The following is a 144,179-nucleotide window of genomic DNA, read 5'->3' as shown; positions in this document are numbered from 1 at the left end:
TACAGTCTAGGATACTGGTCTTATAGTCAAAGACTGTCTTAGAGGAGTCCAAGCAAAAACTTCTTTGCCTATAAATTAAGGCTTTCTCTCAATCCGAAAATATAATTCAAGTTTATCAAATCTTTCTACAAGAGAGAGAGAGAGAGAAGCCCCTGTTATATTAAAGTTATTGCCCGGTATCTATAAAATATTTTTAATAGCTTTTTATTTAATTCTTTGATCTCTTATTCTGCCAATTTTATTTTATAAAGAGAGTAAATACTCTTCTTTTTGTGATCTTAAAGGAATTCAAACAAGTAGCTATTGGTTTAAATCTATTTAAAATCAATCTAGAATCTTGAACCCTTGTCTATATGTCTGAACATTGAACGATTTACATTTAAGAGAAGTGGTTCTACGGCTACATTGACAGATACGTCTTCAAAGGTGAAGATAAGTATATAATTCTTTTATAGTTTGGTTTTATTAAGATAGCTAAAAAATCTCATTGTTGGTTTTCCTGAGATAGCCAGAAAATCTCAGTGAGGGGTTTTTTGTTTGTGATAGCCCACTAAAATCCCAATTGTATCAGGTTTTAAGGTGTTCCTATGAAAACCTTATTTATAGTGAAAGCCAATGTCACGTGGATAGTGATTATTGGGAGTGGAGTAAGTGTGACTGTTTGAGAACAGTTGTTGACACACCAAACCACTATAATTCTTGGTGTTGTGGTGAATGCCTTTATTATTTATGCGATGAATGATTGTAATCTCTTTAAGTTAAAGTGGTGAATGCTTGTAATAGTTTAGCTTTTATTTATTCTTGCTTAGTTTGGAATTTTGATTCTTACAAGTTTCGTGAAATAAGGTTGTCCTACATGTTTGGGTGAAGGTTATCCTACGAATCAGTTTGAATCAATGTTTCAATACTAGTGCAATTGAGACCTCTGATTTATTTACTATTTCTGCACTTTATTTGATTATTTGGCATAGTCCTATTCACCCCTCCTCTAGGACTGTTTAAGCTCTCCTTTTTAGAGTCCCTTTCTCCCTAACCGCTAACTGTGACTCAATTCTTTGGATAGACAATGCAAACACTCCCAAGGATGTTTTGATATCCTAGAATGCTTATAATGTATTTTGGTTAAATTACTCTTAATTTTGAATGAATTTCTGAACCGTATCTTATTGGGTTCTTTTCTAATTTAATGAATTGAAATTTGATGGAAAAGGTTGTTGAGGATTTCTCTCTATATTGCCCGTTTACCCATTCTTCCAACTGAAGTTTAGATGGTTCCTCCAACTAAGAATATAGTGTTTGAGATGGAGGTGTTGAATGGCCTTTAATATTTGTTCATAGCATTAGATTGCTCATGAGCAACTCTTGGAATGTAAGAATTGTAGAAAAATCTTGCTTTAAATGTATGTTATTGGCACAAATACTACAAACAACCTCACTGGTCTCGCCAGGTTTGACCATTTCTACTTTCTTCAGTTCCATGGCATCAACTTTTCTTATGAGATTGGTGAGCCTAGTTTCACATGGCCTTCCTCTCTTAAGGCGTACATTCCTCCATTCGCTCTATATTGAGTCGACCTGACATTTACTGCCTTTGATGAGGTATCACATGACTGTAAGGCCCATATCCTAGTCCGTACCATTCCGTAGACCCTCGCAATCCTCCCCGTCGAATTCTGGCGACCTGCGACATGTAGATAACATTTGCGTGTGACCCTGAGTCGCATCCTATCAATCTGAGCCAACTCGACCCAAGTCTTGTACCCTTGCGACCCCGCCGTCGCCGCGGTTCCAAAGCCGCATCTTGCACGCAGATGCGATACCCAGGCCAGGAGTTGTGGGCCTGAGAATAAATCGAGGAAACACAACAGGCAACGTGTGGGCCGTTTACAGGAAGATTCCTGGTTGAGAGAATGGAATCTCTACCCATACCCCCCTCTTTCCACCAAGTCAACTAAGCCCTTACCTCTCCCATACCTTTCATGCCAACAAGGCAATGCTATCCATACCCCATCTCGTCTCATGCCCAAAAAAACAATAAGCCCCATCCCTCACCCATATAATCCATGGCATCCATCCTTACAACTCTCATCCCTCTCTCATTCCCTCTCATTCTCCCTCCATCTCTCTAGTAACAAAAAAAAGACTAAGTAGAGAAAGAAACTAAGAACAAGAGACATCTCCCACCACCCAAAGCTTCCCATCCAACCATCCAAATCTCATCATCCTCCCTTAAAGAGCTAGCTTGGGAGGCAAGGAGTCCATGGAGCCTAGATGAAGCAAAATCGGTGGGTGATCATAGTGCTAGATCTTGATTTTTTATTTAAGGTCCACATTCGATGGGACCCATTTGATGTATACATTGTAAGAAAGGGAGGGCCCATAGTAGCGAGGTCCCTCCCCTCCATCACATTTCTCCCTCTCTCTTTCTCTCTCTCTTTTATTTTTTATGGTGATGATGGGGTGTGTGGCCCACCTAATGAGTTCAGCTGAAATCCAGGCCGTCCAAATTTTTCTTGGCATCCAGTTGGTGGAGCCCACCTCACTGTCCATTGATGGACAAGTCTGGATGAAGGAAACCACAAATATCAGCTTGATTTAATAAGTGGGCCACATGTACATGGACCCACCTAATGTGTGTGTGAAATCCACACCGTCCAGCGATCTAGACGTCGGTGTGATCCATGTCGTGATGTATATGTTTCATCCATTCTGTCAATCTGCTGGACATGTGGCCCCACCCTAATGATATGTGTTATATTTAGGCTATCCATCCACGGGGCCACCATGATATATGTGTTATATCCACCGTCCAGCAGTTGGACGGTGGTACACACCTTGATAGGGCTGTTCACAAGTCAAGCTAGCTCGAAAAGCTTGCTCGACTCGGCTCGAGTCACCTCGGATGGACTCGGCTTGAATGGACGATTCAAGTCAAGCCAAGCTAATTATTTGAAGCTCGAGTTGAGTTCAAGCCAAGTTCGACCGAGGGGCTTTTCAACTCGACTCGACTCGAAGCTCGAACTTGAGCTCGACTCGGCTCGATTAATAAATATATTAAATATTATATATATATATATATATATATTAATATAAGTTTTAAGTTTAAACTTAAAAATTTTAAAAATAAAAAACAAACTCTAGAGTCTCTACCCGACCACACGCACCCCCTTCCCTTTCCCTTTCTTCTCTTTCTCTGCCCACTCCCAGCCGCACGCCTACCCCAACCACCATCACCAGTTTTCATTTCAGTTCCACAATAGTATGATTTCAATCTCTTGAGATCTACTTCTTAGGCAAGAAACCTAAGAAATTTGAGATTGGTTTTTCTCAGATTTGTTAGAGCTTCAAGGAAATCCAATGATCTGATTGGCTAGAGCTCTTTACTTGGATTTTTGATCTGTGTTCTGCTCTGTTTTTTTCTAGTACTTGAATTTCTGCTGGTGGAAGAAGATCAAGAACAGATCGGTTCTTACAAGTTTCCTCATCTGATTCGAAGCTTTGTTTAGTTTTTTCATTGGGTTTTTCTTTGATTCTCTTAAGATTTTTGAATTTTTCATCAATGGAGGAGGATCAAGAACAGAATCCATTACTCTCTCACCCAACAAGCTCGAGCTCGACTAGAGGTAAACTCAACTCGACTCGACTCGAACCACTAGCTTGACTTAACAGCTTTGGCAAGCAAGCCAAGCTTCAATGTTGAGCTCGAGGCTAAGCTCGAGCTCGAGCTCGAACTCGAGTACATCATGGACAAGCCAAGCCAAGCTTGGCCCACCTCGACTCAACTCGGCTCAATGCCCACCTCTACACCTTGATATATGTATTCGGCCCACACCGTCCATCAGAGAGATCATTTTTGGGCCCAGGTCCAAACTGGACAGACCTAGTGGACAGCTAAGACCACTGTGATGTTTGTGTTCTTTTTCCAGGCCGGCCCACCTGGTTGAGTTGGTATTTGGGGTCGACCCAGCCCAAGGGTGGCCCACATGCCAGTGGGACCGACCTGTATGTAATACATCCACATCGTCCATCATTTTAGGACATGTGGACCTACCTTTATGTCTGCCTTATACCTCCACCAGCTACACAGCTGCTGTATATGTGATGTCAGCAAGCTCTGGTGGGACCCACATGAGGCATGTGTTTCATCCAACCGTCCATCTGTTGGACGAGCAGCAGCAGCAGCTACTATGCAAATGTCATCAAGTTCTATGGGCCCAGTCATGAGGTATATGTGTTTTATCCTTACCATCCATCTAATTGGCAGATGTGTGGGGCCCATCCCACATGTGCTGCATGCATGGGATGGGGCCCACCTTGATGAATGTATTCTATATCCTCACTTTTCACTTGATTGGGACGATGGGACGCCACCGTGATGCATGTTTATCCATGCAGTCCATCCATTATCTAACGGGTGGGGTCCACCTGGTGGAATGTGTTTCATCAACGTCGTTCATATGTTTTGAGGCATGGGCCCACCCCACACTTGTGACACGTGTGGCAGGTGGGACCCACCTTGATTTTTATATTGTGTATCCATACCGTCCATCGCTGGATGGTGCTGGTGGGACCAACCATTATGTATGTGTTTCTTCACACCATCCAGTCCTCTAGACGGTGGGACCCACCCAATGTATGAATTATATATTCAGGTCGTCCGTCCATGAGGGACGTGTGGACCGCACCATGATGTACAAGCCTTATCCTCACCGTCCAGATTGTTGGACGGTGGGATCCCACCTTGATGGTACATGAGGAATCCAATCTGTCCACCTAGTTTTCCAGATCATTTTAGGACCTAGGCCAAGGCAGCCAGGTCCAGCTGACAGCAGGTTCACCTGCTGCTGGGCTAGCATCCAACAACAGCCGGGTCGAGGCTCACCATGACATATGTTTTATCCCTGTCGCCCATCAATTTTCAGGCCCACCAAAGGTATGTGTTTTATCAAGCCACTTGCTAATTGATTGAGGCCCATTGTGAATGTATGAGGCCCGTCGGGATGTGTGCATTGCATACACACTATCCATTTGGTGGGGCCTATCTTGTAGGCCCACCATGTTGTATATGTTTTATATTCAAGTTGTCCATTTATTTCTAAACCGTATGGGCTGCCCCATCAGGCCCATTATGACGTATATGAGGCCCTTGTGTAAGGCCCAACGTGTTATATATGAAGCCCCTGTGATGCGACCCATTTTGGTGTTTATGAGGCCCATTTTTGCGGCCCATTGTGATAGACATGAATCCCATGAGATGTGGCCCATTATGATGTATATTTGGCCCATGTGACACGGCCCATTGTGATGTATTTGAGGCCCATCGTGATATGTATTAGGCCCTTGAGAGAGGCCCATGGTGATGTATACTGGGCCATTGTATGAGGCCATGAGCCCACTATATGTTTGGCTCTTGTGGGTCACTCCTTGGGAGCAATGTTAGTCAAATGTCCACATTAATGGGCAATGATAGTTAAATGTCCACATTGTGACCTTCCCTTAGGCCTTGTTAGGCCCATTCTCATAAAGGCCGATTATCGATGCCAATTATCGATGCTGATTATCGAGGCCGATTATCAGTGCCAATTATCGATGCTGATTATCAGTGCCGATTATCAAGGCTGATGCTGATCATCGATGTCGATTATCGATGTTGATTATCGGTACCGGTTATCGATACCGATTATGAGTATGTGATAGTATAGCATCATAATATATTTCCATACGCATCATCTGCATGTTTGTTATGAGATGTGGTTGACCACATTGCATATGTCGTAGGGTGGATTATTATGGGACTCCTTGATAAGAGGAGTTGCCCACATAAGCGCACGGTACGCACAGGATTGCTGCATGACTGGATGGTATGACTCATGCATCTCGCATTTTTTTATATAGCCACTGTACGCCTTAGCGACATCAGGGTCATGGCCCCCACAGGCATGTCGTGAATTGCCAGATGGGATACCAAAAATGTTTGGTTTTAGCATACGGGAACCATAGATGTCCCTGGATGAAAATACCTAAACCTCCGTGGCTAGGAGACGCCCCAATATCTAGACTGAGTGGATAAATATGAACGCAAGAGGGCCGTATACCAGTAGGCCATGTCTCCCACTGTGTCGTAGTCGGTTGGGAAGGGGTGTGACCTTACCCACCTGAGTGAGGGGGCAATTTCTAGGTTGAGTTTGACCAGCTTGAGGAATGGGTCAGCTATCGACGAGATGGGCCCGATATTGGCGGCGGATAGTGCGGTCTCTTCCACTTACCCAGTTGTGCACTCAGATAGGGCCGGCAAGGTGGCATAGAGTATATTAAACCTCGGTGATGATCCCAGAGATGTACGGTACTAATATGTGGACTTATTAAGCAGGAGTTGCATACTCAGCATTTCACTCATTCATTCATTCACTATCCACTTGGGCTAGTGGTGCACAACTAATTGTTATATACCTTCGCAATGGCCATGATTTCAGTTGGGGCGCACGAGTAACCTAGGATCAGGAGTTTACCACATTGAGTCTGGCTATCCAAATTTAGGTGTCGGACTGGTTTAGATAGAAGTCCCTTGTGATGAATCCCATAGCTTGCAATATTACATATTATCATCCCAACTTCACACTCCAGCTTGGTCATTTCATTCGCACTACATATTGCATCACATCCATGGCATATGACATTTTGGGTTGCTATGTTTCTGCATTTATATAGCCTAGATGAGGTTGACGGTATTCGTGGACCCGTCAGGATTTGCATATTGCATTGCATCCTCAGTATATAATATTTGGCTTACTATAACTCTGCATTACATAGCTGATCTACATTGTTTCCTTAGAATATGATATTGGCTTATTATGTTTTACATCACATAGCTCGGATAAGGCTGATGGTAATTATGGACTTACTGGCATGTTTCCGCATTGCTCTGATATTACATACTTGGCACTTACCTTGAGCACACACTTACACCACCCTCTAAGCTTTCTATAAGCTTATGCATGATAGATACGTGTAGGTGGCGTTAGGTTACAGCAGCGTTGAGCTTGGAGCATGCAACATTCTTCTGGAGTTTAATTTTCAATATATGTGTTTCCCTTTCAGCATTGTATTCAACTGTTTATATTAGTGAATATGTGATGATGATGTTGCCTTTATGATTTGGGTAAACTTGTGGTTATGCTTCTTACGAGTTAAATGTACGTTGAAAAATCCTCCTTGTAGGATCCCAGGATCGAAATCTAGCGTATGGGCGCTAGGAACTGAGAATGGGGTACTACGGAGGCTGTCAGCACCGGATTTAGTGATCGAAAATTTTATGAGCCCGGTTTCTGAGTTTGAGGTGTGACAATAACTGTGCATTTTCAACAAGTACATTGAAATAATCCCACGCATCATCAGGATCCTTATTCATGAATTCTCCATTGCACATCATCTCTACGAATTGGTACATGGGCGAAGTCAATTCATCATAGAAAAGGTTATTAACCACCAAGCTTCGTAGCCATGGTGTGGACAAGAATTCAAAAGATCTTTGAATCTTTCCTAACTTTGGAAGGTCTCTTCCTCTTTCTAAGAGAAATTCATGATCACCCTCCTTAGGGTATTAATTTTATGAACCGGGAAGAACTTTCTTAAGAAACTCCCGAGTCATCTCGGCCCATGTCCCAATTAATCTTGGCTTTAGAGAGTCAAGTTAGTACTTGGCCTTCTCCTTCAAAGAGAAAGGAAAGAATTTCAGTCTCAAGGTGTCTTCAGAGATATTATTAAAGCGTAGGGTTGCAACAAGCTCATCAAATTCATTGAGATGTAGATATGGATTTTCAGAGTTAAGTCCATGAAACTTTGGAAGTAGTTGAATCACTCCCATTTTAAAATCCACGTTTCCTACATCATATGGAAACACCAAACAGGAAGGTGTAGTCTTCCTCGTTAGTTATAAATAGTTGCATAAAGTTCTAGGCAGATGAGTATTACGTACATCGTTCTCATCTTGTTGTTCTTCAACAGGATGGTGGGGTTGATTTGCAACCATATTTTCTGCTAACTCAGAGGATCTCAAGGTGTGTCTAATCCAATGATGGATAGACAAACCTTCAACTAATCCTTATTCACTTAAAAAACATGAGTGTTGTCATGTACCCACTTGGGCATGAAACACTCTCAAACCCTTAGTTTAAATTAAAACCTAAAAGAAATTTTTTAAAAAATAAGAATTTTGAAAACATTACATTAAGAAGAGTTGGAAGGATATTACTGGATCGATGATTTTATGTTGGTTTCTACAAAATAGAATAACAAGGTTAGTATCTAACAATTTAGAAAAACCTAATCCTAAAAATACAGAAAAATTAAACATAATCCTAACCTAATTCTAATATTAATGTATTTCAAAAAAAATGCATCCAAAGTCCCTAGCAACAACGTCAAAAACTTGTTATGACAACCCCAAGTGCAAGGCTATGATGTAGTATTAACTCGGAGAGACCAAGGTTGTACCCACAAGGACTTGTTTTTGTGCGAATTCTAGAACACGTTAAAATTAGAAATAGAATCTAAACTAATTATTAAATTTAATTTTAAAGAGTAATTGTAAAGAAATTATCAAAGGTAAAATACTAGAGTGCTAAGGATCTACTTACAGCTTCATTAATGTTAATTTACTTGACTCAATTGGATCACACAAGTGGAATCTAAGTCCTATCCTATCTTATCCAACCGGATAATGGAGCAGTTAAATCATTATTTATATACTTCAAAACATATTTGAACTTCATTAAATTGGTTCCCTCATAAAGCATCAACATATTGATCGCAGAGAATTTAAAGCATCTATCATGTCCGGAATCAATGATAGATTAATGGATTTTACAGATCAAAAGACTGCAAAACATGTAAGAGAATATCAATAGTCTTTCTAAGCATCCAATATTATCGGAGTCGACAATGGATTAAAGTAAATTGAAAATACTTCTTCATTCCAACAAAAATCAATGAATTGTTTAACATAAAAATCAAATAACTTGAATCAAAGTAAAATAAACATTAAGGAGAACTACAAGCTTCACCTCTTAGCTCTAGCTAAGAGATTAGCCAACCATCGACATGATTGAACTAAAATCCTCAAGAAAAATATAAAAACTAATTAGAATTGAAGGATTGAAGAGGAAGGACTCCTTGAAGCACTATAACTCCATACTCTACTCCTTCTATCATAATTCATTCTTAAAAACTCTTAAAGCATCTTTATATAGGCTTGATTTGCACCGACTTCAAAACCGACTTGATTTTACACAATTATCGCAATTTCGATGGCATTGAGCTCCAATTGAAGAGTTCGAGTGAAATTAAAAAACTATCCAACAACGAACTTTTGAATTTGCATATTTTTTCAATGTTATTGAACCTCCTTCGATGGAATTGAACTGGATTTGATGGCATCAAACATCTCCACGATGGAATCAAAGAATGATCAAATATGTTCAGTAACAAAATCAGATTTTTCTTGATTTTTACAATGTGATAGAGTGTCATTTTTTGTACTTCCAATTTTCTGCACTTTGTCTCTTTAGTTTTCTTCCTTCTTCATTTAGTTTTCTTAGATCTTAGACTCTTGAAATTTTCAATATTATCCTCCATAGATCCAATCTTTCATTTGGTAATTCTTTGAACATTAAATCCATACTTTAAACATTATTTTCTTCTTAGCTCTCAAAATCACCTCATAAGAGAAAGCATGTGTAATTAAATCAATTAAGTACATCCATGTTCATAAAATCAATGCATAATAAAAGGAAAATAACCGGGTTAGGTTTACTCGAGCAAGTCCAATTTCACCTCCCTGGTTTTCCATATGCTTATAATTCCAAAAATATTCTAGATTGCAATATCCTAACCGCATGCACTTTGAATGATGATTACATTAAACAGTTTTTGTTTTTATTTTTGTTCTTCTTTTTTTTTACCAAAAGGATTGAGATCTTGTAATGCACATTAATTCCTAAAGAAACCCCTCTTCACAATTGGGCATCAAATACACTATTCAGATCATAAGCCATGGCTCTCGCCCTGTGTCACGCCCCAAACTCAGAAATCGGGCTCACAAAATTCCCGATCACCGAATCCAGCGCCGAAAGCCTCCATAGAACCACATTCTCAGCTCTCAGCGCCCATTCGCCAGGTTTCGATCCTGGGATGCTACGAGGAGGATTTTCAAAATCAGTTTGATTCGTAATAAGCATAACCAAAGGCATAACCCACAAACAACAACAAGTACAATAAGCATAAAGGGAAATACAATGATGATGAACAAAACTCTAAAATAATCAGCCACATGCCCAAGCCTCAGCACTGCTGCGATCCAACGTCACATGCACGCAACGGTCGTGCATAAGCTTATAGAAAGCTTAGAGGGGGTGAAAGTGTGTGTTCAAGGTGGTAATGCAGTTATGCAGTATCAGAGTAATGCGGAACATGCTGATGAAAGCCAAGAATACCATTAGCCATACCAAGGCCATGTGGTGTAAAGCATGAATGATGTCAGCCATACCAAGGCCATGCAATGCGAAATGCAACTCAAGCATACAAATCCTCATCTAAGTCCACCTATCAATACAGCTCAAATCTGGAATATCACCAGGGTCTAGTACACCCCAACCAAATTGCCACCCCATCGCGCGCAATAAGGTGAGTGGAAGAGACCTCACTATCCGCCTGCCAATATCGGGCTCGGCTCGTCAATAGCAGACCCATTCCTCGAACTGGTCAGACTCAGCCTAGCTTTGCCCCCTCCTCTAGGGCGAGTAAGGCCGCACCCCCTTCCAACCGACCATGACACAGTGGAAAGCGCAACCGTCTGGTAATCGGCACTTGGTGCTCATGCACCCACTCGGTCTAAACGTTGGAGCAACCTCTTGGTACCATAAGAGTTTAGGGACTTTCACCCAGGGATATCTATAGCACCCCATGTAGAACAATATTTTCGGTATCCAATCCTGCCAACCACGATACGTCTATGGAGGCTACGGCCCTGATGTCGCTGGGCGTACAGTAACCATATCACGCAATGCGAATGCATGAATCACACTATCCATTCATACAGCAATCCTGCGTGTATCGTGCGCTCATGTAGGGCAACACTCCCTATCCGGGAGCCCCTAAATAATCTGCCCGAAGGCATATACTATGATCAGTCATTTCTCATATCAAGCATACGTATAATGCATATGATCATGAATCATAGAACTAAACATGTTATAAAGTAATGCACTATCCTTACCACGCAGATGGCCCAGACGGCTTACACACAACAGGTATGAGCCTATCAATGAGCCCTAGGGAGAGTTGTAATGTGGCCATTTAACCAACATTATACTTACAATGTGGACGTCAAACCACCATTGCTCCTAAGGCATAGCCCATCGTAAACATCATTACATAAACCATGTTGGGATCACACATTGCAATGGACCTTAAGTACATCCCATTGGGCCTTAAATACATCAAATGGGCCATATCATAGGAGCCTTATATTCATCAAGTGGGCCACATCAATGGGCCACACCAATGGGCCATATGTACATTGCAATGGGTCATAACCCGTGGGCCTTAGAATGCATCAAATGGGCCTAATCTCATGGGTCTTATGTGTATCAAATGGGCCACACCAATTGGGCCCCATATGTACATCAAATGGGCTTCAACCCATAGGCCCCAATACATCTTAATGGGCCTTAACCCATGGGCCCCTAATACATCAAATGGCCTCGACCCATGGGCCTTACATATATATCAAGGTGGGCCTCAACCATGGGCCACAAATACAACTAATGGCCTCATAACATGCGAAGGTGGGGTCCACTTGGACTATGGATCTGGCTCATTCTCTAAGCCCATGCCATAAAATGGGCTTCTAAGATGGTTGGATGGATTAGGTGCAACTCATGCATCATGGTGGGTCCCACAGACCCTGCTGATGTCAACAGCAGTGAGACCCACCTGTCCCTGTGGAATGGGTGGACAGCCTGTCCAAAACACATGCCCCATAGTAGGTTCCACCGTCCCTGAGCGGTGGGAATAAAACACATCAATCATTGTGGGTCCCAAGTGGGGCCCACCACAATGTTTGTATGCCATCCAATCTGTCCATACGGTCACAGAGACTTGAACGAAGAGTAAAGACAAATTTCATATTGAGTAAAAAAAATCCAATGGTCCAAAAAGGATTTTAAGGGTAGACATTTAATCACCACTGTTTCCTATGATGTGGGCCACCTGAGCGTTGGATGCGGCCAAAATTTGGAGGGGGCCCACTTCAAGAAGTGGGCCACCTAATGAACAGCATGGATGGTAAACACGCATCATGGTGGGGCCCACGGCTGGGACCGTGGGTCCCTAGTCCGTCCGCCGGTCCGCCTGCAGCTGGCGTTGTCAACGCCTCTGACACAGCAGCCGACGCTGCTATGTTATGTAATATATTTTTTTTCTGACTTTCCGTGGTTTTTCATAGGTGGGGTCCACATCCAGAAAATCAAATCCAGCCATTGGATTCCACATCTTAAAACAAGCCATAAGAGTCCAATATTGAGTATTTTTTGGTGTATTAAACTATCAGGGAAGATTTCAATGGTGAGAACTACCATTTGCTATGGTATAGCCCGCCCGAAGGTCTGATTGGTCTCATCTTTCAGCTCAACGCCTAAAATGAGCTTGGGAAAGGAATGGACGGCGTGGATCGAATACATACATCAAGGTGGGGCCTATATAAGTGGGCCATCCCCATTAGCTTGGAACCAAGCTAATGTTTGTGTTTTCCATGCACGTCCAGCGTCCCTGGGCGCTGGATGGTCTGGGCCTCACACGCACAAGGTGGGCCCTATTTAGGTGGGCCACCAAATGGTAGGTGGTGTGGGTACAGTACATATAAGTGGGCTCCACTTAAAGATGGTTTGGATAAAATACATGTTTCAGGGTGGAGTCTATCCAAGTGGGCCATACAACCCTATTATGATCATATAAAAAATGAAATAGAGAGGGAGAGAGAGAGAGAGAGAGATAGAGAGTGGGACACGCATGATGGAGGGACCCCGGCACTATGGGCCCTCCCTTGCAACCAAACATACATCAAGTGGGTCCTATTACACATGGGCCCATTAAATCAAAATCCAACGATGGAGATTCCTTCTCCACTAAAATAGACGGTCTAGATGACCCTAGGTATGAAAGGAAAATAAACATCATGATGGGGTCCGTGGAGAATGGCCCCATCATGGAATGATCATGATGATCCAAGTGGGCCATCGGCCACATCTTAGTGTCCAAAGTGAGATCCAAACCATTGATCGGTTGGCCTCACTTGGTCCGTCTTAAAAAAATTAAAACTACCCTATTAAAGCACCCCCACCACTTGATCTTCTTGCTCCCTTGGCTTCCTTAGCTCCTTGTGCTTCTCTTTGATGGAGGAAGATGAGAAATGGATGGCTAGGATGGGAGATCTAGGGATGGAAAGGTGGGCCTCACATATGCATTTTTCTCTCCATGGGAGGGCTTGGACGTGAGGCTCTTGGTTGCTTAGGAATGACTTTGAGAAATGAGAGAGAGTTGTAAGTACGGAGAGGGATGGGTGATGGATGTGTTGATGTGGTGAGTGATGGGTGTAAGAGCCCTTTTTTGACTTTTGTGGCAAATGGTGTAAGAAAGTATGGGCTTTATAAGAACTTTTTGACTTTGGAGCTTGCTTGGGAAAGGGTGAAAGGTGATGTGTACTTGACATGATGGGATTGATGGGTTGATTGATTGATGTGACATCTTGTAGAGATTCTCTCAGAATTCGCATGCGCAGTGTTTTCCTCGCACCGAACGCTGGCCCACATCTCCTGGCCAGAGCATTGCATCGGCGCGCGAGTCGCGGCATTGGAACCACGGTGACGATGCGATCGCTAAGGTACAAGTCCTGGGTTGAGTCGATTCAGGTTGACGGCATGTGAACTAGGGTCGTGCGCGAATACCGGTTATTGGTCGAAGGTTGCCAGAATTCGACCAGGAAAACCACGGAAGTCTGTGGAACAGTACGGTCTAGGATACGGGGCTTACACCCTGGGGCATCAGGTCAAATGTTCGAATCACAATTTAGGGCTCTGTCTGGGATCAAGCCTTTGGACCAATCTCACATTGCCCCATCCAAAAATATTTTCTCAAATCTGAGACTGGCCACATCTTCTTCTTTGAAAATACAGAGACTCGATGATCACTGGATATGTTCCTGAACATTCAGTTAACCATCGGACGGATTAGCTACTGAACTCGAAAGTAGCCATCCTCGTTGCTGAGTGATTGTGGACCCCACCATGATGTATGTGGTGTATCCACACCGTTCATCCATTTGGAGAGATCATTTTAGTACATTAGCCAAAGAATGAAGCAAATCCAAAGCTCAAGTGGATCCCACCACAGAAAAAAAGTGGGGTTTGAATGCCTACCATTAAAAACTTATTTGGGCCATAGAAGTTTTCGATCGAGCTTGTTGTGGGAAGACCAGAGATACATCAGAGCCCAAGTGCGAATAACCCAGAGCCGACTCGAAACATAAGACAACTTGGAATCGAGTGTAGGCTAGGGTTGGACCCCCAATCCGATTGTTGTTGTGCGCTTACTCCGAGCTCCTCGACAGAAGCTGTCAACTAAGGATTCGGAGTGGGATCTCGGAATGATTCGAGGTCGAAGTACTCGGCTCGGAATGATCTGACGCCAAGGTAGCAGGTTTGGGACCTAGGTCGGAGTCTACTTATTAGGAGGATTAGGAGTTGTCCCGTTATCGCACGATTAGCCACGGTTACTCAACCACCCACTTCTACACGACCACACGACGACAGGATAGCCGAATCATCCGTAGGACATGGTAAATGCCCTAGGATGCACCGAGTTATGCGGACATGCCCATCTTAGGCGAGGGGGTATAAATAGCATCTTGCATAGAGGAAACGGGTACGCAACATCTCACACTCTCCGTCTACAATTGAACTTAGACCCAAATTCCCTTGACCTGACTTAGGCATCGGAGGGTCCCCTGTTTAAGCCACGGTCTCCTTTGCTCACCACTATTTCGTAGGTCCAAGACTGGAGAGCGGATCGGAGTTCTTGCATCCGAACAGAGAGTGGTCTAGATTTTAGTAGCAACAGAGCTCATATTTGAATTTCCCCTTATTCCATGTCTTTGTTAACTTTTAAACAGGTTGGATCTCAAATAAACATTGTGGTGGGCCTTAGGAAGGTTTCAATGGTCGGTGTCACTGTCCCCACTGTTTTCTGTGGTAGGGTCCACTTGATATTTGGATCTGCCTCATTCTTTGTCTCATACCCTAAAATAATCTCTCCAAATAAATGTACGGTGTTGATACAACACATACATCATGGTGGGCCCCATAGAACATGGTGACATCACTTCAATAGCGAGACTCGCTGCTATCAGGTTTCAGTAGCAATCCGCGTCCGCTTCCTATCAAGTTAAGCAAAGTCCTAAAGGTCAGCCGATTCGTTATTAAAGCGAACCACACCGGGAGAGTGTAGTTGGAAGGGATGCCACTCTTAATTTTGTGTGGTTCTACTGTGTTGTGCATGTTTTCAACCGTTCTGCCCCTTCATTTGCCATGGATGAAGGACAAGCAAAAGATCAAGACACTTTGAGCAAAAAATGGTTATCAATGAAATCATGGGTAGGCATTCCCTCCCAACTGGTTTTCTTGGTGTGGCCTACTTAAATCATGAATTGAACTAATTTTTTTGCCCTAGCCCTAATATGATGTGACACATTTGATGGTCAAAGTGAATGTCAACAACAACACATAGGGCTTACATTTTGAACATTTTTGTCCTCCTAATTAGTTCTAAGAACTTTTAATTATTAGAAGTTAAAACTATTATTAAAGGAAAATGGTACTATGAGGTGGACTTGGTGGGAATTTTCCATGAGATTGAGTTGTGTGTGGCCCACCGTGATGTGTGTTGAACATTAACCCCATCAGTCAAATGCATTGTTCCATGGTGAGCTACGAGCTTAAAAATCAAGTCAATTCATGACTTAGGTAGGCCACACCATATACAACACTTGAGAGGGGTTACTCTCCCATTAAAACATTCATAATCACTTATTGGGCCTACCGAGATGTGGTTCACAAATCCAGCCCATCCATTGTGTATGTCCTACTCAGATGAGGGGTTAGACCAAGTTTCAGCTGCATTCAAAACACAGGTGGGCCCTACCAAGTGCTTTTATATGTTTTAGGCATGTCTTCACATGATTTTAGATGGTAAGGCCCACTTGAATTCCGTATACAAATGATTTTGGGGATATCCCATAGGACCCATCAAATGCACGATGTTAATGCTCGACACACATCACAGTGGGGCCCACACAACTCGACCTCATGGTACCATTTCCCATCATTAAAAATATAACTACTTAACATGTGACAATTCAAAATTAAAACAGCGGAAGGCGCCACGAACACCCTAATACGAACCTTACTTCCATTCACTTCTTTTAATCCAAGTAGCCTATATTGATCTCTCTTATTTATATATAAACTATTAAAAAGTAAATATAGCATCCCACCTAAAATGAGGATAAGCCACTTTTCGAGCTTTAGCTTGACTTAAATAAATCTATCTCTTATTGATTTTGAAATCATTGAAAATTCAAACGGGTCAAACAGGAAGCATCATCGGCATGTCCCAGAGACAACCAATGGACCCGATTAGTTACCACCACATCCAATAATGATTTGATTATGGATGTGCATCCAAACTCTAGAACCCCGGGATCTTTATATACAGAACAACTAATGTACAAAAAAATGATTAAATGAACTCTCCCTACCCATGGATCACTCTCTTTATTACTTTGTTTTACCCGATAATGTTGTGTTGAAGCATGAAAAGTTACATCTTCAAGATTGAGAAAAGTACAGTCATTCTTGTACAAAGTGGTGATGGTGTTATTGAAAGAAAATTTTCACCGATCAAGATGATTTATGATGTGGAAGATCCAAGCCGTTTACCAAAATTACGCATTATCGAGTTGTCAAAGTCGTACAAACTCTAGCTGCACTTTAAACTAATCAAACATGATCAGATTGAAGTGATTTTAGTTCCATTGAAAAGCTTATCAAGCAACATTTCCAATGACCCCAAGATCATCGAAAACAGACAATCAGTTAAATTGCAGACAACTGATTTCATATATTGAATGGTTATACTTTTGACAGGTCAAACAAGGTCCATTGAAGTGATTCTAGTCTTGTTAAGAAGCTTATCTGATTATCTTTCCAACGAGACTAAGATTAACAAAAACGGGCAGACAACGAATGAGATACAAACATTTAAGCAATTTATAATATATATTATCATATCATATTATATTATATCATATATATATATATATATATATATATATATATATATATATATATATATATATATATATATATATATATATATAAAGTAATCATTACTTATATTTATATATATAGTAAATTAAATATATAGAAATTATGATTACTACTAATTTATACATATAATATATCAAATATTATATATTAAAATCTTTATTTTATGTCAAACGTACTATAACACCCCATACTTTTCAGTACTCGAGTATTACCATGAGGACCAAATTTAGGATGAACCGAAACCCAATTTAACTAAACACCCACCTCTGTTCTAACTTAATTCCAACCATTAGGAGGATCTTCACTTGTCGATCAAGCCATCTGGCCCTCTAAGCCAAGAATCAAAGGTTTGATCTCCACTTATACTGACCTTAGGACACTTAGAACTAGTAAGTAAGCTTGAGACACGTGTTGTTGGATCACCAGATCTGACCATTGAAGTGTCAATAATGGGCATGTAGAACCCTATTAAATATTAATCAAGTCATCCATCCATTGATTTCCAAACCAATCGGTAATATCGGACCCCTAGATCCACCATCCATTCGATTTACAACTAACATGGAGTGGCCTAACACTTGAACATAATAATTGAATTATTTGATCTATAGGGATGTCATGGAGGTTCATCTAAGCTGAACTAAGAACCCATATAGCCATTAACATCGAACTAGGAGGCTATTTGACCGTCAGATCAATGAAACCCACAATTAAGGGAGGAAATCTGCGTGTATGGACCACCAAGACCTTGGATCATCCTGATCTTTGGCCAGGGGTCCCATTTAGACTCGAGGAATCTGATGGACAAGGTGGATTGAATCATGCACCACTGTGGACCCACAGTTGGAGTCGCAAGTGCACAAGGGATCGTGCACCCGCTTTGCCCTAAGCCTGACAAGCCGGTCAAACTTGGTTGACCCGAGCCCGCCCGAAAGAGGAGAAGATCTCTCCCTCTTTCTTCAATTTTTCCTACCGCAACCAATGTTCATAGAGAGTTTGAATTTTGGCCCACATTTCACAATCACATTGACGATTTAAACCGTCCATCTGGTGCGGACAATGCCTCCGGCCAGAACCTTGGTGGTTTCACCTGACGAATCGCACAAACATGCACATAACAATAGCCACAAACTAAGCTGCATGTGACTGAATTTTCTGAAAATGGAAAGGATGTCAATTTTCCTCTTTCCACGCTGGCGATCTGCATGCAATGGCTCCTGCAACATCTCAGCCCTCCACTTGGCGAAATCGGAGCCCTCCAAACGAGGGCTTTCCCAATTATGGCTCTATGACTTTCTTCTACCGCTGCCGCATGTTGCACTCGAACCCTTTAAGTGAAAATACCCATCACCGTCCATTTAGTGTGTCCCACTGTGTTCTCTGATCGTATCCAATTAGCCATCCATCAATGATTTACCACTACCGATAGATTCATCTCCGTTGGCTGAAACAACCCACCATCCTTTAGTGGGCCCCATCTAGAGGCCCCTAGCACCAAATGACCCTCTATATCAATAGATCCTATCCACACATTCGTAATAGCCTCTGATTACCCGATCTTTTCCAACCAAGTTCGCTCGGGGTAGAGGCTTAGAGTCGTTAAAACCGCAACTACCTCTGTCTAATCACATCTGGACCATCCATTATAGGAGCAGAAGGACCTATAAAGGCTCCTCTTAGGACGCTTCTCTCCAGGTTGTACAGACAACTCACCAAATTGCAGGTTGGTTTCGGTCCAACAACCCTGTTGAACAGTTTAGAGGGAAGAGAGAAAGAAAGAGAGGGAGAAGAAGAAAAGAGAGTGGAAGAGAAGAGGGATAAACGAGAGAAAAGAGAAAGTGTCAAGCCCGTATCCTAGTCCATATCATTCCTTAGACTCTCACGATCCTCCCCATCAAATTTCAGCAACCCGCAACCTGTAATCGGCGTTTTTGCGTGACCTAAGTCATATCCCGTAGATCTCAGTCGGCTCGACCCGAGACTTATACCCTTACGACTGCACCGTTGCGGTGGTTCCAACGCCGCATCTCACGCACCGATGCAATACCTAGGCAAGGAGTTGTGGGCTCACGTTTATTTCAAAAAAAATTTACACGTTGCAAATCCCGAGAAAAAAATCTCTACCATCCATCACATCAATCAATCAATCAAATCAAGTACTGCCCATCCCTCTCTTACCAACAAAGCATGGCACCCCTCTCTCTCCCATCTCCAAAGTCAACCCTTCCTTACAACAACCCATTCCTCCCATCCCTCTCTCCTTACGTCTCCCCTCACTCTCATTTTCTCCACCACTTTTCCCAAGAAACCAAGGGAGAGTGGACGTCCAAGCTTCCCAAAGAGAGAAGCTAGGTGTGGCCCACTTCCTACCCCTTAATCTCCCATCTCCACCCTTCAATCTTCATTGTCCTCCATCAAAATCGAAGCCAAGGAACTTAGAAGTCCAAGGAGCTAAAGAAGAAGACCATCGGTGGGTGTTTTATAGGATTAGATTTCAATTTTTGTGATGGACCAAGTGAGGCCTACCGATTGATGGTATGGATCCTATTTGGGTCCCATCTTGATGTATGTATTGTAGCCCAAGGGAGCTCATAGTGGTGGAGATCCCTTCCATCACACGATTCTCTCTCTCTCTCTCTCTCTCTCTCTCTCTCTCTCTCTCTCTCTCTCTCTCTCTCTCTCTCGTGATGGTGTGTGGCCCACTTGATCCAGACCATCCACCAAGCAGGGGTCACCCTGCAGACTGGCCCATTTGGGCAGACCTTGATGAAGGGAGAATACAAATATCAGCTTTGTACAAGCTACTGGTGGGCCACACGTGTGGACCCACCTGATTCATGTATTTTATCCAAGCCGCCCATCTGTTTCCCACGTGGGACAGGTGGGGCCCACATTGATGTATGTATTCTATATCCTAGCCATCCGTCCATTCTGGACAGGCGGGGCCCACATTGATGTACGTATTATATCCTTGTCGTCCATCCATTTTTTCAGGATGGTAGGTCCCACTGCTGACTGACGTCAACAAGTCCTGTGGGCCACCAAGATGCTTGTATTTCATCCAACTGTCCATCTGTTGGACGAGCAACAAGGCTGCTGTAGCAACGTCAGCAAGTTCTATGGGTCCGTCCGCGATGTATGGGTCTTATCCCGCAGTTGCTGGATGATGGGACCCACCTCTAATGTATCTACAATCCACACCGTCCGTCCAGATTGGGAAGGCCATAGGTTTGGCGCTAGATGGCAAAAAACACAAGTATCATCTCAATCCCATACTCCTGTGTGCCCCACCTTAGATTAGTGGCAATCCAATGGCCACATTGAATACTCTCAGGGCCTGTAGTATGGTTTGGTATTTGACCTGTCCAGCAGTGGCACCGGCTGGTATGAGTGGAAATCATGTATATTGGCCCATCTCAACCAATGTATGTGTTTCTAATATACACTGGATAACCGTGGAACTCATGCAACATGTGTAATATCCACACTGTCCATTTTGGAGAGGTCATTTTAGGCATGGTCCTAGAGCTGGATCGATCCAGATGAGCAAAACTGCCCAGCAGACAGCCAGACCCAGGGTGATATATCTGTCTGACCCATTTTGGCTGGGAAGACGGCTGGGGGTCGGCCCATCTTCTAGACGACCCACATCTAAGTGGGACCCCAGTGATATGTATTTTATCCAGACCATCTATCCAATTTTCCATATCATTTTAGGCCATGAGTCTGGAATAAGGACAGATCCAAATCTCAATTGATCCACACCACAGGAAGCAGTGGGGCTGTTGTCCATCATTGAAACCCTCTTAGGCCCACTGCGATGTTTGTGAGAAAGCCTATCTAGGGGCTATGAGGCCATTAATGAGACCCACTATGTATGTGTTTTATCCAAGCCGCCCAGCTGTTGGACGTCTAGCAAGCCCAATGTGCAGATGGGCTGAACGCCCAGCTGCTAGCCCACCTGGCAATGTGTGTTGTATATTCATGTGGCCCATCCATTGTGGGGGCCCATTTTGGTGTATGAGGCCCCTACACCCACGATGTGTGTGGTATCCAGGCCGTCCATTTACTGTATGTCCAGCAAGCCCAGCTCATTGGGTGGGCTGGACATCCAACAAGAGGCCCCTGTTATATGTATGTTACCCATGCTACCCACAAATTGTTGGGCCCACTAGTGAGCTGTGGGGCTCCCCCACACCCTCTATCACTTCCCCAGGGCCCACTCTGTTGTAAGGGCCCAGATTATGAGTAGTAGACCCAAATCTCAGATGGACATGCTACAGGGAGCAATTTGGACTGTTTGGGCTAGGCATCCCATGTTGGGGCTGCCATAGGAGGCCCACCATCATACGTATGTTATATGCATATTGTTCATTCATTTTCAGGCCAAGGGCTGTCTTGCAAGGCCCACCCTGACTTATGTGTTATACACCTAGTTGTAGGCTGCCTTGTAAGGCCCACTATGATGTAAGTGTTATATACATACTGTTCACCCATTTTAGGGTTGTGGGCTGCCTTGAGAGGCCCACAGTGATGTATATGTTATAAGCCTATTGAGGGGCTGCCTTGAGAGGCCCACCTTGATGATGTGTTGTATATCCGCTCCGTCCATAGGACGTACCTAGATGTATCTGTTTTATCCCTGTTGTCCATCTATGGGACCTCCATGATGCATGTGCTTTCTCACACTGTCCAAGGCAGCGGCCCACCTTGATGAACGCGTTATATATCCAGGCTACCCATCCATTTTTCCTGGATTATGGACTGCCCATCGGGCCCATGTGATCGGCCCATTGCAATGTGTGAGGCCCATGTGATGCAGCCCATTATGATGTATATGCGAGCCATGACTGAGGCCCGACGTGTTGTATATGAAGCCCATGTGATGTGGCCCAATATGATGCTTATGTGGCCCATGAGTGAGGCCTAATGTGATGCATATGTGGTCCATGAGTGAAGCCCATCGTGATGTATAATAGGCCCTTTGTGTGAGGCCATGGGCCCACTATACGTTAGGCTCTATGTGGGCCACTCCTTGGGAGTAATGTTGGTTAAATGTCCACATTGATGGGCAATGACGGTTAAATGTCCACATTGTGACCTTCCCTTAGGCCTTATTAGGCCCATTCTCATCCTTCTCTAAGTGGGTTGACCCTAATCATTGGGCCCCATTTGCATGATCCATCTATTCTCATTGGGCTAACCCAAACCATTGGGCCCTCATTTGATAATGATGCTTTCCACCATACCCTATAGGACCACCTAAGCCTTGGAACCCATCTTGTGTTCATATTGAGCCTTTCATAGGGAATGTGGTCCACCTTGTGCTTATTGGGCCCTTAGGAAGTCTAGATTGTTACGTGATGGAACGGGCAAGGAAGCCCTCTCCTTATTCTTAGACTCATTCTTGATAGGAGTAGGCCATCTAGGCCCATCCTTAATATGAGGAGAGAACATTATCACCGTAGATGGAAAGATCGGTGGTATCAGGTTTGGTATATCCACTATTACGGACCAATCCTCATGATATGGATTAGATCTGTTGTCCTTCTATGAACCCCACCATATATATAGGCCGATTACCGATTACAACTATTATTGGTATACACACTGAGTATGTGTTAGCATAACATTGTGATTGTATGAGGCCCACCATGTAAGGCCCATCGCAATTGTATGAGGCTCATTGTGTGATTGTATGAGGCCCATTGTGATTATATAAGGCCCATTGTGATTATATGAGGCTCATTGTGATTATATGAGGCCCATTGTGATTGTGTGAAGTCCCTTGTATGTACGAGGCCCAATTGTGATGTGTAAGACCCACCATGTGTATGTGATTGTGTGCACGCCACTCGTTCATTATTACGGGCCATGGGCCGCCTTATACAGGCCCACCATGATGTATGTGATTATAATCATGCTTAGTATACTTCATGATACATGCCCATACGAATCATTCGCATGTTTGTTATGAGGAGTAATTGAACATAGCATGTGTCATTGGGCTGATTGTTTATGGGACTCCCCGAGAAATGGAGTTACCCCACATGAACGCGCGGTACGCGCAGGTTTACTGCATGACTGGATGGTATGGTTCATGCGTCTCACATTTTGTGACATGATCATTTGGCGCCCCAGTGACATCAAAGCTGCGGCCTCCAGAGGCATATCATGGATGGCCAGATGAGACACCGAAAATGTTTGGTTTGAGCATATGAGCACTTTAGATGTCCGTGGGTCAAAGTCCCTAAACTCCCATGGCCAGGGGATGCTCTAATGTCTAGACCGAGTGGAAGACATAAGCGCCGAGTGCCGAATGCCAGGAGGTCGCACTTCCCACTATGTCATGGTCGGTTGGGAGGGGGTGTGGCCTTATCCGCCTGAGTGAGGGGGCTATAAGCTAGGCTAACTTTGACCAGCTCACAAATGGATCCGTTATCGATGAATCGGGCTGATATTGGCAGGAGAGTAGTAAGGTCTTTTCCACTAGCTGAGATGCATGGCCGACAGGGGTGGTAGCCAGCTTGTAGTGTACTAGACCCCGATGATGATCCCAAAGATGTATGGTACTGATATGTGGACTTACTGAGCAGTAATTGCATACTCAACATTTGACTCATTCATTCATTCACTATCTACTCAAGTTGGTGGTGCGTAACTAATTGTTGTGTACCTTCGCAATGGTTAGGATTTCGGTTGGGACGCGAGACTAACCTAAGATCAGGAGTTTACCACATTGAGTCTGACTATCCAAATTTAGCTATAGGACTGGTTTGGATAGAACTCCCTTGTGATGAACCCCATAGCCTGTGATACTACGTACTATCATCCCGACTTCACACTACAACTTGGTCATTTCATTCACACCGCATATTGCATTACATCTATGGCATATGGCATATTGGGTTGCTATGTTTCTGCATTTATATGGCCTAGATGAGGTTGACGGTATTCGTGGACCCACCAGGATTTACATATTACATTGCATCCTCAGTATATGATATTTAGCTTACTATGACTCCACATTGCATAGCTGATCTACATTGTTTCCTCAGTATATGATATTGGCTTATTATGTTTTGCATCGCATAGCTTGGATAAGGCTGATGGTAATTATCAACTTACCGGCATGTTTCTGCATTGCTCTGATATTACATACTTGACACTTACCTTGCGCACACACTTACACCACCCTCTAAGCTTTCCATAAGCTTATGCACGATAGATGCGAGCAGGTGGCATTAGGTCGTAGAAGCATCGAGCTCGAAGCGTGTAGCTGTCTTCTGGAGCTTTGATTATCGATATATGTATTTCCCTTTTAACATTGTATTCAATGGTTTATATTAGTGGACATATGATATGATGTTGCCTTTGTAATTTGGGTAAACTTGTGGTTATACTTTTTATGAGATAAATGTACGTTGGAAAATCCTCCTTGTAGGATCCTAGGTTAGGAATCTGGCGTATGGGTGCTGGAAGCCAAGAATGGGGTACTACAGAGGCTATCGGCACCGGATTTGGCGATCGGAAATTTTGTGAACCCAATTTTCGAGTTTAGGGCGTGACAGAGAGAGTGTGAGGGTGTTGCCCTCCTTCTTGCTGTCGACCCGCTGCAGCACAAAGACTCGAACTTAGCCTGTCTAAATCTAGTTTTATGTAGGCCCTCTAGAGTGCCCAAATAAGAAGGGAAGGAAGAAGGAGGAAGCAGAAAAGAGGGAGGAGAAGGGATACTAGTCTCTTCCTCGGGTGGTGGCCACATCGAGTGGGAGTCACTCTGGCTGAGTTGCAGCCCCAAGTTCGACTGAACTCTGCATGAGTCCAGACCCACTGCTAGATGTTCCAGGAAGAGGAATAGACGGAAAAGAGGGAGAGAGTGAGTTCGAGGATCAAATTAGCTTGCTGCCAAGTTACAGTTGCCTGGTTCGGGCCGACTCTGAGTTTGAGATGGGCTTAGATCTGGTTCGGGCTGGAGACTTGCTAGAGCTCCAATAGGAAAGAAAGAAAAAGAGAAACAAAAGGAGAAGAGAGAGAAAGGAGAGAGAAGAAGGGAAAGAGGAAGAGGAATGAGAAGAGAGGAGCTGGTTATGATTGTTGTCGAGTTGACTCAGCTAAAACTGAGTCCAGCCAAGCCAAGTTGGGTTTGGGCTTGGTGTAACGCCCCGAACTTTTCGATACTCGAGCATCAAAAGTTCTCAAGCATTACCATAAGATTCAACGTAATATATACGTGTGCACGATACCAATTCAATTATCCTAGCCTTATATCCTTTCCCTGACACAAACTTAACCGTTGGGAATGATCTCCATTCGTAGATAACATCCTTTGACCATTGATCATGTGATTTGATATATATATACCTTCCTTTGACTAAATCGGTAAATAACTCTTTATCTATAATGATTTAGATGTACGTTCTTTTCTAAGAATTACTTAGAAACATGCCCATAACTATGTGAAACCATTAGATTTTCCAAAACACATAGGTCAGCAATAATTATGAATATACCATTAATCCAGACCCCTGAATTCTAGATCACATGGTTCCCACGATCCGTTTCATGTGAAATTTATACCATACCTCATTATCATAAATTAACCATACACATCGAATTTCAGCCCTTAGATCGTAGTACATTAGCTACTTGACCTCTACATCCATTCATACACTTATCGGATCAAGATTCTGATCCATCCATCTTGTTCACCCCATATGAATATGTTTAATCCACCATTAGAATTACAATCTGAGAAACTTACTAGTGTGAGAAGTCACTCGAATTTAATGTATACATGTCCTACCCCTAATTACTCCAACAACTTGCTTTATGACCATCTGTTTACAAAACTAACAGTACATCCACCTGCATACATGGTCAGAGTGTTAACCATCAAATTCCCTTATTTTTAACAAGCCATCTGACCATCCATCATGATTGGAACTGCCATCTTGGACATCCTTGGGAGATCGGGACCCAAACTAGATCGATAGAAAGAGCACGAAAAATGATGAATACCCGCCAAATTTTAAGACATTCTGTAAGACCCGTGTCCTAGCCCGTACCATTAAATAGGCCTCCGCGGTCCTCCCGGTCAAATTCCGGCGACCTGTGATCTATTATCGATGTTTGTGTGCGATCCTGAGTTGTGTCCCGTATATCAAAGTCGGCTCGACTAGAAACTTGTACCCTTGTGACCGCACCGACGCCGCATCTCGTGCGCCGAGACGATACCCGGGCCAGGAGATGTGGGGCCGTGTTCAGTTTGAGAAAAACACCGCACTTTGCAAAACCCAAGAGAACATCACATCAATCCCATCAATCAAGTACACATCACCTCACATGTCAAGTACAACACCCATCCCCAAGCAACCCCTAAAGTCAACTTTCTCTTACAACCAAGTACACCCATCACTCACCCATCTCTCTCTTACACCTCTCTCTCTCTCTCTCTCTCTCTCTCTCTCTTATCTCTCTCTCATTCTCCGAAGCAACCCCAAAGGAGAGAACCGTCCAAGCTCTCCATGAGAAGAGCTTGGTGTGGCCCATCTTCCCACCCCTCATCTCCCATCTCCACCGTCCAATCTCCATCATCCTCCGTTAAAGTCGAAGCCGAGGAGCTAGGGATTTCATCGAACTAAGAAGAATTGAAAATGGTGAGTGATTCTATGATTTTTACCATTGATTTGATGATTTGATGGCCCACTTGTGGTGGGACCCATCTTGATGAATGCATTATATAGGGAGGGCCCATAGTGGCGGGTTCCCTCTCTCTCTCTCTCTCTCTCTCTCTCTCTCTCTCTCTCTCTCTCTCTCTCTCTCTCCTATTTTCTTTTAGGTATTTCTTCTTTAATCCACTCCCACTTGGTATTAGAGCGGTTTTTGGACCTGCACTGTTCAGCTTGTTACCAAGTCTGAACGAAAGAAAAAATGCAAATATCAGCTTGATACAAAGCAGGTGGGCGACACGTGTGGACCTACCTGATGTATGCGATCCATTCATGCCATCCAGCCCTCACGTGGGACCCACCACTGATGTATATGTTTTATACCCACGTCGTTCATCTATTTATCTAAATCATCCATCTGTTGGACGCTGAGCCAGCAGCCCAGCCGTCTAACAGCAAGGCTGCTGCAGTGGGCCCCTGACGTATATGTTCTCCATGTTGTCCATCTGTTTTGGCAACTGTGGGCCACATGCCATGTGGGACCCACCTTGTTGTATTTATTAAATCTGCACCGTCTAACAAATCTAGACAGTGGAGATCCACTCACCTTGATGTATTTATTAAATCTGCACCGTCCAGCAGATCTGGACAGTGGAGATCCACCCACCTTGATGTATTTATTAAATTTGCACCATTTAGCAGATTTGAACGGTGGAGATCCACCCACCTTAGTGAATTTATTAAATCTGCACTGTCCAGCAGATCTGGACGATGGCCACCCCTTAATGTAAGTGTTTTATACCCACACTATCCATCTATTTTACCAGCGTGGGGCCCACCTTAATGACGTGCTACACCCAGTACGTGGGTCCCACCATGATGTATGTAATCTGTATCCCTGCCACATGTGTGGGCTGCCATGATGTAAGTGTTATCTCCTGACCGTCCATCATCTAGACGGTGCGGTGGACACCACTATGATGTAGGTTTTACTCCACACCGTCCAGTTATGGACCCCACCAGAAATATGTGTTTCATCCGTGCCGTCCAGTTGATGGACGTCGAACCCACCATCCCGTACGTGTGAATGCACGTCGTCCATCCGTGACAGCAACACGTGATGTACGTGTTTCATATCCAGGCCGTTCAGGGCTTGGATGATTAACAGTAACATCATCTGCTGTATTATTATATAATATATATATATATATAATATTATATGGCGGGCCCCACGTGGGACCCACCTGATGGGATAGTGGATTGGCTGGAGTACCTACAACCGCTGTTGTATTGACTACAGCAAGTTTCATGGGTCTATTCATATGATATATGTTTTATCCTTACCGTTCATCTAATTGGCAGATGTGTGGGGGTCATCCCTGTAACGTCTCGAAAAAATTCGTACAAAGACCCGAGTATCACCTCAGGCAGAAATTACTAAGGATCGAATTCAGTAGAAATTAAATGAGAATTAATTAAGTACTAAACTAAATGATCGGTGAAATTATCTTGAACCACTATTTATATGAACTGCAAGACCTAAAACTATTAGGATCGCTAACTCAACATTACCTAAAAACCTAGGAGCAATCTCAAAACCTAGTTGCTCTCGAGAGCACATTAAAACTTCGTATTGGACCTGGACCCCGCATCAAAAGTCCGATTACCGCGAAACTATAAGGTTATGATCGCCATACTGGGCTTGACAAGCATCATGGGAATCGAGCCCAAATAGTAGCCAGAAACACACAACTTGAGCTTGGAGTAAAGTGTGTGAGAAACGTGAATATCATTATAAAATAAACTCAAACTTAAGTGAATTGGATCATTCACTTGTGAGCGAAATTAAAGACTTCTGACCATCAGATTCTGACCCAAATACACCCATGGATCAGAAAAATTTCCCTGCACAGGTCAGTATACTTGTGGCCTTAATCGAGTGACGATGCTCGTTGAACTGATACAGGTCCTCCACGGTCGATCCACAAATCCGATCAGACTGAAACCTTAACCTGGCTTAGATCCATGGTCAAGGAACTTAATCCATGATGCGGGTGAGTAATGGGCCTCCAGACGAGTCCCATTTGCCTGAAACAGACACTCTTTGGCTGTAACCTAAGTATACCATGGCCCTGGGGCCATTGATATCTGTTTTGAGCCTATATAAAGCCCTTAAATCACCCCTCTCATTCCATACGAATTCTCTAATGCTAGGAGAGAGAAGAGAGAAAAGCGGAGGAAAGAGTGAGGAGAGAGAGAGCGAGAGAGAGGTCGTTGATGGGATTTACTCCCACCACTCCACTACTGAATCACCTCCCCACCATCGCTACACCATCGATTCCAGATATGATTTGGGTAAGAAATCCTAACCCTAATCTCATTTTAGGAATCCAAATAGAGGAATCAACGTAATAGCTAACCTATTTCGTGATTTAGGTAGCCATCGTGCTGTAGACAAAAGCGTAGTGTACGAACCGAGTTCGTAACGAGAAAACCGACAAAAGGTGCGGACTATAAACATTTAGGTTATGATTTTTAAGGCTTGCAATGTTAGCGATGATTTGTGTCTGACTTGATTGCTATCATATGATATTAGTTACGACGTTTTTGATAAACTACACATGTGTGAAATATGTAAATATAAAATGCATCTTATGTGTTTGTCGAAATGTTTGAATGAATGTAAAATCTTGATTTGTACTTATAGTAAGTTCTAATCTTAGATACATGTATGTTATATACTTTATAACCGATGTTGTGAAATGAATTGCTATAATTCAGGTCGTAATAAGTCTAGTCTATATATTTGGAAATGTGTAGTCTAAGTGTTTGTTAAAATGTTTGAACGAGATTTTGTTGATGGATTGTACTTATTAAGTGTATTGAGATAGGATTCTTAGTTTCCTTAGTCATATGAATAGTTTTCTTCATGTATTGTAAATTATCACTATATGATTTATGGATGAAATGATATGTCAACTTGTCTAATGTGTTTGATAAATTACTCAAATGAGATTTATGTTTGTATTATTTGTTAAATGCTGATATGAGTAGCATATGTGATTCCTTATTGTATTTGAGTATGATTGGGACTACTTTGTATTTTAGGCAATCAGTAACGGTTCCCGTTTGAGCAGCCGAACTAGTTTCACCACGTTAGATACGTTCAAGGAATCTGAGTCGTACGGTGATTGTCGACAGTGGTCAGGCCACACGGAGTACTTACGTGCTCTATGTCGATCGATTCAATGTACACTTGTACCAATCGCACTTATCAAGTAACTCGATTGGCCTATTGTGTGTTTACCATGTATGGACGCTACTGCTTGAATCTAAGGTACCATTTACCAATGCAAAGCATGTTTAAACCATGGTACCAAGATCCGCTAAGACTCATGAGCTAGACATGGTGGTATGGGACACCGTGGTCGAGCTGTTGACCTACGCTGGGGTGACGAGCCTCCCCGTAGTGACCAGTGAGTAACCCAAACTCGTGAGCCGAATACGATGGTATGAGACACTGTATTCGAGCTGTCGGCCTACGATGAGGTGACGAGCCTTCCCGTAGTGACCTCGAGTATAAACTAGGCCTACGCTGAGGTGACAAACCTCTCCGTAGTGACCTCTAGTGTAAACTCGTGAACTTACCTATCCACTGCTTTCATCAGGGGTAATGGCCTACAACGTGTCTATCCTATGTGATTAACTAGGATTGATAACCCTAGATGGATCATTGTTTGAGTAAGTGATATAAAGGGAGGTACCTTAGCTTCCCGAATCTGCTGTATGAATAAATCAAATTAAGTATTGGCTAACACGACCATGCACCGCATTGCATGTGCTTTGGCGAGAAAGCGCACGTTTAGGGAGTTTGTCATGCGCGATTGTGAGATGATGTCGTTAAGGGAGTGCAGGCGAGGGCATGCATCATTACAGCATATTATTCTTGCATTAACAAGAGTACGTAGGACATGATTGTTGTACTACTTTATCATTACTGCTTGACTGAATTGATAACATGTTAACCTTTGCCTTATAGTACCACTGAGTTGATCACTCACTCCCACTCTGGGACAGTGTTTTGAAACACCAACCAGACTTTGATTTAGATGTAGGTTCCGATGCGGCTTACGTGACGGAGCTAGACTTCTTGGATGAGGAAGAGGAATTCTCCTATGTTCAGCTATCAAGCGGGGTCTCTGTAGACCTTGTTCAGATTCGACGGGATTATAGGGTTATATGGATTATATGGACAGTTGTATTTTGATATTTTGTAAATTTTGGAACAAACACATGTATATATTCAGCCTGGAACAGATTCATACTCCGAATGGTGAAACACTTTTATGATATAATTCAAGTACTTAAGTCTTCCGCTTGCTTAATTTGATTGCACCTGGAGTATGATATGTTATTTTAGAATAATCCCACTCATGTTAATGCACTAACATGGACAACATTTAAACATCATTACCTATGTTGCATAAGTGATGCATCAAATCTCGGGAGTTGAGCCTTTGCTTGACCCTCGATTTTTGGGGCGTTACAATCCCACACGTGCTACACGTGTGGGATGGGGCCCACCTTGTTAAATGTATTCTATATCCTCACCATCCACTTGACTGGGACAATGGGATGCCACCGTGATGCATGTTTATCCATGCGGTCCATCCGTTATCTGACTGGTGGGGCCCACCTTATGGAATGTGTTTCATCAATGCCATTCATTTGTGGATGCCCACCATGATATATGCGTTAGATCCACACCGTCTAGATTACTAAACAGTGGGCCACACCCTGACATATGTGTTTTATCAACACCGTCCATCCATTTTTTCTAAGAACATTTATATGGTGGGCCCTACTCTGATTTGGCGGGCCTAGGCGCTGCATCTTTTTTTAAAAAAATAATATAATAATAATGATAATAATATATATATTATAACATATAATATTATATGGTGGGCCCTACATGGGACCCATCTTGGGACGTGTTTTATCTAACCATCCATCTGATGGTACACCACCATGATGTATTTATTTCATCCACACCGTCCAGATTGTGCTAGACGGTGCTGATTTACATGGATAATGTTTGGGCAGTGCTGATTTACATAGACAATGTTTGGTAGTGCTGGTCATCATCATAGTGAGCTATGTGCCCCATAAATTGATTATGTATAGTGATACACATGTTGCACCTGCAACTATTGAAATGATTTTTGGTGTAATCCAAGCTCTCATATGAGGCCCATGTGATATATTTGAGACTCATGTGTGGGGCCCACCTGTTGCGTATTTATGGGGCCCATTGGAGCGGCCCATAGTGATGTGTATTCGGCCCATGTGAGTGGCCCATAGTGATGTGTATTAGGCCCATGTGAGCGGCCCATAGTGATGTGTGTTAGGCCCATGTGAGCGGCCCATAGTGATGTGTATTAGGCCTATGTGAGCGGCCCATAATGATGTATATTAGGCCCATGTGATGCGTCCCATAGTGATGTGTGTTAAGCCTGTGTGAGCGGTCTAAAGTGATGTGTATTAGGCCCATATGCGCAGCCCATAGTGATGTCTATTAAGCCCATGTGAGCGGCCCATAGTGATGTGTATTAAGCCCATGTGAGCGGCCCATAGTGATGTGTATTAAGCCCATGTGAGCGGCCCATAGTGATGTGTGTTAGGCCCATGTGAGCGGCCCATAGTGATTATATTAGGCCCATGTGATGCGGCCCATAGTGATGTGTGTTAGGCCTGTATGAGCGGCCCATTGTGATGTGTATTAGCCCATGTGAGCGGCCCATAGTGATGTGTATTAGGCCCATGTAATGAGGCCCATTATGATGTGCATTAGGCCCATGGGTTGTGGCTCATGTGATGTATCTGAGGCCCATGTACAGGGCCCACCTGTTGTGTATATGAGGCCCATGAGCGAGGCCCATTGTGATGTATTCGAGGCCCATGTGATGCGGCTAGAGGTGGGAATCGATTCGAGTCGAACCAGATTAGGTCCAACTCGACTTGATCCATATTTTCAAGCAATTGATCCGAACTCGATCCGATCCGGGACTGAGTCCGGGTCACCTAACTCGATCCAACTCGATACACCGCTTGCTTGACCCAAACTGAGTCTGACCCGGTTAAGAAAACGGAGTCGGATCGGGTTGGGTATGGTTCGGATTGAGACCTCCTTCATAGGGAAGGGTGAGATTATCGCACAAATGGGTGGAGATGTAAGTACAAGTCACGGTTGTGAAGTGGGTTGGATTGTGATTTATTAGCGTCAGCAAGCTCTAGGGGTCAAATTATGGGATCTGTGTTATATCCAAACTGTCCATCCATTTGGAGAGCTTGTATTAAGGCTTGAACCAAAAACTAAGACAGATATAAAGATTAGTTGGACCACACTGCAAAAAACAATAGGGGATTGAACGTTTACCACTGAAACCATTTTGGAGATTAAAGAAGTTTTAAATCAATATGAAATTTGTTTTTCCTGTTCATCCATGTATTTTTAAACTTATTAACAGTTTAGATGGAAAATAAACGTTATGGTGGGGTCCATGTAACTTTGATCTCATTTGAGCCGTTAGTACAACTCGCAGCTCGAGGCGCGTCTGCACACGACACGTAACTACACCAGTTGTATATAGCTAGCGCCTGGCATGTAGGCTTGTAGCACACGGAATCAGATTGCCTTAATGAGCTTTTTATCGTATGGACTAAACTCTGTTTAGGCCCATCGTGAATGCACGTGGTTCATACACACCGTCCATTCATTTTTTCATATCAGTTTAGGGGTTGAACTCAAAATTGATGCATATCCGAAGCTCAAGTGGACCATACCATAGGAAAAAGTAAAAGTATTAATTTCCACCGTTGAAAACTTTGTAAGGCCTCAATGATGTTTATTTGTCATCCAACGTGTTCATAAGATCATCAAGACATGAATGAAGGGAAAAAACAAATATCAGCTTGATCTAAAACTTCTTTGGCTCCAATAAATTTTCAACGGTTGATGTTCAATTCACACCATTTTGGTGGTGTGCTCCACTAAAGGATTGGATACACTCTATTTTTTGGATAAAGCCCTAAATTATCTGTTAAAAGACATGAACGGATCTGATCGGATCGGTCTGGATCGGATCCACTCGGATCGGATCGGTCCAGTTTGGCTACTGATCTGAACTCAATCTGATGTATGATCGGATCTGAGTGGGCCTACTAGATCCAACCCAATCCTTGCCTTCGGTTCAGATCGAATCGGGTCGGATTGGATCAGATAGGGTCAGATAAGGTCAAATTTGTCAGATCGGTTAGATTATGCCTAGCTCTAGATGCGGCCCATAGTGATGTGTATGTAGCCCTTGTATGAGGCACATGATATTGTATATTAGGCCCTTGTGTGAGGCCATGGGCCAACTATATGTTTGGCCTTATGTGGACCACTTCTTCGGAGCAATGTTGGTTAAATGTCCACACTGATGGGCAATGATGGTTGAATGTCCACATTGTGACCTTCCCTTAGGCCTTGTTAGGACCATTCTCATCGAGGCCGATTATCGATGAAGATTACCGATACCGGTTATCGATACCGATTATGAGTATGTGACAGCATAACATCATGATACATGCCCATACGCATCATCTGCATGTTTATTATCAGATGTGATTAGCCAGTGCATATGCCATAGGGTAGGTTGTTCATGGGGCTCCTTGATAGGCAGAGTTACCCCACATGAGCGCACAGTATGCGTAGGATTGATGCATGATTGGACTGTGTGACTCATGCATCTTGCATTTGTGTGACATGACCACCGTACAACCTAGTGACATCAAGGCCGTAGCCTCCACAAGTATATCGTGGATGCCTAGATGGGACACCGAAAATCTATTCTACAAGGGGTGCTATAAATACCCTGGGTGAAATTCCCTAAACCCTCTTGGTTCCAGAGGTTGCTCTAACGTCTAGACCGAGTGGATGTATGAACGCATGAGGGCCATGTGTCTCCCACTGTGTCGTGATCGGTTGAAAGGAAGTGTAGCCTTACCTGCCCGAGAGGAGGGAGCAAAGCTAAGCTGAGTTTAACCAGCTGGAGGAATGGGCCTGCTATCGATGAGCCAGGCTCGATATTGGCAAGCGGATAGTGAGGTCTCTTTCACTCACCTTGTTACACGCGATAAGGCGGCAATCTAGTTTGCAATGTACTAGACCCTGGTGATTTCCCAGAGAGGAACCGTACTGATATGTGGACTTATTGAGCAAGAGTTACATGCTCATTCATTCATTCACTATTCACTCAGGCTGGTGGTGCACAACTAATCGTTGTGTACCTTCACATGGCCAGGATTTCGGTTGGGCGCGCGACTAACCCAAGATCAGGAGTCTACTACATTGAGTCTGGCTATCTAAATTTAGGTATGGGACTAGTTTGGATAGAAGTCCATTGTAATGGACCCCATAGCCATTGAGTTACATGCGCATGTTGACATAATGGCATCGGACGCTGGTTGAGAAATAGATGGCGAGATCGTGAATAATAAATGCCATTACATACCACCGTTGATGCTCGATTGGATAGTATGGCCCACCCGATCAACAGATCTATCTCATTTTTGGTCCCTTATCCTAAAAGGGCGTGTTAAACGCAATGAACAGAGCAGATCATACAACTACAAATAGGAAAGTGGACTCTACACAAAGGAACCCAATTCACGTTAAATTTTAAATTGTCACTGCAAGCTATGTCTCTCATAAGGTTTAACGGTGAGTGCTGGTTGCTACTTGGACACATTATACGGCCAACTTGACTAACCAAATTGCCTCATATTTGACCACGTGTCCTAAAATAGTGATATAAAAGTGGTGAACAGAGTGGATCTTCCAGAAGTCAATCACAAATAGACCCCACCTATTTTAAAACAACCATCCCATATAACAATCACACACGCGCCGTAACAGGGGCGGTGGAAGCATTACAGTAAAGGATTCATCCCATCCTCTGCCTCTAATGTGGGTCATCCTATCGTCGGATTTACCCCAAATTTTAGCCCATGGCACAACATCACCCTGCAAAGCTGATGAACAGAGTGGATTTCTTATCGAACATCATAGTGGACCTCACAATATGTTGTAAAAGACCCTGCGTCCGAACGAGGAAGAAGATGCACATTGCCATCTTTCACTCCAACACAATTACGTCGTGCGGAAAGACGCTTCTCAAAAACCTTCCAATAAAACCCATCCAAACGATCAATTCCAAGGGCCAGAGATTGTCGGATAGCAAATCCAGAACGTCCAGGGGAGCGGATCTGACGAATCAAGGCCATAATTCAAACCCCCACTAAAACAGAGCAAGACACAAGTAAAGAAGAACAGAAGTTAGAGTTGGTCACGGTGATTTAGTCTGGTCAATCAGGACCGTTGCTCAATGGCCATCTAGGGACTACAACAAAAAGATGAAACCAAAACTATCAATGGTTATTGGCATTCCACGCTAGTCTAGAATCTGCCACACACCTCTAAGCACGTACGCACGTCCCCGCGTAAGTAGAGTTGCGTAAGATGAATCCAGAAACATAGAATCAAATATAAAAACCCTTCCTCAGGCCGTGTGGAAATCCCAACAGAATAGAGAGAGAGAGAGACAGAGAGAGAGAGAGAGAGAGATTAAGAGATTGAAGTTGGTGGAGAAAGAGGAAGGCCAGTCCAGGCTCTACTAGCGGGTAAATTAGATTAGGACCTGACCGTGGGAAATATTTCTAAAGGATTAATAGGCTAAGGTGAGGTTTTTATCCTTTGAGCTTACATTAATTTAAGCAGTTAAATTCATCTTGCTTCTGTGTGTGCCTTCATAAATATGATATTGTCTTTACATGTACTTTATCTTGCTTTTTACATATCACTTTGAATCTTCCATGCTATTATATGTTTCACCATCAATTATGGCCTCTTTCATGCCTTTTCATATCTTTAATGATGCGAATTGCTCCGCCTTCCAGTTTATATTTTTTTGGGAATTATCCTATCAATTGATTTAGTTATTATCATTACAATTACTGGACCTATTGGGATTATGGCATCATGTCAATTATAAGTAATTTCTCTGAATTTATGTGACGTCATGGATACAAGCCTTGCCCCTACCTTATCAACTTATTGAGTTAGCCTTGCCACTCGTCTCTTTATTTGAGTTGGCCACTGCCTCTCCTTATTATAGAGTTAACCCTTGTCACTCTTCTCTGATTATGATTGGCCATTGCCACTTATGTTGAGTTGGCCCTCGTCACTCTTCTCTTTATTATTTTGGCCTCATGTCGTCCATCTTTACAGCTTGGGCATGTGTCTTACCATTCCAGAACCTCCATAATTCAGTTGATATTCTTTATGATTCAGATTCAGTTATATTCATTATGATTCAGTTTATATTCTCTATAAGTGCAAGTGATGTGTAAGATGTATCACAACTAGTGATTTAAATGTTCTATCATGGACATAATGCGCTCTGGGTAGAGACCCTCTTGGGGCATGTAAGTCCTTGAGCCTTCGGGTAGCGGTGCACAAATCGATGTGTGTAATTCACAAATGCAGTGTCACATCACTCCAAGATTGGATGTCGCAAAGAGTTTCTTCATGAACAAATCATTGCATGTAATTCACCCAGACCATGTGTTGTGTGCCTTGGGTAGTTCTCAAAAATCCACAGTAACGTTGGCCATGCCGGCGAATATCCATATAATGAGAGTACAGGTCAAGCCACTTATCTATAAATCGTATTTCACATTGTGATGATCACTATGTATGATGAGCCCCACACACTTTACTAGGCATGCATCTCATGAGGTTGTTTGTGCATACTGATACCCTCGTGTTAGTGGAGCACGGGACGTATCAGACCCTTACTTTACCTATAATGAATCTCTTGAATTATTGTTAATCTTAAAGGATAACCTTCACTATGAGTAGGGTATTGACCCACTCCCAACCATACAGATTATACAGGTGACATACAGGTTTAAAGACTTAGAGGGCCCGCTTCCTGTAGAAGACTATGCTAAAAGAATTCGAAGCTAGATTATTTAATTATATTTATACTTCCGTTGCGAACTCGATGAATGTAATAAGCTTCCATTGGGAAGGCCTTGATTATTCCTTTTACTCTGATGATATATAATCAATACAGTTGATTTTATTCTTATAAATGTTACCTTCATGAATGTATCTGGATGTGATCCAAACAGAAAAAAAATTATGGTACAATTTTTAAAGCATCCAAGTTTATACATTATTAACACCCAGTTTTCTCGGGCACGAGTATCAACTCTGGCCGTGAAAATTCAGTATATTACACCTGGTCCAGGCCTAACTAGACATTCCATCTTGGGATGAGAGAGAGGAAGGTTGGGTGGTCATTGCACCTGCCGAGTCAACTCGGGTGAGTTATCGGGCTAAGTTCAGGTTGAGTTGGTTTGAGTCAAGACAAGCAACCGAAACTAGATTGGATCGATCCAACTAGGTAAGTTCAATGCAACTATTTAGATTAGAAATTATTACTAAATAGATTGGTTAGTATTTTTATTGTATATTGGAAAATTGTCTAACATGGAGTTAATCTGATTTTAGCTACTTCACACCTTCAAACCCTACGGAGAAGTGAACTCACATCCAGAGGTGAGGACTCACCCTTTGAGCTTCCCACTTAAGTTCATCAACCTGGACATAGATGATGATATGATTATCTGGTTGAGTTACTTACCTCACTATTGAATATGCTAATTTATTGTGCAACCATTTCATGTGTTTAATTATAGCAGCATAAATGATTTGATGATAACATGTTATCTTTAATTGTGCATTTGTTAATTAACCATATGTTGCCACTTACGCTAAATGATGGAATGAATGGAACCTATCATGGACCTACCATCTTGCTGTCCATATTTGACTTACGCGACTTAGATCGCACATCTGCCTTACATGGCTTGGATATTGGTGCCCTTTATGGCTTGTCAGTTATATTCGCATATCTTGTTAATTTTTGGATCGTTATGCGGAGTTCGTTATGATTTCCAGGTGGAGTTGAAGTTTGCTTATCGATTTTCTAGCCATCTTGCAGAGTTCATATGATTTTCGAATGACGTCAAAGTTCCTATATTGATTCTCTTCATCTTGCGGCGTTCAGTCGTACCATGATTTTAGGGTGAAGCAGGAGTTCACTTATCGATTTTCTAGCCATCTTGCGGAGTTCACATATAATATGATTTTCGGGTGAAGTAGATGTTTGTATATTGATTCCCATTATGCAAAGTTCATTATGATTTTCGGGTGGAGCGGGAGTTTACTTATTAATTTTCTAGCCATCTTGAGGAGTTCATACGATTTTTGAATGATGTTGGAATGCTCATATTGATTCTCTCTTCATCTGGTGGTGTTCATTCATACCATAATTTTCAGGCGGAGCCAGAGTTCACTTATCGATTTTCTAGCCATCTTGTAGAGTTTGATAGTGCCCTGGTTTGTCAATTAGCGTGAGTGTTGAGTCAGCAAGACAAGTGAGCCCCATAGGAAGATCATTCAAGCGTCTGCCTCAACAGGATGTGTGCCTGAACTCGTCAAAGGTAAACTTATCCTCACATTCCCTGACCTAAAACACCAGGTATATAAAACCCTTAAAAATGGATAGAACAACTTAGGGTTTAAGGATTGAAAACTGTTTTGCAAAATCAAGAAAATCTCTAAGTTTTTTGCCTTTGTCAATTTATCGATAAGTGGTTCGATGAAATCGATCTCTGTTATCAATGTCCTCAAAACTCACTCAATATTATCGAAATGAGGACTTCAGATGTCCAGAAACCACAATGAATCCAGGACTGAATTATTAATGAATCGATGGCATGTTTAGTATCACCGACTTTCGAATCTCGAGTTCATCGAGATGGCTCGATAAAATCAACATCTGATCAGTTTGTGTCCAATATGCAGTTAAGGAAAATCATGTGATTTTTAATATCTCGAAGAGAGCCTCGATATCCTCGAAATTCAAACCTTGATGATATCAACGGACCTACGATGATATCGGATTGGGACACAAATCTGACCAGCAAGCTTTCAAGTAAATTCTTTTAAGTATCAAGGATCACTCAATGATATCGATATTCAAATATCGATCATATCAAGACCAGGTCGATGTCATCGAAATAGGACACAAACTGTCCAACAAGCTTATAGGAAAATTCCCTAAAAAGATCGATAAATCGACACTGTTATCGATATCATCAATATTCAAAATCAGATGATATCGAGGGATGCTCGATCATATCAATACCTGTTAAGTTTCAAAGGCAAATTTACTCTCACATTTTTCAAATGTCGAGGAATCGAACCATGCGTCAATGAAATCGGAGTTCGAAATCTAATGACATCGAAGCATGTTCAATATCCTTGACCTATTGGTAAAAAGATTCAAAAGTGTTTGACAGATTGAATTCATGTCATCGAGCGGCAATTCGATGTTATCGAGAGTATACACTTGATGATATCGAAGCCTGTCAAAAATATGACTGTTTTATTTCCGTTGGAACTTTTTGCCTATTTAATGAGAGCTTGCCTTTGGTTGTTGGTAGAGAAAATATATAGAGCTTTTGAGTGTTTAATCTAGATCACATACCCTAAGCCTTTTTCTCTCGTGGGAGTTCATCCTCCAATCCACCTTCATCATTGATATTCAATAAAGTGGATTGGGGAATGAACTTCCACATTCAAGGATCCTCCAACTACCACCCTAATGGCAAATCATTGAGCTGAGATACCTTGAATGCATAGATGCTTGGAATCATTCCATCTCAAAAATAGGAAAACATTTAATTGAGTAGAATTCTAACATAACCTTGACCCAACCCGTCATTATACATTGGAGCATCATTTGTGTTGCGATTCAAGGGAGCTGAAGATTCTTCATCATCAAAGGATGAGATCTTCATCAACTAGCTAAATGGGGCTCATCTACTTATCTGAAAGTCATTAAAGTCCAGAGGCCCTACTGATCATTCCTTTGTTTAGGATTGGGTCACAGGTGATTCCCACCCCTTTCAAGTCCTCATAGGAGGCCTCCAACGGGAGAGTACGTGGGGGTGTTGTGTGTTGACCCTTGCTCTGTGGAGAGCATAAACTTAGGTCCTTTATGCAGGTCCTTGAATGTAACATCCTGAAAAATTTTATGCAAGGACCCGAGCACCACCACAATCAAGTTTCTCTTAAGACTCAAGCCTTTAGAAGTTAAATGTGAATTAACTAGCGCTAAACTCGATTGCCTGTGAAATTAGCACCAATCACTTTAAATTTGATCTGCAAGACCCAAAACTTGTAGAATCGTCAGCGCTATGTTACCCTGAAATCTAGGATTCAACGCTAATAATAAACTCGGTAAGACTGAGGTCGAATCCACAGGGACTGATACCTGTACGTTATCTGAAACCAAGTAGAACTAGAACTATACTAAGATGTGATCTAAACCAAATAGAATTTAACGAATAATTGTGGAATAATTATCTAAAACTTAAGGAATTCAGAGGAATAAGAAACTAGGGATTTAGAGGATCCACTTGTAGAGATCAGGGAGATCTTTATGCCTACTTCAAAAATCATGGAACTTAAACTGAACTTCCTCTGATATAGTTTTCAAGAGATGAAAGGTATATGAATTAGAATGGATTCCATCACCAAACCATGCCTGTCACACCCCGAACTCAAAAAAACTAATTACCAACCAACCAATAATGTATGAAGATCAGGAAGGGTATTGTCATCCTACCATGCCCATGGAACAATGATGAACAACAGGGCTTCCTGACTTCATAAACATAAAAAAGGGAAAGAAATACTCAAAGCCATTGCAAACCCATTGTAATTTCAGTCACAACAGACCATTAAAGACTAAGAAAAATATTCCTTTAATAATCAACTAAATCAAATTCAGTTTATGACTTTTAAATTAAAGGCACAAAGTAGGATCTCCCATCTCGCTACAGGCTTCACCTCTTAGCCCTAGCTAAGAGGTTCAGCCCAACATGAATGGGCTGGATCCCTTAAACCAAAAACAAAACAAAAAGAAAAAGAAAAGAAAAGAAAAAAAACTACTATCTTTCTCTCTCTCTCACGTTCCACGTTGAAGCTCCAAACCGAGATCCCCTTTCTCCCTCTTTCTTTTCTCTCTTATAGCATATACAGACCGTGGCTGGGTCGGTGGAGTGCTTAACAAGCAAGTCGGTTTCCAAAACCGACTCTGCTTCGCAGTTGAAGATGTTTTACGCAACCAAAGAAAACAACAAGTTTGCCGTTTTGATTGCTCATGCACCCATGATCCTCACCGTGCGAAATATACTCCTCTTTGTTAAGTTATGGATGGCTGAGAATATGAACGGTTTAGATTTCCTCAACATTCAACCGTGATGGCCCACCTGGAGCGTCAGATCTGTACGCAAAACAGAGTTTGCGTAACCTCTAATTGCGCTGATGAATGGTGGGGTTCAGGATCATCACCGAAAAGGAAATCCATTCCGATCATTGGATTCAGCTCGTGAAAAAAGTTGAAAATGGTGCGGTTCGTCTCGAATTTGGTGTGGTCCACCTGGAGTTGTGCTTCTACCGTCCATCTTGCGCTTGAGTCTTCATGTACGTACGGTGTTTACCTGGAGCAAAACTGCCACCTAGGTTTTGGCCAGTGGACCCGTGGAATTCCAATGGACAGTCCAGATCGGACCGTCGCATCATGATGGTGGCCCACAAAAACACGTCCGCAAGCTCTGTTTTGCGTTCGTAGGTGAGAGAAATCTTTTTTTAGAAGGGATCGGTCAGCGTGCTGTTGACCGATTTCATGGGTTCGGTGCACATCACACTCCCATGTACTGTGTACACATGCAACCTAAGGTGGGGCCCATCATGATGTTCATGCAAAATCCGCTCCATCCATCCGTTTTTCTATCTCATTTAAGGGGTTGAAACCAAAATTGAAGTATATCCAGATATCAGGTGGGCCCCAAATCGCTGTTCTATGGGCTGATCTAACTGTTGGGCCACTTTCATAGTGACCTGAGGGCTGGAATTTGATATGTACGGTTAATTTATGGCCCTCAGGCCATGCATACAGTTTTGAGCCAATCAGATGGCAGGAACTATGTGATCTTGTATTCTTCACCAATTTCGAGCCTCTTTAATGTGAATGGCTTGATTTCCTCGGATCCCTGCCATGTAAATTCTTCAAGCTTGGTCCTCTGGAGTCCGTCCCTTGCCTTTAGTGTCATCAGAGCGTTAAATCCATGCTTTAAGCTCCCTTTTCAGTCCATGTTCGTAAATACACTCTATATCACAAACATGATTAAAGCGGCCATTAAACGGTATCATGTTCGTAAATCCAAGCAATAACTGGGGTCTAATATGCAATATTTGACCCTCAACATTACCCTGAAATCTAGGATTCAACGCTAAATCCAGTTGCTCTCGGGAGTACTTGGAAACTTTGTATCAGACCTGGATTGCGCGTCGAAAGTCCGATAGCGATGATTTTAGATAATTATGATTACCTTGTTGGTCTTGACAATCACCTTAAAAATCAAGTCCAGATGATGTCCTGAGACGATTTGCTTGAGTCCGGAGTAAAGAGTGTGAGAAAGGTGAAATTATTTAGAAATTAAATATGAATTTAAGAAATCTGAGTCGTGTCACTTGCACACAGATTTTAAGCATTCTGACCGTCAGAATCTGACCCAAATTTACCTTCGGATCAGGGAAGATGGCCCATACATGTCAAAGTGCCGGTGGACCTGATCGAGTTTCGATGACCATTGAATTGAAACTGGTCCGCCACGGCTGATCTGTAAATCCGATCGGTACAGAAACTCAGCTTGACCTAGATCTATGGTCAGGGAGCTTAATTCTGACAGCACGTGGAAAAGGGACCACCAGAAGTGCTCCGTTGGACCAAAATAGACCCGAATTGGTTATAACCTCCTATACCTTGGCCCTGGGGCTATTTTCATCAATATTAGACCTATATAAAGACCTTAAACCCTCATTCTCAAATTCCATATGATTTTTTCAAACCCTAGCTAAGAGAGAGAGAGGAAAGGAGAGAGAAAGTGAGAGAGAAGTTGGTGAATCGTCTTAAGATTCTTCCCAGTTACTCTGCGTACCTAAACCATCGCCTCTGAATTGTTATTCCAGCGATTCTAAGTTCATTCTTGGGTAAGTCAATCAAACCCTAACCTATTTTGGAGCTTAGAATAGTCTAGGTGTTGATGTAGCTAATTTAAATCATGCCTTAGGTTATCTAGTCGCCGTTGACGAAGACTTATCGCCTGAATCAGATCTGTTGCACACTTTTTGGTTTAAGGTGTGGACTATATTCGTATTGGTTATGGTTTTCAAGGCTTTCAATGTCGGTTAATGGTTTATTATTGTTGTGGGTGTAATTTCACATGCCAAATGCGATGTTTGTATTACGTTTCTGATATATATGAACTATATTGAGATTTGTGTATTCCATGTATATGTAGAAAGTATCGTATACGTATGCAATATGAGTATGTGGTTGCCATGATTAATTATCATATGTTTGTGTTAGTTGTATGTGTAACAACTCCTTGGCAAAAGGAATTGTCCTAATGTGAGCTATCACCAACATACGTCATGTATGTTGGAATATGTAACCTAAGTGTTTGTAGAAATGTCTGAATGAATAAGTGTGTCATATATTGTACTTTTTATGGGCGTTGAGAAGAGATTCTCAACTATCTTAATGATGTGTATGATTTCCTCCATGCAATCTACATTCTTTGTCTGTTTAACTTAGACATTACTTACATGTGAATTCATGTTAAGTTGATATTCACCAAATGCTCACATGCTTGTATGATTGGAATTGTTAATCCATTACTGTTCTGAATTGCTAGTATGAATATTTGTTATACTTGAATGTTTTTGGGACTATGAAATAGTCTAGGGAATCGGTAACAAACCTTGAGTTCGTGGCCGAGGTTGTTTTCACCACGCAGGACGTGTTTGACGAACCCGAGTCGTATTAGGGTTATCGGCAGTGGTTTGACCATACAGAGTGTTTGCGCACTTCATGTCATTCAACTCAATGTGCGCTCATGCTAGTCGAGCTCGTCAAGTAATCCGATTATCCCGGTGGATATTCACCGTGTATGGACGCTATTGTTTGAATCTAGGGTACCCAACTTACCAGTGCAATCTCGTTAACTATGGTACCTCGATCCGCTAAGACTCATAAGCCGGGCATGGTGGTATGGGACATCGTAGTCGAGCTGTCGGCCTACGCTGGGGTGACGAGCCTCCCCGTAGTGACCAGTGAGCAATTCAGACTCGTGAGCCGATTATGGTGGTATGAGACACTATATTCGTGATGTCGGCCTACATTGATTGGTGACGAGCCCTTTGTAGTGACCTCGAGCATACCTTGATACTGCATTGAGGTGACGAGCCTTAGGGTAGTAACTAAGGTATGATAGGCATGCATTGATTAGTGACGAGCCCTTTGCAACGACCTAGAACCACAATATCGTATGAGATTGTCTAGGATTGATGACCCTAGAATGGATCACCGTTTGGGAATTGATATGAGGAAGATACCTTAGCTTCCCAATCTTGCTGTATGAAAAGGACTAATAACAACTTGGTAATCATGTTCATGCACCGCATTGCATGTGCCTTGGCGTTGTGGAGCACTGCGGGAGTTTGTCATGCGTACCGTAAGATGAAGACACTGAGGGAGTGCAGGCGAGAGCATGCATCATTTCTACATACATCCTTGCATTAACAAGAGTAATTAGGACATGTTTGATTGTATTGCCTTATCATTACTGCTTGATTGAATTGATAATGTGTTAACTTTTACTGTATAGTTCCACTTAGTTGATCACTCACTCCCACATTCTGGGACGATATTTCAATACCAACCAGACTCTATCTTAGATACAGATGATGATGCGACCCCCGAGGCAGAGCAGGAGTATGAGGATGACGAGGACGCGTTTTCCTTTATGCAGTTCTCAGGCGGGTTCATGTGAGCAGTGTCCTGAGCTACGGGGATTTCGGGTTTATTTTGTAATGGGTGATCTCATTTTGATACTTATATTTTGAAATAAATACTTGTAATTATGACCGCAGAGCATACATATCTCAGGACTTATATATATATGTGTGTGTGTGTGTGTGTTTCTTGATCTTCCGCTTGTAGATTTCACCTATCCTGGATTATGTTTGCAGTTTGGCTTAATCTACTCCATGTTTTATGCACTCATACGGACAACATACATCCATCATTGCATATATTGCATAAGTGATGTTTTGAAACTCGGAAGTCGAGTTATGCTCGACCCCGAATTTCAGGGTGTTACAATGAATGTGTGGTCTAAAACATAGGTGTTGTGTATTAACCTTTGCTCTTATATAGGGCATAAACTATTAGGTTCCTTGTGTGGATCCTTGGCTTGTGTAGTCTAAAATCTGAGTGTTGTGTGTTGACCCTTACTCCTGTGTGAGGCATAAACTTGTGTCTTGTGGAGACATGTTAGGTACCTTATGCAGGTCCTAGAGTTAGCCTTGTGTAGGTTGTACTGGTTTGAGGTGAACCTGATTTGAAACCTCCATTAGTGAGATCCGGTACACTCAAGGGTTGAGTGCGTCCGCCGGAAGTGGAGTAGACACGTAGTCAAACTACTATAAAAATGACTGTGTTTGGGATTGCTATTTACTTTTACTACTTGTGTGATTTCTCTGAATATTCTCATAATACATGTTTACATGATTACTTAGAACTAATTAGAATCACATCTCACACACAGTCATATCCATCATGAACTATGTTATACATCTTGTTTATATTTTGAATAGTCGTATGATTGGATCCTCTATTTGGCTTGAAAGCCATTAGAGTTACATTAAAGAAATCCTGTTATTTGCATATTAGTTCAGGATAGGGTTGATAGGTTTTAAATCATCATAAAATTTTAAAAATTCATATTCAACCCCTCTAGGACATCTTGGCATATTCTCACTTCAACTAAAGCGGTCATTACCACAATTTCAATTGGTATCGGACCGGGTCTCTCTTAAGGGCTTTACCGCCTAGAGAGTGTTCTTAATTAAAGTTGGTAATATGGCCAAAGGAGAGGGCTCATCGTCACTAGACCTCCAGTATTTGGTGGATCAAATTATGCGTACTGGAAGGCGAATATAGACCATTGGATGATGATGTTTGGGACATTGTTGAAAACGAATATGTGCCGCCAATCGAACAAATTGTACTTGAAAATGGCACAACCATATCCAAACCAAAACCTAAAGAAAAATGGACAACATTCGATAAAGAAAAATAAATGTCTGAAGCTAAGCAATGAATTGCATTTACTATGCTATGTCCCAAGAAGTTTTTAATCAAATCAATATGTGTGGGAACAGCCCAAGAAGCATGGGACTTGTTGGAAATAACTCATGAAGGAACCAGCACAGTAAAAAGATCTAAATTGCAGCTCCTAACATCACACAGTTTGAAAGTCTCGAAATGGAAGAACATGAGATTCCTCTCATGAAGTTTTTCGCTAATAGACTAAATATCATGTTAAGTTGATATTCACCAAATGCTCACATGCTTGTATGATTAGGATTGTTGATCCACTATTTGAATTGCTAGTATGAATATTTGTTATACTTGAATGTTTTTAGGGACTATGAAATAGTCTAGAATCGGTAACAAACCTTGAGTTCGTGGCCGAGGTTGTTTTCACCACGCAAGACGTATCTGACGAACCCAGTCGTATTAGGGTTGTCGGCGGTTTGGCCACACAGTGTTTGCGCACTTCATGTCATTCAACTCAATGTGCGCTCATGCTAGTCGAGCTCGTCAAGTAATCTCGATTATCCCGGTGGATATTCACCGTGTATGGACGCTATTGTTTGAATCTAGTACCTTTCAAGCAAACTCCTAAACCCATGGTACATCGATCCGCTAAGACTTCATAAGCCGGGCTAATGAAGTGGTATGGGACATCGAGTCGAAAGCGGCCTACGCCGGGATGACGAGCCTCCGTAGTGACCAGAAGTGAGCAATTCGACTCGTGAGCTCGATTACGGTGGTCATGAGACACTATATTCGTGATGTCGGCCAACATTGATTGGTGACGAGCCATTTGTAATGACCTCGAGCATACCTGGATACGCATTGAGGTGACGAGCCTTAAGGTAGTAACTAAGGTATGAAAGATAGGCATGCATTGATTGTCGACGAGCCCTTTGCAACGACCTAGAACCACAATATCGTATGAGATTGTCTAGGATAGGATGACCCTAGAATGGATCAGCGCGTTTGGCGAATTGACATGAGGAAGATACCTAAAGCAGTCCAATTGTATGAATATAGTGACTAATAACAACTGATGGTAGATCAAGTTCATGCACTCGCATTGCATGTGCCTTATGCGTCTGTGGAGCCTCCAACGAGTTTGTCATGCGCGTAGATAAGAAACCGAGAAAATGTAAAGAGAGCATGCATCATTTCTACATACATCCTTGCATTAACAAGAGTAATTAGGACATGTTTGATTGTATTGCCTTATCATTACTGCTTGATTGAATTGATAATGTGTTAACTTTTACTGTATAGTTCCACTTAGTTGATCACTCACTCCCACATTCTGGGACGATATTTCAATACCAACCAGACTCTATCTTAGATACAGATGATGATGCGACCCCCGAGGCAGAGCAGGAGTATGAGGATGACGAGGACGCGTTTTCCTTTATGCAGTTCTCAGGCGGGTTCATGTGAGCAGTGTCCTGAGCTACGGGGATTCTGGGTTTATCATTTCTTCCCATTCATTAGATGTTCATGTGGTACAGCAATACCACTCTAAAAATGATAAGCTGAAAAAAATCAATCTGTCCCTTAAATCTGAATTATTAAAACTTACTAAACAGATTGATCTACTGAAAGAAGAAATGAGCATCTAATGAATGGGAATCACACACTTAGGTTTAATGCAGAACAATCCAGGAAGTCAGTTGAACTAAATTACAAATTCTCCCAAAGTAGTGAAAAATTAGAAACACACTTAGGGATGGGAAGACCTGGAAGAGACAAGAGTGGATTAGGATATGATAAATTCAAATCAAAATCCAAAAATGCAACACCAATGTTTGAGAAATCAGTTGCATTAAGAAGTAAAACAAAAGCTACTTCTATCTGTCATTCATGTGGAGACTCTGGCCATTTCAAATTTGAATGTAATGCTCCAAGGTGGACTCAATCTAATTCCGGTCCAAATTATACTGGTAAATACAGACAAACTAGAAAATCAATACAAGATGTCAAGAGTCCACTAATCAAGATGGCAAAAGGAACACATCCATCTCCACCCAAAATGACCAAGAGAATGAAAGAGTTATTGAATCAGGTGGCTAAACTAAATCAAAAAACAAATGAATTTATGAAACAAGGAAACATGGTTCAGTTACCCAACATGCCTACCAAAATTCTTAATGAACCAGAAACTACCATAATAAGAAATCCAATCACAAAATGGGTAGTGAAAGAAAAGAAAAAATTGTCTTGTTATTCACTCAAATCATTCAACAAGCAATAGTACTAAATGGTACCTAGACAGCGGGTGCTCAAGGCATGTCACGGGTGATAAATCCCTTCTCTCAAATTACTCAAATCTTGACAATGGGATAGTCACTTATGGTGATGGAAGCACCACTAAGGTAGTAGAGTGTAGAACCATAGAAGGAATGGAAATGCTCGAAAATGAGAATGCTTTTTGCATAAAAGGACTGACTCACAATCTCTTAAGCATCTCTCAAATATGTGACAACAAACATGTGGTTACCTTTGACAAACTAAAGTGTAAGATTCTGGACTTATCAGGAAAATCCGTTATGGAAGGTCTTCGCACCAGTGACCACTGTTATGTCATTAAAGGAAATGGAAAGGTTGATCCATATACTTAGTAACAATTGAGCATGGAAAATGTGTCCAGGCTATAGCATCTAAGTCTAGATGAATACATGCAAATGATGCATTTTTTATGATTATTATGATATATCAGAGGTTTCTATACCTCAGGAACTTCTTTTTGTGCATAAACATTATTGATGTTTATAAGTTTAATGATTACAACTTTTTGTAAAGATTTTGACTGTATACTAAAGCTGACTTGAAAATATTTGAAGATATACATATATGGAAGATTATCGAAAACTGGAGATAACTTGTCCCATCCCTCTTCTCGATAAGTGAATCGTTGAATCGAACGAGTCATCGATATCATCAGAACCGCACCAATCCCATCGACGTCCGCTCGAGAATCTAAAATGTTGGGTTAATTGGTCTGCCCTCGAACTCATCATCGACAACATCGATTAGGGTAGATCGATATCATCGAAACCAAAGTCAATGATATCGAAGGTTACCACCCAATAAAAGGCGGACGAGCGGGAAAATTTCATTTCTTTACTCAAAGCTTGTTTTTCTCTCTACTGTTCATCCTCCTCGGCCGTTTTATATGGTTTTCCATCTGTGAGCCTTCCAAATTCACCCAAATCTAGTAATTCCTTGTCTATTCCCTTAATTTCTCAAGATTGCATCCTATGTCTTTGGGTATTTCTAGATTATAGAGAGAAGTTCTGTCTAGAAGATCATCAATTCATTTTCAAAATCCTTCAATCTTCTATCAGATCCCACTCTCAGTCATCCCATTCTAAGTGGTAAACGTTCAATGGGGAAGAACAAAGGAAAAACTCCTATTTTTGGGGAATCCTCAAGATCCTCCAAACATAAAGTCCTTGCACCTAAAGAAAGGGCAAAGGTGTCTGATCAAGGGACCCCAATACGCCAGCGAAGTAAACATTGCGTGGTGGGTCTCAACATGCCGCACCTGTTCCTCTTCTGCTGCGGTAAATCCTATTCTGGTGAAATATACTGGAAGGAAGTTGGTCCATGAACGAAAAATTGACAGGGATTGCCTAAAACCCTACAACCTGGAACCTTTGTTGGCTGCAATAGATTGGCTGCCTATGCTCGATTTTGACGGCCCATGTCTTTATGAAAGAACCTATAGCTTCTTTACTTCCATCCATTCTCCTGTCGTAGAACCTCCATCCATCACTATCTCTGTTGGGGATACCGACATAGAAATTACCCATGAATCTATTGCAAGTATTTTTTATCTCACTCTATCTCCAGTTGGTCTCTCTGATCTAGATCTTGAAAATCAGGTGACTCGATCTAAAATCACGACATTTCTTTTCCATGGTAGGGATATTCCTTAGTACCAGGGTAATGCATTAAAGGCAAAATTTATGAAACCCAAGTATCAAGTTCTGCATGGCATCTTTGCCATAAATGTATACCCTAGAGGTACAAACTGAGCTGACCTTACAGGATTTATGGTCATGATCGTGTATTATGTGGCAACTAGGATCAAGATATGTCCTCCCACTCTGATAATTCACCAGTTGGTGTACGCAATTCACACTTCTAGAGATGTCCATTTACCCTTCCCTCAAATTATTCACGGGCTAAGTGATAAGATCGGTCTTCCATTGACAAATGATCGGGAGCTACCTCTCCAACATTTCAACAAAATCAACATTAGAAAGATGGATTTGAAGTTTCATCGATATCTAGAAGATCAACTCAAGGAGGAAATTCATGAAGAAGGTGAAATGGGTGAAGGAGCTGCACAAGCCGAAGGAGCAACACAAGCCGAAGGAGACCCACTCGAATTGCAGCAAGACCCGCCTCCATCTAACCCTGTGCATGCCAAAAGATTCAAATTACATCAAGATCGGATCGGGACGACGTTACGAGAAGTCACTCAAATGAAGAAAATGATGAATGAATGGTTCACTATACTAGAAAGAATGGTGGCTGAGGTGTAGCAGTCGGTGCAGCAACTGGTTGATCTGATAACATGCCGACAAGACGATACAGCACCGTCTTCATCAGCCCCTCCACCATAGTATCGATAGTCTTCATGTCGTCACATACACCAGATACTCATCTCGGTGTTTGGGCATGGATATCTTTTTGAATGCCATGCGATCTTATGAGTGTCTGTGATGGCTACCTAACATGGAGAGTCTAACAGTTTTTTTTGTGGTTTATGGATATCCTCTACATGAGGGAAATACTTGTATTTTTGTAAGCCCATGGTTGGGCTAGATATTTGGTTGTGTTGGTTTGGGATGGATGTTGCAATACTGCCAAGCTTGGGCATTTTTTATTCTGGATATTTTTGTTAATGCCTGTTTGATAATTCATATATCTTTGTTGCCATGTCTCTCTGCTCTCAATTATGCATTAAATTCTATGAAATTCGGGTATGAATTGTGATTGTCTTCTCCAACATATTCCGTAACAATTGAGAATTGGTTTGTGATTTATGTCATTTAAAGCTATACTGCTATTTTCTGTTAAAATCAAAGCTCTCCTTTGACCTGGTATGCATAAATGGTTTCCATGCAAATAGAGATGTCGTTATCTGTTATACATTTGTCTCTTGCTGATTATGCATTTTAGAGATGTATCTGGTATGTATGGTAATATCTGGATCTCTTTTGATTCTCCCATACGTTTATGCTTCAATTTCAGTCAACTAGTATTGCTATATTTCCCTTTGCCAATGACTGACAAAAAGGAGGAGAAAAAATCCCACCACAGAGAAAATTGTGTATATGAATGATGGTATAGGTATTAGGGGGAGCAGCTACATGAAGACAGGCGGAGCAACTACATACTTGTGTGCCTAAACTTGCAGTAGCAATGTAAAATTGTGTGAAGAATTATGTACACACAATTTAGGGTGTTGATCTAGATGGTGTTCTAGGACTTCAGGTGTTTTATCATGTAATTGACAAAGGGGGAGATTGAAAGTGCCCTGGTTTGTTAATTAGTGTAAGTGTTGAGTCAGTAAGACAAGTGAACCCCATGGGAAGATCATTCAAGTGTCTACTTCAATAGGATGTGTGCCTGAACTCATCAAAGGTAAACTTAGCCTCACATCCCTTGACCCAAAATACTAGGTATATAAAACCCTTAAAATGGATAGAACAACTTAGGGTTTAAGGTGTGAAAACTATTTTGCAAAATCAGGAAAATCTCTAAGTTTTCTGCTTTATCGATTTATCGATAAGTGGTTCGATGAAATTGAACTTTGTTATCGATGTCCTCAAAACTCACACGATATTATCGAAATGAGGACTTCAGATGTCTAGCAACCATAATGAATCCTGGACTGAATTATCGATAAATCGATGGCATGTTCGATATCATCAACTTTTGAATCTCAAGTTCATCGAGACGGCTCGATAAAATCAACATCTGATCAGTTTGTGTCCAATATGCAGTTAAGGAAAATCATGTGATTTTTGATATCTCGAAGAGAGCCTCGATATCCTCAAAATTCAAACTTCGATGATATCAACAGACCTTCGATGATATCAGATTGGGACATAAATCTGACCAGCAAGCTTTTAGGTAAATTCTTTTAAGTATCAAGGATCACTCAATGATATCGATATTCAAATATCAATCATATCGAGACCAGGTCGATGTCATCGAAATAGGACACAAACTGTCCAGCAAGCTTAGAGGAAAATTCCCTAAAAGATCGATGAATCGACACTGTTATCGATATCATCAACATTCAAAATCAGATGATATCAGGGATGCTTGATCATATCAATACCTGTTAAGTTTTAAAGGCAAGTTTGCTCTCACATTTTTCAAATGTCGAAGAATCGAACCATGCGTCGATGAAATTAGAGTTCGAAATCCAATGACATCGAAGCATGTTCGATATCCTCGACCTATTGGCAAAAAGGTTCAAAAGCATTTGACAAATTGAGTTCGTGTCATCGAGCGGCAATTCGATGTTATCGAGAGTAAACGCTCGATGATATCGAAGCCTACTCGATGATATCGAACTCTATCAAAAATATGGTTGTTTTATTTCCGTTGGAACTTTTTACCTATTTAATGAGAGCTTGCCTTTGGTTGTTGGTAGAGAAATTAGATAGAGCTTTTGAGTGTTTAATCCAGATCACATACCCTAAGCCTTTTTCTCTCATGGGAGTTCATCCTCCAATCCACCCTCATCATTGATATTCAATAGAGTGGATTGGGGAATGAACTTCTACATTCAAGGATCCTTTAGCTACCACCTTAATGGCAAATCATTGAGCTGGGATACCTTGAATGCATAGATGCTTGGAATCACTCCGTCTCTAAAATAGGAAAACATTTAATAGAGTAAGATTCCAACATAACCTTGACCCAACCCGTCGCTATACATTGGAGCATCATTTGTGTTGCAGTTCAAGGGAGCTAAAGATTCTTCATCATCAAAGGAGGAGATCTTCATTAACATGATAAATGGGGCTCATCTACTTATCTGTAAGTCATTTGAGTCCAGAGACCCTGTTGATCATTCCTTTGTGTAGGATTGGGTCACAGGTGATTCTCACCCCCTTTCAAGTCCTCATAAGAGGCCTCCGACGAGAGTGTGAGGCTCGTATCCTAACCCGTACTGTTCTGTAAGCTTCTGCGTCCTCCCGGTCGAATTCTACTACCTGCAATGCGTAGATAGTATTTGCGCATAACCCCGGGTCATATCCCATATTCCAGAGTCGGCTCGACCCGAGACTTGTACCCTAGCAACCGCGTCGTCATCACGATTCCAATGCCGCGTATTAAGCGTCGAGGCGATACCCAGACCAGGAGATGTTGGCCCGCGTTTAGTTCAAAGAAAACACCGCTCATTTACTAAACCTAAGAGAATATCCCATCAATCACATCAAATGTCAAGAACATGTCTCATCCCCAAAAGCAACCCCAAAGTCAACTCTCTCTTACAACCCATACATTTCAAGTACACACCCATCACTTCCCATCACTCCATCACTCACTCACACCCATCCCTCTCTCCTTACATCTTCTCTCTCTCTCTCATTTCTCTCTTCATTTTCAAGCAAACACCATGAGAGACCGTCTAAGTAAGAGAGTTTCCATGGGAGAAAGGTAAGTGTGTCCTACCTTCCTACCACCCAATCCCACCCTTCAAAATCAATCTCAACCGTTGAATCTTGTTTCTTTGGAGCTCTAGAACCCGTTGGTGGAGGAATGAAGAAGAGATCTTGAGGTGGGTGATTTCATGACTTCCACCGTTGATTTTATTATGATTTGAGGGCCCACATATGGTGAGACCCATCTTGATGTATGCATCATATAGGGAGGGCCCATAGTGGCCAGGTCCCTCCCCTTCTCTCTCTCTCTCTCTCTCTCTCTCTCTCTCTCTCTCTCTCTCTCTCTCCCTTATTGTTGTGGCCACCTGATGAGTGTTTGGAGTGATCTAGACCATCCAGTAGGTGGGACGATCTAACTATCAAAAATGCTAGATGTCTGGTCAGCCCACTCTACTGGACAGACCGTCCAACAGGACCGCCTGGATGTAGGGAAGAACACAAATGCCAGCTTGATCCCACCTGTGTGGACCCCCCTTTTTTATGTATGTATTTTATCCATACCTGTCCAGATTGTTGGACCATCCAGCTGTCAGGATGACGGTCTGATGGAGCGCCTATACCAGCTGATTTCGGAGTGGGGTGGTCCCCTCACGTGGACTGCACCTTGTTGCATGTGCAGTGCATCCACACCATACATCCGGAGAGATCATGGGCCCAAATTGGGGCAGATCCGTAGTACTGAGCAGTAACAGTCTGCAGCAGGCCCTGATGCAGTAGAAATACAAATAGCAGCATGGTCTTTTACTTGGGGTGGCACACTGATGTGGACCCCGCCCTGATATGTATGTACTTAAGATCTACACCATCTATCTAGAGGTCAGCTGAGGCCAGGGTCCAAAGTTTAGACAGATCCAGCGGCTGAGATCTGCCAGCTGCAGGCCTGCTGTGAAGCTATATGTGTTTTATTCACTTCAACCATCCACTCACCTGGACCTCACTGTAATAAACGTATGTAGCATCTAGACCGTCCAGGTCAGGGGGCATACGTGATGATGTGGGCCATCCAGACCATCCAAGTCACATGGGACCACCATTATGTAAGTGCATCATTCACGCCATCTAGTCCATGTGCGTGGACCCCACACCATGGTGCCATGCTATCCAGACCGTCTGTTGAATGGACGTCCAGGGCTAGGCGTTTGAATGATTCTTATTATGATATAAAATATAATATAATATATAGATGTTTGAATGATTCTTATTATAATATAATATATAGATGTTTGAATGATTCATATTATATATATATATATATATATATCTGGTGTGCCCCATGTGGGACCCACCTTTAATGCATGTATTCTATAACAGCACCGTCCATCTGGATGGTGCCATATGGGGCCTAATGAATGTGATGCATCCACACCGTCCACTGCTTGGGACGGTGGGAATCCCACCTGATGTATGGTTCTTATCCACACCATCCAGATGGCTGGACGGTGGGACCCACCTCTGATGTATTTTTTACCCACACTGTCCATCTATGTGGACCCGACCTTTGTAGTAGCTGCATCATGGCAGCAAGTTCTGTGGGTCTGAGCATAAGGTTTGTGTTATATCCAAACCGTCCATCCATGTCGCTAGCAAGATGTGGGTCCCGTATGAGTATGTGTTTCATCCAACCGTCTATCAGGTGGACCGCGTTACAAAATCAGTGGAGATTGAGCATCCACCATTAAGAACCTTTTTGGGTCACAGAAGTTCTAAATCAATATGAAAATTATTTTCCCTCTTAATCTAAGTCTTTGTGACCTTATGATCAGATTGGATGGAGAATAAATGCTATGGTGGGCCCTGGCCCCTTGTAATGGTTTAGCAGTGAAAATCATTATCTCCACTGCTATTTGTGGTATGGTCCAGATGATTTTTTTCAATCACCATCTCCGCCATTTAGGGTGTGGTTCAGATGATCTTTCAATATGATTCATTTTTAGAAAGTCGAGGCCCATTGGTGCAGCCCATTAATGCGGCCCACTTGTTGTATATTGAGGCCCATTGGTGCGGCCCATTAATGCAGCCCACTTGTTGTATATTGAGGCCCATTGGTGGGGCCCATTAATGCAGCCCACTTGTATATTGAGGCCCATTGGTGTGGCCCATTAATTCGGCCCACTCATTATATATGAGGCCCACTGGTGCGGCCATTGATGCGGCCCACTTGGTGTATATTGAGGCCCATGGGTTACAACCCATTATGATGTATATTGAGGCCCATGGGTCGTAGCCCATTGTGATGTATTTTGGGCTCATGGGTCATGGCCCATGGTGATGTATATTAGGCCTGTATGAGCGGCCCATTGTGATATATTTTCGAGCCATGCATTGAGGACCATTGTGATGTATTTTCGACCCATATGGTAAGGCCCATTGTGATGTATTACTGGCTCATTTGGTAAGGCCCAATGAGATGTATTTTTCAACCCATATATTCCAGCCCATTTGACATATATGGGGCCCATGTATTGCGGCCCATTGTGATGTACATGAGGTCCATGAGCGAGGCCCAATGTGATGCATATATAGCCCATAAGTGAGGCCCATCATGATGTGTATTAGGCCCTTGAGAGAGGCCCATGGTGATGTATATTGGGCCATTGTCTGAGGTCATGGGCCCACTATATGTTTGGCTCTATGTGGGCCACTCCTTGGGAGCGATGTTGGTTAAATTCCACATTGATGGGCATTGATCGTTAAATGTCCAAATTATGACCTTCCCTTAGGCCGGTTGTTGAGGGTGATTCCGATTGTCGAGGACGATTCTGATTGTCGAGGCTGATTCCGATTATCGAGGCCGATTTCGATTGTCGAGGCCAATTCTGATTATTGAGGCCGATTTCGATTATCGAGGCCAATTGTTGAGGCCGATTCCCATTATCGAGGCCGATTCCAATTGTTGAAGTTGATTGTCGAGACCAATTCCGATTATCGAGGCTGATTCTGATTGTTGAGGTCAATTATCGATGCCGATTATGAGTATGTAATAGCATAGCATCATGATACATGCCCATACGCATCATTTACATGTTTGTTATGAGATGTGGTTGACCATTGCATATGTCATTGGGCAGGTTACTATGAGACTCCCTGATAGGCGGAGATTGTCTCACATGAGCGCACGGTATGCATCGAATTGATGCATGACTGGATTGTATGACTCATGCATCTTGCATTGTGTATTGTGATTACTGTACGCCCTAGCGACATCAAGGCTGTAGCCTCCACAAGCATGTCGTGGATGGCCAGATGGGACACTAAAAATCTGTTACTAGAATCGGACTGGCATAGATGACCCTGGGTGAAAATTTTTAAACCCTCTTTGGTACCAGAGGATGTCCCAATGTCTAAACCGAGTGGATACATGAGCGCCCGAGTGTCAAATACCATAGGCCACATTTTCCACTGTGTCGTGGTCAGTTAGGAGTGGGTATGGCCTTACCCGCCTGAGGAAATAGGCAATGTTAGGCTGAGTCTGACCAGCTTGAGGAATAGGTCTGCTATCGACAAGCCGAGCCCAATATTTACAGGTGGATAATGAGGTCTCTTCCACTTACCCAGTTATGCACTCGGATAGGGGCGGTAGCTAGCGTGGAGTGTAATAGACCCTGGTGATGATCTCAGAGATGTACGGTACTGAATGTGGACTTATTGAGCTGGAGTTTCATACTCATTCATTCATTCATTTACTATCCAGTCTGGCTGGTGGTGCATAACTATTTATTGTGTACCTTCGCAATGGTCAGAATTTTGGTTGGGGCGCGCAACTAACCTGAGATCAGGAGTTTACCATATTGAGTCTGACTATCCAAATTTAGGTATGGGACTGGTTTGGATAGAAGTACCTTGTGATGGACCCCGTAGCCTGTGATAATGCGTACTATTATCCCGACTTCACACTCCAGCTTGGTCATTTCATTCGCACTGCATATCACACACTGCATCCGCAGCATATGGCATTTTGGGTTACTATGTCTCTACATTCATATGGCCTAGATGATCTTGACGATATTTATGAACTCATCAGGATTTACATATCGCATTGTATCCTTAGTATATAATATTAGCTTGTTATGTTTTTACATCATATAATATTATGTTTTTACATCGCATAGCCTGGATAAGGCTGATGATATTTACGAAATTACCAGCATGTTTCAGCATTACTCTGATATTGTGAGATTTATAGACTTGCCAGTATTTTCGCTTACTCTGATATCTATATGCTTGGCACGTGCATCGCACACACTTACACCACCCTCTAAGCTTTTTATAAGCTTATGCATGATAGATGCGTGCAGGTGATGTTAGGTTGTAGCGGCATTGAGCTTGGAGCGTGCAGTAGACTCCTGGAGCTTTGATTTTGACATATGTATTTTCCTTTCAACACTGTATTCAAATGTTTATATTAGTGGATATGTGATAATCATGTTGCCTTTGTGATTTGGGTAAACTTGTGGTTATGCTTCTTATGAGATAAATGTATATTGGAAAATCCTCCTTATAGGATCCCAGGATCGAAATCTGGCATATGCACGCTGGGAGCCGAGAATGGGGTACTACGGAGGCAGTCGGCACTGGATTCGGCAATCGAAAATTTTGTGAGGCCGGTTTTCGAGTTTGGGGCATGACAAGAGAGTACGTGGGAGTGTTGTGTGTTGAACATTGCTCTGTGGAAAACATAAACTTAGGTCCTTTGTGTAGGTCCTTGACTTGTATGGTCTAAAACCTAGGAGTTGTGTGTTGACCTTTGCCCTTGTGTAGGGCATAAACTGTTAGGTTCCTTGTGTGGATCCTTAGCCTGTGTGGCCTAAAATCTGAGTGCTATGTGTTGACCCTTGCTCCTGTGTGGGGCACAAACTTGTGTCTCGTGGAGACATGTTAGGTACCTTGTGTAGGTTGTACTGGTTTAAGCTAAACCTGATTTGAAACCTCCGTTAGTGAGATCCAATACACTCAAGGGTTGAGTGCGTCCGTCGGAAGTGGAGTAGACACGTAGTCGAACCACTATAAAAACGATTGTATTTAGGATTACTATTTACTTTTACTGCTTGTGTGATTTCTCTGAATGTTCTCATAATGCATGTTTACATGATTATCTAGAACTAATTAGAATCACATCTCACACACAGTCACATCCATCATGAAATATGTTATACATCTTGTCTATGTTTTGAATAGTCTTATGATTGGATCCTCTATTTGGCTTGGAAGCCATTAGAATTACATTAAAGAAATTCTGCTATTTGCATATTCGTTCAGGATAGGGTTGATAGGTTTTAAGTCATCATAAAATTCTAAAAAGTCCTATTCACCCCCCTCTAGGACATCTTGGCATATCTTCACTTCAACTAAAGCGGTCATTACCGCAATTTCAGAGTTCACGTACGATATGATTTCCGGGTGAAGTAGAGGTTTAAATGTTGACTTTCTATTCATCTTGCGAGTTCACTTGTACTATGATTTTCAGGTGGAATGGGATTTCTCTTATCGATTTTCTAGCTATCTTGCGGAGTTCACATACAATGTGATTTTCAAGTGCAATAGAAAGTTGTATGATTGATTATTTAACTATTTAGACATATTCACTTGCATTGCGATTGCGATTATATTTTTGCTAATGATGAGAATATGTGGATTGACTTAATTTTTTAGTATATGATCATAAATATGAATTACGCTACTTCAAATATCCATTCTTATGAGTTGCGATATATTCTAGATTATGAATGATTAGTGTGTAATCTTAAAGGGTACTCCTCACTGCGATAGCCATTGACGCTATCAAACCGTATCAGTTGATGCAGGTGTAGAGCGAGCCGATGCTATTCACTAGGTCGCTAGAGCAGTTCGGGTAGTTAAGGAGCTAGACGGGGTCCCTGCGACCCATATTAAGCTCCAGCATTAGATGATAGATTTCTATTTTTGTTTAATGAACTTCGTTATTTGGGATTATATAAGTCCTGTATGGGCACTACATTGGACTTTTATATGGATGGAATGTTTTTATACAATGCATAGTTTACTTCGCCAACATTTGCTGCTAACTCTGATTAATGAAAAAGTGGTTTAAATTTATACTGAATTTTAAAGGCTAACACTTGGGTTTTTGGAGAACAAGTCATATACTCAGGTTCCAAAAATTAGGGCGTTACACATACTATATATAATGTATTATTTTATAACTTAAATAGCAGGCACCCACAACGTTATCCTAAAAATTGTGGTCGTCTTAAAAATTATCACAAAAAATTGTGGCTACCAATGCCTATATAAAAATCTCATTGCCACAAGAAGAGAGCAAGGAAGAAGAAAGGAAAAAACACCAACGAAGGAAAGTGAGACAAAGAGGGACAGAGATAAAGAGAAAGAAACAGAGAGTAAAAGAAAAAGAAATAAAGAGAATAAAGAGAGATAGGAAAATACAGAGAGGATCTGAGGGTTGGAGTTCACCTGAAGGCACTAATCAAGGTACTTTAAACATTTCCAATATACCGACATACTACCCAACATAGGAGGTAAAAAAGGCCATTAAAGAAGTCATTGAAGCTAAGAGTTTGCCTACCCCAATTTAAATAGCATTCCACTCCACTCCACATATTCCAAGTGCATCAATTACATTCACATTTCCTTTTATCTCATTCTGCATTATTCTTCATCTTTCATTTTCTTTTACTTTATTCACTTGCCTAAGATCTTAAATCTTTCGAAGCAAAGCTAGTTTATACTTCATCTTATTTACCGAATTTTCATTTTATTTACCTACCTGGTGTTATTTAGCTCTACGAAGTAAGGCCAGTTTGCATTTCATTTTACTCACTGCATTTTTAATTTACTTGCCTACCTGGGACCAATTGGGTTTGTGATGTAAAGCTAGATAGTTTTTTTTTCCTTATTTTTTCCTGCCCGACCCATATGGGTTATGCGAAGTGTCACGCCCCAAATCCAATTTCCGGCACTCATTCGCCGTAAACTGAATCTAGTGCTAAAAGCCTCCGTGACACCCCAATTTCGATTCCTAGCTTACGCTAAGTTTCGAAATCGGAATCCCACAAAAAGGATTTTCAAGGTAATTTTTTTTTAGGAGAAGCATAACCATGAATGTACCATAAGACAAACATCATCACATCTATTCATTATAAAAGCATTTGAGTACAATACTGGAAAGGAAAATACAATACATATATAAAAACTCCAAAAGGTCAAGCATGTACTCCTCCCTCACTACAGCTGCTGTCTAGCTTAACCTGCATGTAAACAACGTGTGTAAACTTTTTACAAAGCTTAGAGAATGGGTGTGTGCGTGCACAATAGGTATGACAAGTATAACAGTATCAAAGTATACGAAAATGGTGAAGAGCTATACTGTCAAGTCATGAATGTTAACGGTCATACCAAGGTTATACAAAGTAAAAGGCCTATTGAGCCAAATGTCACATACAGTAATGCAATATAAAAATGCATGATGAAGGAACGAGTCGTAGTGCATAGTGTCATATGCCGGTAGGGGTCTCGCACCCAGGGTTACAACACATGTTAGTTCCATACCTAACATGTAAAGTAACTCCAGGATAATACTCCTAATCCCGAATAGTCCCATACCTATTGGGGATAGGGCCCATGATTGTATAATACTTAATTATATTTACGCATCTACAATCTCGAGTGCTACATGACTGTATGGTTACCATATGTCACCTGCCAATCCTAATATCTAGTCCACATCTCATAATAGTTCACAATTGGATCATCATCGGGGTCTAGTACACTTCTGACACTGGTTGCCGCCCATCGCGCGCAAGACCAAGCGAGTGCAAGAGACCTCATTATCTACCTCGTCAGTGGTATACGAAAACTCACCCTACTCACTGATAGCAAACTAATTTCATGAGCTGGTCAAACTCAACCTAGCATATAGCCCTCTTCACCCGAGCGGGTAAGGTCAAACCCCCTTCCAATCGACCTCAACATAGTGGGAGACATGGCTTACCAGTATCCAGCCCTCATGTGCTCATGAATCCATTCGGTCTAGACATTGGAGCATCCTACTGGTATAATAGGGTTTAGGGACTTTCACCTAGGGATGCCTGTGACGCCCTGTAACCTCAATAGTTTTTGGTGTCCATACCCATATACGCTAGCCATATCCCGACTGCAGAACTACTTCCCTAGTGTCGCTAGGGAGTAGATGCAACATGCCACACATATGCATTATGCATGAATTATACTTTCAAGTCATCCATCAAGTCATACGATGATCATGCGAGCGACCCTGTCTCATACAAGTCCCCTAAGTATATCAATCTGAAAAGCATATGCTATGATCAATCGGAATCCATAACGGGCATACAGATGATGCGTGTAGCATATGAATGAGCATGATATGTCTTATACTAAGCATATTATTAGTGTCAACCTTATCAGGGTCAAGTATAATAGCATGTTGCCAAATTTTTGGTACACACATTTTCTCATTCATGGAGGTTGCATAAAAAATGTGATAATCAACATTAAATAGCTTAAGATAAAGACCGTGGACCCAAATGGCAATCCTAGTAGAAATTTAAATATTCATGTGGCATGGCCCACTTAAGACTTGCATTGGTACCCTACTTGGGTCTGTGTGCATAAAGTGATCTAGTAAAACAGATGTACAGTTTAGATAAAACATATATGTCACAGTGGATTCCAGTGACCAATGGTCATGTTTTGCATCTAGCTAACATAGAAAGCGACCTCATCATCATTCATCTCCCGCTCTACCTCGGAAGTCGCATCAACATCTGCAACATCAACTAAGACAGAGTCCGGTGGGTGTTTAACACCGCCCGAACGTGAGAGTGAGTGATCAACTCGGTGGAACAATAAAGCACGAGTTAACATGTTATCGGTTCAATCAAGCATTAATGATAAAGCGAATAATTAAACATGTCCTAAGTACTCTTGTTAATGCAAGGATGTATGCGGAATGATGCGTGCCCTCACGCGTACACCCTCAGCGTCTTCATCTTACGTTACGCATGACATCGCCTCAAAGTGCGCCACGTCTACAAAGCACATGCAAATGCGGTGCATGAACATGATTACCAAGTTGTTATTAGTCCTTTTCATACAGCAGGATTGGGAAGCTAAGGTACCTTCCTCATATCACCATCCAAACAGTGATCCATTCTAGGGTCGTTAGTCCTAAATATCTCATACGATCATATTGTTGTAGGTCGTAGCAAAGGGCTCGTCACCAATCAATGCACGCCTTTCATACCTTCGTTACTACACCAAGGCTCGTCACCTCAATGCGGTATCCAGGCATGCTCGAGGTCACTACAAAGGGCTCGTCACCAATCAATGTAGGCCGACAGCACGAATATAGTGTCCCATACCACCATAATCGGCTCACGAGTTTGGTTGCTCACTGGTCACTACGGGGAGGCTCGTCACCCCAGCGTAGGCCAACAGCTCGACCACGGTGTCCCATACCACCATGTCCGGCTCATGAGTCTTAGCGGATCAAGGTACCATGGTTAATAGGATTTCAATGGTAAGTTCGGTACCCTAGATTCAAACAGTAGCGTCCAATACATGGTGAACATACATCAGACAATTGAGTTACTTGACGAACTCGACTAGCACGAGCGCACGTTGAGTTGAACGACATAGAGTGCGCAAACACTCCGCGTGGCCAAACCACTGCCGACAACTCTAATACGACTCGGGTTCGTCTAATCACGTCCTACGTGGCGAAAGCAATCTCAACCACGAACTTAAGGCCGATTACCGATTTCCTGGACTATTCATAGTCCCAAACACATTACACTACAACAGATATTCGTATTGAATGTAGAACAGTAATGGAACAACAACTTCAACCATGTAGCATATGAGTACTTGAAGAATATCAACTTAACATGAATGTAAGCATAAGTAATGCTTGAACTTAAACAACAAGGAATGTAACTTGCATGAAGGAAATCATACACACTAGTGGGAGAGTTGAGAATCGCTTCTCAACGCCCATACTAGGTTGATATATCACACTTTAGATCATTCAGACATTTCTACAAACACTTAGAATACATAATACAACATACATGACGTATGTTGAAATACACACATTTGGACAATTCCTTTTGCCAAGGAGTTGTCGCACATACCATTAGCATAAGTACACGACAAATAATCATGGCAATCACAGGTTCATATTTTATACGCATACGGTACTTTATACATACACATAGAATACACAAATCTCAATATAACACATGCATATCAGGAACACAAAATAAACATAACATTTGGCATGTGAAATCTCATCTATAACAAGAAAAAACCATTCCCTGGCATTGAAAGCCTTGAAAACCATAACCTATACGATTAAAGTCCGCACCTTAATCCAAAAAAGAACACCGAACTGATTTCAAACGATTTGTCTTTGTCAACGGCGACAAGATAACCTAAAGTAATAATAGAAATGAGCTACAACAACACAAAGACTATTCTAAGCTCTAACACAGATTAGGGTTAGGTTAACTTACCCAAGGATGAACTCAGAATCGCCGGAATAACGATTCAAAAGTGAAGGTTCAAGGATGAAGAAGAACAGGAAAGAATCTAAGATGATTCACCAACTTCTCTCTCACTTTCTCTCTTTTCCACTCTCTCTCTTAGCTAGGGTTAGAAAATTCGTATGGAAAAGAGAGCTAGGGTTTTAAGGTCTATAAATAGGCCTAACTTTGATGAAAATAACCCCAGGGCCAAGGTATACTTAAGGTATAACCAAAACCGGCCTCTCACGATCCAGCGAAGCACTCGTGGTGGGCCTATTACTATAAAAGGTCGGACTTAAGCTCACTGACCATGGATCTAAGTCAAGCTAAGTTTTCGTACCGACCTGATCTTCAGATCAGCCGTGGCGGACCACACTCAATTCAACGGTCACAGAATCTCGATCAGGTCCACAAGCACAAGGACATGCCTGGGCCACCTTTCCTGATCAGAGGGTGAAATTGGGTCAGAATCCAACGGTCAGATTGCTTAAAATCATCGCGCAAGTGATACGACTCAGATTTCATAAAATCTTATTAAATTTCCAACCGTTCTTACACTCTTCACTCCGGACTCAATCAAATCGACCGAGAACATCATCTGAACTTGATTTTTGAGGTGATGGTCAAGCCCAACATGGTGACCATAACCTAAGATCATCGTTATCGGACTTTCGAGCGCGGTCCAGGTCGATCCAGATCTTCTAAAAATTTCCAAGAACAACTGGATTTAGCGATGAATTCCAGATTTTGAGTAACATAGCGCTAACTAATCTACGAGTTTTGAGTCATGCAGATTCAATTTAAAGTGATTGATGTAAATTTCACAAGCAATCAAGTATAGCGCTAATTACCCCAAAAACAACTACTAAGGAAAGATTAGCACAAAATTTTCTGGTCATTACAATCTACCCCCTTAAAGAAAATTTCATCCTCGAAATTCATACCTTCTCATATTCCTCAAGGATCTAAGGGAGCTCTTTCTGACCTCAGCTTCTGATTCCCAAGTAGCCTCTTCCTCACTATGATGCGTCCATAGCACCTTCACAAGAGGGATAACCTTACTACGCAATACCTGCTCCTTTCCTGTCGAGAATACGTGTCGGTCGCAGTACATAAGTGGCATCCTCACTCAACTGCACTGGCTCCCAACTGATAATATGCGAAGGATCCGGAACGGACTTCTTCAACATAGAAACATGAATTACGTTATGCACGCCCGCAAGAGGTGGGGGCAAAGCACGGCGGTATGCTACCGCTCCCACTCGATCCAAAACTAGAAATGGACCAATAAATCTCGGCGTCGGCTTTCCCTTCTTACCGAACCGCCGAACTCCCTTCATAGGAGAGACCTTGAGAAAAACATGGTCTCAACCTCAAACTCAAGCGGTCGACCCTCGTATCGGCGTAACTCTTATGTCTACGCTGTCGGAGTCGACGTCAAATAATGTCAACTTTCTCTGAAGTCACTTGCACCAACTCTGGGCCAACCAAACTATGCTCGCCAACTTCTGCCCAGCAATGCGGTGCTCTGCACGGGCGACAATACAACGCCTCATAGGGAGCCATGCTGATACTCGCCTGGAAACTGTTATTATACGCGAACTCTGCATACTGAAGACAATCATCCCAACTGTCCTTGAAATCCAAAACACAAGCTCGCAACATGTCTTCCAGAACCTGATTCACGTGTTCCATCTGCCCATCTGTTTGTGGATGAAACGCGGTGCTGAACTTCAGTTTCACACCCATCGCTTCCTGAATACGAGTCCAGAAGATAGATGTGAAACGCGTGTCTCTATCAGACATAATCTCTAGGGGAACTCCATACAGACGTACTATCTCCTTGATATACAGCCTAGCCACCTCGTCTGAAGAGTTTGTGACTCTGATAGGTAAGAAATGAGCCGACTTCGTCAATCGGTCGACGATCACCCAAATAGAGTCATATCCCTTCCTCGTTCTCGGCAACCCAGAAATAAAATCCATAGAGATGAAGTCCCACTTCCATTCTGCTATGGGCATGGGTTGCAGCAACCCAGGAGGTCGGCGATGCTCTGCCTTGACCTGCTGGCACATGAGACAACAAGAAACAAACTCAGCAATATGGACCTTCATATTATCCCACCAATATGATCTCCTCATATCCTGATACATCTTCGTGCTACCCGGATGCATCGCAAGCTTAGAACTATGGGCCAACTCGAGAACCTCCCGTCGTAAGTCAGGGATGTCAGGAACACATAACTGACCACGAAAACGTAGGCCCCCATCAGAATTAACACTCCAGTCGGAGTTCTCATCTGTACCAACACACTTTCTCATCTTCACCAAAAGCTCATCATCTGCCTGAGCTGCAATGATCTTCTCGTCAATAAGGGGATGTACATGAATGTGTGCGATAACCTCATACGGTTCTTCCACCGTAAGCTTCTGCTCAAAGTCTCGCACAAACTCCAACATATCCCACTCTGCTATCATCAGCGAAGCCACAAACTCAATAGCCTTCTTGCGACTCAATGCATCTGCCACAAGGTTCGCCTTGCCCGGATGGTAAGAAACATCGAATTTAAAGTCCTTCAATGTTTCCATCCATCGGCGCTGCCTCATATTCAAATCACGCTGCGTGAAAATATACTTAAGGCTCTTGTGGTCGCAAAAGAGCTCGAACATCTCAGCATAGAGGTAATGTCTCCAAAGATTTAATGCGAAAATGATAGCTGCTAACTCCAGGTCATGCGTAGGGTAATTCTTTTCATGTTTCCTCAACTGACGCGAAGCATAAGCAATCACCCTGTCCTTCTGCATAAGGACACAACCCAGACCAACGCGAGAGGCATCAGTATATATAATATACTTAACCCCTTGCTCTGGCAATACTAGCACAGGGGCGGACGTCAACTTGTCCTTCAGCTCCTGAAAAGCTAACTCCGCCTGCTCATTCCAAGCAAACTTTAAATTCTTCTGTGTCAACTGCAACAACGGTCTGGCAATCTTCGAGAAGTCTTGAATGAAGCGTCGATAATAGCCTGTAAGACCCAGAAAACTCCTTACCTCAGTAACTGATCCAGTCCTGCACTGCAGCTACCTTGGCAAGATCGACAGCTATCCCTTCCTTGGACACCACATGTCCTATGAACTTGACTTCCTCTTTCCAGAAATCACACTTCTTGAACTGCACGAAAAGCTGATTCTTCCTGAGAGTATCCAAAACCGCTCTTAAGTGCTCCTCGTGTTCCGCTCGACTCACCGAATATATCAAGATGTCATCGATAAAGACAATGACGAATCGGAACAAGAATGGCCGTAACACTCTGTTCATCAGATCCATGAACACGGCCGGTGCGATCATCAGACCGAACGACATCACAAGGAACTCATAATGACCGAAGTTAGTCCTGAAAGCGGTCTTCTGCACGTCCCCATCCTTGACGTGCAACTGATGATACCCTGACTGCAGATCAACTTTGAGAAGTACCGTGCCCCCTTCAATTGATCAAACAGATCATCAATCCTGGGCAAAGGGTACTTATTCTTCACAGTTACCAGATTCAGCCTGCGATAATCAATACACAATCGCAAGGAACTATCCTTCTTCTTCACAAACAAAATAGGTGCTCCCCAAGGAGACACACTAGGCCGAATAAAATCCAAATTCAGCAAACCATCTATCTCCTTCCTCAACTCCTCCATTTCACTCAGAGGCATACGATAGGTGGGTAAAGAAATGAGCGTCGCACCAGGCATGAAGTTGATAGTAAAATCAATCTCACGTTGAGGAGGTAATCCAGGAATCGACTCAAACACATCTTCAAACTCCAGAATTACCGGCGTGCTAACTAACGCCGATTCAGCCATACTCTCCAGCAGAGAAGTATAATAATCAAGATGAAGAGTGTAACTGACCTGAACTGAGAAAGTAACTGTCTCGCCCTCAGGTCCATGGATGGTCACCGACCTTGCTTCATAATTAATCTCAGCTCGCATCCTCGTGAGCCAATCCATACCCATAATAACATCGTAATGATAAAGAGGTGCGACAAAGAAATCAACAAGGATCGATCCACTCCCTAGATCGACCAAACAATCCATACAACGCTTGCCCAAAGCAGAGGAAATCCCCGTATCGGTAGTAAGCGTCACTCCTTGCATAGGAACAGTTCTCAAACCCAAACGCCTAACTGCTGCATAAGATATAAGAGAAGTAGTGGACCCTGTATCCACCAACATAGAAACGGGAATACCTTCAATGTGCGCTGTCACCTCGAAGGATCTCGGCACCAAGTCAGACATAGCGCTTCAGCTGAGAGCGCATGAACTCGAGCCTGCTGCGCGATTCGACGGAGGAACCATGGGCGCGAGGTGGCACAGGTACGCAGGTATGAAGGATGGATGAGCTGGCGCTGATAGAAGAGGTGGAGGAGAAATAACCTGAGGCATCGGACGGCTAATCCTCTGCGGTGGAGTAAAACCACCGCTCGCATACGCGAAAAGTAAAAACGGTCCAAATGCCCCATCTTCCCACAATACGAACATCGAAGATCAGCTCTCAGCGGGCGGCGCCGAACGCCTAGGAGGAGAATCGACTCACAGCCTCTTGCGAGAAAAGGTGCAGGACTGAAAGTCCGGTCGCGGCCTAGGAACCATCGGTGCTCGCATGCGGGACGACTTGTCCCGTCCTGCTCTGCTCGCGAGGACATGCTCACCAACTCCGCATAAGAAGAAATGCTAGCACAAAAAATCTTCGATCGGATCGAGGCCTCAATCCCTCAGAAAGCGCCGCATCCTCATCGGTGATCGCCAGAATCAAAGGAACATACCGACCAACTCGGTGAACCGGTTCTCATACTCTCACCGACAACCCTCCCTGATGGAGGCGAAGGAACTCACTCTCCTTCTCATGTCGACGTAACCGGAAATACTTCTCGTGGAAGCATGCCTCAAACGCCCTGCCACGACCACTAAAACCTTCTCGGCGGTACGAAGAACACTTGTCCCACCATGTGGCCTCCTTCTCAAACATGAAGGAGGCAAGCTCAACCTGCTCAACCTCGGAGCAGCGGTCTCGGCATCTTAGAGATGTGATCGATCTAATACTCGGCCTCCTCGGGTCTATGAGAACCCACAAATGTAGGAGGTCGCAAGTGCTGGAATCGCTCAAAAGTGCCGCTTGCATTGGCGCTCCCAGATGGAGGCATAGGTGAAGTAGGTGGAGTCGCCCCTACTGACTGAGCAAAGATGCCAACCATGGAAGAGAGGAACTCCTGCTGCTGGTGGTGCTGCTGCTGAATCTGCTACTGCTGCATCAACAACATCATCTACTCAAACCTACCAGTAGGCGGAGCAGACGAAGGTGCACGGCTCGGTTCAGGAACCGAGGGCGTGACTGGAGGAGCCATAGGTGTCGGCCCAACACCGGCATGAGACGGGCCCGCCTGGATCCGTATGGCTATCACTCAAGGGAGGAACCCCGCAAGCGACTCAACCAAAGAGAGATGGGCCGAAGTCTTTGAACCCTTAAGAGGCATCCCTACATTCAACGGAGGATGCAACCTATCGATTCTACGTCCACATAATCCATCCACACAACATTCACAGCACAACTCCAAAGACAAACAACATGCATTCCATTAATCAAAATTGTCGCAATACAAGTAGTGCAGCATTACATGAATCACGACTAGGAAAGCATGTGAACTACAACATCTAACACTTTAAGTAACAATAAACAACTACAAACAACTCCAACTACAAAGCCAACAGTGGCTACATACAGAAAGAAACAATAAACAAAGCAAAGGGCTGGTTATAACGACAACTACTCGTCGAGAATCGGGAGATGGAGGCGGGGCACCCTTACCTACAAGCAACACAGGATAGACTTGAGTTCGAGTCACCTTCTTAAACTTATGCTTCACGAGGCCTCGAAGATCCATAATATCTTGGCGTATAAAACAGGCTGCCCTTCTTCAAGCCGAGCAATACGGGCATCTCTGGTAGTCTGCGCTCTGCTCTAGTGCCACGGGAGGAGAGCTCTCACTCGTATCATGTGCCTCAACCTCTTCCTCGTCTGCTCTGTTTCTTCCTCAATCTAGCACCACCTTGACATAACTCTCTTCATCATCGCTCTCGGACTCATTCCTCACTCTCGAGGCATGTCGACGAGGACCATCTCCATCGCAGGGTCTCAGTTAAGATGACGAACGAGGAACCGGCTTCTCTGCTCCAAGCCTATAGCCAAACTCATGTGCAAGCTTACAAATGAGGCGGCCAAAAGGAAGCGACTCGGTCCTCCTAGTCGAATGAGCGATGAGAATAATCTGACGCAAGATGTACGTGGCACACATAACTTCGCTCCTTGCCCCACCTGATACAGAAAATCTACCCTCAGGCGCGTACACTCTCTGCGGTTGCTCCACCTTGGATATACATTGAACGTACACATGTGGTGAAGCAAACGGAAGTCGTCTGTCATGTTGGTAGCCAGAAGACTCCTATTAGGCTGTCACTCGACCAGACGACCACACAAGGACCGGGTGCGATAGTCCCTCTCGCGCATATTGTTCAAATTCTTCTCGCTGGCATGCACCTCACCAAGTGGCACATTCAGGAGTCGGGATATTAAAGCAACATTGACAATACCCACTCGTCCGCTACCACAAGGAATCTTAAACTGCAGAGGCTCCAGCGAAGGATTAAGAATATTGGCATAAAAGGCTCGAACAGTGTTAGCATTCGTGCGATACTCGCCCTCAAACAAGGGACACCAACCAGCCCCTTCTAGGCGCTCAACAACAGAAACTCACCAAAGAGTCACGGATCAACATGAGCCTCAAAAGGACTCTACGGCCTTCATAGAGTCCATGCGACAACTCCCAACAAGGTTCTACTAATAGGAGCTCGAGGATCGAGGTCCCGCTGTGTCTGAAATTCATGAGTGGCGGATGTGCTCGCGGCGGCACCTCTCGGCCTCCTTGCACGGGTTGGGCGGCTAGGCCGGCTTCATCCACGGGCGCTCTCTTCTTTCCCATCAAAGAAAGAAGGGAGGAAATAGAAAAGATGGCAGTGATAAACTCAAAGAGGGCCATGAGAAATGAGAGAAAGAGAGAAATAGGAAAGATGGGAAGCTCCCACACACTTGAGAGCCCAAAAGAGGATGTGAGAGCCCAAATGAAAAGGAAAGAAAAGATAAATAGCAATGGGGTGAGGGTTTTGAGATGGGTGGATAGGGTTTGCACGAAAATGGAGGAAGAAGAAGATTTGGAGAAGATTTGAAGAAGTTTTGAGAAGGATTTCAAGAAAAGGAGAGCTTGGGAGGGAGGATTGTGAAGGAAGTAGGGTATAGAAGGTGTTTTAATCAATAAACCATGGAAGGGTGGGCCACACTAGGCTAAACAAACGTCGGCCCGAGCCGGCCCGCCCAGCCTGGCCCGCTGATCAGCGAGGCCTCGCAGAGCCGGCCATAGCATCGCCGGTCTCTGGACCATCCAGCGATGCCTCGCCATTTGGGCGAGGTCCTCCTGGTCCCCCATGCTCCAAATGATGTGGGTCCCCCCTGGGCCCCACTGAAAATGCCCCGATCGGCCCCTTTGCTTGGTTCGACGCCTATCGGGCCATTCGGGTAGAAATCTGATACAAACAGAGATTTCTTGTCTTATAATGGGTTGATTTGGGAAGATAGACCATCTAGACTCATTAATAGATGGTCTAGGAAAGGTTTGGGGTCGCTGTGTGTGAGAGAGCACAGACTCGATCTCGGTGATCGATTTCAGAAACTTTCGCCGATAGAAGCTATGGAAAACAAACACACAATCTATGATAGACTCATACCCAAATACACTAAAGTGGTGACAAGCGTGCGGTGTGTGACCATAACCCGGTCGGTTTAATCCAAAACATGCTCGATACCAACTTGTAACGCCACGAAATTTGGGGGTCGAGCATAACTCGGCTCGAGTTCCAAAACATCACTTATGCAACATATTTAAATGATGGATGTATGTTGTTTCTATTAGTGCATAAAACATGGAATAGATTAATCCAAAGTGCGCAGATATAATTAAGGGATAAGTGAAAAAAGTAAGCGGAAGACTTAAAGGAATATATATGTGTACATGTGCGAATCCACGAAATACATACACATACCAGGTCATATGACAAGTGTTACTATCAAAATTACAAGTATCAAATTACATCATTTAAATCCCAAAAGAAGTCCCAGCATCCCGCGCATCGAGCGAGGCTCACTAGAACCCGTCAGAAAATAAGAGAAAGCGGCCTCATCATCATCCATCTCCGCTTTGCCTCGGAAGTCGCATCAACATTTGCAACATCGGAACCTACAGAGTCGGTGGGTGTTTAACACCGCCCCGAAGCATGGGAGTGAGTGATCAACTCAGTGGAACAATAAGGCACAAGTTAACATGTTATCAGTTCAATCAAGCAGTAATGATAAAGCAGAACAATTAAACATGTCCTAAGTACTCTTGTTAATGCAAGGATGTATGCAAAATGATGCGTGCCCTCACGCGTACACCCTCAGCGTCTTCATCTTACGTTACGCATGACATCGCCTCAAAGTGCGCCACGTCTACAAAGCACATGCAAATGCGGTGCATGAACATGATTACCAAGTTGTTATTAGTCCTTTTCATACAGCAGGATTGGGAAGCTAAGGTACCTTCCTCATATCACCATCCAAACAGTGATCCATTCTAGGGTCGTCAGTCCTAGACATCTCATACGATCATATGGTTGTAGGTCGTAGCAAAGGGCTCGTCACCAATCAATGCACGCCTATCATACCTTCGTTACTACACCAAGGCTCGTCACCTCAATGCGGTATCCAGGCATGCTCGAGGTCACTACAAAGGGCTCGTCACCAATCAATGTAGGCCGACAAAGATGAATATAGTTCCCATACCACCATAATCGGCTCACGAGTTTGGTTGCTCACTTTGGTCACTACGGGAGGCTCGTCACCCGGCGTAGGCCGACAGCTCGACCACGGTGTCCCATACCACCATGTCCAGCTCATGAGTCTTAGCGGATCAAGGTACCATGGTTAATAGAATTTCATTGGTAAGTTCGGTACCCTAAATTCATACAGTAGCGTCCATACATGGTGAACATACATCGGACAATCGGGTTACTTGACGAACTCGACTAGTACGAGCGCACGTTGGGTTGAATGACATAAAGTGCGCAAACACTCCGCGTGGCCAAACCACTGCCGACAACTCTAATACGACTCGGGTTCGTCTAATCCCGTCCTTCGTGGCGAAAGCAATCTCAGCCACGAACTTAAGGCCGATTACCGATTTCCTAGACTATTCATAGTCCCAAACACATTACACTACAATAGATATTCGTATTGAATGTAGAACAGTAATGGAACAACAACTTCAACCATGTAACATATGAGTCTTGAAGAATATCAACTTAACATGAATGTAAGCATACATAATGCTTGAACTTAAACAACAAGGAATGTAACTTACATGAAGGAAATCATACACACTAGTGGGAGAGTTGAGAATCGCTTCTCAACGCCCCTACTAGGTTGATATATCACACTTTAGATCATTCAGACATTTTTACAAACACTTAGAATACATAGTACAACATACATGACGTATGTTGAAATACACACATTTGGACAATTCCTTTTGCCAAGGAGTTATCATACATACATCTAGCATATATACACGACAAATAATCATGGCAATCAAATATTCATATTTTATACGCATACGGTGCTTTATACATACACATAGAATACACAAATCTCAATATAACACATGCATATCAGGAACGCAGAATAAACATAACATTTGACATGTGAAAACGCATCCATAGCAAGAATAAACCATTCACTGGCATTGGAAGCTTTGAAAACCATAACCTATACGATTAAAGTCCGCACCTTAAGCCAGAAAAGAAACACCGAACTGATTTAGACGATTTGTCTTTGTCAACGGTGACAGGATAACTTAAAGGCACGAATAGAAATGAGCTACAACAATACAAGGACTATTCTAAGCTCTAACACAGATTAGGGTTAGGTTAACTTACCCAAAGATGAACTCAGAATCGCCGGAATAACGATTCTAAAGTGAAGGTTTAAGGATGAAGAAGAATAGGAAAGAATCTAAGATGATTCACCAACTTCTCTCTCACTTTCTCTCTCTTTCTTAGCTAGGGTTAGGAAATTCGTATGGAAAAGAGAGCTAGGGTTTTAAGGTCTATAAATAGGCCTAACATTGAAGAAAATAACCCCAGGGCCAAGGTATACTTAGGGTATAACCAAAACCGGCCTCTCACGATCCAATGAAGCACTTCCAGTGGGCCTATTACCACAAAAGGTCGGACTTAAGCTCATTGACCATGGATCTAGGTCAAGCTAAGTTTTCGTACCGACCGGATCTTCAGATCAGCCATGGTGGACCACACTTAATTCAACGGTCATTGAATCTCGATCGGTCCACAAGCACAAGGACATGCCTGGGCTACCTTCCCTGATCAGAGGGTGAAATTGGATCAGAATCCAACGGTCAGATTACTTAAATCGTCGCGCAAGCGACATGACTCAGATTTCATAAACTCTTATTAAATTTCCAACCGTTCTCACACTCTTTACTCCGAACTCAATCAAATCGACCCAGAACATCACATGGACTTGATTTTTGAGGTGATGGTCAAGCCCAACATGGTGACCGCAACAGCCTAAGATCATCGCTATCGGACTTTCGACGCGCGATCCAGGTCCGATCCAGAACTTCCAAAAATTCTCCAGAACAACTGGATTTAGCGATGAATCCCAAATTTTAGAGTAACATAGCGCTAACTAATGCTACGGGTTTTGAGTCATGCGGATCAATTTAAAGTGAATGATGCAAATTTCACAAGCAATCAAGTATAGCGCTAATTACCCCAAAAACAACTACTAAGGAAAGATTAGCACAAAATTTTCGGGTCATGCATATTATTAGTGTCAACCTTATCAGGGTCAAGTATAATAGCATGTTGCCAAATTTTTGGTACACACATTTTCTCATTCATGGAGGTTGCATAAAAAATGTGATAATCAACATTAAATAGCTTAAGATAAAGACCGTGGACCCAAATGGCAATCCTAGTAGAAATTTAAATATTCATGTGGCATGGCCCACTTAAGACTTGCATTGGTACCCTACTTGGGTCTGTGTGCATAAAGTGATCTAGTAAAACAGATGTACAGTTTAGATAAAACATATATGTCACAGTGGATTCCAGTGACCAATGGTCATGTTTTGCATCTAGCTAACATTTGTGATTTTCTTCTATACAGGTCTATCTGACCTTATCAACAGGGTGTAGGTTTTGCTAGAACCTTAGATCTTCCCCGGATTCGGGGTTTGGTCATGTCCATACCTAGGTGACCTTGTCACTAGGTTGAATGACAATCAATCATTATGGTAGAACCCTTAGGAAATTTCAACAGTGAACATCATTGTCCCCACTATTTTCCTTGATGTGGTCCACCAAAGATTCGATTATATTCTAATTTCAAGCTCCAATCTTAAAATGATAGGGCAAAAGAGATTGACGGTGTGGATATTACACATGTTATATGGGTTCCACAGTTAATCAATTGAGATAACAACACATACACCTATTGAAACATGCTAATATATGTGATTTCCACTTCTACAAGTCGATGTCAACCTGCTGAACAGGTTGGATGTCAAATCACACTACAGCCCCGAGAATATTCAATGTAGCCATTTAATTACCACGGATCTAGAGGTGGCGCTCACAGGAGTACTGGATCAAGATGATATTTGTATATTACTTTCTTCTACGGTGGGGGTTGTCCGAACAAGGTGGCCCTTAGGAAGGTTTTAACGTTGAACTTTCAATCTCACCGTACCTACTTGTGTGGCCTATATGAGGCTTGGATATATCCCATTATTAATAACAATGTTTAAGACAGCTCGTCCAAAAAGAAAGAACGGCTTGGATAGAACATATATATCATGGTGGGGCCCACACCGGGTCCCACCTCCCATTGCATAGTTTAAGGGATTAGACGTCCCTCTCTGGACGCTGACATCCAGAGAATGCTGACATCTAGAAAGGATGTTCTTTCTCTCTCCCTTTACTTTATATATATATATATATATATATATATATATATATGTATGTATGTATGTATGTATGTATGTATGTATATTATCGGGAGTAAGGCCTAAAATGGTCAAGCAAAACCGATAGATGGTTCAGATGCCACACATACAACAAGTGAGTATTATGAGTGGAGTCACCGGCCTCTTTGGTTTTGTGTCGCGCACAGAAACCTACTAGCATGGAAATAAATGCCATAGTACATCTCTGGGAACGTTTCAACAGTGAGCGTCACCCTCACCACTGTTTCCTACAGTATGGCCTGCTTGAGGTCCGAATCTACCCCATTTTTGGTTTTGACTCTAAAATGATCGGACAAGGAAGATGGACGGTTTGGATTAACCACATACTTCAAGGTGGGTTCGCGAGTGGCAATTTTTTCTCACAGCGTTGACAACATAGACAGCCTCTCTGCATGTCTTTGATAGTGACTACTCATTTCATTTTTTTTTTCTTTGTAAATACATAACTAGGGTCCATGTAAGTGATCAACTCCGTCTATAAGGTTGGCCAGCTCATGGTCGGCCTACCGAGCTTTACATATCCATTAAAACTCAAGAACAAGTAAATGATGAGGGAAAAGAAAACATGGAATTCCAGCCATCGAATAAACTTCCACCACTATGGGACTCATATATATGAATCATAGGCGCATCTAGGTGGACCATACATTGACCACACTAGGTAGCATGAACAGGTGGGTCCCACCTTTTGGCAAAATGAAAAAATAACATGAATATTAACATATACGTCAAGACGGAGTCCATTTGATGGGCCTGACATTAAAAAAAAAGGTGGGTAAACAACCCGTGCACTCACCTCAATGGTTGATTTGGACACCGGATATATATGAACGGTTGAGATTGCCTTTCCTTCTTCCTAATCTCCTATAATCTCTCGTTTAACTATATATTTTCTTTCTTTGTATCATTTTTTTCCTTTCGATTTCTTTCACGCACTCGTTGAGATGGATGGGAGATGATTTTATACATGAGCACGGCATGGTCATCTTTGAATATAGAGGCGACAAGACGTGAGATAGGCATGGTGCGATAAGGGTGAGGTGTAAATGCGTTAGATATATTTTTTTATTTAAAAGTGACTTTTTGCTATTCCAGATATTTTATACTAAGTAGGCCCCACGTCACGTGTGCACACATGTACGGTGCATGCCATTCATTGATTCTAATGGGGCATACATCTTTCGATCTAGCCATCAAAATGGAACATGTCGCGCGGCGTTGGAATCACAGTGTCTGTGTGGTCAATTGGGTATAGGTCCTAGATCATTAATGTATTAAAACAGAGTGTTTGATCATAACTCATTGATCTGATCTATCCAAAGTGTGCCGATACCGAAAATTAGGTGCTCAAATAGTCTTTTAGGGTACGGGTCTCAGAACTCTCCCCTCCTTACAAAAATTTCATGCTCGAAATTTGCAATAAACTAACCGAAGCTCGTAAGAGAAGGAAACACTTCACTAGATATATATATTTTTAAAAAAAATTATAATGATATTATCAAACCTCAAAAGGATGGGGATAACGCTCGCAAATCTCAGCCTCTCACTCCCAAGATGCCTCTTCGGTACTATGATGACTCCATTGAACCTTTACCAATGGAATGACCTTGGTCCGGAGGACCTACTCTTTTCAATCAAGGATATTATCACCCCCCAAACTCGAAAAATAAGCTCACAAAATTTTTGATCACCGAATCCGTCACCAACAGCCTCCATAGTGCCCCATCTCTGCTCCCGGAACTCATATGCCAGATTCCGATCCTACAAGGAGGATTTTCAGTATCAATTTTTTTTTGTAATGGAGCATAACCAAGTCACAAAACAACATCACCACATGTCCACTATATCAAAAACTTTAAGTACAATGCAGAAAGGGAAATACAAGGTGATCAAAAGGCTCCAAAATAATCTGATGCGCGCTCCTACCTCAGTGCTGCTGCGATCCAACGTCACCTGCACGCAACGGTCGTGCATAAGCTTACAAAAGCTTAGAGGGTGGTGTAAATGTGCGCGTAAGGCACTGCACGCAACGGTCGTGCATAAGCTTACAAAAGCTTAGAGGGTGGTGTAAATGTGCGCGTAAGGCAAGTGCCAAGTATACAGTATCAGAGTAATGTGCAAAAATGTTGGTAAGTCCATGAAAACTATCAGCCGTACCAAGGCTATGCAATACAAGACATGAAAGTTATCGGCCATACCAAGGCCATACGATGCGAGGTCTATGAAGCCAAATGTTATATGTGAGATGTAATACAAGTATGTTAGTCCTCATTAAGTATATATATTAGTATAGTTCCCCTCTAGGATGTCACCGCGGTCTAGTACACTTCACACTGACTGTCGCCTCCCTAGCCGTACAGCCCAGCGAGTGAAAGAGACCACATTATCCGCCTGACCAGTGTAGTCTGTCAATATCTACCTGGCTCGTCGATAGTGGACCCATTTGCGAGCTGGTCAAACTCAGCCTAGCTTACAACCCCCTCACCCAGGTGAATAAGGCCACACCCCCTTTCAACTGACCATGACACAGTGGGAGACGAGGCCTACTGGTATTCGGCACTCCTACTCTCGTGTATCCACTCGGTCTAAACATTGGAGCATCTCCTAGTACCAAAAAGGTTATTGGATTTTCACCCAAGGACATCCTATGTGCCTACAGTGCTAGAGCCAAAATTTCTAGTATCCAATTCGGCCATCCACGATGTGCCTAAGGAGGTCACGGCCCTGATGTAGCTAGGGTGTACAATAATCATGTCACACATATGCGAGATGCATGAGTCACACCATCCAGTCATGCAGTAATCCTGCGCGTACCGCGCGCTCATGTGGGTAACTCCTATCAGTGAGTCCCACAAATAATCTGTCCAATGGCATATGTTATGATCAGTCACTACTCATATCAAGCATACATATGATGCGAATGGCATGAGTCATGGAATTATACTATGCATGTTATATGGTGATGAACTATCCTCACAATGAAGATGGGCCTACACGGCCTACACACAAGTATGGGCCTATTAATGGGCCCTAGGGAAAGTTACAATGCTGACATTTAACCACTATTATCCTTATAATGTGGACGTCAAACCATCATTGCTCCCAAGGCATAGCCCGCCATAAACATCATTACATAAACCATGATGGAATCACACATTGCAATGGACCTTATGTACATCTCATTGGGCCTCAACCATGGGCCTCCAATACATCTAATGGGTCGTATCACATGGGCCACATATATATCAAGGTGAGCCTCATACATCCCAAAAAAAAGAATCATATTAAACGATCATTTGAACCATACCACAAATAGCAGTGGAGATAATAATTTTCACTGTTAAACAAATCACAGGGCCCACCATAAAGTTTATTTTTCACCCAATCTAATCATAAGGTCTTAAAGACCTGGATTAAGAGGGAAAACAAATTCCTATTGATCCAAAACTTCTGTGACCCAATTGGGTTTCAATGATAGACGTTCAAATCCCACTATTTTCGCGATGTGGTCTACCTGATCAATGGTTGGACACATCATGGTGTGGCCCGCCGTGATGTATTTGAGATCCAACCTAATCATAAGTTAACATAGTGATAGATAAAGTGAAGACAAAATATCAACTTAATTGGGAACTACTGTGGCCCTTAGAAGTTGGAACCGTGGATGTCACTGTCCACTATTTCAATGGTGGGGTCCACTTGAACTTTAGATCTGACTCATTCTTTACCTCATACCATAAAATGATTTCTCAAAATGGTTGGACAGTATGCATCATGATGGGCCCCACCGTCCAAACAGTGGATGGTATAGATAAAACACTTACTTCATGGTGGGGCCAGCGGCTGGGACCCACAGTCCCTGCCTCTCCCAGCAACACAGCAGCAGGACGCTGCAGCGTCCTCTGGACGAGCAACAGCAGCGCCTACTACAACCTATATTTTTTTTATTTTTATTTTTATTTTTCAAAGGTTTTGCCTAAGTGGGGCCCGCATCAGGAGGATCCGCTCCATCTATTGTATTCTATGGCTCAAGACAGACCAAACAAGCCCAATATTCAGCATGTTTTGGTGTGTAGAAAAATTAAAGTGGGCCATAGCAGATTTAACCGATGAAAATTACTATTTTCTATGATATGGCCCGCCAGATAATCGGATTAGCTTCATTTTTCGGCTCGACGCCGAAAATGAGCTAGGGAAAGTGATGGACGGTGTGGATCAGACCTATACATCAAGGTAGGGCCTGTATGAGCGGCCCACCCAAAAGCCTTAAATCAAGCTGATATATATATATATATATATATATATATATTTGTTGTTAGTACATCCCATTGTCTATTCAAACTTCACTAAACCACGTCCAACGTCCAAGGACGCTGGACGGACGGTGTGAATATATTTCATCAAGGTGGGTCCCACATGGACATGGCCCACTTGATTTGGATCAATCTGATATTTGTGTTTTCCCATCACTATTAAGGTTGGGCCCACATGGCATGGACGGTGTAGATCAACACGTCCATCAAGTGGGTCCCACGAAGGTGGACGACATGGATAAGTTACATACATCATGGGGCCATCGAAAAGGGAAAAAGAGAGAGAGAAAGAGAGGAAGATCGAGTGATGGAGGGAACCTGGCACTATGGGCCCTCCCTTCCATACATCACAATATACATCAAGGGGGTCCAATTACACGTGGGCCCACCGATCAAAATCAACGGTGGAGAATCCTTTCTCCACCAAAATATAAGGTCTAGATGACCCTATTCACGTAAGGAAAATAAACATCATGATGGGGTCCATGGAGAATGGCCTCATCATGGAATGATCATGAGAATCAAGGTGGACCATTGGCCATATCAAGGGTCCAAAGTGAGATCCATACCCACCGTTCGATCTTCTTGGTCCGATGGAACACCAAACTCCTTGTGTCTCACTTTGATGGAAGACGATGAGAAATAAAAGGTTAGGATGATGGATCTTGGGATAGGAAGTGGGCCACACACAACATACTTTTCTCTCCTTGGAAGTGCTTGGACGTGCACCTCTTTGGTTGCTTGGAGAATGTGAAGAGAAAGAGAGAGAAAGGGTAGTTGTAAGAGAGAGGTGATGGGTGTGAGTGATGATGTACTTGACTTGAGAGTTGACTTAGGGTATGAGGCTTGTCTTGGGGAGAAAGAAAGCATGGGTTGTGTACTTTGATTGATTGATTTATTGATTGATGGGATGGATTGTAGAGATTCTCTTGGGTTCAAAAATACACGGCATTTCTTCGAGATAAACGCGGGCCCACATCTCCTGGCCAGGGTATCGAATCAGTGTGCAAGACATGGCGTTGGAACCGCGGTGATGGTGCAGTCGCAATGGTACAAGTCTTGGATTAAGCCGACTCAAATCTATGGGATACGACCTAGGGTCATGCGCAAACGTCGATTATAGGTCGCAGGTTGCTGGAATTTGACGGGAAGGATCGCGGGAGTCTACGGAATGGTACAGATTAGGATATGGGCCTTACAGATACAAACCGACTGCTCGGAGTAAGAAGCATCCTCACAAACCTCCAACGATTGCCAATCTATTACAGGAAACATGCCTAACCCGCACTTCCGTAACATGGAAACATGGAAAATATTGTAGACGCCAGGCAATTGAAGTGGTAAGGCGAGCCGATAGGCCACGACGCCAATGCGTCCAATGATATTGAAAGGTCCAATGAACCTTGGGGCAAGTTTCCCTTTGGCCCCAAAATGAATCACTCCCTTCATGCACGAGACCTTGAGATACACATAATCCCCAACGACAAACTCCAGAGGACGACGCCGACGATCGGCAAAACTCTTCTGTCGACTCTGAGCTATGCACATCCTCTGTCTGATGATATCTATAGCCTTTGATGTCCTTTGCACAAGCTCAGGACCTGGGAGATGATGCTTCCCACCTCAGTCCAACAACTCAGGGAACTATAAGGTCTGCCATACAACACCTCGAAAGGAGTCATACCAATAGTCGCTTGGTAGCTATTATTGTATGAAAATTCAGCCAAAAGCAGGTGCTCAACCCAACTACCTAAAAAATCAAGTACGCAAGCTCGAAACATGTCTTCAAGGATCTAGTTGACCCTCTCAGTCTGCCCATCAGTCTAAGGATGATATGCAGTGCTAAACTTCAAGGCAGACCCCATCGATTTCTGAAAACTCTTCCAAAATTATGATGTAAATCTCAGATCTTGGTCAGAAATGATTGAAACCAGAACACCATGCAGTCTCACAATCTCTTTTATAAATAACTTTGCAAGTCGGTCTAATGGCCAGGTTGCACGTATTGCAAGAAAATGTGCTTTGTCAAATGATCAACAACAACCCAGATGGCATCACGACCGCACTAAGTCCTCGGTAAGCCCATAATAAAGTCTGTGGTAATGTGCTCCCATTTCCATGATGAAACACTAAATGGCTGCAAGCAACCTAGAGGTTTCCGATGATTGGCCTTGACACGCTAGTAAGTGTCACATTCTGATACAAAACTGGCAATTTGCCTCTTCATTCCAGCCCAAAAATATTACCTCCTCATATCACGATACATCTTACTAGAGCTTAGGTGAATTGTGAACCTCGATCGGTGTGCCTCATTCATAAGCTCGATCGGTGTGCCTCATTCATAACTCAGGAATATTTGGGACACACAATCGACCTTTGAAACGAAGTCCACCATCTAATCCAATCTGCCAGTCTGTCTGACCATCTGACCTAGCCTCTGTTCGGTAATCCTACAATACCTAATCTGCCTGTTGAGCCTCAATCACCCTAACTATAAGAGAGGGTTGAATCGACAAACTGGACAACTATCCAATGGAAGACCGCATGTTCACATCGAAGTCAAACTCAACAACATCCTCAAGCATCCTCCACTCTTGGACCATCATATATGCCACTAGGCCCTGTGGCTAGTGGCTAAGGGCATCTGCTACTGCGTTAGCCTTGCCGGGGTGGTAATGAATATCAAAATTATAATCCTGTAGGAGTTCCATCCAATGCCTTTGTCTCATGTTTAACTCAGCCTGCGAGAAAAGGTACTTCAGGCTCTTATAGTCAGAAAAGAGCTTGAATTTGACCCCATATAGATAGTGTCTCCACACCTTTAGTGCAAAGACAATAGCTGCTAACTCTAAGTCACGCGTGGGGTAATTCTGCTCGTGAACCTTGAGCTGGTGAGATGCGAAGGCTATAGGTTTACCATGCTGCATCAGGACAGCACCCAAACCAATAAGTGAGGCATCCATAAAAACCACAAATACCTCACTCCTAAAGGGAAGAGTGAGAACTGGTGCAGATGTTAATCGATCCTTCAACTCTATAAATGTCCGCTCACAAGCATCACTCCAAACAAACTTAACGCCTTTCCGGGTTAATTTGGTCAACGAGGTTGCAATGCGAGAGAAGCCCTCAATGAAGCGACGATAATAATATGCTAACCCTAGAAAACTCTAAATCTCGGATGCATTCATGGGTTGGCCCCACATATGCACAGCATCAATCTTCATCGGATCCACTGCTACTCCCTACCTCATCACCACGTGACCAAGAAACTTCACTTCCTCCTGCCAAAACTCACACTTCTCCTACTTCGCATAAAGCTGGTGTATACGGAAAGTTTGTACAGTGATCTTTAGATGCTGCGCATGCTCCTCTCGGGTCCTCGAATAGATCAAAATGTCATCGATGAATACTACAACAAACTAGTCAAGGTACGGGCGGAATACCTCATTCATCATTTGCATGAATACTACAGGCGCATTAGTTAGTCCTAAGGACATAACGTGGAACTCAAAATAACCATAGTGCATCCTGAAGGTTGTCTTCGGAATATCTTCCTCCTGAACACGAACTTATTGATAATTGGACCGCAGGTCTATCTTTGAAAAGAATTGCACCTCCTACAGCTGGTCGAACAAGTCATCAATCCTTGGAAGCGGGTATTTATTGTTAATTGTGACCTTATTGAGTTCGCGATAATCTACCCAGAGTCTCAATGAACCATCCTTCTTCACGAAGAGTAATGGCGCTCCCCATGGTGAACTACTCAGACAGATAAAACCTAACTTGCGCAATTCATCCAACTACTTTTGTAGCTCTCATAACTCTAACGGTGTCATGCGGTACGGGGCCTTTAAGATAAGCGTTGTACCGGGCACAAGATCTATTTGAAACTCAATGTGCCGATGAGGTGGTAACCCTGGAATATCTTGAAATACATCTAAAAAATCGTAAACGACCGGCAACTAGTCGATGCTTAAGGCAATCAGCTCCTCTATAACAGAAGACATTAGGGCTAACAAATATTCTCCACTAGGTTCTGCTACAAATTTAAACTATGGTAGGTCGGGTATATGGAAAGTGACTGTCCTTACAAAGCTGTCTAATACTGCATAGTACTCGGCCAACCAGTCTATGCCTACAATAACATCGAACTACATCATCGGTAAGATAAATAAATCAGTAGGTAAGAAAGTTTCTCCTATCAAGACGAGGCAAGACAGGCAAAATAAACTTAATACTATAGTCTTTCCCAAGGGTGTCCATACTGACAAACCTTCACACATGGGCTCTAACAGCAAACCAATAGATTGACAAAAAATCTTAGAAACAAAAGAATGGGATGCACCAGGGTCAAACAAAACATGTGTTATGCATGCAGAGACAAGAACTGCACCCTCGACAACTCCTCTTGGTGCCTGGGGATCTTGTTGGGATGCGTAGAACCTACCCTGGACCTGCTGGGAAGGTACCTGTTCCCTTTACGGTCGTTGTTGTGGCCTATACTACTGTCTCGGCTGTTATGGGGGAGGTCTCGGTGGCAGGTATTGTTATTGTGGTTGTGGTCTCGGTGGTTGATATTGTTGTCTCTGTTGTTGCTGTTGTTGAGATCGTGGTGACTGATACGACTGTCGTTATTTTTACTGAAGGTGGGGGCAATCTTACCTACGATGCCCAACCTCTCCATGCTCAAAACAAGTGCCGAGGAGTTGATGTTGTTGCTAAGCTGGGGGTGCTAATGGTGTTGTCAGTGCCCTGAAGAAAGGACAGTTTGTAGCCCTTGATATTGGTTGAGTCTTCCATTACTGAAAAATGATGGTGGTTATTTTCCTCTTGCCCTTCCTATCATTGCCCTGCTCTCGAGCTCTCTGCGACTCCGCCCAGTCGGTCTCATGAATCTGTGCCCGCTCCACCACCTCCTCTAGTGTGGGAAGCTAAAATCCAATGACTCGGGATCGTTATCTAGGACGTAGCCCTCACTCGAATCTACGAGCTCTCCTTCGCAAGTTAGTGACTAGGTACGGCGCGTACCAGGATAACTCAATAAAGCGTGCCTCATACTGAGCTACTGTCATGCCTCCTTGCACTAGGGTCTCGAATTCCAGAGCACGCTACTCCTGAACATGTTTAGGGTCAAACTTCTGGTCAAATCGGTCTAGAAACTCCTCCCACGTCCACTCAAAGTCTGGGCTTGTTGCTCGGGTTACTGATGCCCACCAATGTTCCGCCTCTCCTTGAAGAAGGAAGACGGTGAGAGGAACTCACTGCTCAGACATGCATTGTATTGTAGTGAAATCTTCTCTGCCTCAGATCTCCATCTCTCTATGATTGTCGGGTTCGGGTCACCCTAAAAATGTGGAGGATCCATCCGTCTGAAATCCTTCAGTAAAGAACGGGCACAATCTTGTTCGAAAAGGGCAGGTGTATTAGTTTATCGTCTCCCTTGGTGGTCTACCAAAAAATTCATCGCGTGTAGCATTTGCTAGAACTGCTCTGCGGTCATGGTTGGAGTTGGTGTTGACTGGGATGTACCAGCACTATACAGTGGCCTACTTGTGGCTCTCCTGGGTGTCATGTCCTATAGAAAGGACATGAACCACTTAGCATTAAGTTACTCTTAAATGTAAACACCAGTGAGCTATGTTCAGAAGTTTCTAAGTTCTTAAATGGAAACGCTGATTTAAAATAAGTTTGCAAATCGGGAACTCTAAAAGTAATTTTCTAAGTCCTTTCAAACAGGGATTCTAATGATTCTAAGTTCGCAACGATCACGTTGCGAAACATGGCTAATCTAAGGTTAATAGTGGATGTACGAAGTTATTAATATGTATTCCCAGATTTTGCTTTGATAACAACTTCTGTCATGCCCCAAATCCAATTTTCGGAGCTCATTCGCCGTAAACCGAATCCGGTGCTAACAGCCTCCATGACACCCCAATTTTGATTCCTAGCTTACACTAAGTTCCGAAATTAGAATCCCACAAGGAGCATTTTCAGGGTTTTTTTTAAAGGAAAAGCATAACCATGAATGTACCATAAGCCAAACATCATCACATATATCCATTATAAAAGGATTTGAGTACAATACTAGAAAGGAAAATATAATACATATATAAAAACTCAAAAGGGTCAAGCATGTACTCTACATCACTACTGTTGTTGTTTAGCATAACCTGCACGTAAACAATGTGCGTAAGCTTACTACGAAGCTTAGAGAGTGCATGTGTGCATGCACAATAGGTATGACAAGTATAACAATATCAGAGTATGTGGAAATGATGAAGAGCTATGCTGCCAAGTCATGAATGTTAACGGTCATACCAAGGTTATACAAAGTAAAAAGCCTATCGAGCCAAATGCCACATACAGTAATGCAATATAAAAATTCATGATGAAGGAACAAGTCATAGTGCATAGTGTCATATGCCAGTAGGGGCTTCGCACCCAGGGTTACAACACATGTTAGTTCCTTACCTAACATGTAAAGTAATTCCAGGAAGATAGACTCCTAATTCCGAATAGTCCCATACCTACTGGGGATAGGGCCCATGATTGTATAACACTTAATTATACTTACGCAATTATAATCTCAAGTGCTACATGAATGTATGGTTACCATATGTCACCTGTCAATCCTAATGTCTAGTCACATCTCATAATAGTTCACAATTGGATCATCACCAGGATCTAGTACACTTCTGACACCGTTTGCTGCCCATCGGGCGCAAGACCAAGCGAGTGCAAGAGACCTCACTATCTGCCTCGTCAGTGGTATACATAAATACGCCCGGCTCACCGATAGCGAACCCATTTCATGAGCTGGTCAAACTCAACCTAGCATATAGCCCTCTTCACCCGAGCGGGTAAGGTCAAACCCCCTTTTAATTGACCTCAATGCAGTGGGAGACGTAGCTTACCAGTATCCAGCCCTCATGCGCTCATGAATCCACTCGGTCTAAACATTTGAGCATCCTACTGGTACCATAGGATTTAGGGACTTTCACCCAAGGACGACTATGATGCCCTGTAACCTCAATAGTTTCCGGTGTCCATACTCATATACGCCAGCCAATCCCGACTGCAGAACTACTTCCCTAATGTCGATAGGGAGTAGATGCAACGTGCCACACATAATGCGTTATGCATGAATCACACTTTCAAGTCATGCATCAAATCATATGATGATCATGCGGGCGACCCTATCTCATACGGGTCCCCTAAGTATATCAATCTGAAAAGCGTATGTTATGATCAATCGAAATTCATAACATGCATATAGATGATGCATGTAGTATATGAATGATCATGATATGTCTTATACTAAGCATATTATTAGTGTCGACCTTATCAGGACCAAGTGTAATAGCATGTTGCTAAATTCTTGGTACACACATATTCTCATTCATGGAGGTTGCACAATATATGCGATAATCAACATTAAATAGCTTAAGATAAAGACCATGGACCCAAATGGCAGTCCTAGTAGAAATTTAAATATTCATATTCATGTGGCATGGCCCGCTTAAGACTTGCACTGGCACTCTACTTGGGTCTGTGTGCATAAAGTGAGCTAGTAAAACAAATATACGGTTTAGATCAAACATATACATCACAGTGGATTCCAGTGACCAATGGTCATGTTTTGCATCAAGCTAACATTTGTGATTTTCTTCTATACAGGTCTCTCTGACCTTATCAACAGGGAGTAGGTTCTGCTAGAGCCTTAAATCTTCCCTAGATTTGAGGTTTGATCATGTCCATACCTGAGTGACCTTGTCACCAGGTTGAATGACAATCAATCATTCAGGTGGAGCCCTTGGGAATTTTCAACAGTGAACATCATTGTCCCTGCTATTTTCTTTGATGTGGTCCACCAAAGATCTGGTTATATTCTAATTTCGGGCTCCAATCTTATAATGACAGGACAAAAGGGATGGATGGGGTGGATATTACACATGTTACATGGGTTCCACGGTTAATCAATGTAGATAGAAACACATACAATAGTTGAAACGTGCTAATATATGTGATTTCCACTTATACAAGTCGGTGTCAACCTGCTGAACAGGTTGGATGTCAAATCACACTACAACCCTGAGAATATTAAACGTAGCCATTTAATTGGTACTGATCTAAAGGTGGGGCTCACAAGAGTACTGGATCAAGATGATATTGTATATTACTTTCTTCTACCGTGGGGGTTGTACGAACAAGGTGGCCCTTAGGAAGGTTTCAACGTTGAACTTTCAATCTTACCGTACCTACTGGTGTGGCCTATATGAGGCTCGGATATATTCCATTCTTGATAACAATGTCTAAGACAGCCCATCCAAAATGAATGAACAGCTTATATAGAGCATATATATCATGGTGGGGCCCACACCGGGTCCTACCTCCCGTTGAATAGTTTAAGGTATTGGACGTCCCTCTCTGGACGCTGACATCCAGGGAGGATGTTCTCTCTCTTTCCCTCTACTTTATATAAGATTATATATTATATTATATTATATTATATATATATATATATATATATATATACGCACACTGGACAGGGAAGGTTTTAAGGATGGACGATTGTCCATTTGGCTTTTGGTGTGGCCCACCTGAATTTGGGTCTAGCTCATCTTGAAGTTCACACCCTAAAATAATTTGGAGAAATAGATGGGCGGTGAGGATTAAACGCATACATCGAGGTGGGCACCACACGGGTGAACGGTGGTCATCGCCGTCACCAATTCTTTTTATAGTGTGGTCCACCTACGATCTAGATCTCCCTCAGAGTTTGGCTCCTAAGCTTAGAGTTATCTGTTAAAAAGTACGGATTGTATGGATCAAACGATATATATCCAGATAGGTCCATGAGTGGACCCGCTATTGTCTAGGATGTCACTTTCAAGCTTACGTCATCTCATAAATATGGCATACAGACAATAAATGCCACAGTAGTTAGTTTTCAATGCTCTACATCCTTGTCCTAACTAATTCTCATGGTGTGGCCCATCCAAGATCAGGGTTAGGCCTATTATTGGGAGTAAGGCTTAAAATGGTCAAGCAAAACCGATAGATGGATCAGATGCCACACATAGAACAAGTGAGTCTTATGAGTGGGGTCACCTCTTTGGTTTTGTGTTCTCACCGTGCACGGAAACCTACTAGCATGGAAATAAATGCCATAGTACAACTCTAGGGAGGTTTCAATGATGAGCGTCACCCTCACCACTATTTCCTACGGTATGGCCCACTTGACGTACAAATCTACCCCATATTTGGTTTTCAACCATAAAATGATCCAACAAGGAAGATGGACGGTTTGGATTAACCACATACTTCAAGGTGGGTCCACGAGTGACAAATTTTTCTCACACTATTGATAATGTAGACAGCCTCTCTGCATGTCTTTGATAGTGACTACTCATTTCATTTTTTTTCTTTGTAAATACATAAGTATGGTCCAAGTAAGTGATCAACTCCATCTATAAGGTTAGCCAGCTCATGGTTGGCCTACCGAGCTTTACATATCCACTAAAACCCAAGAACAAGTAAATGGAGAGGGAAAAGAAAACATGGAATTCCAGTTATCGAATAAACTTCCACCACTATGAGACCCATATATACGAATCATATGCACATCTAGGTGGACCTTACGTAGACCACACTAGGTAGCAGGAACAGGTGGGTCCCACTTTCTGGCAAAATGAAAAAATAACATGAATATTAACATATACGTTAAGACAGAGTCCATTTGATGGGCCTGACATTTAAAAAGTGGGTAAACGACCCAAGCACTTACCTCAACGATTGAATTGGACACGGGATGTAAGGCCCATATCATAGTCCGTACTATTCCGTAGGCTTCCATGGTCCTCCCGGTCGAATTCCAGCAACCCGCGAGCTGTAATCTGCGTTTGCGCGTGACCCTAAGTCGCATGCTATATATCAAAGTCGACTTGACCTGAAACTTGTACGTTAGCAACCACGCCGTCACCGCGGTTCCAATGCCTCGTCCCACGTGCCAATGCGATACCCTGGCTAGGTGTTGTAGGCCTGCGTACATTCCAAAGAGACGCCACGCGTTATAAATTCTGAGAGAATCTCTACAACACGTTACATCAATCAATCAAGGTACACATCCTATCACAAGTACAAGTCAAGTACAAGCAACCCATATCTCTCCCATTCCCAAAGTCAACTCTCTCTCTCTCTCTCCACCCATCCCTTTCTTACAACTCCATCACTCCACCCATCACCCATCACTCCATATCTTTTCATCCCATCACTTCTCTCTCTCTCCCTCATTTCTCTCTTCACTCTTAAGCTCCCAAGGAGAGCATCCAATGTCCAAGCTACCCAAGCCAAACCCAAGTGTGGCCCACTTCCCTACCCCAATCTCTCACCTTAGCCGTCCAATCTTCATTATCCTCCATCACGATCGAAGCCAAGGAGCTTAGGTGATTAGCATTCCAAGGGACCAAGAAGAAGGCCAATAGGTGGGTGATCCACCATTGATTTTTATTTTAAGGGCCCACTTGTTGTTGGGCCTACTTGATGTATGCATTGTATAAGGGAGGGCCTAATAGTGGCGGGGTCCCTTCTCTTCACGTCTCTCTCTCTCTCTCTCTCTCTCTCTCTCTCTCTCTCTCTCTCTCTCGCTTTGTGATGCCTTATGGCCCACCACGATGCAAGATGATCCTGACCGTCCGATTGTGAGGCCACCTTATTGCTGCCTTTTTGTAGGCCCCAAATGAAGGGAAACATAAGAATCAGCTTGATCCAAACGTGTGGCCCACTGGACATGGGGCCACTATGATGCATATGATTTATCCACACCGTCTAGCCTCCTACACGGTGTGACCCACATGATGCATGTATCTTGCATCTAGGCCGTCCGGCCAGGGCCTGGACGCCAGCAGCCTCTTTAAAAAAAATAATAATAAATAAAAATAAATAATATTTATGTATGTAATATCTTGGTGGGCCACACCCATGTGGGACCCGCCAGACGTATGTGTGTATATATACATATATATAATATATATTTCATGGTGGGCCACACCACGTGACCCCCACCCTGATGGATATGTTGAATATCCACCGCTTATCTGGGTGACCCATCGTGATGTATGTGTTTCACCGTCCATCCATTCCATCTAGACTGGGTGTGGGGATCCCACCATGATGTATGTTTTGTATTCCACGTCGTCCATCTGGACTAGTGTGGCCCACATGATGTATGCGAGGTATATCAATATCGTCCAACACACTGGGCGGGTGGAACCCACCGCTAATATCCCCACCATCCATCTGTTTTGATGGTGGGCCAGCTGCTGCTGCCAGATGCTGCTGCACGTGCAGCAGCAGCACTCTGATGTATCCCCCCCCCCCAGTTGTCCATGTAGTGTGGATCCACACCGTCCAGACCTTGGACGGTGGAACCCACCATGATGCATGTGTTGTATCTATACTGTCCAACCATTTTTGGGGATTGCTTTATGGCATGATGGATGTGTTCCATCCAAATTGTCTATTCATTTGGCAAGCTCATCTTAAGGCTTGAGATGGAAAAAAAATGAAGCAGATCTGATGATCAGGTGGACCACACCACAAAAAATAGTGCAGAGTGAACGTCCACCATTGAAACCCTTTTTGGGGTCACGGAAGTTTGGATCAATATGAAATTTATTTTTCCTCTTAATCGAGGTCTTTATGACCTTATGATTAGGTTGGACGGAAAATAAAATGGTGGGCCCCGCGAATTTAAACAGTGAAAATCATTATCTCCACTGTTATTTGTGGTATGGTCCAGATGATCATTCGATGGGATTTATTTTTGGGAAATGCTCTAAAATAACCTCTAATTGATAAGTGGGCCCCACCTTAATGTGATGTATGTTGGGCCCATATGAGAGGCCCTTTATGATGCATTTGAGGCCCAGATATGTGGTCCATTGTGGCATGTTTTGAGGCTCGCTGAGGCTCATTGTGATGTAATTGTGGCCCACGTCTGAGGCCCGATGTGATGTGTATATGACCCATTGGTGCAACCCATTGATGTGGCCCACTTGATGTGTATGTGGCCCATTTGTGTGGCTCATTGATACGGCCCACTTGATGTATATAAGGCCAATTGGTATGGCCCATTGATATGGCTCACTTGATGTATATGAGGCCCATTAGTGCGGCCCACTTGATGTATATGAGGCCCATTGGTGTGGCCCATTGATACGGCCCACTTATTGTATATGAGGTCCATTGCGATGTGTGATTCCACCATGATGTATGGCGGGCCATGCCTTGGGAGCAATGATGGTTTGATATCCACATTGTAAGAACAATGATGGTTAAATATCCGCATTGTAACTCGCCTTAGGGCCCATTATTAGGCCCATACTTGTTATGTGTAGGCTGTCTAAGCCCATCTTCGTTATGAATAGAGTTCATCACCATATAACATGCTTAGTATAGCTCCATGATTCATGCTCATACGCATCATATGTATGCTTGGTATTAGGAGTGACTGATCATAGCATATGCCTTTAGACAGATTGTTTATGGGGCTCCCTGATAGGTGGAGTTGCTCCACATGAGCGTGCGGTATGCGCAGGATTTGTTGCATGACTGATGGTGTGATTCATGCACCTCGCATTTGTATAACGTGATTACTGTACGCCCTAGCGACATCAGGGTTGTGGCCTCCATAGGCATATCATGGATGACAGGATCGAACACCGAAAATATTGTTACTAGCATCGGGGCCCCATAGATTCCCTAAGTAAAAATCTCTAAACCCGATGGTACCAAATGATGACTCCAACGTCAAGGCCGCGTCTCTCACTATGTCATGGTCAATTGGAAGGGGGTGTGGCCTTACCCGTCCGAGGGTAAGAGGCATTGTTAGGCTGAGTATGACCAGCTCATAAATGGGTCCACTATCGATGTGTCGGATAGGTATTGGAGATATTGGTCAGGCGGATAGTGAGGTTTCTTACACTCACTCGGACTGCGGGCCTGGAAAAGGGGCAGTGCATTTGGAGTGTACTAAATCCTGATAATTATCCAGAGTGAGAACCGTACTAATATTTGATGCTCTAGTGATGAGTTGCATTGATATGTGGATTCGGATGAGGATTCACATGCTTGAGTTGCATCTCGCATTGCATGGTCATGATATGGCCAATAGCATTCATATCTTGCACCGCATAGCCTTGGTACGGCTAATTACATTCATGCACTCATCAACATGATTCCTTATTACTATGATATTGCATTCTAAACACACTCATATTGCGCGTGCACTTACACCACCCTTTAAGCTTTGTATAAGCTTATGCACGATTGACGCGTGCAGGAGATGTTAAGACGCCGCAGCAACATTCAGATTGGGGTGTGCAGCAGACTTCTGGAGCTTCCGATTCTGTTATTGTATTTCCCTTTATGCGCATTGTACTCAAAGTTTTTAATCAGAGTGGATTTGTGATGATGTTGTGGTTGTTGTTTGTGGGCTATGCTTATGGTTATACTTACTACGAATCAAATTCATATTAAAAATTCTCCTTGTAGGATCTCAGGATTGGAACCTGGCGTATGGGTGTTGGGAGCCGAGAATGGGGTACTACGGAGGCTGTCGGAGTTGGATTCGGTGATCAAAAATTTTGTGAGCATGGTTTCCGAGTTTGGGGCATGACAGAAGTTAGTATCAGAGCATAACTTAGGAATAACTCAGGATAACATCACATATTTGCTGTGAGTTCAGGATAATTAAGTCTTGAGTTCGAATAACTTAGCGATTTTCTGTTATCAACCCTTAACGTACGTGTCTTCGAGAGTTCTAAAGGTTGATAAGCGCATTTGTTCTTTTCCATAGGACATGCCACCCAGGAGAACGACCCGAGCGACTCCCACTCTACCACCTGAGGCTCCCACTCTACTACCTACGACTCCTACTCCACCACCTGAGATCCTACTCCCTAGCCTGAGGATGTCGTTCCTTCACCTGAGACCAGTGCGGATCCGACCGTACCTGTGAATGCTTCTCAGTTACAGCAGATGTTGCATGCTGTAATAGCTGCCCTCCATGTGCCGATCCGACTGTACCCATGAGTGCCTCCCAGATACAGCAGATGTTGCAGGCTGTGACAGCCGCCTTCCAAGGGCAGGGCAGGCACCGCGTTGTTTCACCAGCCCAGGCAGAGCAAGAGCGCGCAAGTGCTCTCCTTCGAGAGTTTAGACAACTCGATCCCCCGTGTTTCCAGGGCGAGCCAGATCCGACAACAGCCAAGAGGTGGCGCTTCGATGTAGAGAAGAATTTTTATACGATGGCATGTAGGATCCAGCAGTGGGTCTGGTTAGCCGTATTTCTTCTTCAGGGTGAGGCCAAGCACTGGTAGACCACCGTGACCCATGTTACAAGGCCTGATTTCGTCTAGACATGGGAAGATTTCGTAGACCGATTTGACCAGTAGTACTTCCCTAACCATACTCGTCGGCAGCGAGCGTTAAAGTTTGAGACCTTGGTGCAGGGAGACATGTTTGTGGCACAATATGCAGCTCATTTCATGGCACTATCGAGGTTCGCACCATATTTAGTTGATGATGAGGACCGAAAGGCCCACCGTTTCGAGAACGGCTTGCATTACGGTCTTCAAGGCCGTGTTATGGGGCATAAGCTCCCGACTTTTTAGGCGGTAATACGGAGGGCTCAGATTTATGAGATTAAGTAGGCCGGCACGAAGAGCGATCGAGATCAGAGGAGAGACCGAAAGATGTAGGTCCCCTCCGGTAGCTCCCATCAACATCGATTGCCACAGAGGTACAGGGGTCATCCATCCGTCAGAGCACCAGCAGCACCTCCAGCGTCACCCCAATGGCCGTTTACAGGGACTTATTTTAGATGTGGTGGGACAGGACACTGCATCCATGAGTGTCCCCGCCCTCAGCAGTAGCAGTAGCTGAGAGGGTCACGGCAGCCTCCACCTCAGTAGCGGCCATAGCAGCAGTGACCCCAGCAGCACGATCGTAGCCACGTCAGCCGCCGAGACCGAGCAGCAGCAGAGACAGCAGTACAGGCCGTCGCTGAAGCAAAAGCAGCAGCAGGCACGTCAAAGGGGACAAGCACCTCCTCAGTCAGCTCAGGCTAGGTTCTATGCGGCTCAGTAGGACACGCAGTCATTTGGAGGAGTCGTTGAGGGTATTCTTCCAGTCTCTGCATGCATCGCCCGAGTTTTATTTGATTCCGATGCTTCCCACTCATTCATGTCTAAGGATTTTTGCCGATCATCTGAATTACCAACAGAGTCTGCTAGTGAGGGGTTAACCGTATCGACACCCTTGGGGAAGACTACAGTGTTAGGCCGCTTCTGTTCCTCTTGCCCCATGTTGATGGGAGAGATTTTCTTGCCTGCCGACTTGTTTATGTTGCCCATGTTAGATTTCGACGTTATTTTGGGCATGGATTGGCTTGCCGAGTACCACGTCGTCTTAGACTACTCTGCGAGGACAGTCACATTCTGTATACCAGGCTTACCGTAGTTCCAGTTCATTGTAGAGCCTAGAGGAGAGCCGTTGTCTTACTTGATGTTCCGCGCAGTTGAAAAGCCTGTTGCCTTGTGTATCAACCAGTTGCCAATTGTTTGCGATTTCACCGACATGTTCCAGGAGATTCCGGGATTGCCACCTCGCCATCATATTAAGTTTCAGATAAATCTTGTGCCTGGTACCGCGCCTATCTCAAAGGCCCCGTACCGTATGACACCGTTGGAGTTGCATGAGCTGCAGCGACAGTTGGACGAGTTACGTGAGTTAGGATTCATTTATCCGAGTAGTTCACCTTGGGGAGCACCGGTATTCTTCGTTAGGAAGAAGGATGGCTCGTTGAGGCTCTGCGTGGATTACCGCAAGCTCAACCGGGTCACGATCAAGAACAACTATCCGCTTCTGAGGATAGATGATTTGTTTGATCAGCTGCAGGGTACACATTTCTTTTCGAAGATTAACCTGCGTTCCGGCTATCATCAAATTCAGGTCCAAGAGGAGGACATCCCGAAGACAGCTTTTAGGACGCGTTATGGTCATTTTGAGTTTCAGGTCATGTCCTTCAAACTGACCAATGCACCCGTGGTCTTCATGTAGTTGATGAACGAGGTCTTCCATCCGTATCTCGATCAATTTGTTATGGTATTCATCGACAACATTCTGATATATTCGAGGACCCATGAGGAGCATGCGCAGCATTTGGAGATTATGTTGCAAACCCTTTATACCCACCAGCTTTATGCTAAGCTGGAGAAGTGTGAGTTCTGGTAAGAGGAGGTGAAGTTTCTTGGTCACGTGGTGAAGAGGGAGGGTGTCGCAATGGACCCCTCGAAAGTTGAGGCAGTGCGTCAGTGGGGCCAGCCCACGAACGCGTCCGAGATCCATAGTTTCCATGGTTTGGCAGGCTATTATTGACGATTTATCGAGGGATTCTCCCGTATTGCAGCCTTGTTGACCAAGTTGACTCGGAATGGTGCAGAGTTTGTTTGGAGTGAGGCGTGTGAATAGGCATTTACAGAACTGAAGGACCGTCTGATGTCCGCTCCTATCCTTAGTCTTCCCTCTGGGAGTGATGGATTCGTTGTATTTACCGATGCTTCGTGTATTGGCTTGGGTGTTGTCCTAATACAGCACGGGAGACCAGTGGCTTATGCGTCTTGCCAGCTCAAGATTCATGAGTTGAACTACCCCACGTACGATTTGAAGCTGGCAGTAGTCGTCTTCGCACTGAAGGTGTGGAGGCACTATCTCTATGGGGTTAAGTTCAAGCTCTTCTCTGACCACAAGAGCTTGAAGTACCTATTCTCTCAGTCTGAGTTGAGCATAAGGCAAAGGCGTTGGATGAAGCTCCTGAAGGATTATGATTTTGATCTTCAGTACCACCCGGGCAAGGCAAGCATGGTTGCGGATGCCCTTAGTGGTCAGCCAGGAGGCCTGGTGGTGTATATGATGATTTAGGAGTGAAAGATGCTTGAGGAAGTGGCAGCATATGATTTTAAGATCGATCTATAGTCTTCTATTGTGCAGTTATCGAGCCTGTCAATTCAACCCTCTCTTGTCGCAAGGGTGATCAAGGCTCAGCAAGCTAATGAGTCGTTACAGAGTTATAGGGCTGAGGTAACATCTGAGAGTCAGTTAAATTGGCAGATTGGTTCTGATGGTGGACTTCACTTCAGAGGCCGATTATGTGTCCCAAATATTCCTGAGTTGCGTAGAGATCTCATGACCAAGGCACATTAATCGCGATTTTCTATCTACCCTGGCTCAACGAAGATGTATCTAGATATGAGGCAACATTATTTTTTAATGGGGATGAAGCGCCAGATCGTCAGTTTTATGGCCGAGTGTGACACATGTCAGCGTATTAAGGCCGATCATAAGAGACCCCCTGGTCCATTGCAGCCGTTGAACGTCCCGACGTGGAAGTGAGAGCATGTGTCGACAATTTCCATTATGGGCTTGCCGAGGACTCAGCGCGGTCATAACGCCATCTGGGTTGTCGTGGATTGTCTAGCGAAGTTGGCACATTTTCTTGCGATTCATGCGATTTGATCTTTGGATCGGCTTACAAGGTTATTCATCGAGGAGATTGTGAGACTGCATGGCATTTCATTTTTTATTTTTCCTGACCAAGACCCGAGGTTCACGTCTCAGTTTTGAGGGAGCTTTCAGAGAGTGATGAGGTCTATTTTGCAGCTCAGCACTGCGTACCATCAGCAGACCGATGGCAAAACCGAGAGGGTCAACCAGATCCTTGAGGATATGCTTCGGACCTGCGTGATTGACTTCGGGGGTAGCTGGGATGAGCATCTGCGATAGGCTGAGTTCGCATACAACAACAGCTATCAGGCAACCATTGGCATGGCTCCTTTTGAGGTACTATATAGCAGACCGTACAGATCTCCAAGTCATTGGAATGAGGTCTGAGAGCAGCATCTCCTAGGTCCTGAGCTTGTACAACAGACGTCAGAGGCTATTGATATCATCAGGCAGAGGATGTGCACAGCTCAGAGCCAGTAAAAGAGTTTTACTGATCGTCAGCGCTGTTCCTTAGAGTTCACTGTTGGGGACAAAGTATATCTCAAGGTCTCGCCCATGAAGTTCATGGTTTGATTTGTAGCGAAGGGCAAGCTTACCCTGAGATTTATAGGACCTTTCGAGATCACTGGGCGCATTGATGTCATGGCATATCGGCTTGCCTTACCATCTCAGTTGTCTGACGTCCACAATATTTTCCACGTCTCTACGTCGAGGAAGTGTGGGTCAAACATCGTTCCTGTTATTGATTGGCAGTCGTTAGAGGTTCGTGAGGATGCTTCTTACATTGGGCAGCCAATTCGTATCCTTGATTGGAACGAGCAGGTCCTCCGGACCAAGGTCATTCCTTTAGTGAAGATGTAGTGGAGTCACCATTCTGTGGATGAGGCATCTTGGGAGCGCGAGGTCAAGATTTGAGAGCGTTATCCCCATCTCTTTGATGATTGATTATATGTTGTATCTTGTATATTGTCTCCGATTTTATATGATGATGTTATGTTTCCTCTTCCTTATTAGTTATGACTAGTTGCGATGATTGTGTAAATTTTGAGGACAAAATTTTATTAGGAGGGGAGAGTTGTAAGGCCCGTATTATAATCCGTACCGTTCCGTAGGCTTTTGTGGTCCTCCCGGTCGAATTCTGGCAAACCGCGACCTGTAATCGGCATTTGCGCGTAACCCTAAGCCGCATCCTATATATCAAAGTCTACCCGACCTGAAACTTGTACCCTAGCGATGGCACTGTCACCACGGTTCCAACACCACGTCCCACGCACCGATGCGATACCCTGGCTAGGTGTTGTAGGACCGCATACATTTCGAAGAGACACCGTGCGTTGTGAATTACGAGAGAATCTCTATGACACATCACATCAATCAGTCAAAGTAAACATTCTATCACAAGTACAAGTCAAGTACAAGCAACCCATCTCTCTCCCATTCTCAAAGTCAACTCTCTCTCTCTCCACCCATCCCTTTCTTACAACTCCATCACTCCACCCATCACCCATCACTCCATATCTTTTCATCCCATCACTTCTCTCTCTCTCTCTCTCTCTCTCTCTCTCTCTCTCTCTCTATTCAATGTGAGACTAAAAAAAATACACAACGTCACAAGCTTCTAAGCAAACCCAAGTGTGGCCCATCTTCCTACCCATTCTCCCATCTTAACCGTCCAATCTCTCATCATCCTCCATCAAGATCGCCAGAGCTTAAGTGATTAGCATTCCAGTGACCAAGAAGAAGGTCACCCAGTGGGTGACTCCACCGTTGATTTTTTTAAGGGCCCACTTGTGGACCCACGATGTTGCATTGTATAAGGGAGCCCAGAGTGGCGAGGTCCCTCTCTCTCTCTCTCTCTCTCTCTCTCTCTCTCTCTCTCTTTGTGATGCCTTGTGGCCCACCATGATGCAAGATGATCCTGACCGTCTGATCATGAAGCCACCTTGCTGCTGCCTTTTTGTAGGCCCCAGATGAAGGGAAACATAAGAATCAGCATGATCCAAACATGTGACCCACTGGACGTGGGGCCACTGTGATGCATATGATTTATCCACACTGTCCAGCCTCCTGGACGGTGTGACCCACATGATGCATGTATCTTGCATCCAGGCCATCCATCCAGGGCCTGGACGCTGGCAACCTCTTTTAAAAAAATAATAATAAATAAATAAATATAATATTTATATATATAATATCTTGGTGGGCCACACCCATGTGGGACCCACCAGACGTATGTGTGTATATATATATATGTATATATATATATATACATATATAATATATATTTCATGGTGGGCCACACCACGTGGCCCCCACCCTGATGGATATGTTGAATATCCACCGTTCATCTGGGTGACCCATCGTGATATATGTGTTTCACCGTCCATCTATTCCATCTGGACGGGGTGTGAGGATCCCACCATGATGTATGTTTTGTATTCCACGCCGTCCATCTGGACTAGTGTGGCCCACATGATGTAAACGAGGAATATCCATACCATCCAACACCCTGGGCGGGTGGGACCCACCGCTGATATCCCCACCGTCCATTTGTTTTGATGGTGGGCCAGCTACTGCTACCAGATGTTGTTGCACGTGCAGCAGTAACACTCTGATGTATGTGAAACCCCCCAGCCGTCCATGCCGTGTGGATCCACACCGTCCAAACCTTGGACGGTGGGACCCACCATGATGCATGTGCTGTATCTATATCATCCAGACCTTGGATCGTTTTATGGCATGAGGAAAAGAATGAGTCATATCTGAAGTTCCAACAGCCCCACCATGATGGATGTGTTCCATCCAAACCGTCCATCCATTTGGCAAGCTCATCTTAAGGCTTAAGATAGAAAAAAATGAAGCAGATCTGATGATGAGGTGGACCACACCGCAGAAAATAGGGTAGAGTGAACGTCCACCATTGAAACCCTTTTTGGGGTCCTGGAAGTTTGGATTAAAATGAAATTTATTTTTCCTCTTAATCCAGGTCTTTGTGACCTTATGATTAGGTTGGATGGAAAATAAAATGGTGGTACCTGCGAATTTAAACTGTGAAAATCATTATCTCCACTGTTCTTTGTGGTATGGTCCAGATGATCATCTGATGGGATTTATTTTTAGGAAATGCTCTAAAATAACCTCTAATTGATGAGTGAGCCCCACCTTGATGTGATGTATGTTGGGCCCATATGAGCGGCCTTTTATGATGTATTTGAGGCCCAGATATGAGGTCCATTGTGGCATGTTTTGAGGCTCGCTATGATGTGTTTTGAGGCCCATGGGAGGAGGCCTATTGTGATGTAATTGTGGCCCACATCTGAGGCCCAATGTGATGTGTATATGACCCATTGGTGCGGCCCATTGATGTGGCCCACTTGATGTGTATGTGACCCATTGGTGCGGCCCATTGATACGGCCCACTTGATGTATATGAGGCCCATTGGTGCGGCCCATTAATACGGCCCACTTATTGTATATGAGGTCCATTGCGATGTATGATTCCACCATGATGTATGGCAGTCATGCCTTGGGTGCAATGATGGTTTGACATCCATATTGTAAGAGCAATGATAGTTAAATGTCTGCATTGTAACTCTCCCTAGAGCCCATTGTTAGGCCCATACTTGTTGTGTATAGGCCATCTAGGCCCATCTTCGTTATGAATAGAGTTCATCACCATATAACATGCTTAGTATAGCTCCATGATTCATGCTCATACGCATCATATGTATGCTTGATATGAGTGACTGATCATAGCATATGCCTTCGGGCAGATTGTTTATGGGGCTTCCTGATAGGCGAAGTTGCCCCACATGAGCGCGCGGAATGCGCAGGATTTACTGCATGACTGATAGTGTGATTCATGCACCTCACATTTGTATGACGTGATTATTGTACGCCCTAGCGACATCAAGGCTATAGCCTCCACAGGCATATCGTGGATGGCAGGATCGGACACCGAAAATACTATTACTAGCATCGGAGCGCCAAAGATGTCCTTGGGTAAAAATCTCTAAACCCGATGGTACTAAAGGATGACTCCAACGTCGAGACCGAGTGGATACATGAGCGCACGAGGGCCGAATACCAGAAGGTCGCGTCTCCTACTATGTCGTAGTCAGTTGGAAGGGGGTGTGGCCTTACCCGCCCGAGGGTAGGGGGCATTGCTAGGCTGAGTATGACCAACTTATAAATGGGTCCGCTATCGACGTGTCAGATAGGTATTGGCAGACTATTGGTCAGGCGGATAGTGAAGTTTCTTACGCTCACTTGGACTACGCGCCTGGGAAAGGGGCAATGTCATTTGGAGTGTACTAAACCCTAGTGATTATCCATAGTGAGAACTGTACTGATATTTGATTCTCTAGTGATGAGTTGCATTGATATGTGGATTCGAATGAGGATTGGCATGCTTGAGTTGCATCTCGCATCGCATGGTCTTGATATAGCCGATAGCATTCATATCTTGCACCGCGTACTGTTGATTGCATTCATGCACTCATCAGCATGATTCTGCATTACTCTCTATTGCATTATAAACACGCTCATATTGCGCACACACTTACACCACCTTCTAAGCTTTCTATAAGCTTATGCATGATTGATGCGTGCAGGAGACGCTAGGACACCGTAGCATCATTGCATGCAGCAGACTTATGGAGCTTCCGATTCCATTATTGTATTTCCCTTTATGTGCATTGTACTCAAAGTTTTTATAATAGTGGATTTGTGATGATGTTGTTGGTTGTTGTTTATGAGCTATGCTTATGGTTATGCTTACTGCGAATCAAATTCATGTTGAAAATCCTCCTTATAGGATCCCAGGATCGGAACTTGGTGTATGGGTGTCGGGAGGTGAGAATGGGGTACTATGGAGGCTGTCGGCGCCGGATTTGGCGATCGGCAAGTTTGTGAGCCCGGTTTCCTAGTTTGGGGCATGACACCGGATGTATATAAACGGTTGAGATCACTTTTCCCTCTTCCTAATCTCCTATAATCTCTCGTTTAACTATACATTTTATTTCTCTATATCATTTTTTTTCCTTTCGATTTCTTTCACGCACTCGTTGAGATGGACGGGAGATGATTTTATACACAAGGACGGCATGGTATCGTTGAATATAGAGGCGATGAGACGTGGGATAAGCATGGCGCGGTAAGGGTGAGGCGTAAATGCGTTAGATTTTTTTTATATTTGAAAGTGACTTTTTACTATTCCAAATATTTTATACTAAGTAGGCCCCACGTCACGTGTGCACACATGTACAGTGCATGTCATGCATTGATTATAATGGGGCATACATCTTTCGATCTAGCCATCAAAATGGAACGTGTCGCGCGGCGTTGGAATCATAGTGTCAGTGTGGTCAATTGGGTATAGGTCTTGGATCATTAATGTGTAAAAATAGAGTGTCTGATCGAAACTCATTGATCTGGTCTATCCAAAGTGTGCCGATACTGAAAATTAGGTGCTCGAATAGTCTTTTAGGGTACGAGTCTCACACGAAGTATGACAAAATATAAAATTGCTGAAATTCTGTTGAATCCTTAAAAAAACTGTAAAATCTTATGAAGTAGATACCGCACAGTGTACAGCCGAAAAAGGGTGCACAATCCCTTCCTTTTTTGCCATTAAGGCCCTTAATTAAAATCGATGGTCGCAGACCAATCGCATGGATCTCTTAAGTTAGGGAACCATGAGATTCCCTGACCCATAAGAGATTCTACAATTTCTAACCGGCCATAGATTTTAAGTTTCATTTGATTAGTGGCGACTCTGAATCAGATGCATTTTTTATCTGAGTCAATAACATACTTTAGCTATACTAATAAATCAATATCAAAGCCAATGAAGTGAGGGCATCGCTTTGCTCGTGCGAGGAGGAAGCGTTCATAGAATGGCAACTCCATTGGGGATTACTAGTCAATAGCCTAGACCCAACTTGAAACACGAGATTTTTCTTTTTTATTATTATATAAATTCGACACATTTACTTTCCCACACTTAGGTGAATACTAATCTTATTTACTTTTTGTATCATACTTTCTAACAATCCAGTAAATATTAGTCACTCACTAACTCACTAACGGTCCAGTGTATACTCGTTCATTTACTTTCCTACCCGCATCCTGCATTCCAGTGCAAGTTGGTCCATTTACTTTCTCACAAGCATCCTAAATTCCAGTCTATACTGGTCCACGTTACTTTCCTGCATGCATCTTGCATTCCAGTGCAAACTGGTCCATTTACTTTCTCACCAGCATACTGCATTCCAATATATAGCAGTCCATTTACTTTCCCGCCTACATCCTGTATTCTAGTACAAACTGATCCGTTTTACTTTCTCATAAGCATCCTGCATTCTAGTCTATACTAGTCCACTTTACTTCCCTACCTGCATCCTTCATTCCAGTGCAAACTAGTCCCTTTACTTTTTGCGAGCATCCTTTATTCTAGTCTATATCGGTCCACTTTACTTCCCCATCTGTATCCTGTATTCCAGTGCAAACTGGTCCTTTTACTTTCTCGTGAACATCCAACATTCCAGTTGTCACTGGTCCATTTATTTACCTATAATTCAGTTCACACTAATCTAATTACCTTTCTTTTATTCCGGCGTGCACTGGTCCTCCTGTATTTTCTTGACATTTACGTTCTGCGCGATTGCTTTTTATAAAAAGAAAAAGTTTTTGAAAAAAAATCAAAAAAAAAATCAAAAAACAAAAAGATAAATATAAATAAATAAATAAAATACACAAAAAAGATATTGCAAAGTAAACCCATTGTGAGGAAGTAGTGGGCCATTCTGCAACCATTGTGCCCAGAAATCAATTGCGGGTTCACTGCCTTGCGCAATCATCACATACATACCAAAGCATCATTCAAACTCGTGCACAAGCAACAATGTCAGCCAAGATGGTTGTCCTCTAACTGCTCCAAATTCATCAATGCTGCAAGCCTCTCAACCGATCACATTCACTCCCTTGACGACCAATCTCGCCCACATCTTGAACAGGTTAGAAGACATTGTAAACTGCATTCATGCAAAAATTACACCTCTCATCCATAACATGCGACCACCTAGCATCCATATACGTCTGTCAAACTGAATTGTCAATTAATTCCAACCCATTCCCCTTAATGGAAATCAGGTTTACTTTCAAAACCCACCAATCATAGCTATTTAAAGTCTAACACTCTCTCCCCCTGATGAGAGACAACAACAAGCACTGGCAAAGGGCCAATTTCGTGTCCACATCCCCCCCCCCCCCCCCCAAATGGGAGTCAACCAGCACTCCAACTAGCACATTCCAGTCAATTCTAACAACCTTCCCCCAACGGCAATTTATTTCAATTCCAACCTAATCAACCACAACAAGTACCTACCATTCATGGATATCCATCCAACCAAGCTCGCCCACCTGACGAGACCACATTCCAATTCCCTCACCTCCACCATGCACTCAATCCCTCCGACCGAGGAACAGAGGAACATCGAAGAAGTCTACCATTATGAAGAAGAGGCTAATTGAATGATAGAATGGGCACGACCTCCTTTGGCCCAACTAAAATAACTCGAACGACTTCGAGAACACTTCGAGGACCCACTAAGGGGCATGTGAAACGAGCTTCAAAAACAACGTGGGGTGGAACTCCCATCCACAAAATTAAGGATCTTTGCTTATTCCCTAATGCCAGGGTACCTACAAACTTCGAGGTACCCACATTTCAACGGTATGATGGCACAAGATGCCTAACCGCGCATTTAAAGGCTTTCTATGGTGAACTTGATGCCGTAGAAGGAAATGATGGGGCATTAATCCGTTTGTTCCAAAAATCCCTAAGGAATGATGCTTTAGATTAGTACACATCTCTTTACTATCACAAGATTAGAACCTGGGAATAATTGTCCTAAGCATTTATAGATAGTTTTGTGTAAAATCTAAATGCAGCACTCTGAAGGTCAAACTTAACAGCCCTTAGGAAAAGGGGAGGCGAAACATTATCTGCATACGTGAGGCAATAGAGAGTTATGGCCGTGTGAATGAAAACATCCATTGACGAAGAAGAACAAATCTCTATGATTGTCCACTCGGCCAATCCAAATATATTGGGGTATCTGATTTCATACACATATGTCAATTTTACTCAGCTAATCTATGCAGGGGAATAGGTAGAAGCCGGAATAAGAACCGACACAATTCTCCAATGGCCCCACCAGTCTACCTCAATACAAAAACTGAAACATAAAAGAAAGGACAAGCAAATATAGAGTTAGAAGTAGAGACGTGGCCACTCCTCACACCCGGCGGAAACTAAAAATGTCATTGCCTCTACACAAGGGGTGTCAAGTGCTCCTCTACAGGAATAACAACCCCAACCTCAGCAGCAGTAACCCAGGTGGAGTCCACAATACATAAACCAAAACAGGAAAATGGGTGCGACACTATCACACCCTAGCTCTAAAAACCTAAGTTCTCTTGACTCAATTGCCGAGGCAAGGGTGTGACTTGATGGGGAGGGGATAATATTATATATACAACCATAATAATCATTACAAATAGTAAACTTAATTAATCATCATGCATCCAATCAAAAGTATTAATTATCTACTGGCTGATATCCAGCACAAGTTCATAAATTATTATTTAAAAGAAATATATAAAATGAAAATTTCTTTATTCTCGCAACGAATCTCTAAGCGCACGCCTCTCAAAGTCATCACTCTACACGTGGAAACTCCAATTCATTTCCTTGTCCTGGATGATTTTTCAATCAACAGAATGAGCTAACAACCCAGCAAGTAGTTGTACACATGATTCACAATATAGGCATGATGCAAGTGCATATACAAGAATCTTAGAATGCCACATTACCACATAAACAGTTTCTTTAGTGAACAACCAAGGCCATAGCTGCACACAATATTCGGCCTGCCAACACCCATCCAACCGAGATCCATACGAACCCTGCCAACACATGTAGAAGTTTACTCACATCCTGTAAGAACTCTGTGTTGAGGTATCTCACGTACCTTGTGTAACTCTATAGTCTGGGAATGAGTGGCCCACTCTAGAGATGAGCAAACTTCTTCCCCATCCTAGACTGTAGTCCAAAGAGGAGGCCCTATTGATACCAACCAAAGTTTTATTAGGAACTCTGCCTGAGAATTTATGGGATAACTCGATCCCCGAGTTGTCTGGTGTTCTCAGAATGATATATCAAATACAAGACAGTTGCATACTTACATAGATATTAACAAATTGTAAAAGTTAAGCAAAAGTAAGCATCAATGTTATGCAACGCATGCAGAAAAATCCATCCGTTATAGTGACTACTTACCCATAACTTTTATTCCTTATTTGATAATTTTAACATTTTGATCATTTCCACATGTACCTGATGACTGCACTCAAGTCTACGATCCATAGAAAGTTTCTTTTTTTAGCCATAGTTAGAATACAAGTATCAAGTTAATTTCTTCATTAGTATCTATTTTCTCAAAACACTCGCAAAAATGAGTAAGATCCTAAGATTGTTATATTAGTCCATTAAATCGGTCAATTAAGTCCCTAATTTCTTAGATCTAAGACGTACATGGTTCATTTACCATGTTTCTAACCATAGATCAAATGTATTAATCTTTGTTAAGTTTGACTTAGGATCAAGATCTACCTTAAAAACAATTGGATGTTTAGATCCATTCAATTCGACCATTTATTTCTTTTTTTTCCAATGATTTTGGTCCAATGGTCCTTATTGATCTTTGATCAGATGATCTGATCTAACATTAGATCAAGTAGATCTTTAATTTTCTTAAATATAATCCCTTAATTGGTCTATTAAACATTTAATTAACGGTTGGATTGGACCCGTTCGTCAATTTAATGGTCCAAATCATTATTATGATCTTTTCCCTAATTTTAACAATCTGAATCTAGTTTTATAAGGTCTTCAATTTATATTTACACTTAATGAATAAGATTTCTAAATGAACGATTAATTTTATGTGGGGCCCACTTCACACTAAATGTCTATAATGGATTTTTCACCTATAGGATTATAACAATATATAAGATATGGGAAACACAAATAATCTAATATAATATACATGATCTTGTGGTGGGGCCCACTTAGATTTGATCTAAAAAAATCTAAGAGATATAGTATGATAGCACTTACTTGATAAATGGTTTGGATCAAGAGGTAACCCCTTAGAACCTCTCTTTTAATCTTTTTTTTTTCTCTCTCTCTCTTTGAGTGCTTACAAGAAATGGTTTGGCATGCCTTATATAGAGGACCCAAAACCCTCTTACATTAATGCACATGCACATGCACATGTAACATATGATAAGCACATGTTAAGTATATGTAACTCTCATCTTAAAGGTGAGAGGTTTTAGGGTGGATGATGGTGCAAACACTATGTGCATATGTGCCATGAAAATGTGGGTCCTACAAGTACAGTCTTCTTGATCTAAGCGCAGGATTAGATACCTTATGTCATCTTATAAAAATGATTTCTTGATCAAAATGACCATGATTAATTGTAGAAAAATTACAAGTGTTTGTAAAGGCGACAGTGCTCCAAAGATTGTACACATGCGTTCATGTGAAATAGGGTGTATAAATCAAGTGTGTACATGTCACAAACGTGTTGGTCATACCAAAATTTTTATGTCCAATCATCATATCAAAACGAAGCTTTTATTATAAAGATCATGGAAAAATTAATTTTAAGGTAAAAAAATAAGTATATAACACTATGGGCAATGCCCAAATGTATGATTATAATACATATTGATAATGTTTATGATTTTACATATGCTAAAATAATTTAAAATCATGGTATTGAAGATCTACTAGAGTCATTAATAAGAAGCTAGTATACTCTGCTAGGGTCACAAAATATGCTAAATTAACGGTTTAAGAATTCTTGGCCTTAGATCTCAATTTTTTTTTTCTTGTTTAAGTCAAGATTTTTATATGGCATTATTGATATTGTGTCTGGGAACATATTAAACATTTGTCTATAAAAGGATCAAGTAGTCCAAAGAGAAATTCTCAAGATCTTGATGATACATCTGTTAGAAGATAATTTTAACAGTAGATTTGAAAATTAATCAGTTACCATTCAATTTAGATAGTTTGGATTAATGATTCATGATTTGGATTGGTGATCTAACTGACAAATTATCTCAAATCTTGCTTTAAATAGTTAAAATGACCCACTTGATAATCGGTTATGATAAAATAATTTTTAAAAAATATATATCCCATGAAATTGCTAGTATATTACAAGCATGGGTGCCTAGGCAATTTACACCCTTAGCCCAATCATACACAGACATTTTAGCCACACTCATCTAAAGTCAACTCTTTGCACCTCTCCAGCCTAAACCACTGTCAAACCCGTTGCCTCCAAATTACTAGGAGAATGAGTATTACGCATTCCATCAGGGACGGGTCATGCCACAAAACATTGTTTCTCCTTAAAACATGTAGTTCAAAATTTGATCGATCATAATAAGATCACGATCACGCCCCCTGAAACAGTTGTTGCTAACATCAATAACACTCTCTAAAATCCCCTACAGCAGCACCAAGCAAGTCCTAACACTTCTAGCATCCCCACCGTCAACACCATTCAGGGAGTTTCCCCCACTCATTTTGCACGAGGCACTACTCCCTCCTCTATTCGTCCTCCTAGGGAAGGTGTTAACAACCCTAAGTGTAGGGTTGTGCTATAGTGGTGAGACCGAGGTCGAATCCATAGGGATTTGCCTTGTACGTATTCTGAAAATAATTAGAACTAAAATTAAAATCCAAGCTATAATCTGGAATAAGAGAGATTAATTGTGAAAGAATTATCAAAAAAAACAGAAACTAGAGCGCCAAGGATCCACTTGTAGCTATTAAGATGCCACCTCACTTATTTCATTAAACACAACTGGAATCAGAGTCTCATCCTATCCAATTGGATGATAGAGCAATTAAACGATATTCTGAACTTGCCATTGAATTAGTTCCCACATGAAACACCAATGTAATGATTGCAGGAAATTCAATCATCCATTATGCCCAAGAGACAATGGTGAATCACGAATTTTACAAATCACACAATTATAAAACAAGTAAGAAAGTATTAAAAGCCTTCCAAGCATTTACTGTAATTAGAGTCACAATAAACCACGGAAAAAATGAAAATATTCCTTAATTCAAACTAAGAATCAATAGAATTTCAATATAAACGTGAATCAAAGAAAGATAAACATATATAACAAACTACAAGCTTTACCTCTTAGCTCTAGCTAAGAGATTAGCCAACCAAAGACATGATTGAAACTAAAATTCTTAAAGAAAACATAAAAACTAACTAAAAAGAGAAGATTGGGGAAGAAGAAAGGACTCTTTGAAGTTCTCCAACACCTTGCTCCAGTCTTTCAACCATAATTTGTCTTTAGAACACCTTGAAGAACCCAAATATGTAAGCTCTGTTCGACTAACTTTGGAAACCGCCTCCAATTTATGCACTATGTGTAACGCCTTCGATGTCATCGAAGGTAGGATCCTGGTTTGAATCGAATTTGAAAGTCGCGCCCTTTCGCACTGCATAAGTCTTCAATGCCATCGAACATACCTTCGATGTCATCAAACAAATATTTGATGTCATCGAAAGGAATTCGATTAATCAAAAAATTATCCAGAATGTTCCAGTGAGTTGCTCCAAAAATCTTCAGAATTCTTGATGTCATCGAATTGACTTCAATTTCATCGAACAAGTCTTTGAACAATCGAGCAGGTCTTCGATACCATTGAAAAAATGCACCCAATTAGTCCAGCAAGAAACTCAAGAAATCCTTCAAATTCTCGATTGCATCGAACTGGGTTTCGATGTCATCAAAGAGGTCTTCGATCACTCGAACAGGTATTCGATGTCATCAACACAATTGCCCATTTAATCCAGCAACCAGACTAGAATTTCACTTAAATCTCAATGCAATCGAACTGCCTTCAATATCATTGAACACTTACTTCGATGTCATCGACGGTGAAATTCAGCTTTTCTGAATTTCTGTACTTTGCACTTTCAACTTCCTTCCTCCTTCACTTGGTCTTCTTGAATCTTGAGCCCTTGAAGTCTTCAATCTTGATCTCCTAAGATCCATCTCTTGCCTTGGTGATTGTTTAGCATCAAATCCATGCCTTTAACATTCTTTTCAATCCAAGCTCTAGACTCACCTTGCAATACAAACATGCATAAAATATATCAATTAAGCATTATCATGTTCATAAAACCAAGATGTAAACAGGGAAAAATATGCAATATTTTATACTCAACACACCCCCCAACCAACATTTTGCTAGTCTCGAACAAAACATGCTTTAAGAAATCCTCAATTCTCAATGTTCAAATTACTTTTAAGAAAACAATCTTTTATGCAATCAAGTATAAATGAATAGAATCAAGACGAGAAAGTAAAAATTTGAAAAGCTAGAATCGAATTTCATGGATAAACGGTTGATTTAAGTCTTCCAATATCAATGACCAAGAGAATAAGTTTGCATATTTAATTTCTAATGTGCCCGGTGAATCTCAACTTATCCTCCATAGAAAACAACTATTATTTCATAATGTTATCCATGCTCTTCACTTCAAGGAAAAATAGATTACTCAAGCATTGATTCTGAATTTATCCCATTTTTCTTCTTTTCCAGTTTTTTATTTTATCTCGACGGCCTTTTTAACATTCTTTCATTTTTCTTTGTAAACAGTCTTTCCCAGTGAGAGTTTCTTTACAGTACATGGCCTTTTTGTTGAATTACTGTTTTTTTTTAACTGGTTTCTTTCATCCTTTTAAATAAATAAAATTCTCCAACTTGATCCTCAATACCTATCAACGATTTACATACTAAGATTAGAAGTTCTAGTATCCTCGGAAAATATGTCAAGAATGAATTGTGAATCAGAAAAGTGATATTTAACCATCCTTTTAAACAGTCAATTGTAAGAATTTATCAGTAGCTTACTCATTTGATCAAACTCCAACAATTCAAAGTTTAATTCTCTATCTTATCATCATACTCAAAGCATTCTTAATTACACAAACTTTTGTTTTCCAAATAGTTCTTTTACTTGAAAATTTAAAAAAAAAAAAATCAAAATTTTTGCTCAAAAACTAAGAAAACACTTATTAGTTTACCTAATCCACACCCCAACCTAAAAGCTACATTGTCTCCAATGTAAAAGATATAAGCATGCAGTGCATATGAGATGACGAAAAGAAATAGGAAGTGGTGGTTAGATAATACCTGAAGAAGGATAATTGAAGCTTTTCCAAAGTTTCTCAACATGTAAATGGGTTAGCACAAAAATTAAACAAAACTTTAAAAATAAAAAATAAAAATAAAAATAAAAATAAGCTATCCTAATCTTATTCCTATAAAAGCAATAAACCTAACTACACCTCCGTTAGACTAGGAGGTCAATCCTGATACACAGGATCAAGCAGAGGCATGGGCATATTGTCTGAATCAAACTTCTCAACGAATTGCTTGAAATGATGATCATTCACTTTGAAAATGTTGTCATTCATTGGATTCTTTATCTCGACGGCCCCATGAGGATAAACAGTTGTAACAATTAAAGGGTCAGTCCAACGAGATCAAAGCTTGCATGGAAAAAGGTGTAATCAAGAATTATACAAAAGGATTTTTTGACCTGTTGTGAATAATTTCCAAAGAATGTTCCGATCATGAAACACCTTCATCCTATCTTTGTAAATTCTCGAATTCTCATAAGCGTCATGTTGGATTTCTTCAAGTTCATTCAACTAAAGTTTGCGCAGCGAGCCGGCATTGTCATATTAAAGTTCAAATTTTAATTGCCCAGTAGGCTTTATGCTCCAACTCCACGGGCAAGTAACAAGCCTTCTCATAGACAAGTCTGAAGGGAGAAATTCCAATGGGGATCTTATAAGTTGTACGTTAAGTTAGTGAAGCATCCGATAGTTTAATTGACCAATCTTTGCGATCGAGGTTAAACATTTTTTCCAGAATTCGTTTGATTTTCCTGTTGGAAATTTCAGCTTGACCACTTGTTTGCGGGTGATAGAGGGTACGGACTTTGTGAGAAATGTCATATTTCTTCATGAAGTTCGCGAATGACCTATTGCAAAAATGTGAACCTCCATCACTGATGATGGCTCAAGTTGTTCCAAACCGGGAATGATATTTTCTTTTAAGAATCAAATGATCGTTTGATGATCATTGTTTCGGCATGGGATCGCCTCGACCCACTTTGTAACATAGTCTACTACTGACAAGATGTAAATATTTCCAAAGGATTTGGAGAATGGTCCCATGAAATCAATGCCCCAGCAATCGAATGCTTCAATAATTAGAATGAAGTTCAATGGCATCATGTTTCGAAGGGACAATCCTCCCAAATTTTGACAACGCTCACAAGCTTTGCAAAACTCATGTGTATCTTTAAACATAGTGGGCCAATAAAAGCCGCACTGCAGAATTTTGGTCGTGGTCTTTTTAGCAGAAAAGTGACCACCATAGGCTTGCGAGTGACAAAAGGGGATTACACTTTGATGTTCAACCTTCTTCGACGACGACCTTGACTTCACAAAGTTGGGGTCATACCCATCAACTATTGACCAGAGGGTTAAGTACATCATTAGAAATAAGGTGCTCCGCATTCTGGCATATCCAGAACCACATTTTCCCACCGAAACAAATCATCCAAGGGAACCTAACATCCCAGTCATTGATGTATGGCAACCAGGCAGAGACAACCCCTATTACAGCTTTTAGTTCGAAGCAGTAGACCACATCCCAGCAGTATGTTCATTAAAATCAAACTATGTTTTCACTCCAGCCGAGCGTCAAATCTTGAACTATCACCTCGAACACCAAGTTACTACCAAGGTAATTGAGGTTAAATAAGGAGTAGTAAAGGCAGGACTGGGATATGAGTCTCATTCACAAGAGGAACCAGAGGAGGTGGAGGGGCCAAAGCTAACCCATCCCCTCCCTTTCACACCAATCCAATTCGTCAGCGCCGAAATCATCTATCCATGTCAAGATCCAAATTCCAACCCATCATGTCACAACAATAGTCTCACCTTCACTAAGTTGCCCAAGCAACATCTGGGCAAGGGGAAAGGGGCAAGAGCTACCCCTTCTTGATTGGACCACGACAGTGGTCCCATCAGCGCTGTAACAACATGAAAAGCTCCATGATATAGGGAATGAAGGAAGGTCCAATGAATCTTACACAGAGTCAAAACCCAGCCCCCACCACATTATGATGATTGGAAGAAATAGAGAAAATCAGCCCACTGCATCCCAAAACCCTGCCTCTAGAGGGGAGGGAGTGCGGGACTCCAACTGATTCACCACCCCATCACGTTTAAATCGTTCGGTCAATCTTCTTAGAGCGTCTGCCGGTCTTGAAAAAAAAATATATCTCTGTAAATAGACATTCAAACCTCAGGCAAGACTAGGATAGCCATTGGTTCAAAACACCTGCTTATTCGATGTTCGAAAAATATAAAACACGAAAAAATATGAAAAACCCTTAAAAACCAAAAATAATAGAAAACCTCAAAACTAAAAATAAAAATAAAAATAAAAATAAAAATAAAAAATCCTCAAAACCCAAAAACAATAGAAAATCCTCAAAACTCAAAAACAATAGAAAATCTTCAAAACCCAAAAACAAAAAACAAAAAACAAAAAAAAAATCCTCAAAACTCAAAAAACCCAAAAACAATAAAAAATCCTCAAAACTCAAAAACAATAGAAAATCCTCAAAACTCAAAAACAATAGAAAATCATTAAAACCCAAAAACAACAGAAAATTTCCACAACTAAAAAATAATATTAAAAAAAAAATCCTCAAAACCCAAAAATAGTATAAAACCTACAAAAACCAAAAACATCAAAAAAATTTCAAAATACCTAAAAAATCAGAAAAAAATTCAAAAACCACATGCAATAAAATGCTAAACTCATCTGAAGAATTATATGAAGTCGAAATCAACATCTATGACTTTGACATAGAATTAGACTTCGAACTCATGGGTTTTAAAGAGGTCAAGGATTATGAAAATGATGACCCGACTCTCGAACTTGAAGATCTCCTCAATAAGTTCGATTCAAAAGCCAACGTTGCACCTGACGATTTCGAGGTGGTCAATCTTTGAACTCCCGAGATTCTTCGGGATGCATTGGAAAATCTGTCTCCTAGCAAAAGGAAGATGGTCGAGTTTTTAAAATCACAATTATCAAATTTTTACTTCTCTTACGAAAACATGCTTAGACTCAATGAATATTTGGTGCTACACCATCTATCCACGAAACCTGATATCAAGCCAATCAAACAGAAGTTGAGGAGAATGAGACCAAAATGGATCCTAAAAATACAGGAGGAAGTAATCAAGAAACACAACGTCGGTTTCCTAATAATATACAACCATCTAGAATGGCTTGCTAACATCATTCCCATCCCTAAGAAAGACGACAAGGTCCATATGTGCATCGACTTCCAAGACCTCAACAGAGTCAATCCAAAGAACGACTTCCCACTGCCCCACATTGAAACCCTAGTCAATAACACAGCTGGATACAAAATCTTCTCTTTTATGGACAGTTTCTCTGGCTACAACCAAATCAAAATGGCCACAAAAGACCATGAAAAGACATCTTTCAATATGTCATAGGGAACATTTTGCTAACTGGTCATGCCATTTGGGTTGAAAAATGCCAGAGCAACATACCAGCGAGCCATGACGATGTTATTCCACGACATGATGAACATTAAGATGGAATTATATGTGGATGATATGATCATCAAGTCCCAAAGCATCGAGGGGCACTTCAAAGACCTCGAAAACTCTTCGACCAATTGAAAAAGTTCAAGCTTTGCCTCAATCTACAAAAGTGTCTTTGGGGCAACCAGGGGCAAGTTGCTCAGTTTCATCGTCAACAAGGATGGCATCCAAGTCGATGAATGAAAGACAAGCAATTCTTGAGATGCCACCTCCAAAAAATGATAAAGAAATTCAGAGTTTCTTGGGCAAAGTCCAGTATATCATTCGCATCATTGCCCAATTTATGCCCATAGGTGAGCCCATATTCAAGATGCTTCATAAGAAGACACCAAAGAAATGGAATGAGGATTGCCAAAAGACATTCAACAAAATCAAGAAGCATCTGCTAGACCCGCCAGTGGTAGTCCCACCAGTACTCAAACGACCCATGTTACTATATTTTCATTAGCTACAGATGTCATCGAGTGCATCCTTGGCCAACATGACGACACGAGAAGAAATAAGCGAGTGATTTACTATCTCAGCCAACGATTCACCGATTACAAATCCCGATACTCACTGATCAAAAAGACATGCCTCACCCTCATATGAGCCACTCAATGCCTACGCCAATACATGATCGCTTATCCAATCCTCCTGCTCACACGAATGGATCCATTGAAGTAAATGTTCAAGAAATCGGCACTAACTAGAAGAATCGCAAAATGATGATTATTACTTTCCGGATTCAACATCACCTATGTCACTCAGAAAGCAATCAAGGGGCAAGTGTTGGCCGACCATCTCGTAGCACACTCCTTGCCCAACTACCAGCCATTGAAGACCTCCTTCCCCGATGAGGACATCCTATTCCTCGAGGGGGAAGAAGGCCCAGAGGCAAATGAATGGACCTTATACTCGATGGTGCAGCTAACGTCAAACGAAGCGAAGTAGGGGCAATCCTCCACTCTCCAGATGACATCCTCATCCCTATTTTGAGAAGGGTAACCTTCGAATACCGAACAATGTAGTCGAGTACGAGGCATGTATAATAGCCTTAAAAGAAGTAATCATTTTGGAGGTGAAAAAGATAAGATTCGGTGACTCTCAGCTCATCATCAATCAAACAAATGGTGATTGGAAGATGAAGGACGAGAAGTTGATTTTGTACCACATTTGATTTTGTACCACATTTATCTGGAGAATCTCACCAAATGAATTCTGCAAAGTCACTTTTACATACATGCACATGCCACATGCCAAAAACCAATTTGTTGTTGTCATGGTCATGTTAGCATCTATGCTAGAAATTCCCAAGAGAGCAGCACAATGGAAACTCATATTCAAATTACAAGAAGATCCGGCATTCTGCCTGTTGATCGAAGAAGTTGAAATGCCACCTGAGAAGCACCCTTGGTATACCGATATCAAGAAATACACGAAAGACTGTATATACCCGAAAGCATCACGCCAATGGACCATCATATGATCCAACAATTAGCTACAGTTTACTATTAACAGCGATATCTTATACAAACGGTCCTTCAACCATGTCTTGTTGCAATGCATAGACGAGGCAGACGCTGCAAAAATCATGTCTAAGGTCTACGATGGAATTTACGGCCCACACATGATGGCCAAGAAAATGCTACGAACAAGATACTACTAGCTAACTATGGAAACCGATTCTTGTCGACATGTTAGAACATGCTTTAAATGCTAAGAATACGCAAATCAGATCTATGCGCCTGCTTCTGAGTTATATAACCTGACCACACCTTGGCAATTGTCAATATGAAGCATTGACATCATCGGTAAAATTACACCCAACGTATCCAATGGCCACAAAAATATACTAGTAGCAGTTGACTATTTCACCAAGTGGGTGGAAGCAACATCCTATACTACCATAACATCCTCTCACGTGGTGCAGTTCCTAAAGAACAACATCATCAACCTATACAGAATCCCACATACTATCACCACAGACAATGGTACGCCCTTTGTGAACCAACAAGTGGACAACTTCCTCGAGCAATTTAAAGTCAAAAGGCATCGATCAAGCCCCTATCGCCCTCAAATGAATGAAGGGGTGGAAGCTGCCAATAAAACGCTCGTTCGCATCCTTAAAAAATTGTGAAAACATATCATGATTGGTCAGAAATGCTCCCACATGTACTTTGGGTTTATCAAACATCCATACACACTACAACGGACTCCACTCCATATGAACTCACATATGGAAAGGACGCTTTTTTACTAGTTGAAATTTTCTCGCTACGTATTCTATTAGAAAGTGAAGGGGAAGAGGGAGGGTGGCTACAAGCTCGCTATGATCAATTGCATTTGGCAGACGAAAAGTGCATGTGAGACTTATGTCATTCCCAAGCTTACAAAAGAAGGATTATGTGAATTTACAACAAGCGAGTCTGTACAAGAACATTTATAATAGGAGATGTAATAATGAGGAAGATTATACTTCCTCATCTACCCGACCCAAGGGACAAATTTAAACTCACCTAAGAAGGTCTGTTCATTGTGCGAGAGGTGCACTCCGCCTCACCAATATGGAGTGAGAGGATCTACCTGAACCCATTAATGTCGATCACGTTAAAATGCACTACAAATAATGAGTAAACTAAGGAAGGTTTCCTAAGATTAGATCTTATCATTCTCTACTCACTTTTTCACAATTAAAAAAAATGACATAAAAAAGGACGTATGTACATATGACAATTCAAACTACCCAAATTTATTTATTTTTTAAAAAGAGCGATAAGGGCACACCAAAAAAAAAAATGATGGTTAACTCCCATCAGCCTTACTCCATTTCCAAGAAAAAACCTGATCATAGGATGCATTTTAAAGCCTCTTGCTGCCTTAGAAATCTTCATCGGCCAACAGTGAGAAAGTTTTCGGAGCTAAAAAAAAAAAAAAAACATTTAAAGGGTGTCTAAGCAAAATGGGTGAGGTGAAAACCCGGGAGGTCACCTCGAGTAAAAATAACAGATACACAGCGGACCTAGGGAAAACCCAAAAGGGTGCCAGGGCAAAAAGGCATAACTGTCAAGGGGCAGGCAAGAATAAATACACAAGACGTTGTGAAAACTTGAAAGGGGGCCACGGGTAAAGCCAGACATAACGAAAACTCACAAGAGCGTTACAGGTAAGAACGACAAGAAAAGAAAAAATAATACTAAATAATAAAAATAAGGCACTTCAGTCATGGCATCGAATTCATATTTAAAGTCAAAGACATAAAAATTGCGATGTTTCAAGAACTATCAAGCGCAGCCCAAGCCAGGGGACAGATTCCCACTACATACTTTTAAGGATACTTTCAAAAATCTTCATAATCAACTCAGAAATCGTATGGGATGAACGATGAAAAGTCAAGTGTCTGATCTCTACTGTCCAAAGCACCAAAACATAAACCATGTTCACAAGACAAATTTGGTCATAAATAAATAAATTTAAAAAAAAATTCCCTTTTCATCGTATTTTTTATTTACATGCATGGTGCTTTTAAAAAATAAAAAGAAAAAAGAAAAAAGAAAAAAGAAGAAAAAGAAACCAAAATATAAATTTAAAATTTAAAATTTTTTTTTTAAAAAAAAAGCCCCTTTTAGGTTGCATCATTAAAGCCATGGGCACTTCTCCGAAACACGTGGCCCGACAACAACCTCAATTTGCTACTCAGGTCAGTCTCGCTCCCTTTACACAAAACTCTTCAATCATCCTATCAAGACTCTCTATCTTTCTTCACAAGCATCGAAGCTCCCTCAACAATAACCTCCCCATGTTGTAATGTTGTTTTGTTAAACGAAAGCATACTTGAAGTTGGACACCGAGCAAAGAACGTACTTCAATAAAAATCAACTTCGATCAGAACCATTGAAATCCCCAGTGGAAATGACTAGTCGGACTTATTAAAGAGAGAGAGAGAGAGAGATTGAAATAAAATTCGCTCAACAACGTGTCCCAACGAGATCAAGCGAATCTTTTCAAAATAAATGGTATAGAAAAAAATGTTTTAAAAAATGTTTTGCAATAAAAATCCCGTGGAACAATGTTCTATAGGCGAAGATCTTTTCTAAAAAATAAAAAATACAACGCGCATGTTGTTCGAGGCAATGTGCGGTCCTCCATACTTCCCGGTGGGTACCAACGCAAAAATAATAATTGATTTTAGTTTTATCTGAATATTCAGTTTTATTTGAAATTATAAGTGAAACATGGGCAGCCGGTCTGAACTTTCAGTGTCACTCCAATCATCTTGAAACGTGAATTGAATATATCCGAGTTATCGTAACCGCACTTCAAATAATGGGAAAAGACTATTACAACCGTAGTGTCAGAGTCAAAAAATCGAATGGTGAATAAATAACTCGAGGTGACTCCAATCCGGGACGCTTGTTGGCCTAGTACATTGTGATGTGGGAAATCCATAAAGACGCAAAAAGCACAAGCAACTACCCATTACAATGATGTCTTATAGGTGGTTCTAGGGGATTGTGAAGCATCGAGAACCACTCTTCCATATCAAAGGTATTAGGCAGATCCCCGTAAGGCCGCAAAAAGGGCAGGGGCACTAACCACCTAATTTTAGACTTAAAGCCACCCTCAATGCAAATTGTCAATCACGACGTGAAAGGATTATGATTTGATGCCCCGTAAAGCTGCAAAATGCGCAGGGACAAATCACAAAATTTTTCTCAACCCTTGAGAGACACCCGAATTACTCCTTAATCAAATGAGCCTTTTGACAATGACACTCCGGTGGGAGTAGACTAGACCACGTCTACATCTTAATCCGGAAGGTGGAGTGTCCACTTGCTATGACATACGGGTTCTCGCAACCTCTGCCAAAAAGGGGCATCTATAAATATCCCACCTAAAACGAGGATAAGCCACTTTTCGAGCGTTAGTTTGACTTCAATAAAATTATCCCCTACTAACTTAGAAATCATTGAAAATCCAAATGGGTCAAACAGAGAGCATCATTGGCACGTCCCAGAGACAACTAATGGACCCTATCGATTAGCACTAAATCCAGTAACAATCTGATCACGACCGTGCATTTTAACTCTAAAACCCTAGGAACTCTCTGTATGTAGCAACTGATGTGTAAAAAAAGGACAAACTCTCTACTCAATGATCACTCTCTTTATTACTTTGTTTTCCCATATAATGTTGTATTGAATCATGAAAAGTCACATCTTCGAGATTGAGGAAAATACGGTCGTTCTTGTACATAAAGTGGTCATCGTGTTATTGAAAGTAAATTTTGACTGATCAAGATTATTTATGATTTATTATAAAGGTGGTCAAATGATCCTCCTAACGAACTTCTGTTTCCTCCAATCCGGATTATGATGCGGAAGATCCAACCCATTTACCAAAACCATGCATTGCCGAGCAACTAAAGTTGTAAAAACTATGGCTGCACTTAAAACTAGTCAAACGAGATCCGATTGAAGTGATTTCGGTTTCATTGAAAAGCTTATCAGGTAACATTTTCAATGAGCTCAATATCATCGAAAATAGACAATCGGTTAAATTATAGACAACTGATTTCATATACAAGACGATTGTACTTTCAACAGGTCAAATGAAGTCTGATCGAAGTGATTCTAGTCTTATTAAGAAGCTTATGTGATTATCTTTCCAACGATATTAAAATTACAAAAAACAAATAAACGATGAACAAGTTACAAGCATTTAATCAATTTCTAGAAAAAAGAAACTAATCATTAGGTTCCATATATATAAACCAAATATACTTATATATATATATATATATGGAAAAGGTATTATGTGCTCGACCTCACAATAAGCTCCCGTGAGGTCGAGCAGTGTGGGCCCCACCGTGATGCGTGTCAACCATCAACACCGTGCATTTGATGGGTCCCCTTTAAATTATGGGATATCCCAAAAATCAGCCGTATACGGAACTCAGGTGGGCCATACCATCTAAAATCATGTGAAGACACCATTAAAACATATAAAAGCACTTGGTGGGGCCCACCTGAGTTTTGAATGATGCTGAAACTTGGTCTGAACCCTCATCCAAGTGGGACGCACATAATGGATGGGCTGGATTTGCAAACCACATCTCGGTGGGCCCAAAAAATGATTATGAATGTTTTAATGGTGCACAGCCCCTTCCCCACTTCTGTATGTGGTGTGGCCCACACAAGTCACGGATCGACTTGATTTTTGAGACCTAGGCCCACGATGGAATGGTGCATCTGATTGATGGGGTAAATGTTCGAAACGCATCACAGTGGGGCCCACACAGCTCGACCTCATGGGACAGACTCGTGAGGTCAAGCGCATAGTACCTTTTCCCATATATATATATATATATATATATATAAAGTAATCATCATTACCTTTTCCCATATATATATATATATATATATATATAAAGTAATCATCATTACTTTTACTTTTTATTTTTATATATAATATATTATATATTATATACTAAAATCTTTACAAACGTACGATATATAATATATTATTTTATAACTTAAACAGCCAGCGCCCACAACGTCATCCTAAAAGCTACGGCCGTCTTAAAAATTATGGTATCAAATTGTGGCTGCCAATGTCTATATAAGAAGCTCATTGCCATTAAAAGAGGGCAAGGAAGAAAGAAAGGAAAAACCAACAAAAGAAAGTGAGTCAGAGGGGGAGAGAGCGAAAGAAAAAGAAATAGAGAGCTGAAAGAAATGTATATAAAAAAAAAAAAATTTACAGAGATGATCTGAGGGTTAGAGCTCACCCGAAGGTGCTGCTCGAGGTACATTAAAGATTTTCAACATGCCGACATGTTGCCCAACATAGGAGACAAAAAATGCTATTAAAGAAGTCACTGAAGCTAAAAGTTTGCCTACCCCCATTTAAATTGCATTCCACTCCACGCATTCCAAGTGCATCAACTACATTCACATTTCCTTCCATCTCATTCTTCATTACTTTTCCTCTTTTATATTCTTTTACTTTATGTGCCTGCCTAAGATTTTAAATCCGACAAAGCAACGCGTGTTTGTACTTACTAAATTTTTATTTTATTTACCGACCCGATGCTATTTAGCTCCACGAAGTAAAGCTAATTTGCATTTCATTTTACTCACTACAATTTTACTTTACTTACCTACCCAAGGCCACTTGGATCTGCCATGTAAAGATAGATAGTTTCTTTTTTTCTTATTTTCGTATGTCTGACCCTTGTGAATTATGCAAAATATGACCAAATATAAAAAGGTCAAAATTCTGCCAAATCTCTCATAAAAACTGCAAAATTTTGTGAAGTAGAGACCACACATTATGCACGCAGAAAAATGATGCTTAATCCCTTTATTTTTCGTCACTAATGCTCTTACTTAGAATCTATAGTCGCAGACCAACCACAGGAGTCACTGAAGTTAAGAAATCGTGAGATTTTCCAATTCTAAGTTATTTTATTGTTTATAGTCAGTTGTATATTTGCGTTTCATTTGATTAGTGGCGACTTTAAATTAAATACATTTTTACATATGAGTCAATAATATATTAAGGGTATACTAATAAATCAATACCAAATTCAAGGAAGTGAGGGCACAACCATGCAGATAGGCCTTCACATCATTTAATTATGAAAATCATTTGCATGACATCAACTCTGCACAACTATGTGATGCAAAAGCTCAACCCTTGCTGCCAGCAGTCTCCGAATTTGTGCACGTGCAGTTTTTGCCAGGGAATGAAGATGGCCACGATGTTAAGAACAACTGGATTGGTATCAAACTTTCAGCCATTCATTTTATCTCGTGAACTGCAGCCCACCTAATCCGCAAACCAACCTGATTCTGGAGACGGCATCCACATTGAAGCAACCCTCTTGATGAATGGATTGGATCTCCTGGCCATGTGCTATGCTGGCACAACGTGGAGTGTACATGAGATGGCCTTGCACAAACACACAAAACACTTCTCTTGATGGATGGATTGGATCTCTTAGCAATGTGCACTTCTCTTGATGGATGGATTGGATCTCTTAGCTGTGTGCACTTCTCTTGATGGATGGATTGGATCTCTTAGCTATGTCATATGTGCACTTCTCTTGATGGATGGATTGGATCTCTTAGCTATGTGCTATGCTGGCACACAGGGTGGAGTGTATATGAGATGGCCTCGCGCAAAACTCTCTCGAAAACAACAACAACAATAACAATAACAATAATAATAATAATATTATTATTATTATGAATTATAAATGAACAGAAACTATCCAGATAAATAAATAGATGGATTGCAACCATCATCGCTCGGGGACATACCAAAGAATAAACAGGCAGTCTCACATGAGAAACAGAAGAATAAACACGTGTATAGAGAGAGAGAGAGAGAGAGAGAGAGAGAGAGAGAGAGAGAGACTCAAGCTGAATGAGGGGACACCTTGTGCCAGGCTGACCACATTAGTTCCATCATCATCATCATAGCCTTGTTCTTGCAGCTCCGAAATGATAATAATAATAATAATAATTATTATTATTATTATTATTATTATTATTATTATATAAAAATCCACAACTAATACGTGCGCATGTTGCTGAAATAATCTACACCAAGTTCAGATAATTAGGTGTTACTGGAAACCCATTTACTACTAATAAAGATCCGAATTCATGTTTCCACTGCTGCTATCCCATATAACATTCTGCATGTCAAAAGTTTACACAGTCAAACCCTAGATCCATATCCATGACTTGAAAATTGACCAAACATATCAAAGGATAAAAGAAAAAGATCAAGGTTCTCTGTTTTAGGGAGCCATTGATCTAATTAAACATTGCTAAATACTGCAATTGAACCTAAATATCCTTTTTTTTATATTTCTATCGATGAATTTTTCTTAATGGAGGAATGAGCCCAAATACATCACAGCAAGCAAAATCATCCCCACAAGAGAAATGCCTATGGAACTCCCATGCTACGTCTGCCAAGTAGTTTCCTTCTCTTTAATGGCATTCAAAGAGGCCTCCCTTGACAATAGCTACTCCATGTGAATTCAAACTAGTGCACAGACCCCTGTCTAAACAAACTTTACAAATGCTTCTTTCGAGTTCAACGCCAAAATATTCAAATAGTATCTATTGCAGCACTAACAAGCCCATCAATTGTGAAATAACGAGAAAGTAGAAACCCAAAGGCCCAGAATCAGGCAGATGAGCAAGTGGCATCAGGTGCAGAGTATTTAATGAAGACACAATCAAATGTAAAGAATGTTGCTGGTTTTTCAGTTCTAGAACATGCCTTGCAAAATTTGCCTCGACGACTAACAGAACGGAAGAGGGATTGCAGAACAAGCATTTCAATAGAGGTTTCAGAGTTCAACTCAACTGCAGACTGAAACCACTATGACTCGCCCTGACTCATCCGTTTCGGTCCTGTATCGGTCACTTTCAGTCCCGTGTCAGTCTACTGATTTGTTTCATCACAGACTAAAACCTAATTGACTCTGATGACACCCAAGTCACATCGGATGATACTTTAAACCATGGTGCAGAGTTTCAACTTGATAAAACACGTGCCATGGAGTGTTGAGTTCCCGTTTGATGTGTTGAACTCACAAAACCTCATTATTCCATACTTAATAGACTGAGCAAAATAGCCTATGAGCTTCACCCAAAACCAGAAAGCAACAACCCCAATCTCATTCATAGTTTTGTATCAACCAGCGCACCATAAACAATGATGATGTGGCTCAGACCACCGCATAACCTTGCCCATCTCGAAGCACCCTCGCGCTCATTAATCTGCACACAATTTTGACTGCTATAAAAGCTAACTTTCAGCCATTTGTAAGGAAGAGCTTCCATTCAAGCAAATGTCATAAGTGTTAGTACGCAGCCTATTGCATTTCTTCAATCCATGCACATGAACCATCAAAAATTACTTTGAAACATGACTAAATGATGGTTTACTTCTAGTTACTAAAAAGTTATTCCTCTGTTGACGTCCATAAGCAAAGAAAGGGAATCTATGAAGATCCTCTAGCATTTTTCTCCATCCAGTTTATCTGACATCAAAGTAACCAATAAACATTGGACAGCATATAGCCTTTATCTTAATTTACTCTCCCAGAAGTGACTAGTATGGTTCCTTCCATGGCATTCTCACCAAAAGTGGCCTTGACAAAAAAAACAATAATAATAATAATAATAATAATAATAAGAAAAATGAGTGTGTGAGGTTGGGAGGAGGGGGGTTGGAGTAGAAGAAGACAAGAAACAAGTAGGTAGGAATGCTAGAAGAATCAACAACATGCTGTCTAGAATCCATGGACTTCTCACCAAACAAGACCGTAACGAAGGAGGCCAGGGAGGGTAGGAGAATGCTCATCAACCATCAAAATTACCTTGAAACATGGCTATCAGATGGCTGCCTCTTGCAACTACAAAATTACTTATCCATTGACATCCATAACCAAAGAAGGAATTTATGAAGATCCTCTACCATTGTCCTCCTTCCAGCTGATCTCATATCGACATCGGCAACCAATACGGGGAGATGAGACAGTTATCTCATATCAACAACGGAAACCAATATGGGGACATGTAAAAGATTAGCAAGTTTGACAGCATAACCTCATCTTAATTAACTGTCCTGGGAGTGACAAGTATGGTTCCTTCTATACTCGAGAAGGCCTAAAACTGGACTGATAGTAGAACCCTAGTAGGACCCCAAGGAGGCCATAACATACTCTCAAGGAGGCCTTAACAAAAATGGAATGATAAAGAAAATAGACACAAATGCGAGGATAAGGGGGACATAGTATGATTGCTGACCCCTATATACATCAAAAGAAACATTCATGTGAGCCATACCACCAAATCCATTCATTCAACTCCATAAATAAATCTCTCCAGAATCTGAATCAAAAGCCAGCTGCAATCATAGCGCCTTCTCTTAATCAAACTTTATTCCACAACCTACTCGAGCTCTATGAATAATGTCAATCACCTCATTTACCATCAGAAAAGAACATCTACGATCTAATGCCACTGAAAAGAGACCCCCATTCATCAACCAAATGATTACCAATGACTCTAACATGAAGAAGGAAAAAAAAAAAAGAGTCTATTGCATGTTGCAGCACTTAGACTCAAAAGGTGAAAGTCAAACTGTAAATGACAAGCATTCCGCTTTCTAAGATTTTGGTATGAGATCAATCAAAGAAAGATTAAAAGCCACAATAGTCATGTGTGACAGTAATGAAAACTTTCCAGACAAGGATATTAAGTCACCCTTCAAAATATCAATGATCAGGAGAAAGCCACTGAGAATACTTACCCCTCTAAAAGCCAAACAACACACAATACACCTTTTATTTTACTTTTTTCTAAAAATAAAATTTTATTAAAAAAATAATAAAATTAAAAAATAAAATAAAATAAAAAAGAACATGATACACGTCTCACTTCCTTAAAGAATGTATCCTTCAACCCCAGCTCACTTCCTTAAAGAATGGATCCTTCAACCCCAGCCGATATCCTCATGGAGGCAAGCACAAAACAATGCATGAAACACATCTCACTAAATATGACCAAATATTCAAATCAAACCCACCAGAGCCCCTCCCTCCCTCCCTCCCAAGCCCCACATCACATGGGTTAGGACCAGTGTTCGAAATAGCGGTATCGCGCAATGTATCGCAACCTTGGGATACAGATACGTATCGGTTATCGCACGGGATATATCGTTCGTATTGCGTAATTTATTGCACTTTTTGGGAAACATGGTGAAACATTGGCAAAATAGTTGAATTTTTTTATGAAACTTCAGGGATTATTTAAAAAGACCTTAATACAAACTTTTAAATCATAAAATCTCAAGAAAAAAGTGCACATAATAAATTTCCTTTGTATAAGGTCCTAAGTTATGCATTATATGATTAAACTAAGGTAAATATATTCAAATATGATGCATAACATTTATAAATGTATAAAGATGTGTATGAAAACATAACCAATGCATTCAAAAGCAAAAGATACATTAGAAATTAGAAAACATACCTATCAATGATGTGTGTATTCAATATCCACCCCGTCCATCCGTTTTTCCATGTCATTTTAGGACATTAGCCAAAAAATGAAGCAGATCCAATAATCAGGGGGACCATACCATAAGAAACAATGGTGATTGACCATTAGTGGCCACAAAAGTTTTGGATCAAGCTGATAATTGTTTTTTCCCTTCATTCAAACTTATGTGGACCACGCAAGTGAAAATAGTTGGAATCGATGCTACCATCGAAACCAATAGGGCCCACCTTGATGCATGCACGACATATCTGCATCATCCATTGGTTTTACAACCTGATTTTAGGGGTTGGCCTAAAAAATGAGACTATTACAAATTTCAGGTAGATGTGGACCACTCCACACGAAATAGTGGTTATTGACCATTAAAAATTGTGGGCCACAAAATTTTCTGGATCATTTTAAGACTTAAGACAAACATTGACTAGGATCCAAGACTCAAGTGGGCCACACTAACAGAAAAGGTGGGTAGGGAAATTCCTACTATTCAAACCTCCCTGGGTCAATAGTGATGTTTACATTCCATCCGTACCGTTCATAAAGTCATTTCTACCGGGATGAACTGAAAACACAAATATTAGACTGATTCAAAACTTCTGTGGCCCCACGAATATTTCAACTGTGGACATTCAATCCTCACGTTTTCAGCCCACCCCCATGTCCTAAAATGAGCTCGAAAAACGGATGGGCGGGGTGGATTTCTCACAAACATCATGGTGGGCCCCACCTAAGTTTCCAGCATAGGAACTTCCTGCAAAGACTTTCGCAGGAAATCTGCGTCTGTGAAGGAAACAAATTGACTACTCCCCTGACACCAGCCCCAAGGCTGGTGGTCGTGCTCTGTGGGCCCCACCATGATGTATGTGTTTCATCCATTCCGTTCATCCATTTTTAAATATCATTTTAGGTCTTTATCCCAAAAATGAGAGGGATATAAGTCTCAGGTGGACCACACCACAGGAAAACAATAGTGATTGGATATCCATCATTTATATCCTCTTAAGGCCCACTGTATTGTTTATTTGACATCCAATCTGTTGATTAGGTCATAAAGACCCAGATGAAGGGCAAAAACAAAGATCAACTTGATCTAATACTTTTATGGTCCCCAAAAAGTTTTTAATAGTCGAAGTTCATTCAACACTGTTTCTGATGCAGGACAATTAACCACTTGCTCTAAAAGCTCGAACTGTTAGAGTATGGCGAATTAATCCCTTTATCTCATAGCACAGGCCCCACATCGCATGGGTTAGGACCTCGGCCAAACCCCCTTCGTGGGCCCCAAATCACATGGGCCACCCACCCCGAGTGTGTCCCCGCATCCCACGGGCTCCCCACTCAAGCCCAGTGCGAAATGCGCATTAATCACCCCTGGTAAGGAGTCTCGAATACGAGACCTTCCCCGTGGGGCCCAAATCGCATGGGTCACCCACTTCGAGTGTGCCCCTGCATCCAACAAGCGACCCCACTTGAGCCCAGTGTGAAAATGCCCCTGCATTAATCACCCCCGGTGAGGAGTCTCGAACACGAGACCTCCCGCTCTGATACCAATTTGATGCAGGACAATTAACCACTTGCTCTAAAAGCTCGAACTGTTAGAGTATGGCGAATTAATCCCTTTATCTCATAGCCCAAGCCCCACATCGCATGGGTTAGGACCTCGGCCGAACCCCCTTCGTGGGCCCCAAATCACATGGGCCGCTCACCCCGAGTGTCCCCGCATCCCATAGGCTACCCCACTCGAGCCCGGTGTGAAATGCGCATTAATCACCCCTGGTAAGGAGTCTCGAACATGAGACCTCCCCCGTGGGCCCCAAATCGCATGGGTCACCCACCCCGAGTGTGCCCCTACATCCAACAAGCGACTCCACTCGCGGCCAGTGTGAAAATGCCCCTGCATTAGTTTCCTGTAATGTGGTCCACTTGAGACTGGGATATACCTCATTTTCTGTGTAGTAACATAAATTGATCTAGAAAAATAGATGGACGGAATGGATGAAACACATACATCAAGATGGGGCCCACAGAGCACCGCTGGTGGCAGGGGGAGTAGCCAATCTGTTTCCGTCCGTGAAGATGAGCGCTGAAAATCCTCGAGCTGAGTTGTAGAAACAGGTCCAAGGAGATCAAAGTTACATTGGCCCCACAATAATGTATTTATTATATCCACACTGTTCATCCATTTGGAGAGATCATTTTAGTTCATGAGCCCAAAAATAAGTCATATCCAAAGCTCAGGTGGACCACACCACAAATAGCAGTGAAGGCAATGATTCTCACCATTATAACATTCGTAGGGCCCACCATACCGTTTATTTTCCATCCAATCTATTCATGAGGTCACAAAGACCTTGATGAAGAGGAAAAACAAATACCATATCGATCTAAAACTTCTGTGACCCCAAAAGGGTTTCAATGGTCGACGTTTAATATCTTGTAACTTTTTTCAGTGTGGTCCACTTGATCTTTGCATCTGTCTTATTTTTTGGCTAAAGACTTAATACGAGCTCGAAAAATGGACGAACGGTTTGGATATAACATATAACTCATAATGGGACCCACAGAACTTGCTGACGTCAATACACCATCTAGGTCGGTGGTGTGCAGTACACCAGCCCATTCGCTTCCTGTAAATAAGGGTTCGAGGCCCTTTATTTTCGAAGCAGAGAGGGTTCCAGCATTCCGGAACCCTAAAATCTCTCCCAAATGATAGGATTTCGAGGATTTCTCTGGATTTCGCACCCAAATCTCTCCAAATTAGAGACTTGGATTCGAATGGCCCATCAAACGCAGCTTCCGATCAGGACGATCTTCTTTATAGGTACCGAAATCTACTTTTGAAAGTTTTTCTTCCGATCAGGATGATCTTCTTTGGCGATATTATGTGATATTTATCGATATATTGATCGATACAAAGAATTATGTAATTTTTTTCAAATTTTCAGTATCTTCCGAAGGGTTTCGTATTGCTGGACTGCGATATCGATAACATCGGCTGATAGTATCGATATTTGGAACACTGGTTAGGACCTCAGCCGAACCCCCCTCGTAGGCCCCACTTCACATTGGTTCCAGTTCACACAAGCCACCCGCTTCACACGAATGGGGCCCGCATCACACAAACCACCTGCCTTACACGGGCCGCCCACCCCGAGTGTGCTCCTAGATCCCACAGGCAACCTCACTCGAGCCTGATGTGAAAATGCTCCTACATTAATCATCCCCAGTGAGGAGTCTCGGACACAAGACCCCCCCCCCCCTTATACCACTTTGATGCAGGACAATTAACCACTTGCTCTAAAAGCTTGAACTGATAAAGCATGGCGAATCAATCCCTTTATCTCATAGCCCAGGCCCCACATCACATGGGTTAGGACCTCAGCCGAACTCCCTTCGTGGGCCCCAATTCACATGGGTTCCGCTTCACACGGATGGGGTCGGCATCACACGGGCCGCCCACCCCGAGTGTGCCCCTGCATCCCACAGGCAAACCCCTTGAGCCTACTGTGAAAATACCCCTGCATTAACATGTCTGGAATGTAGAAACAAAAGAAAGTTGCATTGACTGGAGGGTATCTATTTTGGCACAATGTACATGAAGAGGATTGGATACAAAGTGCAAAGAAACATTTAACCCAATGATGCTAAATTTGCATTAACTGTCAAAGAGTTGAATAGCAATGATTAGCCACAGGTTGTAAAGAATGATGGCTACTTGTTCCATGGTAGTTGCATACCAGCAATGTGGCCAGCCATTTCAGACATGATAAGACAAGTGCCTTAGTCAACGTCACACATTATTGGCCTCGGCTAAACTGAGATTTGGACTGGTTAGAACTGATGCAGAGTGTTTCAAGCTATGATGCATCAACTCAAAATACAAGACTCAATAGACCATTACCTGTCCATACTCTTCAACAGCAGCATTTTACACTGGTTACCAAAGACATCTTAGCTCAATAATTTGATCTTCACATGATTGAATATTTATCCAAGATTATGCATTTTATTCCATGCAAGAAGACATCCAATGCTTCCCACATCATCGGCTTCCTCCAAGATGACACATTTCCTTCCATGCAAGAACTGACCGATCAAAGTTCAGTGCTTTTTTGCAATGTTCTGGTGGTGGTAAGATGACTACCTAGGATTTAGTGCTTTCACATGCGGAAGTCTCCATTTGAGGTGTGTGCGTGTATAGACTGAATTTGCCTTGGATTTGGTTCCTTTGCATGTACATGCTCAGGTTAACCACTAGGCCAAAGACCTAATAGAACATGTGCAATGGATACCTGATGAAATTAAGACAGGTAATCACAAATGGCAATGAAGAAGACAAACTCAAGAAGATGCACATGCGCGATTCAAGGAATACGTTGAAGGGGATTTGGCACTGATTGCCATTGAAAGGAACAGCTCCATCAAAGAATATATCTAACATATCATGTACTATAAGGCAGAAAATGGAACCCAATTTTTAGGAACAGTTCTAAATAGATTGTACCAGATTTTAACCAATCTTGACCTCCCCGAAGGCATGAAGGTGTATAAAATTCACCAAAAAAAGAAGAAGATTTTAAAAAATAAATTTATTTTTTTTTTAAGAAAAAAAAAGGTGCTGAATAAGGTTCAACAATTTCTTGAGCAACGTACCACTAGAAAGAATAGGACTGTGCATGACACTAGTTTATGAAGAATCACATCCACAATGCTAACCTATCACAGGCTTTGGAAGAAAAAAAAAAATTAGGGTTTTTAATCATGAATCAATAGGCAAAGTCAGCCCCATGGTTGGGTATGAACGTCGACTAATTAGACCTGTTGCCCCACTAGTCAACCAGATCATTAAACACAATATCTTATTCGATTTATGAGCCCCAGATTGAACCACTAAAAAGACCATCTGGTTGATCATGCAGGATCAACTAGTCCACTGGACAGCCCAAAGTCACAAATTACGAATCAGCCACTAGGTGGGCCCACTGGCCCACCCAGAGCAATACCTCTCTATGCATACATTCGTATATACACATGTGATACATGGCCTGCAAGCATCAATTCCCCTTGGCTTGAGGGAACTTGCCTCCAATTTGGTTGTTATGATCCAGGGCCAAGATTTGCCTTTGTCTCACACCCTCAGCTTTGGTGGAAGTTTGTGGTGAAAAAATACTTGTCAGTCAAGTGCAAACCTTGATGTATTTCTATATAGGTCACTTTTCTTTCTCTTACCTCATCATGCAACTGCTTTTTGTTATGGTGTCTTTTATCACTGCAACCAAAACGTCTTGTTGCTTGTCCTATTTAGTGTTTAGCGTTTGGCCCTCTATAGCGTGTAGCATAAGCTACATAGCGTATAGCGTAAGCTACACAATACCTAATATTTTTTTAATTAAAATAATAAAATTTATGATAAAATTTACAAAATGCATATTTCCTATGAGTGTTTGACTACAAATCTGGATTGTCAACTGCATATTTCCATGCAAAATCTCTCTCTTTGCCCTCTAAGTATGACCTCTTTTTTAAATTTATTGAAACATCACAAGTTCACAATATGGACCACTATTTGGATAGTCCAGATTGATCCAAGTGCTCTATCCACGATATGGAGTATAAAATAGATGGTCCAAATTTATCTAATGTAGTGCCACGTGTGATGGGGATGAGTCACCACCATTTTAAAATAGGTATTGAACTAGCATAGAAGAAAAACTATAAAAAAAGAAAAAGGAGATTTCAAGTAACATATGCTACCTGTGTTACACTATACACCACGCTACATATAGTCTACACTACATAATATGTAGCTTACGCTACGTAGTTTTATAGCTACACTACGCTTCGAGTGCTACCGAAAACACTGGTCCCATCCTTTGCGCTTCTGTCCACATGTCCATACCTATATTCTCAATTTATGCCCATGCAATCAAATCGTCAGCAGAAGCTACCTTTTGAATCATGGCAAAAACTTTTGACTAGTGATCATCTTGCATAGTCTTCAGAATGATCTTCTTCCCAGTGCCCATGAAGGCATAGCTATTGACAAAACCACAGTGCTACACCCTGCAATGATACATTAAGGACAGCCCAATAGGATGTGATATTGTGATGGACTTCCATGAAATGACTTCACACCAAATAGACTTGGTATAATGCAGCCCCACTGAATAGTAATGAAGCAAGGATTTTATCCCCAAATTACCCATGCAATCGGGTATGACTTTGATCTCCTTCACATCAAGCTGCAATTTAATGACCAACTCTTACAAGGATATTACTTTCCTGACTGATGATGCCATTGCAGAGTTTTCCTTTGCCACATGAGTATGAAAAATATTCTGATGGAACTAATCACTGTTTTTCTTTTCTTTCTTTCTTTCTTTCTTTTTTTTCCCTGTTTCCTTATGCGCAGTCAGAATAAACCACATGGTAAAGGAAGCACCTGCAAGTTATCAACAAACTCTTGTGAGGATACTAATTTCAAAATTGATGATAACCTTGCAGAGTCTTTCCCATTGCCATGTGGGCATGAAAAATATTCATATGACACTAATCTTCTCTTTTCTGCTTCCATAGTCACAGTCAGAATACACCTCAAGATAAAGGTAGCACCAGCAAGAGAAATTGCTGGTACTTGCACTTCTTTTTTCTTTTGAAAGATAACTTCTACTTTCACTTCATTCTTAGAATAATCTTCAACTTGATGTACAGAGAAGTGAAGCCGTTTGGCTGGACAAATTCCAACATAATGTCCTGTAAAATCACACTTTAAACATTTCATTCCATACAACAAACCACCACCCCCCCCCCCCCCCCCCCAAAAGTGTACTACACTAATGAGTTCTCTTGGCAGAGAGATACAGACCTTCAAATAAGCTCAGTATGGATAATTCTTCAGTTAAATGTCTCTCTCCAAGTGTTCACAGGAGACTACAATGCAACAGAGCTTCAACATGGTACCACCTTTACCACAATAAGACCCTGAGTTTCATCTTAACAAACTGCACGTTTCGCTCTCAGACGCATCAAACCATTCAAAATGATCTTCCAGCGACAATAATCAACCATTTAAGACTTTGGGATCTAAGTTTCCGAAGAAATCAAGGACATGTAAGCTACATGATTTGATTTCCATGTCATGGATAATGTGGGAGTTAAATCCTGAATGATGAGCACACCCATGATGCCTGTGGGTACCTTCTTCTTGATTCGTCATGTTAATTGTGGGTTGTCTAGGAGAAACGCCACCCATCGCATCATAACCGACCGGATTGGATCCTCTTTCAACAACCCCAATCCATTGACCCATTGATCAGTGTTGTCCTCAGTATTTTTCTTATGTTCAACCCATAGGGCATTCATACACTCATTAAAAACTTGAAATTGTTGAATAATTGCTCTAAATATGTCACCATGCTCGTTTTCCACCATCTCAGGACTGTGGGGTGTCCCATTACTGGTTGGCGTCAAACTTTCAGTACAAGACAAGGCTGAAATTGGGCTGGAAGAGGGACTAATTTAAGGACAACTTAATGGGTTGTTAGGAGACTGTTTATGGGATGCGTTTTGGATAGATTGTAGACTGGATCTAGCTGAGATGGGGGCTGAGATGAATGGATAAGGGCCGGATTGTGGACAGACTAATGCTGAAAATAGGATATAATTAGGTCTGCTTTAGGGACTGGTTGAGATCAATTAGGGAGTGGGTTATGGGCTGACTTTAGGGACAGATCTTGGTGCAGTTTGGAACTGTTGGAGGATATAAGTGGCGCCGAATTCAGCGGGGATTAACAAATAACTTGGGTGCAGAACTAGCACCTATTTGGGGAACTGTGATAGAAAATTTGATTGAAACAGGGCTACAGTTTGATTTTGGTAAATTATAGGCTGTGGCCGACAGCTTAGGTGGTAATATAGGTTATGGCAATTGGATTTGGGAAAGGTGCAGGATTTGGTTCATTTGCTGATTGATCTTGAATGGGAAATTAGGTATTGGATGTAAAGCTATGTATAGGTCTAAGGTTTGGGTATCTGAATGGGGTATAGGCTCTATTAGATGCTTGGGCCAATGTTTTAAGTATCGACGATATCAGCCGATATATCCCATGATATATCTTGCATCCCACTTATGCGACACGAAATGCACAAGTATTGGGATATATCCCACATGTTCGATACGGTGAGCATTTTCTATTTTCGATCTTCTTTTTTTCTTTCTATAAATCGTGTTAAATCAGTGTTAAATTGTTACATATCCATGATTTTTCATGTTTTACATGAAAAATCATGGATTGGGATCTTCGGTTGGAGGAGATGGGCCAAGTAGCAGAAAATTGAAAAAAAATAAATCAAAATCCTAACTTTCCAATTTCTCGCAAATCGATTGCAATCTGTGTCCAAACATAAAATTAAACATGTATGTAACCCAGTGTTTTAAATATCGATGATATCGGCCGATATATCCCACAATATATTTTATATCTCACCAGTGCGATACAAAACGCGTTAAGTATTGGGATATATCCCACATGTTCGAACCGGTGAGCATTTTTTATTTCCGATCAGTTTTTTCTGTAAACATGTTAAATTAGTGTCAAATTGTTTAAAATATATGATTTTCATGTTTTGCATGAAAAATCATGGATTGAAAGCTTTGATTTCGAGATTTGGAGGAGGACCTAATTGTGGAAAATTGAAAAAAATCAAAAATTTCCTAATATCTCACAAATTAGTTGCAATCTTTGTGTCCAAACATAAAATCAAACATTTATGTAACCTGATCTAGTGATTCTTCTTTTGCTTTTGAATGTATTGCTTGTGTTTCCACGTCTTCCTATATTTATAAATTATATGAATAAACTTTGAATATACTTGCATTAATTCAGTTAGACAGCGCATAGATTAGGACCCCATATAAAGAAAACCTATTTTGTACACTTGTTTTTTTTTGTAAGTGTGTATTGATGTCTTTTTTAACAATCACTGAACCTGCATTGAAAATTGCAACCAATTTCCAATGTTTCCAACAACATCGATACATTACGCAATACAACTGATATATCCCATGCGATAACCGATATGTATCTGTATCCTAAGGGTGCGAAATGTAACGCGATGCCGATATTTCGAACACTAATGTAACCTGACCTAGTGATTCTTCTTTTGCTTTTGAATGCATTGCTTGTGTTTCCACACGTCTTCTCACATTGATAAATTATATGAATAGACTTTGAATATACTTGCGTGAATTCAGTTAGACAGCGCATAGATTAAGACCCCATACAAAGAAAACCTATTATGTGCACTCCCTTTTCTTTTTTTAAAATTTATAAGTGTGCATTAATGTCTTTTTGAACAATCACTGAAGTTCCATTGAAAAATTCGACCAATTTCCCAATGTTTCCCCATGTTTCCAACAACAACAATGCAATACACTGACTATACAACCGTCGTATCCCATGCGATAACTAATATGTATCCATATCCCAAGGGTGCGACATAACGCAATATTGATATTTCGAACGCTAGCTTGGGTGTATAACAGTAAGGGTATGGGATTTTAGTAGAGACTAGAAGCTGGAGTTAGAGTTTGTTGTAAGGAAAGGACTGGGTTACATGCTCTAGTCTGGTTTGAATTTTGGGTTAGAATAAGGCTGCTCATTAGGTCCAACACCAACACGACTCATCCAACACCGAACTTGGTACAACTCATCCAACACCATATGATGAGTAACTAGAACTATTCCAATAATTAGTATGGCGCTGCAAATGTATGGATGTCAAAAGGAAGGTACACCTGCCACATTGGGGGGAAACTGAGCCTATCCCCTAGGCAACGAAAACCAGGAAAAATAACATATCAACATCCTTTAAAATTAACAAGGCTATTCTATTCCATGAAAAGAACTCTTACTTCTAAAGACACTTCTGGTAGCTCCAAAAAGAAATGATTCCTATGCATTGCATTTAGAGTTGGGCATGTCTGACCCGATCCGGTGGATCCGACCCGTTCCGAACCGAACCAACGGCCTGGATCGATGCGGATCGAGTAGGGCCATTCAGATCCGACAGTTTTTCGGATCGAGTTCGAATCGTGGTCAATCCGGACCAATCCAAACCGAAATCCAATCCGAACCGATCCGATCCGGAATGATTCTTATAAATATTTATCACATATATTTATCTTATGAACAGGTTGGATGACAAATAAACATCACTAGGATCTTCTAATTGCAAGCATTGGATTGTTAGGATCTTCTAATTTTGGATATTTTTGGGTCATGGTTCATCCATTGTGGGGTCGATAAGCTCCACAACTCTGATCATTAGACCATGGCCCACTTATACAAATTGAAAACCTAAGATACTATACACCACACATCCTCCTTCATATCTCTTGGACAAGATATGATTTTGATGAGGAATGCTTAGCTGCGAACCAATTGGCACGAAAGTCCTACAAACTTTTTTGCGAACTCATCATACGTGATGAGTCTCGAAAATCTGAACAGTCCATGTGAAGCAAAACCTCATGAAACCCCCTGGTACCAATTTTTACTTTGAACCAAAACTTTGGTGGGGCCATGAAAAATGAAAACAGTTTCTTCCACTGGTTTGCATTTCTCTTTTCTATGGCCCACCAGAATCTTAGATCAGGGTGAAAATTCGTCCCCTGGGGTTTCATGGGATTCCGCATCTTATGGACCGTCCGGATTAGACTCCCATGACACGTGTGCAAAGGTGCGCATGCCTCTGATTTTGTAATGGCAGGCTCTAAGGCATCGAAAATAACCCAGAACAGAGGAGCGGAAGGACTCTACAACCACCCGTTGTACACAACGGATAAAACACCCCAACTCTGTGGGGCCCAACTTGTTTTTATCATAAAATCCACTCCTTTCATCAGGCGGGTATTGTAATATTCACCGTACATAACGAAAATTCGAAGGATATAGATCTCAAATGGGCCATATCATAGGTATAGGTGTCAACTGATGAATAAAACCTCTAATTTCCCTCGATGTGGCTCTCATTAGGTTTGGATGAAAACTATTTTTGAATTATACATTCATCCTCACGAGTTTCAAGCCGTGAAGGGTTTCGATGGAATATTAAAATCATGGTGGGTCCCAGGCTCCCAGCGTAAACCTTGACGTCTTCTCCCAAAATTTCCCTGGAGTGTGGCCCACCTGAATTTTTTAAGATGATAATTTTTTATTTATAGATCTAATATCTAGGGGCTCACATGATGAACGAAGTGGATCTAACACGCACAACACTGTGGCCTCACGGAGCTTGGGTGTTTTACCTACTATGTACAACAGGTGCCGAGAAGGCTCTCTTTCTCTCAAAGCAAAATAGAAAGGGTACTTTCGTCATTAAAACTGGTAGATACGGAATAGCCAGTATTAACGTGTCGTGCACAGCACGTCAACACAGCCATAGCTGTGTAGATACGTGTCATGCAAAGACGAGCGGAGACCCGCCTCGAGCTCCAGGTTGTACGAATGGCTCAAATGAGATCAAAATTACATGGGCCCCACAATGATTTATTTATTATAACCATGCCGTTTATCCATTTTTCATGATCATTTTAGAGCATTTGGAAAAAAAAAAAAATTTGAATCATATCTAAAGCTCAAATGGACCACACCGAAAATAGCAGCGAGGATAATGATTTTTACCGTTAAAAAATTCGTAGGGCCCACCATAACGTTTATTTTCCATCTAATCTGTTAATAAGGTTTAAAATATATGGATGAAGAGGAAAAACAAATTTCTTATTAATCCGAAACTTCCGTGATCTACAAAAGGGTTTCAATGGTAAACGCTCAATCCCCCACTATTTTTTGCAGTGTGGTCCAACTGATCTTTAGATCTGTCTTATTTTTCGGCTCAAGCCTTAAGACGAACTCTCCAAATGGATGGATGGACGGTTTGGATATAACACATACCTCATATTTTGACCCACAGACCCAACCCGATCCGAACCATACCCAACCCGATCCGACTCGGTTTCCCTAACCGAGTTGGACTCAGTTCGGGTCAGGCCAACCGTGCATCGAATCGGTTCGAGTCAGATGTCCCAGACTCGGTCCCGAATCGGATCGAGTTTGGGTCAGCCCATGTAGATTTCGGACCAAGTCAAGTTGGACCCAATCCGATCTGACTCGGTCCAATGCCCAGCTCTAATCGCACTACCCCTTGTAGCTAGCCCACCCACCACCCCATTACTTTCTCTGAACATGTTACTGATGAGGCATTCAACTACCAAAGAAGAATAAATATTTCCTAACAAAACCAAACAAACCAAGGACCGGATGACAAAGAACGCAAGCCATCAACAATAGTTTTTGAGTAAACCCCATCCACCTCCATCTTTTTAACCCAAACTAGCACAATACAGCAACCCATCCAAAATTGCCATTATCTATGTTGTTCTATTCGAAACAATTCCATGAGAGTGTTGAAAGGAAAACCAAATCACCATTATGATATCTATAACACCCTCCCCCACACCCAGACTTGGGTTCCCGCTAGAAGACCCATCCACATTCAACTTCCACAAACCCACCACCAGTCTATACCATTTGGAGACCACCAAATCTGTCCAAAATGGATAAACAACCTACTCACCGAAAAGTTTTCTTTTTTTTTTTTTGTACTAACTTCTACTTTGTTGCCCACTTTGGCAAGCCATGAACTTTTTCCTTCACTCTGTCAAGAAATTCTGACCCTCAAACCTATAGGCATTCCTTTCCATGCATATATCCCAACAAATGAACGAAGGGCCAAATCCCTATCTTCAATTGGGTGTTGCTTTTAGCTAAGCCAAACCATTGAAGAGTATGGTAACTACCCCTAAATTGTAGTTACATTGCACATAATACAGACATAATTGAGGGTTCATTGGACCAGGACGAGTGGACTGGAATGACTAACCCTATCTCGGACATTGGACAAGTTGACTAGAGCGACTCACCCTATCTGAGATGTTGCCTTCCAACTTACTATTCTTTTATTGACCTAATTGAGGGCGAGTCAAAATTTGGATGAGTCAATAGGTGGGACTCACCCTGACTCTGACGCACTATCAATTTATTGTTTGTCAATTGACATAATTCAGGGTGCACTAGAATCAGGACATGTCGATCAATATGACTCGACTTAACTCAAACAAAAATAAGCACACTCCGTGTGGCTTGTTCTGACACAGGGTGAATGGGACAAATTAGGACCGAGTCAATAGTATTTCTTGCGGTGTGGCTATAACTTGGACCAGTTCAAACCACATTTGATCTAAACACGGCCAAAACCAAGTCGTATCATAGAATATTTTAAACCATGTTCTTGACCAAATCTTGATCTCCCCAAAACCATGCAAGATGTAGAAATGGACCCAAAATCTTGAAATGGGAGCAAGGGGTGAACCCTAGTCCCATGTGAATGGACACAAAATTTGCAAACAAACAACAAGGGCATGGTGTGCCCTAACGGCTGTCACGAGGCTGTAAAGGCCATTATGTAATAGTAACAGTGGCAACCATTACACTTTATAGGGTCATAATGGTCGTTATGGAAAGAATGATCCGTAACAGCAGGTACAACCCCTGTAACGGCCCATTACGCCCTCTATAAAGGATGTAACGCCCCCCATAACAGGGCCGATATAGGTTTTCCCTTTTTTATTTTATTTTTTTATTTTAAAAAAAAAAAAAAAGAGACTACAACGGTTGTTACGTAAAGGTAATAATGGTGGTCGTTACGGCCACCTTTAGCGTTATGGAATACCTTGAACAAGTGGGTGCACCCCTAGCCCTATGTGTGACAAATGGCCTACCTACATCAATGTCACAAGCTCAAGCCTAAATATCGACCCGTGTCGCATCATTAAATAAATGGGTCTACATACATTGAGCTACTGGCTTGTGTTAAGATAAGTCCAACTTCAATGTAGTGAACTTGCATCAATTTTAAAGAGAGGATTGCAACATTGAAGGATCCAATTATTTATTCCTAGCATGCAATTGCAATCAGAACATATAGAGGAGATCAAGGACATTGCCAATGCATAGGTGTGAGGAGACTGGCTAATGTAGGTAGGAGATAAGGAGTCGCCGCTATTTTATTTTGAAAAATCAAGGGCTTTTTTTTATAGAGAAAGAGAGAGATAACAACTTTATTAAAAGCACACGAGAGCGAAGAAAGAATAACAACCCCCCCCCCCCCCAAAAAAAAAAAAAAAGAAGGGGCCAGCTAAAGAGGCCTTTACATAGACCGCCCAACCTGCAACAAGGCCATGAATCTTTCTAATAACCTCTTAGACCGCCCAACCGCAACAAGGCCATGAATCTTTCTAATAACCTCTTCAACGCCTTCACAAACATTCCTGAAGAAACACCCATTCCTAGCACGATGTGCAGTAAAGAACGTTACGAGGTCATAAAGGCCATTAGGA

The sequence above is a fragment of the Magnolia sinica genome, chromosome 8, assembly GCF_029962835.1.
Source record: "Magnolia sinica isolate HGM2019 chromosome 8, MsV1, whole genome shotgun sequence".
Classification (NCBI taxonomy): domain Eukaryota; kingdom Viridiplantae; phylum Streptophyta; class Magnoliopsida; order Magnoliales; family Magnoliaceae; genus Magnolia; species Magnolia sinica.
This window is presented reverse-complemented; position numbering follows the sequence as displayed.